The following is a 144,179-nucleotide window of genomic DNA, read 5'->3' on the forward strand; positions in this document are numbered from 1 at the left end:
TTGTATTCTCTCCTGCGGTCAACAAAAAAGGAGGGGTTGCTATATTATTTCATAAGTCTTTAAATGCACAAATTATCTCCTCCCAAAATGATGATGAAGGTCGTTGGGCAATGGCAAAAGTGGTTATTCATAACAAAACAATGGTCCTATTGAATATTTATGGTCCTGTTCGTCCAGATCCCAAATTTTGGAAAGACATTAAACTGCTTATTGCATCCATTGACTGCCCTAATTTCATCGTTGCTGGTGATTTTAACCAGTGGTTAGACCCTTTTTCTGATCGTTTGTCTTCAAGTAAATTCCAACCTGACAAAACCCATAAGGCCTTCCAATCTGCCATTGCCTCTCGTCCTCTATATGACTCGTGGAAAGTGTGTAATCCTGATTTACTAGAATATACTTTTTTCTCTAATGTCCATCATACACGCTCAAGGATTGATTACATTATGCTTAGTAAGTCTCTCCTTCCCTCCCTTCAAAAATCTGTTATTGGCTCTATTTTTATTTCTGACCATGCACCGGTTTATACTACCCTGGATCTATCCATTAGTCCCTCCAGTTTTAGTCGTTGGAAATTTAACTCTTTTCTTTTATCTGATGCCACTTTTGTGAAAAAATGTACTGAATTTTTTCATGAATATTTCTCCCTAAATGACCCTGTGGATACTTCCATTCCTAACACTTGGGATGCTTTTAAAGCTTCTTTTCGTGCTTTTACGATTTCATATGTCTCTGCCAAGAAGAAGCTTAATAAGCAAAAATATGAAGATCAACTCAAACACATTAAATCACTTGAACACACTTACTTTTCCTCCAAATCCCCATCTGCCCTTAAGGACTTGATCCATGCCAAATCAGACCTTAATAAAATTATAACTAATGAAGCTTGTCATACCCTCCTTAAAATAAAATCTAAATACCATGGGGGTCAGAACAAAGCAGGTAAAATGTTGGCCAACTACTTGAAAATCAAATCTGAACGCAAAGCCATCGGTCCAATTTTTAATGATTCACTCAACAAGTTAGTTACTTCCGATGAAGACATTGCCGAAGTTTTTCACAACTATTACCAAGCATTATATACTGATGATACTCACCCTTCTGATGCTAACTTAACGACTTTTTTTGACGGCCTCCCATCCCCACCAGCCCTCCCTGTTGAATTTTCACACCTAGAGCGTGATATTACCCTCCAAGAGATTACCTCAGCTATTCAATCCCTTAAGAAATCAAAAGCTCCTGGTCCTGATGGCCTTCCGATTGAATTTTACTCCTCTTTTCATTCGTTTTTTGCTCCCAAACTCCTTCTTTTATTTAATTCTTTTATTTCTGAAGCGAAGGCCTCTGGGTCTTTTTTGGAAGCCCTCATTGTCATCATCCCGAAACCTGATAAGGATCATTCCCAATGTAAGAATTTCCGCCCCATTTCCTTAATAAATTATGATTGTAAAATTTTCGCTAAAATCCTTGCCTCTCGCCTTGATTCCATTATCCCTCGCCTAATCAACACTGACCAAGTGGGATTTGTTAAGGGCAGACTTGCTGCGGATAATGCCCGTCTTTTTTCCAATGTCCTTTCTCACAGCAAAAATGTCAAAACCCCGTTAGCAGCCCTTTCCCTAGACGCTGAAAAAGCTTTTGATCGTATTAATTGGCAATACATGTTTCGAACTCTCACCTGGTTTGGCTTTGGACCAAAGTTTATTGCGTTAGTCAAACTCCTTTATTCCTCTCCCCGTGCCAGTATTTTTGTTAACAACCAATTCTCCAGATTTTTTTCTTTGACAAGAGGTACAAGACAAGGCTGTCCCCTTTCCCCGTTATTATTTATCCTTTGCCTTGAACCCTTTTTACAGCGTATTCGTTCTAACCCTCACATCACGGGTTTAAAATTCCCCTCTGTCGAAACCAAACTTTCAGCATACGCTGATGATGTCCTCATTTACATGTCCAATCCTGAATCTTCCCTCCCTCCCTTTCTAGATGAAGTTCAGTTATACTCCTCAATATCAGGATATAAGCTCAATTTATCTAAAACTGAAGTGCTTCCCCTTAATTCTTTGTGTTTTCAATATATGTTCAACAATACTGATTTTGCATGGTGCCCTTCTAAAATTAAATACCTCGGCATATGGTTTTCTTCCTCTCTAAAAGATACTCTCAAAATAACATTTGATTCGTTATTTAAGAAAATTCAATCCCTTCTGCAGATTTGGTCTCCCCTATTTCTTTCTTGGTGGGGTAGATTAGATACTATCAAAATGATGATTACCCCTCATGTTTTATATACAGTCTCTATGCTCCCCTTCAAAATCCCTAAATCCTATTTTTCCCGTATCAATTCAATATGCACAAAATTTTTGTGGAACAATAAACATCCCCGCATTGGATTACAAAAGTTGGTTCGCCCTAAAAATGAAGGTGGTGTTCGCTTCCCTGATTTTGGCTCCTATCATTCTGCCTTTCTTATCAAACAATCCTTCTCCTTGGCATATGATTTTCTTGATACTCCTGTTCCTAAATGGGTGCTCCTGGAACGCTCTTTTTTGAAAGATTTCTTATTTCAACACGTTCCTTTCATGTCCAATTGTACCTTTATATCCAAGTATCCTATTTTAAAACATTGCCAATCTACCTTGCAAAAAGTTTTTTCCTCTTCCCTTTCCCCTCTACAATGTTTTCTATCATCTGTAGTTTGGTACAACAAATTTCTTAGATATAAAGGTAAATCATTTTACTTTAAACACTGGAAAGAAAAGAATATAATGTTTGTACATCAATTTTTTCTTGATTCTAATCTTCTTTCTTTTGTGGATCTACAAAATAAGTTCAACTTACCCTCCTCTTTTCTTGCTGAATACTCTATTATAATCTCTGCTATTCAATCTCATTTATCCTCGTTACCCTCTTCCTCTGACTCTTTTTCTTCTTTTACTCCTGTCACCCCACTTTATCCTCTTTTTTCCACCCAACAACCTAAAGCTGCCCTTGTATATTCACTCTTATTGTCTAATTGCTCTGTCCGTTTTAAGTCTATAGTGGAGACTGCTTGGGAAACTGATTTGGATGTCTCCTTTGACACTGCATTGTGGGATCGTATATGGTCTCGACTCTTTAAAGTTTCTATTGCTGCACGCATTACCCAATCCCTACTTTTTATTTATCACAGAGTTGTTATTACACCGGTTACTATCCATAAATTTTCCCCATCCTCCTCTCCTTTATGTTGGTCCTGTTCTAAAGACCCTGGTACTCTACAACACCAACTTTATTATTGTTCACCAGTTTTATCCTTCTGGACTGAAGTTTGGAATATTTGTATGAAAATGTTATCTCTTTCTTCGCAATTGTCGTTTATACACATATTTTTAGGTTCTTTAGCTGATGATATAGATATTAGTACACCTTCCTCTGCTAAGTTGTTTGACCTTTTTATTGCACTTGCATTTAAAGTCATTTTATCGTGCTGGAAAGATAATTCTAAACTATCGGTCCACACATGGTGGAATTATATATGTGATGAACATAGAATTTCTATTGCCTCTTCTACCTCTATCCCTTTGAAAATTAAATCTGACTTACTATGGCTTCCCTTTACTTCCTATCTCTCTTCTAATCCTTCTCCCTTACCGCGTGCTCCTTGTCCCTTATGATCCCTTAGTCTTACTTCCTTATCTTCCTCTTTCCCTCCTCTTCTCTTTCCTTGTCTTCTGCTTTCCTCCTTTTCTTTTCTCCTTTTCACTCCTTTTCTTTCTTCTTTCTCCTTTCTATCTTTTATGCCTTTCCTTTCTCTATATAAATTTCTGTAGATTGATGTCTTTCAATTATTATTATTACTCATATGTACTTTTTCCTAATTTTTCATGACATGTTTCTTGTATCATTGTTTTAATGCTTAATAAAAATTTCTTAAACAAAAAAAAAAAGACAGACCAACAGCCTTTATACAGCAATGGCTTAATACTTTGATATAATTTTTGACTTTTTCCTTTTTTATAGTGTCCATGTTTCCATTTAAACTCTATTACTCTCAGTACCTAACCGCCACAACGAGATTGGGGCCTTTCTCTCAGGCTACATCTGTGCTGGTATCCTGGCGGCTCCTGCCAGTTGAGAATCAGTGGAGCGAGAAATGAAACAGGCGCTGCAGCAGCGGGGTCCCTTCACTGCCAGAGACCATGGAGGCGGGGCAGGCCTCTGTCAAGCCCTGCTAGCATCACGGTACCTGCCTTCAAATAAGGTATCTGCGTACAATTGTAAACACCTTTATGCCAAATAATCACTGATTTACTTTTTAGAAAATCAGCGTTTTAAGAAGCGGCATGCATCCTTATACATACTTTCTTTTGAATTCAAAATACTATTAGGACGTTACATTGAAATGCAAACAAAAAACAATCTTCCTGCGTATTGAAACATAAATGCTATTTTCGGTCACGTAGCGCATGCAACAATTTTACAGACCATGAGAAATATTCCTTTCTGTAGACTAAGGCGTTTGGATTTCAGTCTCTGAAACTGGAATTCAGTCATTAAAGGCAGGCGATGGTTGGAAAAGAAGGCACGTTCCTTTCAGCCGCTAGCACTGGAGGATGGATGGGAGAACAAGTGACAAGCAGACCATGAGGCCGGCAAATTGCAATGTCAGAAAATATTCCAGAGTCGCTCATGCAGAGGGAAAAACAATCCCTCATGTGACATGAAAAGCCCACGCCATACCTTGTATCCAGTAGGGTGGTGCAGACCACTGCTGGTCAGGGTGCCTCCAACCTTTCCTGTGACTCATATCTCTTTAGGGGCGGGGGCATTCGGCCCAAGACCAGTGAATATCTGTGCGATATTGGAGACCCAAAGGTTCCTCATACATTTTGCAGGGGTCCTTATCATTTTGCCTGAGGCCACTTCCCCTATCAAAGGGTTGGAGGTGTAGGTTGCAGAAGTTAGATTGATTAGGATCACATAAGATCAGGGCACAAGTCCTAAAAAAAGAAGTGGGGAGACTGACCTAGTTCGACAGTATGCAAGTGACATCACGGCACACAACATCACAGCACGTGACATCACTTCACATGACATCACAGCGCACAACTTCACTGCGCACATCACGGCGTACGACATCACACATGGCATCCCAGGAATTGACATTATAGAAAGTGACATCACAAGCCACGACTTTACAGGAAGTGGCATCACAAGAAGTGACTTCAGATCTAAAGCCCTCACATATATGTTTAGAAGATCTATCATTTGTATGTTTGAGCGCATTGCAAGGATAATAGCACAGTGAGCATTGGTAGATGATATGTGACTTCTGCACCTTGCAGTCCCCCAGTTTTATGTAACACATCCTTTACATTGATTTACAAACTTATAAAACTTATATAATTTATTGTACACGTAATATGCACGTGTTGATGTAAAGCGCTCTGACACCCTGCATTGGAATGAGTAGGGCTATACAAGAAAAAATAGTGGTACTTAAATTATTTCAATGCCTCCTCAGGGGAAGTAAGCTCTATATAAATGCAATTTGCTTTGTGTAAATAGTGGGAAAGACCAACATATCGGATATTATAAACAGTGCATGCATATCTCCTAAACAGGGACTGAACAAAGTGAAAAGCTGCCTCTCTTAAGTATGTGTGAAGTGTTAACAAGGTGTGAGCCTTTTTTTTCCCTCAGCTTCATTTGCATCAGGTGTGAGGCTCCTGACTGCTCCCAGCCAAGAGACTCGAACAAAATGTGGCCTGATGACCCCTCAGATCCGACCTTTGTTATTGGCCCAGCAGGAGTCTTGAATAAGAAAGCCCCTTCCCTGCCTGCACCTTGTTGCTTGTTGCAGATGGAAAGCAGACGACATGCAGGCGCTGCTGAAAGTGTCCTGGTGTTTGGAAATTACACCGGTGCGAGTTTAGCACATTATTCAGTGGTGCCCAAATTCTTGTCAGGGTGGACAGCGTTTACCCTGTGAAAAAAGCGGTTGGATGCCGTCCACCCTTGTGTACCCCCGAATCGTGCCCTGCATAAGATGTCTCATGAGGCATACGTATCAGTAGAAAGACCAAGGAGAACAAAAAGAGCAGTTGTTCAGGTACATTATGTTGATTAAAATGGGTTGAAGGAAGATATGGAATGGGAAAGTCAGCAGTGGGAGGCTGGCCACTGGTTGATCAGAATAAAGTAAGGACCCGAAAGTCGGTTTAAAAAAGGGCGGTGGAAGCATCCCAGAAGCACTGCAACATACAGTTTAGGAATAATTGAGAAAATGGGAGACAAGACATGATATTTGAGCGAAATGGAGTGGGTTGAATTCTCACAGGATAGGAAGGTGGCATAGTTAATTTTATGGATCAGGGGCATATTAGTGAGTATGGCTAAACATGGCAGGAGATGAAAAGTGTGAACTTTACCCTTTCTCTATAGTAAAGTAGCAGTGGCGCAACAAAAGTTGAGGGGGTCCCCTGCTAGGTACCTGGCGGGGGCCCACTCCTGATTTAAACCAGAGCTCCTAGGCCTAAGCACCTTGCTGAGGGGGCCCCCTGCAGCTTGGGGCCCCCAGCAGCTCAGGGGCCCCTTGCAGCTCGGGGCCCCCACACCGCGGGGGCATGTGTTACGCGCATGTTAAATTAGCCTTTTTTATCCACCTCATAAGAAATGCTGCATGGTCTACAAAAATGTATTGTAAGGTTTGACAACATTAACTGGGAAATTAAGTGTGAGAGCCATACACAGTCAAAGGGTCTGATTACGAATTGGGTGGTTAATTTCGACCCTGCATAAACCCCTGTTGCAAATATGAGTTGTTAGGTATTTAACACATTTGATAATTATCAGATGTGTTAAATTACAACATTTTTGTTCAAATTTGGAAGGTAAAACCTGCCAAAATGTAACGGGGAAAAACCATACAGCATATACCGTATCATGTGGATTTTTTATGTTTTCATTTCTTCCCAAAATGCTTTGATTCTTATGTTCCAATGCATTCAATATTTCTCTCTCTCTCGCATGCGTTCTCACTATCTCTCACTCTCTCCCTCTCTCTTTCTCTTTATATATATATATATATACCCAAGCGCAGACCCGACAAAACGGATCGGGAGAGTGGTGCCACCGAGGACTGGACCTCGGCATTGGTCCTAAGTCAGTCTCAAAAGCAGGCTGACATGGGGGAACTTCTTGCCAAGAAAGCGGTTTATTGAGCAACAGGATTTAATTCACCACCCACTGGAGGGTTTGAAACACGAACAGCCGTTTGGACCGCAAGCCCCAGAATGCAGCAACAAAAAAGAGGTGATCTCACATAGTTGTGCCATCGGAGGAAATGAAAAATAAGTCAAAATATCGGGCTGTGGAACTTATGGCTTGTTCTTTTGGTGCAGGACATTTCTTTGAAAAAGTTTCCATGGGGAAACGAAACGCGTCAGAACAAGTCCCAATCCTGCTGTCCCCTTTAAATAAAATGGCTAAAAAGTGAAGTAACGTGTGCGGCTCAGTTTCTTTCCGCAAGGGGAGATGTTGTGAACATTAATATCGGCATGGTTCCGCCGAAGAGCAAACGCACCGCCACAAGAGCGCCGATGCTCTCCCAACTTGAACCCAAGCGCACACCCGACAAAACGGATCGGGAGAGTGGTGCCACCGAGGACTGGACCTCGGCATTGGTCCTAAGTCAGTCTCAAAAGCAGGCTGACATGGGGGAACTTCTTGCCAAGAAAGCGGTTTATTGAGCAACAGGATTTAATTCACCACCCACTGGAGGGTTTGAAACACGAACAGCCGTTTGGACCGCAAGCCCCAGAATGCAGCAACAAAAAAGAGGTGATCTCACATAGTTGTGCCATCGGAGGAAATGAAAAATAAGTCAAAACATCGGGCTGTGGAACTTATGGCTTGTTCTTTTGGTGCAGGACATTTCTTTGAAAAAGTTTCCATGGGGAAACGAAACGCGTCAGAACAAGTCCCAATCCTGCTGTCCCCTTTAAATAAAATGGCTAAAAAGTGAAGTAACGTGTGCGGCTCAGTTTCTTTCCGCAAGGGGAGATGTTGTGAACATTAATATCGGCGTGGTTCCGCCGAAGAGCAAACGCACCGCCACAAGAGCGCCGATGCTCTCCCAACTTGAACCCAAGCGCAGACCCGACAAAACGGATCGGGAGAGTGGTGCCACCGAGGACTGGACCTCGGCATTGGTCCTAAGTCAGTCTCAAAAGCAGGCTGACATGGGGGAACTTCTTGCCAAGAAAGCGGTTTATTGAGCAACAGGATTTAATTCACCACCCACTGGAGGGTTTGAAACACGAACAGCCGTTTGGACCGCAAGCCCCAGAATGCAGCAACAAAAAAGAGGTGATCTCACATAGTTGTGCCATCGGAGGAAATGAAAAATAAGTCAAAACATCGGGCTGTGGAACTTATGGCTTGTTCTTTTGGTGCAGGACATTTCTTTGAAAAAGTTTCCATGGGGAAACGAAACGCGTCAGAACAAGTCCCAATCCTGCTGTCCCCTTTAAATAAAATGGCTAAAAAGTGAAGTAACGTGTGCGGCTCAGTTTCTTTCCGCAAGGGGAGATGTTGTGAACATTAATATCGGCATGGTTCCGCCGAAGAGCAAACGCACCGCCACAAGAGCGCCGATGCTCTCCCAACTTGAACCCAAGCGCAGACCCGACAAAACGGATCGGGAGAGTGGTGCCACCGAGGACTGGACCTCGGCATTGGTCCTAAGTCAGTCTCAAAAGCAGGCTGACATGGGGGAACTTCTTGCCAAGAAAGCGGTTTATTGAGCAACAGGATTTAATTCACCACCCACTGGAGGGTTTGAAACACGAACAGCCGTTTGGACCGCAAGCCCCAGAATGCAGCAACAAAAAAGAGGTGATCTCACATAGTTGTGCCATCGGAGGAAATGAAAAATAAGTCAAAACATCGGGCTGTGGAACTTATGGCTTGTTCTTTTGGTGCAGGACATTTCTTTGAAAAAGTTTCCATGGGGAAACGAAACGCGTCAGAACAAGTCCCAATCCTGCTGTCCCCTTTAAATAAAATGGCTAAAAAGTGAAGTAACGTGTGCGGCTCAGTTTCTTTCCGCAAGGGGAGATGTTGTGAACATTAATATCGGCGTGGTTCCGCCGAAGAGCAAACGCACCGCCACAAGAGCGCCGATGCTCTCCCAACTTGAACCCAAGCGCAGACCCGACAAAACGGATCGGGAGAGTGGTGCCACCGAGGACTGGACCTCGGCATTGGTCCTAAGTCAGTCTCAAAAGCAGGCTGACATGGGGGAACTTCTTGCCAAGAAAGCGGTTTATTGAGCAACAGGATTTAATTCACCACCCACTGGAGGGTTTGAAACACGAACAGCCGTTTGGACCGCAAGCCCCAGAATGCAGCAACAAAAAAGAGGTGATCTCACATAGTTGTGCCATCGGAGGAAATGAAAAATAAGTCAAAACATCGGGCTGTGGAACTTATGGCTTGTTCTTTTGGTGCAGGACATTTCTTTGAAAAAGTTTCCATGGGGAAACGAAACGCGTCAGAACAAGTCCCAATCCTGCTGTCCCCTTTAAATAAAATGGCTAAAAAGTGAAGTAACGTGTGCGGCTCAGTTTCTTTCCGCAAGGGGAGATGTTGTGAACATATATATATATATATACATATATATGTGTATATGCATATACATATATATGTATATATATATCAGATTTTTCTATATTCACTAAAAAAAAAAGTTTAACGTGACGTTACAGTTAGGAATTGTAATAATATCCTACATTACAGTGAAAAAAACGTAGAAATTCACTGAAAAAACAGAGGGGCATACTAACATGGAATAGCGATATTTATCGCAAAATGCGCTTAGTGCATTTTTTTTATTGCTGCCTATCGCTGGATTTGTTAGCGGAGAAAACATGCTATTAGCAACGTATTTCTCCATTGTGCTAAAATATCCAGCGATAGCGGCGAAATGCGTGAATATCACTGGAAATCCAGCAATATTCACGCATTAACGCCAATGGGGACTCAACCTGAAAATCCACTTCCCATTGGATAAACAGGTAAGTCATGTTTTTAGCAGGCGTTAGATTATAGCGATAATCGCGCTTAGCGTGATTATTTTTATCGCTTTGCCTGCCTTGCTAATAGGTGATAGCTGTGTTAGCGACTGCTTTCAGTCGCTAACAGTTTGGGTACGCCCACTTTGCATGGCATTAGCGATAAATATTGCTGACATGCAAAGCAGGCCTCAAACCGGTCGCTATCACCAAAAAGCTGTCGCTAACTGCTGTTAGCGACAGCTTGCTGATAGGCTGATAAAAATATGGCAAAAAGTGCAGCTAAAGCGGCGATATGGCCTTTGCTAATATGCCCCAGAAAGTCTAAAGGGACATTATAGACTGGACATTATAGTTTGGGGAAATTGTCCGTAAAAGTAACTATAACTTGTGCAATAAAGAAACAATAACTAACGCCCCCTGCCATGCACAATGTTGTTATCAATGATGTAATTTCAAATGTTGCAGTGATGTTATCAATGATGTCATAGAACATGTCATGAATGGTTTAATAAAGGAGGTAATTAGCATAGTAGGGTGTGGGTGCAAGTACAGCACGGGGTTGGGCGTAGAGCCTGCACCAAACCCCCTGCAGGAGCGCATAGCTGACTATGTCATTTAACAGCATAAAGGGCGTCATTTTAAGTAAGGCAGATCTACTGGCTTTGTCATAGGGTCAGAACACCAAAATATAAAAATCTGGAGGCCTGATAAATTTATTTATATAAAGGAGATATATTGGCTTGCTCAAAAAGTCATGTCACGAATAACTATATTCAAACACATATTTTATACATTCACAGATTGCAATGTTTAATAATAGTGATTGTTTCAAAATATTTTCAATAAAACATGTAAAAAAACATTGAACATACTTTCGAGTCTATTCTTTAACATTTTTCAGGGCACAAATTGTAGTCATAGAACTAACCACAGGGGGCCCCTACACTCCAGCTGAAGAGCATTCAGCTCCAGCTTGGAGTGCGTCAAAAAATAAATGGTAAGCTCTCCTGGGATCTCCTGGGATCATGGATTTAATAACCCAAGAGACTTACTGTAAGAAAACAGGCCTTTTTTGCAACCCCCCCCCCCTCTGTTTGCCTCCATTTTGACTACTAGATGCTGGTTTTCAACTCCAGCTGTGCACCAAAGACTGCTAACCAGGCCTAAGTGCCAATGCTCTCTAAAACTGATATATGTGAACTGGAAACCCCAATTGGCAAGGATCTTAACCCTCTTATTAGTCCCTAATATATGGTACCAGTGCTAGCTAGGGCATAGGTGGTTAAAGGGGCTACCAGGGCCTGAAGCACTATTTGTGCCACCTTCAGTGACCCAGGTAAACTACTGACAGTAGGCCTGCATTGCAGACTGCAGGAACAGTGAAAACTGCTTGAACTCGACTTTGACTGCACCATATGTGGCAAAGTCAATGCACTATGTTTAGCATTAGCCAGTCACCCCTAAGGAGGGCCTCCTGAGCCCAGGAGACATGGTGCATTATATTAAAGGTGCAGACATGTAAGTGCAGGCTTATATGTACTTTTAGGGGCCTTTACCATTAAAAGACACTATAAGTGATAGACAGTCCTTAGGATTACATGGGTTGGCAAACCCAAGGTGGGCAGCTCCATTATGGCACCACCTAAACATGTCATTTTTGATATCAAACAATGTGCCTCATCATCCCTGACACAAATCGTGTGTCAAGGATGATGTGGCATGCATCCAGGAGACTAACTTTGAGGCTGCCCACCTGGTTGCCCGAGCCTTTCATGTGCCTTAGCTGCCAGCCTGCGACTGCTGCCACCAATATCCCCTGCCAGGAGGTGTGAACTCTCGCAGGAGTGAGAAACAATGGCCTGGATGGGAAGTAGGTCACACCTCTCTCCCTGACAGGATGGCTAGTAAGTGGCACATAAAAACGATGAGCTTCAAAGGCTACACCTCCAATAATATGTGACTAGGCTTCCTCCCAATAGAGGAAACAGCCCTCCCCACCTTCCCCAAGGCACATTTCAACCTGACAGGCAGGAAAATGAGGAATTCAGGAGGTATACACTCCCTGAAGGCTAGCCACACCTCTAGGGTGGGCTACCTGGTCTGCTCTGTACAACTAAGGAAGACTGCTGCTATTTTTAAAAGTGGTAGAATACCAGGTTTTGGGTAGAAAAGGTGACCTACCCCTCTGGGTTGGGTTGCCTCAGGGGTGGATTAGCCGCTGGGGCTAGTAGCCCATTTGGCACTTGCACTCACACCCCTAATGCCCCCAAATCTAGGATTTAAGAGCCTCCTGTGACACCAGAACCTAAGTTCTGATCTGACTTGCAACAAGGACACAAGAAGAGACCCGAGTCTGCGACAACAGGAGCTTAGCAAACCACAGCAGTGATACTCTGCACCTGTGGCAACCTTCCTGGAACTGCACACATGTGGCTTGTCCTGGACCAAAGCTAGGTTCGCCCAGACAGAGGGACCCCTTTGAGATCCAAAAGCATCACTAAACTCCCTTGGACCAGTGGCACTAGTCCCCTGCAACCACAGGTAAAAGCCACGTACCTAAACCAAAGAGTTGCTGGCCATCAGGTCCTCGGAGGGATCGCCCAGAAGTAGATGGTCCTGTGCATTGCGGGAAATGTAGTACTGACCTCCACAAAGTTTCAGATGGCTACTGTGGTCCACGGCCCTCCGGATGTCGAATTCGCTTTCAGCTGTGCTCACCGCTGCCAAGGCTTGTTGGTCACCAGTCTGGCAACCACCCCCTTTACTCGACACTGCACCTGCAAAACCTTCATTTTACATCAGCAGTGGCTACGTTGTCGACTTTTTGCACCCTGTACCCCACCAGCACCATGTCAGCAGTCAAACCAGCTCCTGCTTCATCCCAAGGACATCCAGGGCAACACTGCACCCTGGCTTCTTAAAATCAAACTGACTGTTGTGGCTTGGTCTTGGGACCTGCATCACCTTTACACTCCTTGGATTTCACACAACTCAACCTGCGAATGACCGATTGGCACTAGTGCTTTTTCCCATTGTCTGCAATGATAACATTTTGAAGTACTGTTTTGCATTGATTTAAAATTGCTTCTAAAATCCATAACCACAGCTATACTTATCTAATTTACTTCGTTTTAGTATCTAAAATGATCTGTTTTATTTTTATAAATTAGTGTCAGATTTCTTTCGAGTCATGTCAATTACTTATTGTCCATGTTGGTACTCTGAAGTGCTTAACACTTGTTCTTCTGGTAATGTCTGACTGTTCTTTTCCACTCTACCAGGACTGAGCTAATGATTATTTATTGTGAATCCAAGGACCATCTTTGGGGTATTGTGAGAGTATTGCATGGTGAAGCCTAACCAGCATCACCACATAATACTTCACCTTCCTACACTTTTCTGTGTATTATTTAATGCTGCTGGGGGGCTGCTACACTCCAGATAACCATCTACAACATTAAAAAATAATGCTTGGTGGTACATTATCCCATTCTAGAGGAAACATAATGATCCAAAAAATATAAATGCAAGGCCCTCACAGGACATTATGGGGTGCTTCTTGCTAGGAGCAGTGAATAAGGAGAACTACGCCAGGTTCAGGAGAAGCATCAAGACCTGGTTGTTTGAAAAATAAATTCTGCTTCCTCCGTTTCACTAAATTCATCTTGTACTGTGTCTCGGCGCCGGGAAACCCTTTTTGGGTAGCTGCGCGCCTTATAAGTGTATAGAATAAAATAATAAATAATAAATGAATGGCTTCTGTCACTCATTTATTATTCCTTATTTTTATAATTGTTATGGGTAATCCCAGTCCTAGTCAGGACACCCATACTTTGTAATAAATTTGGGGCCACAAGACTCCACATCCACTGCTGGTTCCTTAGCCAGCATCCAAAATGGATGCTGGCGGGGCGGCCACTATTTTAAATTAGGTGCGCAGTCAGGGCACTCACAACATGCCAAATGTTGGAAGGTGCATGGAAAGTCCCAAGGCCCCCATCTCCTTGTCAGCTTCCCTGTCAGCACCCATACTGGGTGCTGGCAGTGGAGCCAGCTGTGCTGTTGGGCCATGGGCCTTCCCCCTACCTTTAATGTAAAAAATCTTGTTGGGTGCCCTGGGTAATACCAGGATACATATGTTTCAAATAAAAAAAGTGCGACCTGATACATTTACATATATTCTGCTGCATGGTGATGCCCTAAACCACCAGCATTTATTATTCCTTATTTTTATAATTGCTATGGGTACCATATTCCTAGTCGGGACACCCATACTTCGTAATACCTTTGAGGCCACAAGACTCCACATCCACTGCTGGTTCCTTAGCACCACACAAACATAATGAGTGCTGGCAGGGGCCGACCACTATTTTAAATTGGGTGCATAGTAAGGGCACTCACGACATGCCAAATGTTGGGAGGTGCATGGGAAGTCCCCAGGCCCCCATCCCCCTGCCAGCTTCCCTGTCAGCACCCATACTGGGTGCTGGCAGGGGCGCCAGCTGTGCTGTGGGGCCGTGGGCCTTCCCCCTACCTCTAACGTAAAATGTCTTGTTGGGTGCTTTGGGTAAGACCAGGATACCTATGTTTCGAATAAAAAAACTGTGACCTGCCACATTTACATATATTCTGCTGCATGGTGATGCCCTAATCTAATTAGGGGTACCAACAGCATGGTTTATAAGTGTTTTGGGTGGCTTAAGGGAGAGCAGCAGTCCCTCAGAAATGCTTAAAAATAACCCTGTATTTCCTGGGGTCTATAGAACATGCCCCCAGGGACAGTTGATGACATATTTAACTAACCTTAGAGCTGGACCTTTTCCTCCTCAGCTTGGGAATACAGGATTCATGTGTGCTTGCCTTATGGCTGAATTATGTTGCTTGAACAGGGAGAAAAAGATTCTAAGACTTGTTTAGTATTGTCTTTATTACAAGTGCCTTATTTATTCAATGCCGGGCATTGCAACGATTCCTTGACAAAAACCCATAGGCCTGGCTTTTATATATTGGCATTCAAGTATACTAAACAAACTAGAAATTCACTGAAAATGGCAGCTGGCAGATTTACTAAGGACTTGCTTTTTCTTGGCATGATGCAAATCATCCCAAGGCAATGCAAGTTTTTAATTGAGATTTATTAAGCCACATCCATCCATTTTCCTTGGCTTTGCATGGCTTAGTAAATGCAAAGTAACACAAAGCAGTGCATATCGCTGCCTTGCATTACTTTTCATCAGGTAGGCTTTATATGAATGGAACATGGGTATGCCCATGGATCTACCCATGTATTTTGATGCAAACCAACATTTACATAGACTTGTAAACCTAGGTCTGTGCCAAAAGGGCGTACCGGCCCAACAGAGCACACATAGAAAGAGGAATATGCCTCTAGGAATCGTTTGTGTGCAGGAAGGTTAATTAATGAAGTTTTTAGGTAGGGGCATGCAAATACTAATTAACATCCAGCAGCTGCTCCTCCTCTAAGGGTGGCAAGCACCGCCCCACTGCTTCTCAGCACTGAAGATTTTCAAATAAAATGATAATAACAAAGGTTATTATCATTTTATTTTTCCTCGCTCACTTCCTGCAGGGCACGAAGGGTGGGGTGGGGCAGGACTGTCCATCCTGACAAGACATAGCTGCAGGAAGAATGAGGAGTGGTGGCACTGCTTAAAGTAGGCTTGAGAGTTAGGCCGGCCATCTAAGGCTGGCAAATCCATCATGCACACTTCGATCTTTCCACCCGAGTTCTGCTGTACGGCCGGGTGGAGAGCAAGAAGAGGGTTGTAGTCCCTTAGTGAGCTCCTAACTAGGGCACTCACATTAATCATGGCACTACTTTCATGCTGGGTAATACCAACATGAGACCAGCATCTGTATTGGCATAGGGGAGCCTGTGGCAAGCCGGGAGTCGAGGAGCAGAGGCCAGAAGAGCACCAATGCTGCAGATGGCAGGTAAGCATTTTTTTTAATTATTTTCCCTACAGTGCCCCCTGCGCTGCCCACCCTGTGCTGCCTCCCCCATGGTGCCCCACCAATTTAATGCCCCAGCAGCCAGCACTTTCCACATCTACAAAGCATTAAGACAAGTGTTAGTCACAAACGTTACACCTAAATCTACCACAGTACTCCTACTGAAATTAACCCAATGGAGACAAGGAAAAACACTAACATCACACAGGGAAAAATTGCGAAATAAAAAATTAATTTTTATTTGTTTTATATATTTTTTACATTAAAAAATTTATAAACCCCAGTAATTTTAGCTACACCGAGTGAAAATCATATTTTAACAAGGCTGTAACCACATGCAACACACCTGCTATTGGGAGTGCACAGTTAGAACTCCACCTCATCCATCAACAGGCGCACTTTTCTATAAAGTGAACTAGTCACACACATATGGAAACAAAGCAAAAACTAAAGACATATCACCATGCCGGGAAAATCTTTGTTGCCTTGCCAACTCATTTTGAGGAACAATTATTTGAGGAGGCGGAGAGGATTTGCAGGCATAGAATAAACATAGTTGTCATATCCAGAGAAGCTGTCACTTTACCAGAAACTACTACTTACCCATTCATCACCTGAAGAGAACACCCATTTATTTCCTGCCACAATCACGGGCAGAATGGTAATGGATAAAAAGGGAATTCTATACCATTGCCACTTCCTTCAGGTGTTAGATATGGACGCATGTGTCACTTCAGCCACCACAAACCAGGGAACACTGTTTCCACAACAGACGCCGCTAGCACTCCATCAACATTCAAGCTGCCTTTGCTGCCGGGGGCCCTGTTTACTGAACTGTAGGGTCCTTTTCCTGGAAGCACACATCACAGCAACATCTTCCGACAGTCATCTTTTGCACATCAGTTGATTGGTGATGATTTCAGTAACGTGTGGCTGCTAGGTACATGTAACTAATTCACACTGGTGCTGCATGGGTAACTGAAGAATCGTATCACAAACATAGTCACATTACACAACCCTGACATTAACTTTGTATGCATGCATAAAAAGAATGTCTGCTTTTTCACAAAGTACTATTTTCTAAAAAGTTATCATTATTCACTTTTATTAGTGATTCTCGACATGCCCTTTCTCCCACTTGTCTTACCCCATATTGATACCCAAACACACCACTTATAAGGAGGTACCGCAGGGCACATACACACATGAGCAATCATTGTATGCAATTCTCACATCATAATTTTCACTTCAGATGTGTTGCCCGTTTGGGCAGTGGTTGCTCCATTACTTCGCAGAAATATTGAGCAAGATTATAAAAGCCTGAAAAATACCATGCGACGATCTATGGTTCAATCCAAGTTCCTGGGTTGAGACATTGAACAGAGGTCAGGGTATGTAGGTGCATGAACAATTAGTGACCCCATGTTTGACCTGTGCTGCCAATGTGGTTGCTGAATACTAAAATTAGATAGTGTGGAGTCAATGATGAATGGTGGACTTGAACAACAACCACATATACAATCCTGAGACACCACTGATCTTATACCTTGATGTCACAACCAACCTTACAAGTCTCATTGCAACATGCATTCAGTTAAACATCACTTACTCACTCATCCACTCATATGTTATATGATATGACTGCATACAACATTCAGATATATGTTTACATTTGTTTCTTAGACAACCCTTATGTAAAAGTATGTATACTTTACTTCAAATGTAATTGATTTACATACAAAGGTTTTCCTTAAAACATTCATTTCCCACAAACAACCTTCACAACATTTACTTATGCTATTTTCCATGCAATAACCATGTTATTGTGTGTAGAGATGTGTACAGATGTGTTTCTTTTTCCATTTAGTTTTAAATTCTTGCATTCCCACTCCTTACTCAGTTAGAGCAAAGAACTCTGCAGTCGGGGCAGGGATCACCACACAATGCAACACACAGGAAATTGCATGGTTTTGAATTTTAATACTGAAAAAGTAATGACAGACATAACCTGTCCAGAATCCGAATGCAAATGAAAACCAGAGAAGTAGCCAAAATAATAATTAGAACATAAATGTTTTTTAAGCCCGGTCTTGTTTGAAATCAAATGAATCAAGGAGCTGATTTAACATATCCTCTGCTAGCGGGGAAAAGGTGACCCTTTAGCCAAGTTAGAACTAATAGACAAGCATACCATATCATTTTATCAAAGAGATCATATTCTTTCAAGAAGAAAAGGCATTTTTTAGGAAAAGCACAGATACAAATAAGAAGGCTAAGGAGAGACATAATATTATAGGGAAAATGGATCTTAACAGACATTGCAATATGAAAAATAGAAGATAAGACAAAGCTAGGTACTGTACAGAAATTCATTTGCAAAACAAGTCCAAAAAAACGAAATTGTAAAAGGGATTACATGAGGAAAAAATAGAAAGATTTAGGGAGAGAAGTTCGTTGGAGTTTACTTTATGTAGTTCAATTATTAATTTGGGAAAAAAAAGGTAGAAGTGCTACGAATCAAATTCTACTGCACATATACAGGGTGCTGGTTGCAAGATTCAACAAATTGTTGTATACGAAGAAAGTGTATTAGGTAGTCCCAAAACTGATTTGTATAGATTACATGCTAGATAAATTGCGATCTTCACATTCAGTGGCACTCAAATCTATGATTCTTGTACTAAAGGACACTTTGGAGTATATTTACTGTATACATCAGAAAGGTTTGCAGCAGAAAAGTAACACTAATCAACACAAAGTGTTTAACCCCTTCGATGCTATTGACGGAACGGTTCCGTCATGAACGTCGGTTGGCCTGTGCTCATGGTGGAACCGTTCCGTCATGAGCCCGTTGGCTCATTAGAAAGTTCAGCACAGCGCAGGAATCTGCGCCGCACTGAAGGTGTTAATGAAATTTACTTTCCAGGGCAAACCTTGTTGAGCGCTGTAAAGTCTCCCGAAAGGAAATCCATGCAGAGCTTAGTACTGCTTTGCATTACTTAGTCAAGGGGTGTTCCTTAGTTGTACCTGGGCGTTCCCATGCAACCACCCATGACTTTTGACACAAAGCCCTATCTACTAAAAAAAAGGTAGACAAGTCTTTGCATCAAAAAATCACTCTGTCTCAACATTGGCAATATGGAGGAGAAATGTATTAATTTCGCCAATCTTTTCCGGCTTTCCATGTGTACTGCACTGTACAGAACACATACAAATTAGGAAAGGTTTTAAAGAGTTTTTCTAAGGATAGTATTTTGTACTGTAGTAACACTTCTAGTACAAAAACTACACTTGAGGTCACACACAGACACCCTTGTACTAAGGTGCAGAGGTTAGTGTATGTTGCGCTGGCATCCTGATTGTGCTCCAGCAATAGGAGAAAACAAAACAGCACCATATCACTATGTTGCTGTCCTGCTCTCTCCCTCTCACGCAAAGCAATCCGGCAACATTGGTTCCTGAGTTGTGTTGCGAGACATTTTAGGACATATACTCCTTAGAGTCTACACAGAGGATCCTGAAACAGAATGCTCTGTGGGCCTGTGAATTTCTTCAGATATCAATCACCGGGGAATCCTGTAAATTAACCCGTTCCCAGCGTCGAACGTTCAGCGCCCAGTGCTGAACGTTCGGAGAACGAATGCTGGCCCGTCGGCCAACGGTCGTGCGCAGCACTGGGGAGGTAGCGCTTGTGACGACCGTTTGCCGACGGCAGGAATTAAAGGGTTAATTGAATCCCAAGCTACAGAAATCCTCAGAAGATGAAATCAGTGGCCTAAAATTCTATCCACACTTTTATATCAATCTGAGAGTAAATATCACAGGGGGATCCTGTTACACATCTTTGCTGTATTTGTTCAACTACTATCTCTAGGAATGATGATGCTAATGTGGAGTTTGTCAATGTCAGTCTTGTCGCTTCTGTGAAAAGCACAAAGGTCTTTTGGCACTATACATGCTTTAAATCCTGCATACTTTAAACCATTTATGGAATTAAAGGGTGCTATCTTCGATTTGAGCATCTGTATTGAATAGTTAGCTTCCATTGGCTACCCATCAATCAATGTTGCGTGTCAAAAGATTTTTCATCCAATGCACCCACATCTAAAGCAAGGGAGTATCATAGTTATTTGAGAGAGGGCTGGTCTTTTAGATTTATTCATGGAGAAATTTGAAAAGAGGCATATACATACGTAGCAATTGATTACAAATTGTGTCACTTGTATGTCTGTGGAGAAAAAGTCTAGGATCACATTAGTGTCTAGTAAATTCTAAGAAACATGTGACAAAACAGAGACAATATTAGTCTGCCTTGGCATTGAGGTAATGAAATTGAATTCAAGACGTGTTTGGCCATATTCCCTTAGAACACAATACAAGTGGTGTGACATTTCAGTACCTTAAGGTAAGAAAACGGTTTATTTGACTTGATCTCAAAATCTGGAAAAAGATAGTGGAGAATCAAGTCATCATTTGCATTATCTACTTATCCAATGGGACAGGTAAGGGAGATAGGAGGCAGAATATTTTCCTATCAATATTTATATTTTAATGTGTTATATAATAAAGATTCTTGTTAATTATACTGGTGCGTCCTAATTGTAGCTTATTGGCTACAGACACAGAGGAAAGTAATTTTGCTTGGTGCAAAGCCTACTGGGATCTGATTTTAACACCTTGCATTGAATCAAGGATTGCCACTAGAGTTAACTTCTTGCAAGAACAATAAATTGCCAGGCTTTTAGAAAACTAAATAGGTGATAAGAATAAGATACACCTGAGTACCCACCCCATGCAGCTCCTCATAGCGCTAACAATATTTTAGAACTTATATTAGTTTTAGAACCATGTATGGGAGTGGAAAATTCTTTATCAGGGCATACGAAGGCCTGAATGTAACCCGTTACCCTTGGTTTGTGATCTCTTCTGCCTGAAAAGACAAATGCAGTATAGTTGGCACATTGGGGAATTGGCATCTATTATTATTCAGAAAATGATTTGTTAGGATAACAATACACCTGGGCCCTCATGTAGTAAAATTACAAATAAGAAATCAGAAATTGCAAACAATAGCGTATCTCAATTTGCGATTTCAAATTTGACGTGTACTAACATGGATGTAGTTAAAATGGTCACAAGTTGTGCTTCAATTTCTACCAAATGTATTGGTATTTTGCAAACCGACTTATGTATCAATAGGCCATTTCATAAAGTACTGAATGGTAGTGGGTGGCAATTTGACCAAGCTCATTAATATATATGAGGCAGGTCACAAATTGTGACCCACAATGACTGGCTAGAGTCACAGCTGTGTTTGCTTGCTGGGGTCAGCAGACCACCATGTTTGTAATTGCTTTTTAATAAAGCAATATTTCTTTTCATATGTATCCCGTTTTCCTTTTAAGGATGCGTTTAAAAAAATGGAACAATTACACATACCGTTTTCCTCTTTTAGGAGTTGGCAGTGATCCCAGGGACTACTCCCTATTCCTAAAAAAACGTTTTTGTCAACATTCACAAAGAGGAAGCAGTCCCTTAGGTACACTTTCCCGTTTGTGAATGGCTTAACACTTTCTTTGAGGAGGTGGTAAATATTGTTTTATGGTCGACTTTCTGTTGCAAAACATTAATACATACTTTAAGGAAACAGAATCCAAATACCAATTCCATATGTATTCTCAAACCCAAATTGCGAATTGGTAATGTATTTTGGGTTTTGTGAATACAAATTGCCATTTCGAGGTTGCAAAAGCTTTGATTTTACTAAACCGTAAAATCGCTTTGTACATGAAGGTCCTTACCTTCTAAATAACTAGGCCCAAAAGTTGCTAACTCAAAATATAATACATTTAAATTTAGTTGGTCAGATAAATGTGTAGAGCTCATGAAAATCTTGACAGCCAGAGGTTGGGAATGTGTAACCAATGAAGTGCAAGAGAATGACTAGATCAGGGTTTATTAACACTGAATGCAAGAGGTTGAAAAAGGACCTGGCACGGGCTACAAGAACAATGCCCAACATCTTTTTGATGTGCCCCAACAGCATGAGGCCTGCTATTTGAATAAAATTAGAAAAGCTGACACATTTGGTAAGGCAATCACATTTGAAACGAAAATGGGCACTAATGTGGGAGGGAATACTGAGCAGAGCTGATGTGAAATTGTAGTCATTTGTCGCAGAGGGCATTGCCAGCTTCAAACATGATGTTCATATTAGTGCCTCTGCCTTAACGACATACATCAACCGATTTTATAGGAGTACTAGCAGCCCGACCCAGCGTTGCCTGGGGCAGAAGGGGGCTGGGGGCTGCATTTTTAGCCCAGGGCCAGAAGGTGGCTGGGGCAGCATGTTGTCAAGCGGTGCACCCGCCTATTCTCTCACGCCCGCCCGCCTCCAGCCTCCCGCCCCCCCACCTCCAGCCTCCCGCCACCCTGCCTCCAGCCTCCCGAGTACCGCCCCGACTCCCTCCCGCACCTGACTATTTACTTTTCTTACCAGACCCGCCACTCCTCCTCTTCATGTTGCCACCACTGCACCGCCCCCTCTTCATGTCGTCACCGCCGCTACTCACTGCACTACTGCACCACCGCCCCGCCGCTCCTCCATGACGCCGCCGCTCCTGACGCCGTCGCTCCTCCTTCGTCATGACGCACGTCGCGGCCAGGGCTAGGTCCCGGCCGGCGCTACTTTCAGGGGACTACTTTGTTTTGTAAATTAATTTTTTTATTTTGCATTTTTTTTTTTATATAGCCTATGTCCATCAACACACCCTGACATTTTCAAAGATGTATCTGGTGTGTAGATTGGCACTGTGGTTCCCGAGATTACCTTGCCAAAAGATGCAAGTTCTCTCTTTATAATAGTAGTATAGATTTCATTGATAGGCAAACAAGATTCTATACGAGGTAGTGAATATTTTCCAATATAGACATGGGGGGGGGGGCGGTCAAATAGGTAGAATAGGCTAAATAATGGAAGGACGAGCCCCAATGCTATCCCTGTCGCTTTTTTAATTTCCTGTTTTTGGCAGTTTCACTAAATGATGTGCTTTCTACCTATTAGAACTGGAACATTCTTGTTCCGTTTTTAAGAAAGGACGAAGGGACATAGCAGAACAGAGCATTGGCTTTGCTGGCTAGTGAAATAAACCTATCGCTAAACCTCTCTTCATTTATCTTGAATGACTGGATGAGAATGCTGGTAAGAAGGGTATTCAGTATGCCAGACAATGAAAATGCAATTGCATCTGTACTTCTGCATCTTTGCAAAGGAACCGTCCACCTTCTCTGAAGTTGATACTAGTCTTGCATAAGATAAGTAATTGTCAGAAAGCACTAAGGGCCCAGTTGCAAGTTTGGTGGTGTGGCATCGTGTCCGCCCCTCACTGCAAAGACAAACCCATGGTAAGGTCACCCACCAGATTAGGAGTTTCCTCCTGTCTGGCATGCTTTATTTCAGCATTTCCATGGCAGTGCCTCTAAAAACAGGCTCTGCAATGGGAACGCCCGAAACTGTTCTTGCACAACATGGACTGAAATCACAGGGCGCAGAGGCACTAGGTGGATCTTTAGGGCCTCCTTTGCTTCCTCTCTGCCAAGGTCTACATGAAGGAGGAACTGCCATGAAAACCCTGGTGGAGAGGAAACTCCTAAAATGCTTGGTGGGAACGCAGCAGTCCCGCTAAGCATGTGGATACCTACACACTGCTGCAACACTGCCACGGAACGGCGTTTCTCTGAGGGTTGTGGCAGGGATGTGGCTGTCCTACTGCCCATCTCTTAAAAGGGCAGCGGGGAAACCCCACCGTCGCACTACCGCAAGTCTGGTGGTCTGTGGACCACCGGACTCATGAATGAATGAATGAATGATTACAAATTTATATAGCGCATGGCTACCCAGAGGCATCCCAGTGCATTAAGGAACCCAGTCATTACAGATTTAAGATCTTTCTTAGCAGTCTAATCAGACCATTGCAAGTTGCCGCAACCTTATGCACTTGTACCCGAAAATTAGGGTTGGGATCTAACCAGACTCTTAATTTGCTTCTTTGGAGGCGGGGGCAACCCAAGTCAGCTAGGCCACCCAGGATCAAGATTGTTGGGAGCCGTGTGCCCCAACATCATTATTTCGGTCTTGGAGTCATTAAGTTTCAGAAAGGATGCATCCATCCATTCCAGTACTTTACTTAGGCATGAGGAAAGATTAGTGCCAGAGGTGCCATGTCTGGAGAGGGAGACTGCCAACTGGGTATCATCGGCGTAGGTAACCAACTGGACCCCCCAGGGAAGAACCACCTGAGCCAGTGGCCTCATGTAGATGTTAATCAGGTAGGACTTAAAGAGGATCCCTGGGGGACGCCTTACTACAAGGGAATCTGCTTTGAAATTTGCCCCTAACTGTGTAGTCCAGATATAAAAGAAGTGATGTGTGCTGCCACACCTCTCCAAACCCCTTGCCCAGCATAAACTAAAATATGTTAGTTAGAAGTAGTCCCAGGTAATGGGTAATGTGATAAAGAGAAAACAGAGACACTGGTAAGCGCCACTCTGGCCGGTCATACAGGTCTGCATGGCTTTCAGCTAGAATCTAAAGATAAAAATAAATCTCTAGTGTCTTTATCAAACTGGCTTTGGTGCCAGACTTTTAATGTTGGTATATGATATATTTTTACTAAAATGTCTAAAGTTTGGCAAAACTATATATCTTCCTAAAGCTGAGACACACATATTATCAACTATATATAGGTGACAAGCATTCAGAGCTATTATGATTTTCTCACTGCAGACAACTACCTTCTGTGTTATAGAAGCATGCTCTGTGATTCGAATTATCTTCAACTTGACAAATTCATAAACTGCAATATAATAATATAGAATTCACCTGACACCAAGCAATCACTTTCTCAACCTATGTCTATACCTTAATGCTATATGAAAATAAAAAGAAAGGTTATCAATGTCTGTGCTGGGAAGAGATCCTTCTCACTTCTTGTGTGGTAAGTACGAGCTGAATGATATACAAGTGCATAATCCTCAAAGGATCACTCTTGAAATACTGCTTGGACATAAAGTCTAATGGCCATATGTACTATTTACTGGTCGCAAAATACTGGTAGCAATTTGCAAAAAGTATTTTTTGTGAACAGTAAAGATTTTTAATAATCGACCTACCGTATTTTCCGGCGTATAAGACGACCCGGCGTATAAGACGACCCCCTACTTTTCATAAAAAAAATTAGGTTTTGTGATATATTCGCCGTATAAGACTACCCATGATTTTAGCCCTCCTCCGTGACATAAAGTGTAAAGACTGTCCATCCGATCCTAAAAAGAACGCAGTGTCTTGGTGATTTAACAGGAATGTACTGTTAGTAACTGCAGCAAAACATGACGTTGCTGTATTGCCGGCGGGAAAATATCACAGTCCCCTTTCTATGGCCATTAACTGACGCTCCTCTGCTTCCGATGACCGCGAGATTTCTGGTCACATCGGAAGGAGAGAGACGCCAGATCAGGACATGCTGCTGCATCCCCCCACCCTCCCACGAGCAGGGCGCCCGAATTCCTCCCCACTGGAGCTGCTGCGCTGCCATCACACCGACGCGGAGGCTCGAGGCATGCTCACAGGCTCGGTGCCCTTCTGTATACCGACCTGGGTCGTGAAGGCGGAGCGGCACGACTACAATAGCCGGTAAGGACTACAGCAGGCGGGCATAGGCAAGGTTGGTGGAGCGGTAAAATTTAGTTACCGGCGTATAAGATGACCCTCGACTTTCGAGCACATTTTAAAGGGTTAAAAAGTTGTCTTATACGCCGGAAAATACGGTATGTACTAATAGGTCATTCTTAAAAATCCAAATTGTAGAGCCAGAATCTGACCTACCTATTAATAAGGGATATCGCAACATTTGGAACCACTAGTATTCGCTACCATCACATGGATGGTGGTCTGCTGGGATCAGCAGTCCATATATTTACAACAAGGGGTGGTGAGGGACAGAGTCTCTGAATTAAACAGAATACTCTCACCCAGTCAAGAGATCAGGGCTAGATCCAACACCGTTTTTTAGCTCACTGCACCATCCCAGTTTCAGAACCTGGCTGTATGCAAATTAGTCTGTTCCTGTCCCAGTGCATGATGGGAACAGGGCAAACCAAACTACAAAAGCCAATTCTTACACTGGGAAGGAAACAAGCTACCGGGGACCGGTTTCTGGCATTTCAGCCTCTTCGGCCCGGCTTGCTTGAATCCTGATGGTGCAATGAGCAAGGGACTCACATCTGAGTAAACCCTTCCACGCTTAGGGTGGACAAAAATATTTACAACAAGGGGTGGTGAGGGACAGAGTCTCTGAATTAAACAGAATACTCTCACCCAGTCAAGAGATCAGGGCTAGATCCAACACCGTTTTTTAGCTCACTGCACCATCCCAGTTTCAGAACCTGGCTGTATGCAAATTAGTCTGTTCCTGTCCCAGTGCATGATGGGAACAGGGCAAACCAAACTACAAAAGCCAATTCTTACACTGGGAAGGAAACAAGCTACCGGGGACCGGTTTCTGGCATTTCAGCCTCTTCGGCCCGGCTTGCTTGAATCCTGATGGTGCAATGAGCAAGGGACTCACATCTGAGTAAACCCTTCCACGCTTAGGGTGGACAAAAATATTTACAACAAGGGGTGGTGAGGGACAGAGTCTCTGAATTAAACAGAATACTCTCACCCAGTCAAGAGATCAGGGCTAGATCCAACACCGTTTTTTAGCTCACTGCACCATCCCAGTTTCAGAACCTGGCTGTATGCAAATTAGTCTGTTCCTGTCCCAGTGCATGATGGGAACAGGGCAAACCAAACTACAAAAGCCAATTCTTACACTGGGAAGGAAACAAGCTTGGGATCAGCAGTCCAGCATGTCAGTGATGGCTTTTAAATAAAGCATTTTTTTTAAATGCAGCTCGTTTTCCTTAATGGAAAATATGCTTTGTTTAATAAAAAAAAATAGAAAATTATTTTAAGGACTAGCTAGTGGTCCTTATTCCTAAACATGTTTTTTTACCATTCAAAAAGAGTTAGGGGTGCCATCAGGACTTCTTCCCATTTTCTAATGGGTTACCACTACCTTTTAGTGGTCAGTAAAATATTAATGGTTTGCGTTGCAAAATGTTAATGAGTACCATAAGGAATTGTTTTTGAAAGGAACACCCTCACGTGTCCCTTTCAAATATTGATTTGCTATGGTTCCCAAAAACCCAATTAGCAATTCAGTAGCCTGTTGCCAAATCACTATATGGGTTTAGTACAATCAAAACATACATTTACTGGTAACAAACCCTGAAACTTACCAATTTCATGATTTGTAACCAGCGAATATGCTTGTTTGCCCGCCCTAAAACTTCTTTAAACATATGTAGTTTCCCCTAATATGTCTCTGTATTCAGTTCACTTGTTTGTAAACTTAAAGGGTATCAACAATCTGCAAAGTTTCCAAATGTCTGGCCACAGGTTTCCAGCTACAGCTACTATGCATCTCTATTGCGTAGCAAATATGCTCTGGAGCATAAAGAATGTATAATCTGTGTAAGAAATTGGGTTATTTTTTGAGGGGGGTAGAAGACCCACTCCAGCAGCAACCACAATCCTTATCAGGGTGAACCACAAAAGTCCCTAAGTCAGGCAGTTCAGGGTACTATGTTTCTGTGCTAGTCAATACAGTTTTTGGAGGACACACTGCCCCTTTTGGTTCTTTCACATGAGTACATTCAGCTGACTTATACAATAACTTATTGTGACCCCACCATCTCTATTTAATCTTTTTGTCACTGATATGCTCAAACATCTATCCCGACCTGCTGTTGTCGTGGTCTCAGTATCACAGTACCCACCTGTGTGGTTACCAGTTAAAGCTACCTTAAACATCTACAGGAGGCTAAACTGGGCACAGAGTCCAGGCAAGTAGAAGGCAACCAGGTAATGGCCATAATGACACTTGCAAAAGTTCCAGGGATCGTGCTTAATGTACCAAGATCAGTATTTTATTGCCAACCATGCTTATAAAATACCAATATCATGCCTGTAAGACCAAGAAACATGAATCTTCTGGTGCCAAAGGCCTTTCTTACTGTGTGGAAGGTGCAGAACATGTCCCCGAAATCACGTAATATTTTTAGAATCTCAGCAGCCATTTTGGCCAAGAAACTATAACAGGCATGAGTTAGGTACCAAACCCTGCTTGGTAACTGATGCTTCTTAAGCCACCACCCAGAGAAATTACCATGCTGAAGCTGAAATCCTCAGTGCACTCCGGTACGATCATTCGCTACTCTTCAGACCGGCTCCATCTGCACTCCAATCCAGAGCCAAGAATCTACTGCTCCTCGAATTCACTACAAATGTGCATATCTTCAAACCTGAAAAGAACAAAAGGAAAATACAATTCAGATGAGTACTCTCCGTCAGTCAGCAAGAAGCAATGCGATTGAACTTCTGCTCACCCAAGAAACATAATTTAGAAAACAATCTTATGTTCGAATCAGGACAATTCGGCAAAGACAAGACTGGTAAGACCTGCAAAGATTTGAAGGAACCTATCTAAGTCACTTTAATGAAAACTGAGTATAGTTATGATCTTTTGTATGTCCCGGCTCATATGTATGTGAAGGCTCAAGAAAGGTCAAATGTCGATTTGGTAACACAGACGAATGTGTGCCACTATGATATGATGAGTTTCTGGAAAAAGACTAACCTATGAATATTTTTTACAAGTGGTTACTTTATAAAAATATAACTGTCAAGGCTCTTGCCAGGAGACCAATATAGCTCACCCCACACATTCCACCTCCAGTGATGCCAATGACACTGCCAACACAACTACTGACTATTGCACTCCTACAAGTGTGCCTTCAGGCAACTCCAGGTCTCCCCCAAGTTATAAGAATGGCTTAGGCAGCAGGTATTAGTCATTTTTAAAGTATATTGAATTAATAAACAACAGTTGTCGTGTTCATATCTAAATTAGAAAAAGAGCGCCAGACTCTCATAAGTGCTAGTGTTGACAATTAAGTGCTGGTGATGAGCATAGAGACCCATTGGATCAAACTAAGCAGTACATAAGACACAAAGGTATGGTGGCATGATTCAACAACACAAAACTGCTTTTGTAGGATGTCTGTACCACATACGTAGAAATATATGCATGCTTAATAGATTAATTTTGATTTACAGACAAGCATTAGGTAAACATTCCCTTGGGTTCCAGTGTAAATAAACACCTAACACCCACTCCAAGAGTTCTAACAAAAACAGAGCAGAGAGTAACACCTAACTATATCCACTGACGGGACGACTAGTATCTCTTACTCTCTCTCATCCCTTCCCCCTTTCCATTGGTGACTTTGTAGGATGAGTGGTGATTTTCATGTGCTCTTGAAAGCATTGAGGTGCATAGGTGGCTACACTTCAGACATCAATAGACTTGCATTGAGCGAATGCCCACTCGGGTGCAGAATTGGCCTGGCCATGGGAAGGTGCACCATCGCCGGCTGAGAGAGAATCAAGGACATCAGCTGGGTGAGGCTACAGTTTTGAACTTTCAAGACAGTTAAAGCACAGCGCTCTGAATTCTAATTAAGTCTGCCTGATCGTCCCCAAACCTGCTACAGGATATAATAATTGCCGTAAATATCCAAACAAACATTTGAACTTATTAGAAGGAATAACTTACTCGCACTAAGGAACTCGATGTTCCATCATGCATCAATAAACTTGCCTTGAGCTAATGCCCACTGGGGGGCAGAATTGGCAAAAAATAAAGCTGAAAACTCACATCAATATGAGGCTCAAATGTTTTGTGTGTGGCTGCCCTAGAAGAAGAGGTTGTAAACCTTTAAATGCGCTGGCTAAGAAAATTAAAAGCAGAGCTAAAAGGCAGGCTGCATCTGGAAGCCGTATGGCAGAGTGCTGTCGAGTGACTTCCCAAATGCTTTCATGTCCCTGCTGCGGAAACACTAGTTACTGTATGCAAGAAAGTTAAATCAGGCTCCCCCCGTGATCCGGCCCCCCCCAAAATACTCAATGCCAGTCTGGATGTGCTAGAGCCGCTGTTCAGACATGTTATCCAGCTGTCTTTCTCTTCGGCCACCCTGCCAGGTGACTGGAAGAAAGCCATAGTTTTACCGATAAAAAAAAAACCTAATGTAAGTCAGGATATAATGGAAAATCTCCGTCCAATATCTCTTTTACCTTACTTAGCTAAAGTGACGGAAAAATTGGTAAACACTCAGCTCATGGAATATTTAGAGTCAAACAATATGTTTCATGGCTCTCAGTCTGGCTTTCGTAAGAACTACTCCACTGAGACTGCCCTGCTGAGAGCAACCGAAACTTTACGGATTGGTGCTGATGAGGGGAACACTATGGCACTTATCATGTTAGACCTCAGCGCCGCTTTCGACACCGTGGCACACTCCACCTTGCTACGGTGTCTGAGCAGCGCTGGGGTTACAAAGGCAGCTTGGGGATGGCTCAAGGACTTTCTCTCTGACCGTAGTTTCCAGGTTCAGAGAGGTATGTTCCTCTCCGACAGCGTGGCCTTAGAACAGGGGGTGCCTCAGGGCTCTGCCCTAAGTCCCACCCTGTTCAACCTGTATATGGCTCCATTGGCAGAGGTTGTTCAGTCATACGGCATAGATCTTGTATCTTATGCCGATGACACGCAGCTGCTCATCTCCCTGTCACAGTCACCTAAGCTAGCAGCGGCCAATTTTAAAACCTGCATGCAGGAGCTTGCTGGCTGGATGAATCAACACTGCCTTAAGCTCAATGGGGCTAAAACGGAGGTGCTAGTGATAGGGGGAGATGGGGCAAGCTGGACTCAAGAATGGTGGCCGCCCTGCCTTGGCTCTCTGCCCATCCCATGCAGTGAGGCCAAGAACCTGGGGGTCTGGGTAGATCCTAAACTCTCGTTTGAGAGTCATGTGGACAAAGTGGTGGGGAAATGCTTTGGGGTTATGAAGACCCTAAATCGCACTCTGGACCTACTGCCACTGGAGGCCAGACGTATTATGATCCAAGCTCTGGTCACTTCTCGCATGGACTATGCGAATGTGCTGCTATTAGGTACTACGGAGAAGAACCTGAGGAGACTGCAAGTGCTGCAAAATACGGCGGCCCGATTAGCCCTCAGACTCCCTAAAAGAACAGCATCCAAGCCTACTTTGGCTGCCCTTCATTGGCTGCCTGTAAAGAAAAGAATCCTTTTTAAAGCCCTCCTCTTTTGCTACAGGATAGCCTCTGCAGAAGCGCCAGGGTATTTGAAGGATCTGGCCATCCCCTATCTACCCCAAAGAGCACTTCGCTCGGCGGGTATGGGTCTCCTGACAGTTCCTCGTGTTAGAAAGGCCAGGATGGGAGGCCGCTCCTTTCGGGTGCTGGCTACCACCCAGTGGAACAGCCTTCCACTTGAGATCAGACTAGCCAACAATGAAACCATGTTCCGGAAACTCTTGAAAACACATCTGTTTGCCCTGTAGGGATAGTTGCCCCTCCTCCTTTCTGACTCTTACTCCACAGCGCGGGGACACGCCGTGATGGCGTCACCAGGCGCTTTAGAAATTCCTTTATTATTATTATTATATTTAGGGCAACTTGGTTCCAATAATTTCACACAGCAGCCTGGCCGTGGGGAGGTGCACCATCGCCGGCTGAGAGAGAATCACGGACATCAGCTCGGTGAGGCTACAGTTTTGAACTTTCAAGACGGTTAAAGAACAGTGCTCCAAATGCTAATTAAGTCTGCCTGATGCTCCCCAAACCTACTACAGGATATAATAATTGCCTTAAATATGTAGACGAACATTTGAACTTACAAGAAGGAATAACTTACTCGCATTAAGGAACTCGATGTTCCATCATGCATCAATAGTCTTGCATTGAGCTAACGCCCACTGGGGGGCAGAATTGGCAATAAATAAAGCTGAAAATTTACATCAATGCGAGGCTTAAACGTTTTGTGTGTAGCTGCCCTAGAAGAAGAGGTTATAAACCTTGAAACGCATTGGCTAAGAAAATTAAAAGCGGAGCTGAAAGGCAGGCTGCATCAGGAAGCCGTATGGTGGAGTGCTGTTGACTTTCCAAATGCTTTAGGGCAACTTGGTTTCAATATATATACATATATATATATATATATATATATATATATATATATATATATATATATATATATATATATATATATATATATATATATATATATTTTTATATATATATATATATATATCCACAAACCCACAGTTCGGTTCAAGCATGCAACATAGTGGCGCTCTTGGGGCGGTGCGTTTACTCTCCGGCAGAACCAAGCCGGTACATATCTCCAAAAGTTCCCCCTCACGAAGGAAAGACGAGTCGCACAACTTGACTTGTCGTTTGCAGGTAATTTATTTCTTTGTTATACAGCATGGGGCCTTTTACCTAATGCATTTCGTTCGTTCCTCGAACTTCCTCAGAGGTCAGCCAACACCCAACGCGCCGTCAGCAATCACTGCCAAAATGCCTTCAAATCAGTTACTTTTTTCGGTCCCCAGATGGACTTTTATACCTGTTGCATTATGGGGCTTGTGGTGCTGAAGCGGCGTGTCTAATTAGAAAACCCTCCAGTGGGCGGTGTCTTTCAACATGCTGCTGCGGATTATCGCTCTCCATTATTATTCAAATTGTTCTTCCAAAGTCAATTGCTATCCTTCCCATTTTCAAGGCTGGATCTCAAACCCTTCCCAAAGACAGTCCTTGGTGGCACCTCGTTGCTACTTATGTTTCCACAAACCCACAGTTCGGTTCAAGCATGCAACATAGTGGCGCTCTTGGGGCGGTGCGTTTACTCTCCGGCAGAACCAAGCCGGTACATATCTCCAAAAGTTCCCCCTCACGAAGGAAAGACGAGTCGCACAACTTGACTTGTCGTTTGCAGGTAATTTATTTCTTTGTTATACAGCATGGGGCCTTTTACCTAATGCATTTCGTTCGTTCCTCGAACTTCCTCAGAGGTCAGCCAACACCCAACGCGCCGTCAGCAATCACTGCCAAAATGCCTTCAAATCAGTTACTTTTTTCGGTCCCCAGATGGACTTTTATACCTGTTGCATTATGGGGCTTGTGGTGCTGAAGCGGCGTGTCTAATTAGAAAACCCTCCAGTGGGCGGTGTCTTTCAACATGCTGCTGCGGATTATCGCTCTCCATTATTATTCAAATTGTTCTTCCAAAGTCAATTGCTATCCTTCCCATTTTCAAGGCTGGATCTCAAACCCTGGGGACCGAAAAAAGTAACTGATTTGAAGGCATTTTGGCAGTGATTGCTGACGGCGCGTTGGGTGTTGGCTGACCTCTGAGGAAGTTCGAGGAACGAACGAAATGCATTAGGTAAAAGGCCCCATGCTGTATAACAAAGAAATAAATTACCTGCAAACGACAAGTCAAGTTGTGCGACTCGTCTTTCCTTCGTGAGGGGGAACTTTTGGAGATATATATATATATATACATATACAAAGCAAATCCTCAGACCTCCACACCGACAGCGTGGCGAAAGAAGGAAACGGACCCCTCGACTTCAGCCAAGATGTTGAGTTTTATTTAAGACCTTTCAGACGACGCGTTTCGAGTACTCTTGTTCTTGTTCATATATATATATATATATATACATATATATTTTCTGTTAGGCTAAACTTCTTCAGCACAATTAATGCTAAATTATATCTTTTTTATGTAATTATACGGTTACATTTAAGAGTATCATCTTTAACCTTAATTTAAAAAGTACAAAAAAATAAAAACTAACAAAAACTAAAAGATCCCAGGTTTGTTACAAATTAAATAAAAATGTTAGTCAGGGTGGGTGATTTTAATTTGAAATTATCGTTAAAAAAATTATATTTACAAATAATCAATATATTTAAATTAATTGACAATTTAATACATATGTAATGAAGACTGATTTGTATATTTCTTTTTAAGTAGTCACAAGTTAAAATTCTTGAATATTTTTAAACAAATATGGCCTGTCTTACACTTTTGTGTAGGATTATGATTGCTTGCTATTCACAAAGGGATTTTCGAGTAGTGTCTTTATGACTGCGGATTCTCCACAAATAAAAAGACTGGCGATCGCATATTTTTATATGTGCGAAGTCTCAGCACTTGCAAAGATACTACTCATAAATCCTTTGTGAATAGCAAAGTATTGTAAGCTTACACAAAAGAGTATGTTTACAGTTTGTTTTACAGTATTATCATTTGATTTATTCATTTATTGTTGGCAATGATGTGATTGATTAAACTTTCTTGTGGGTCCCTACAGGGAAGTGGCAGTGATCTGCACAATGAGGTGGAAGGTTAACAATAGTGACTTTATATTTATAAATTCAATCATAGGCGCCTTGATTCTCTTATTTGAGGCTGTATAGGTTCTTAAGTCTACACCTAGATGTAAATCTCCACTAGGAAATGGTAAAATGCAAAACAGTGGAGTTGTAGCAGTAGATTTACATGTAAGTAGATCTACACAAGTAAAATTAACTTTGTGAATTGGGTCCAAAGAGCGAAAGTAGAGAATGTTGCTATGTATGTACACATGGGACTAATGTTTTCTTCTACCATGTTCTGGAGATAATGTCATGTTCAAGTTTTGCAAACACCTAGCCCAGCGGTTCTTAACCTTTTGTCTTCTGTGGACCCCACTTAACTCTTACTGGAACCCCCCACTGAATCATTATTGGAATCCAGGGACTCCCTTTTTTCAGTCAATACTTGTAGCTACGGCTTCCGGCCTAAAATAACACCACTTTGAAACAGGATTTAAAAAGGAGAAATGCTTTAATTTCGCTTAACTTTTGCCTCTTCAGGTGTGTGCTGCACTTTACAGTACACATCCGAAGAGGGAAAAGATTTCCAGTTAGTCTGAGCATAGAATTCTTTACTGGCAGAGCACCTTTCCAATACAAAACCTATGCAAGACTCACACAGACATCTTTGCACTGTAGTGCAACGGTGTGTGCTTGGTATTTAACTGCCTGATTGTGAGCCAGCGTGAAGGAGAGAGCTGCATAGTGCCATATGTCTGTAGACATGGCACTGTCCTGCTCTCTGTTTGTCACACAATGCAGCGCAGCAACCTGGTTTGCTGAGCTGCATTGAGTGACACTTTTGATAATCTGAGCCTTCATATGAGATGATATAAGGCCCAGTGTTATGGTGCCAAACATACACCAGGATAGATATGTTATGTTATGTTATTTGCACTTTTAGAGCGCACGGTTACCCTTGGTGACCTGGCGCTGAGCACTGCCTGTTGGAAAGAGTAATAAGTATTCTACTGGTTAAAGAGCCATGTTTACAACCCCTTCGTAAATGAAAGGAGGTCTGTGATGTTTCTCAGATAGAAAGGGAGATCATTCATGCCTTTGACGCGCAGGGGATAAATCTCCTGCCTCCCCACCTCCCCTACCTTAATGACCTCGGTTTTACTCAAGTTCAGTTTTAAACAGTTAGCGGACATCCATACTGAGATGGCCACCATACAGTTGTGAAAACGTGCACCAGTTTCCTTTTCATCCCCATCTCTTAGTGACAGTACTATTTGAGTGTCGTCTGCATTGGAGGCGAGTTGGAAACCAAAGGATCTTATCACTGCGGCTAGGGGGGCCACATACACATTAAAAAGCATCGAGCTTAGTGACGAGTCCTGTCACACACCACATGGGAGGGAAAAAGGCTTTGACCTGCAGCTATCCAAATCCACAGTTTGCATTCTGTCAGAGAGAAACGACTGCAGTAGTTTCCAAGCTAGTCCTTTTATCCCCACCTCAGACAGCCGGTCAGAACTTCATGATGGACCGTGTCAAAGGCCACGGACTGATCTAGCAGAATTAGTATAGCATTGCCTCCCCTATCTATGGCCTCCCTGATTTCTTCTGTAGATTTAATTAGGGCTAGCTCAGTGCTGTGCTCTGCTTTAAACCCACATTGGAATGGGTCGAGTGTTTTATTAGATTAGAGGAATGCACTGAGTTGGATGTTCACGGCATTTTCCGTGGCCTTAGCGGGAAGCAGAAGCCATGATAAAGACCTATAAATATTGGGGTCCTTTGGGATACGGCTGGAATTAAACTGATGGTCATTGGAGCAGATTACCTTTCATGTTAACTCTCAGATTAACCCCTCGTTCAGCAAACAAACATGGCTTGGAGAAAGGAGTCTGGAAGCCAACTAGTTCAAATGACCCTGAAAGTAAGCGTCGGACAGGCACACTACTTCAAACATAATAATGTTTCTTCGTCATGGAAGAGTCTTTATAGAGAGATGGAAAAATCAGCATGGGCATCATCATGAGGAAACAATGTGTAACTTGTAGACAGAAAGGGAAAGGGAAATAGAAAGCCTTGAATAAGTCAAAAGACATACAGTAAGTATAAGATTAAAAGTGCTAATCGCTCATCCATTCCCTGATCTACTGTTTCCTAACACTTCACTATTACATATATAGCCAATCATACTGTATAATGTTTGCCGCACGTAACACATACATTATTTTCAAATTCTATTATTTATCTTTTGCTTTTTGTCTGTTGGCTTTGGAAATGTTTATTTAAGATGAAGCTAAAAATGCTAAAAATATTGTAGAAGAAAGAGACAGAAGTTTTGAAATAATTTACACTAGCATATTCAAGCTTTTGTAGAACTAAAGCTGTACAATACTTCGAGATGTTCTCAAACCATTGCTTTAATGTAGATAAATGACATTGATTGTGTCGAGCATTTCAGTCCGGAGGGAAAAACCCCCTCTAATACTATAATTATCTGCTCTAATAATACATAACAGAGATGTGCTGCAGAGGTTAATGTCCACTTCTACCGGTTTATAGGCAGCTGCTAACCGCTCGCATCCATTACTACAGTCGAATGCTAATTACTCATCAGTGTTTTGTTTTTCCTAATAATGTTATGCAAATTGCGACAATTTGCTAAAGGAACGCAAAACATTTGTATGCTGTCAACCGTGCCCGGGGACCCTCGTGGAAATTAGATGCGGTGAAGTCTCAGTCATCATTTTATGGGCGAAACAGCTACTGGAAATATAACAGGCGGTCTTAACTGCATGACAGATTCTTACTGTGTCTGGTGGAAAGCCATTTAATTACCCAATCAATGGAAGTTGTTTATTTCTCTCTTTGGACCCAACAAAAGCCTTTCTATCTGGCCGTGGTCTGCAAATGGAAGTAAATAGACCTTCCAAATGTCTAAAAAGATACATAGCCACTACCACGACATTCTAAACAACATTCAAAGGGAACACGTGTCATTTCAGCATTTGAAGAAAAATCTTGGAGCAAAATCAAATAAGAAGGATTTCTTCAGTTATATGATTTCCATTTTTCGTTTTATTTCTGTCTTCATGTTACCGTATAGTTTATTTTTCTGGAAGAGAAAGAAAACGAATGTACTTTTAATACGGAGTATATTCAGCAGATAATTCATCATTTCATTAACCTTGAAACTGGAAGCTACACACATTGATTATTTCCCAAACCATCTCACTGTGAGGCCTGCCTCCCCTGGTTTCTAAAGTGCTCGGCCACCACTCTGTCGAGATGATAGTATAAGTGCAACATGCTCACAGTAAGAAACAGAGATGATGGATAAAAACACCCAATATGCTGATAGAGTGCATTCTAGGAGCCTAGGCCACAAAGTGCTCTAGGAACCCACAATGCTTATCAAATGCATGAGCATTCCCGGTTCCCAAAAGCAAACCTCCAATTAGGTGATTATGAAGCGGATGTAGAGTAGGGTGGTATGGAAACATTCTTATCCAGTGGATAATTTGCTGGCAAAATACCTACAAAACAGTAGAGACAATTCCACAGGCAGACACTGTCCTATAGGGAAATCCCATAACAGATGATATAGCACTGCAATCACTAATTAGTTATTTATACATTATCATCCAACTCTCCACCAGCCCCTCTGTCTCAAATATATCTTGCACAGTCACCCCACAGGACAGGATCAAACCTGGGTTTTTGGAAATAGGCATGCCACAAGCTTGCCCACCTGAATGATTGAGTGTCAAGGTGCCAACTGCTCCTACATGACAAGACAAATGTTCCAATAGAACACTGACTTACAAGGGACTATCTCTCTGATGGTTATGTATTCATTAAGCCTACACTCGCTTTGGATAAATCACTCAATGTAATTTGTATAATGCTCGGCTGCTTTTGAAGAAGCATCCTGGCGCTCAAAGCAAAGACTAATACCTGGACGGAACAGTCAAATCCAATTTTGTTTAAAAAGGCCAGGTTTTTTATTCTTTCCTTAAGCAGTGTTCTGACTGGGCCATGTGGAGTTTAATGGGAAGGGTATTTCAAAGTTTCACAGCCAATCCTGGGAATGATTTACCACCCTGACAGACTTTGGCAAATCTGGGAATGCGCGTAAGTCGGTGGTGGTTTGATCTCTGTGCTCTCTCCTGTTGGTACCGGCAGAGTCAATTTCTCAAGTACAGGGGCCCTTGCCAGCGAGGGCTCTGAATGCCAATGTCAGAGCCTTAAACTTGATTATTTATGCCACCAGAAGCCAGTGAAGCTGTCTCAGATGCGAGGAGATGTGATGTTGGAAAGGGACCTTCCGGATTAGCCTTGCAGCTACATTCTGTATCAAAGTAGGCCAGGTATCACCCATTCTAAAGAAGCCAACGGCAGACCCCACGGACCTAAACAACTATCGTCCTATCTCGAATATCCCTACCCTAGCCAATCTGCTGGAAAAATGTGTGCATCTACAGCTTACGAAGCACATTGATCACTTTGAATTTCTTAACCTCTTCGACGCTGATGACGGCTCCCAGCCATCATGAGTCATGGTGGGCGTGTGCTGATGACGGCCAGGAGCCGTCATGACCACGCCCGCGATAAGAATCTTCAGCACTGCGGCGGAATTCGCGCCGCAGTGATGAGGTTATCAAACACCAATCAGGTTTCCGTGCAGGCCATAGCACTGAATCAGCCATGACACACATTATTGACGATGCACTGCAAATACTAGATCAAAATGGATCCTGTTTACTCATCCTACTTGACCTCTCCTCGGCCTTTGATACGGTCAAGCATGAGAACCTGTTAGACCTCCTGAAATACAGAATGGGATTTCTGGGGCAGTACTAAGCTGGTTCACATCATTTCTCCAAAATCAGACACAACAATTCAAAGTCAATAACACCCTGTCCAAGCCCGTCTCAGTATCTTTGGGAGTCCCGCAAGGATCCGCACTATCCCCAACACTGTTTAATCTCTTCCTGGAACCTCTCACCGAAATTCTACAAACCTCTTACGTGCAACATCACATGTATGCAGACAACACACAACTAATCCCCGAGATCCACACCCTAGAGGATGTCAAACTAATTAATACAGCACTTAGGAATGCACAGACGTGTCTGGCAGAAATTCATCTCAAACTAAATGCCCTAAAGACTGAATTCCTACTAATAGCTCCTCCAGCCCAAATCACCAAAATGCAAGATTGGATCAAACATATTACGGTGTTCAACGTTCAACCTATCATCGTGGACTCAGCGAAATCACTAGGAATAACTTTAGACAGTAACCTTAACATGCAAAAACATATCAGTAGTGCTACCAAGGGAGCAAACTTCCAAATAAACACACTGAGAAAACTGAAACCCTTCCTACCTCACAATGACTTCAAGCAAGCAGTACAGGTGCTGGTGATACCTAGAGTGAAATATGGATGTGTTTCGCTCTGTGGACTACCCAAAGCGTCAACTGCACCACTAAGAGCTTCAATCAATGCCGCAGCAAGACTCGTACCTGGGTCAAAACGTAGCTCCCACATCTCCCTGGACCTTCAATCCCTGAACTGACTACCCCTGGAAGCGAGAATTCAGCTGAAAATTGCATGCATGACGCACAGCATCACAAAACACCCAGCTACCGGTCACAGAAACTGACGATTTTGGGTCGGTCTAGATCCACAAGAAATGCAGAAAAATTACTACTGAAACCACCAAAATTCCATGAGAAAAAAACTTATAACAGATCCTTCTCTGGGATGGCGCCTAGAATTTGGAATGCTTACCCCAGAAATCAGACTTAACATGTCCACTACCACTTTTAGAAAGGAAGTAAAATCCATCCTCATGACCAAATTCACATGAGTATGGGCTACTGAAACCATGTTACGAAATGCACACGTGCTCCCAAACAGAAGACTTTGCTACTGAAACCAATAGAAGAGACTTTTTTTTTGATGTTACATTTTACTATGCTGATAATTTGCTTCGTACATATGGTTGGACTTGCTCTTATTTACTGTAAAAGTAACATTTATCTTGTTCGCGCTCTATACAACTGTCAAAATAAATGAATAAATAAATAAATCTGAAGCCTGTGGATCAGATAGGCAGGTAGTTTGATTAATTCAGACAAGATGTCACAAGAACATATATTACTGTTTTCTTGGTCTCATCTGGAAGGAAGAGTATCAGTTTCCTGACTAATCTAAGCTTCAAGAAGCAGATGGAAAAAGTTTGCCTAATCTGGAAGGCAAAGGAGTTTCAGAATCAAACAGAATTCCACGATTCTGTCCGAGGAGGTGGATTCAGTTCAGCCAACCACCATTTGCTGATGGAGGGAGGGTGCTTCTGCCTGAAGAAAATACCTCCTTTTTTGTGTTTATTTAAAAAAAAAAAGTTTGAATCCATCCATTTGAAGATGCCTTTTAGGCTTTTTTTTAATTTAAAGAAAGAACTGCAGTTGTGTGTCGTCTGCATACGAGACAGCCTTCACTCCCCAGTATTCAGCAAGAGTGGCCAGGGGGGCAAGCTAGAGGTTAAAGAGCGGTGAGCAAAGTACTGAGCCCTGTGGCACCAGACAGACCAGAGGTTTGTGCGAGGAGGAATATTAATGGTGAAGAAAAGCTCGCTGGGAGCACTCTACCCAAAAAGAACTAATCCAAAACAAGACTGTGCCCTGAAGGCCAAGTAGGCTTAACCTGTTCAGCATGGTCAGATGAGCCACAGTTTCAAATGCTGCAGACAGGTCTAGCAAAACCACCATAGCAAGGGAACTGTAGTCCACAGCTTCTCTGATGGATTCAGCCACCTCCAGTAAGGCGGTCTCCTAGCTGTATCCAGCACTGAAGCCTTATTGAGTGTCATGCAGCCGACTGTTTCCTTCAATGAAGGATGAGAGTTGGTGATTTACCAATTCTTTAGATTCTTTGTGTGGCTGGCAACCTCTGGTCCTCTGTAGCTTTTTTAAATAAAGGCAGCAGGAATGCCTGTTTCCAAATGGCAGGGAAGATGCCGGATTTCAATGAGGTGTCCCAAATCAAATTCAGATACGGACTTAGCGAGTGTGCAGCCAGTCTAAGAATTTGAGGGGGGCAAGGGTCCTCCAGAAAACCCAATATAAATGTTAACAGTTCCTCAAGTGATTCACCTACTGGTATGATGCGAAACTCAGAAAAAACTGGGTAAGTGACTGGCAGGCGACACCGAAGGGTCAATCGTGTTAGCAAAACCCTGGAAAATAGAGTAGAGTTTTTGTATCTTTTCATCAAAAAAGACTGACAGCCTAGTGCGAAGGGAGAATGGTGCTTTTCATCACATGAGGGAAGTAAAAGACTTGATGATGTTAAAGACTTCTCTAGAGGGGTTGGTGGCAGTCACAATCCGCACAGTGCTCCCTTATAATATTCCATGTGAGTTTACAGAATGTCCTGGGAGCCATGTTTTCCCTCCAGGTCATAAGACTTTCTCCAGCTGCGTTCAAGCTTTTAGCAGCAACTTGATTGAAGTATTGAGTTAGTGTAATGACCATATACATATAGAAACGTTTTGAGGGTATTTTATTTTTGTTATACCTCCATGGTACTTGTCCATTTTGGTGCCACATCTGTTTTGCTAATAATTGTGGATAATGGATGGAATTCTTCCCTGCGGACTACTAAAACAACTTCAAAACGAAACTCGAATGAGACAGTTTGTGTGTCCAGGTGAGATGGTCAGGACAAAAAAAAGGATGAATCAAGGACAGTCTGGTAGTCCTGGTGCAGGAATTTGAAAGCATTTTCAGACTATTAGGCAGACGTTCATGTTCTTGCTACCTGCTTGTAGACACTGCCACCGTGGTTATCCATCAATTGCTTCACAACATAATTTTCCAAATTATCTCTAAACAATCATTTGCATCATCAATTGCATCAATCAAAGGAGGATAAATCTAGGAGAACACATCATGCTTCCACCATGCACAGTGCAACTCTAGAATAATTTATAGGGTGTGGGCGGCCTGGATATTTTTCTGTATCATTGAGAAAACAATATTAATTCTTTGAAATTGGAGTATAGGAGAAAAGAGGCAATCTATATTCTAACAATCTCCTCTAAGCCTAAATAGCAAACATTACTCTTTAACCATTTTTTAAATCTTACTGGATATGATTTATGAATTGGTAAATGTTAAGAAAGTAAAGTCCTGAAAAGAGATGGATAATCGGGACCTTTAAAAAGTCAAAGCTTTATCACAACCTCCAGACATAAAGGAGCTAAAGTCTGATAATCTGAAATCTGATAATGGAATGCTCATTGTACGTCCATTAGCTGACAAAGACGCATTAAGGTCAACCATCTGTTCCCCCATTATGCTGCTTTTTTTATCTTTTACAAACTTCAGATGGTAACAAAAGCATGAAAGTGAGTGACTCCTTAATATTACGCACATTTCTTTGCAACATATATCTCATCCAGAAGAACTTCAGTGCACCACCATATAAGGTCTTTCGCTGTCCCCTTTAATTGTGGGAACTAGTTAATATTCAATCAATTGTCTATTTTATTAGCAATAATATCATAAATTAATAATACTCTTAGTTGCTCACCGTAAGTAACACCTTACAGTTAAAAGACCAGGGTAGAGGGTTTGAGAACTAGCCTACGACGAATTTCAGCATTCAAAGATCTAAGTAGTTCAACAATTACCCATTTTTTTTTGCAGTAATTCCATTGAATCAGATACATAGATTAGCACATTTGCTCCATATAGTATGGTTTAATGTTGAATAACTCCCACCTGAACACTTTTGCACTGTGGATTTTTACCAAACCTCACTGTGAAGGATCCCGGAGCTAACATATATAAGTGAAAGCAAGAGATCTCCATGTCATATTGCCCTTTCTTAATGCAAAATCTGCAACTGACTGAGACAGCTGTTGTGAGAAACTGTATGGTGCTCTAATCCAACCTGAGAAAACGGTGTCAGTACTTTAAAATATCTGGACATGCTCCTCAGCAAATAGAATTCTCTGTATCCTGAGCAAATATTGGGGCGGAGTGTTTGCTTCTTTACAGCATGGATATCATATTTGTTATTCAAAGTGTATCCAATCCCTCTTTCCAATTAAGAAAACACACTTAGATTGGGTGCAAGCGGTAGCCAAAGGCCCGGATGTGCACCTGTTCCTGCTGAACAGAGCCAAAGAAGATTTGAATTTCAGTTTGGGGCTGCAGAGGCTGGGTGGAGGTCATGGCTGTATGCCATGACCTGCCCTTAAGGCCAAGATCACATTTCACGAGTAGCAGCCACTAGAGCTAAGGAATCCGGGCAAAGGGCGCCCAGTCAGTGGAGCTGCTTAGTGGGCTGTGAGGCCTTGGGGACTGATTCAAAGATGTGGCTCAAGATCCTACTTCACTTAGAAAGTGTTGTGCTTAGCCAAGGATCCTGTCCTTTGCCATTGGATAAGTTTGGCCATCAGAAGGATGTTGTTGATAAATTATATGTGGAGTGACTATACCAAAATAATTTCACACAATCTAAAATAAATACATATGTTCACTCCTGAATGTATGTGCAGTAGTGGCAATCAACTTCAAAGTCAAAGAACTAAACTCCTCAACAAAAATGTTGTATTTCAAAATCAAGCTCTATTAACTGAAGGGTTCTGTAATGTCTACTCAGGAGAAAACCATTTACAGTAAAAGGATTGCCCTTAAAAGTGTCTATGTCCAATGACTATTCATTTTGACACCTGGAAATATGAAAACATGGGCTGGCTGTTCACTAACTGAAACCACTTGCAGTACCTCTCCAGGGTTATATCTTATTAAATAGATAGTAAAGATGTGCTGAACTCATGAAGTTCCACGCCACAGCATTCAGCGGAGTTACACGAAAACTCTGCAGTAGTTGTGCAAACAGGCATAAGTTGGCACGTCGTGCTGCTTGCGCTGATTTGTAGTGCCGTAAGTTTGTTCCGTGCAGTAAAATTACAGTGAACTCCACTAAGTGGCATGCCAGAGGGCGCTGCTTCTTTACTGCCACTTGAGTAGATTTGCTACTGGAGTGGCAGCTTTCTCACTGCAAATGATCACAACCCCCAGCATTGAGAAAATCTGGCCAGCTGCCTTCTTAGTGCCCAAAAATCACGCTAAAAGATGCCAGTTCTCACTTGTACTTGCCAACCTACTGTTGGCAAGCCGCATGCAAGGAAAAACTCTGGAACTCAGCGATTGGCAGAGTTTGGCCAGAACTTTGTGTTGCAAGTGTAACGCTGAGTGGCCAAAACTCCATGAATTCTGCTGCTGAGTGGAATTTATTGCCCACTCTTAGTAAATAGCTTAGTGTTTCTGTGGTTATAATGACTTCAATGTACAGCCCTAAGCAAGTCCAAACATTGATTTTTAAAGTCAGCAATGTTCATCTGAGTACAGTTTAATGTTACCTTTGTGCCAACATCTGTGATTAGAGCAGTGCTGAGAGTGGTATCAACAGCATACTTGAGATTTCTTAAATTCACAGAAGGAAGGAGCACTCTATACACTGCCCAAGAGCACATTGTTGGGTGTTGCATGTCTTCTAACCTCAGGAATTGGCTTTGTGTTGGAATTACTTTTAGTTTTGTTAAGGACTAGGAATACTTCCAAGGTCTGGTAAACTGTTCAACAAAGGAAGGGACAATGGGATCTAAGGAATTACAGATACCTGGAAGCCAGGGAGCTACGTTGAAGTTGTGGATCTCTCTGCATGTGAAATCTGCAAAGTACCTAGGAACATGATGAGCATGCTTCTCTCGGGGGGAAAGTGTCTAGGACACACATTGGATTCTGCTTCTCTCAAAATATAGGAATTAGAATGCTGGCCAGCATAGAGCGGAAGCACACTGTTAATGATTATGTATAATGCCCCAGTAACCATGCACCCTGAGGCCATAGCACATGCCTCTGTCCATCCAAAAAGTTGGATGAGTTCTATACTTTTTGTATTAGGGTCAAGAACACAAATGCAGAGAAGATTAAGTGCATAAATTGTTGTCCGATCTTGGGTAACACTCTGCAGCTATGTATGCATCTAAATATAAATGGCTTGCCTGCAACATAAAATATGAAATAGTAAATGTTAATCCAAAGCCTACATCTTCTTTGGGGTGCTGATATATGCATGCAGAACCTAAACAATACACTACCTTGAATAATACTGAGTTTTTTAATTTTTTTATTTACAGGTTTGTACCGCGCTAGGAATCGACTCCCGGAGGAGTATCTCTGCGCCTGTGACCTAGATAGCGTTTTCTGCGAGTCCAGAGGAAATGATTTATGATTGAAACAAAAAGGTCCTAAGTTGTTTCCTAAAACTCAGATGTTCTGTACATTTCCTAAGTGACAGGGGTAATCCATTCCACAAGATGGGACCGGCTACGGACAGAGCCCTGCCACCCTGCCTTACTTTTTTAGCAGCTGGCACTGTTATGAGCAGCTGGTTGCTGGATCTGAGAGATCGCACCGGAGTGTAAGATACAAATTTGTCTGCCCAGTGTGTTGTCCCTAATTCATTTAAGCTCTTGTGGATAAGGCAACAGATCTTGAATATCACCCTTTTCCGGACAGGGAGCCAGTGTAATTTAGCCAGGAGTGGTTTAGATGGCGTTCTTGGAGGGGCATTTAAAACCAGCCTTGCTGCTGTGTTCTGCACAACCTGGAGTTTAGCTTTAACTCCCTCGTTGGCTGACAGCAGGAGCCCATTGCAATAGTCTAAACGACTAAGGATCAGAGCCTGCACCAAAGTTTTTCAGGTGGAATCCGGTAGCAAGGGGAAAACGTTTAGTTGAAGGCCGATCACATGAAAACAAGTGCCCACCACTAAGTTGGCATGTTGCTTCAGGGAGAGGTCTCGATCCAGGCGCACCCCCAAGTTTTTCACGACCAGTTTGGGCCCAGGTACTGGCCCAAGATCCTACGGCCACCAATCTGGGGTCCATAGGATCTTAGCTTCTCCAAGCAACAGGACCTCTGTCTTCCCCACATTGCATTGAAGGCAGTTTGATGACATCCATTTGGCTACTGCTTTCTTGCCATTGGAGAAGGAGACATTTATTTTGTTCGTGAGATGCCTGAAAGGGGACAGTAGCTGGGTATCATCCGCGTAAGATACGGGGGTGAAACCAAACTCTCTCAGGATATTTGCCAGGGGGGCCACGTAGATGTTAAAAAGAGTCGGGCTCAAACAAGAGCCCTGTGGCATCCCCTTGGCAATCTCCATTTCAGCAGAACAAAATGTACCCATGCTAACCGTCTGGGTCCGATTAGATAGAAAGCTTTTTAGCCAGGCTAAGGCCGTGTTCTTCAGCCCAATGTCAGCAGATTGCTTGAGTAAGAAACTGTGAGAAACAGTATCGAACGCTGCTGACAGATCTACCAGCACCAGAACAACGGAGAAGCCTCTATCTTGAAGATCTTCTGTTACTGATAGTAACGCGGTCTCCGTGCCATGTTTGGGCCTGAAGCCAAACTGGGAATGATCCAAGCAATTGGTCTGCTCAAGAAAGTTAGATAAGTGCCTATTTACGTGTTTTTCAGCTAATTTTCCCATAAAAGGAAGTAGAGATATCGGTCTTAGATTAGACAGATCAGTCCATGGGATGGTAGAGTTTTTCCTGATCGGTCTGAGCGATGCTCTCTTCCATTCTCTAGGCACCTGAACATTTGTCAGTGAAAGATTCACTATTCTCTGGATGCCTGGGCTCAGTATATTCCCAACAATTGGCATTGTTCTTGCTGGAATAATGTCCAATGGGCTTCCACTTTTAATTTGATTAATATAGCCATCTACCTCATCTAAAGAGATTGGAGGGAAAGTGCTAAGGGAGCTTGAGGGGGAATTAGTTGGAACCTGTGGCATTTCCACACCTCCTGTGGCGGATAGATTAGCATTGGTGATGTCATAATAGATCCTGTCGCTCTTACTGGTGAAGAACTGTGCTACTTTGTCACATAATTGCTGTGACGTTAGCTCAGGACTTTCACAGGCTGCTGGCTTGACAAAGGACTGCAGAACTTGGTACAGCACCCTAGGGGCATTTCCTGCAGATGATAGGAGGGGCGCAATGTAAGTCTTGCGTGCCAATCGAATAGCTTTATGATAAATGGAAAGGGCCGACCAATAGAGATTCCTGTCATCTTCTCTATGGGATGTTCTCCGTACTTTTTCCAATTTCCTGGCTGCCCGTTTTAAAGAATGTAAATGCTCCGAAAACCACACTTCCTGCTTCTGAGCAGGGCGAGTTTTGAAGGTTTTCATAGGGGCAATTTTATCCACTGCTATCTGCACAGCTTGGTCAAATTTGGCTAGGGCACTGTCCACTCCATCCGTGGAGCATACAGAGAGTGGTTCAAAGTCTTTAGAAGAAACGCGAGATTGTCACCCTGCAGATGAAAACATAGCTTTAGTACATTAGACTCAGTCTTGAAACAATATTGTCTTTGAGGAAATATCCAGGTCCATACTAACAGAGACGGTGGTACTACAATCAGATCTCTCACAGAAATCCAGCTCATACCCAGAAGAGGATTTTCCCAGGATGATTTTTTTTGTGTTCGCAAGGGTTTCTTCCACTTCGCGAGGGTTTTGTACCAGTTCGCAATTGCGAACTTACTTGTCGGCTCGCAACGGTCGCGACTTTGTTGTGTCTACGTCTGGTTCATCATCACAGGTTCACAGCACCCTCTGTTTCACCACTGCAACCCTCTGATTCACCCATGCCACCCTCTGGTACATTACTGCCACCCTCTGATTCATCCCTGTAGATTATGGGGGGGAAAAGCAAGCACACCTGCCCTGCTTCAACTGACATGAATTAATTTCTGGTTCATCACTGTAGATTATGGGGGGGAAAGCAAGCACACCTGCCCTGCTTCAACTGACATGAATTAATTTGGGGTTGATTAATGTGTCACTGAATTTAAACTTCCTGTCTGGCACCTGCTTCCTTATCTGTAATTTGCTTTCTGTTGCAGTGCAATTTTTTTCCCCAGGACCTTTGTGGCCTACTTGTAGCTATTCTATGAGCCTGCTGTGAGGGTCAGAGCAGGGTCATAGAATAGTTGCAAGTAGGCAACTGAACTCTGGAGGGGCCCCTCAGGAAGCACTACAGGGAATGGTTACTAATGATGAGTTTGAACTTTTGCACCTACTGAGTGCTTTCAGTTTTGCAAAACTCATTTTTCTGCAGAACAGCAACTGTAATGCCCCAAACAAACGTAGGCAACTGATCTCTGGAGGGGCCCCTCAGGAAGCACTACAGGGAATGGTTACTAATGATGAGTTTGAACTTTTGCACCTGCTGAGTGCTTTCAGTTTTGCAAATCTCGTTTTTCTGCAGAACAGCAACTGTAATGCCCCAAACAAACTTACTTGTGAAAGTTGATTTTTATTCCAAAAGTGATCCAAAGAAAGTCAAAAAGGCCTCAAATCCAAAAAAGTGCAGGCAAATGTCAACCTGAGGAGTTATTCTGATAAAAATCATCATTTTCAGAAGGTTTATGCTGCTTGCTGGTGGATTTCTTGTGCAGAATTGCAAATTTTTTAATTTTGCGAGTGCAAGATTGTTGCTGCCCGTCGCATCTACATGTTCGCAATTGCGAACTCTCGCGATGCGTCGCCAAACTCCCGCGGGATCCCGCAGCAAGATCCAAAATGGCGCAGCACTCACAAAATATGGAGAAAAACATCTCGGCAAACGCTGAATGACGGTAAGTGAACGCCGCACGCCGCAATATTGTATCACCAAGCAAAAAAATCCGCTGCGTGCGAATTTGCGGATTTTCGGTAAATTCGCGAGAGTTCGCGGATTGCGAATTGACCGAAAATCCGCAAAATCCGCGAGCGGAACGGATTTTCCGCCCATGCTTACATTAAACTTCATTACTTTGTGTGCCAGCTAACTCAGATGCCACTAGAAACTCCTTGAAAAACAAGAAGGGAGTAGGTTCTGGCAACTGCATAAACATGACAACTTTGTTTCCCTTAGAATCGGAACATGTCTCAGAATCGTGGAAACAATAGATAACAGTTTCACTCAGTCAATCGTGCATGCTTTGTTTCTTCAGAGTTACACAGAAATAGATAGACAGGCGTTTCAATAAAAGGATTTATTGAACAGTCTTGTTTCTCGTGTAAGAGATATGAGCTGTTACAATCGCAAGACAGTATGCGAGATATAATAAGTACAGTGTAAGCAGTAAGAAAAAATAATACTGCAATAGCATTGTCTTTTAGCTATGAAACATATTCATATACATAAATAACACAAGCTAAAAAGTGGATACTCGGCTGATGCTTCTAAATAGTTCTACGCCAGTGCACCTAACCTAAGTGTAGTACAAGGTAAGAAGTAGGTGCTGTATTCTATAGTATGGTAAGCTATAGTTTTGTATGCCAAGAGTCCGTGTAGGTTCTAGTCAGCTCCATACCTAGAATGAGTGAGGTGGGAATCTCTTTCCAGGTCTCAAACTCTAACACCCCGCGAAGGGAGTCAGAATACTGGAAGCTGGTTTCTCTGTGAGCAGGGATGACAAATTCTGGTCAGTGCATCAGGTGGGGACTCGAATTCCTTCCAAACTTGCCGTGGCGAGCCGTATCGCGCTGTGCAGCCGAGTCGTGGTTTGCCATGTTAAGGGAAGGTATATTTATACCTAGAAGGTGCTTAGGAATGTTAGCATTGACGTAAAGTCGGGCGGAGGAAGACGTCATGAATGCACCCCTAAGAAATAGTAGTTCATGCATAATAAAGGACTTCTTGGAGAAATCAATAATCATAGTCTAGGGAAACTCCCAATGGCTTAAGTATCTGGTTTCGAAGAACTTGTTGTGACATTGGGTGGACAGATGTAGGTGAACATGCCTATATTTGGATAGCATGCCTAAATAAGGACTGGGATTATATGCCTAAATAAGGGCAATGCGAATTTTGCATATATAAGGACCTGATTCAGGAAAACCTATATACGCGGACATCTAAATTGAAACAACACTCACTCCACTAACGAATGATCGATAGTTCTAAATGCTGATAGTACTAACTGCTAAACATTAAAATGCTAAATGAGCTAAACATATAAAATTGAGTACCACATGTTGATAAAGACATTTGTGAAAGCATACTAAAATAAGTCTTTGTTAAAACGCTTGCAAGACATGAAATGCAATGGTGCTGTACATATTAAAGCAATGTTTCATTCTAAGCATATGTTTACAGTGGATGCTAAATGAATGAACATAAATATATACATATTATGAAATGGTTCATAATTACAGAAGAAAAGTTCAAAGCCATTACATGTCATGGTACATAAATGAAATTGTTGTGAATAAAAGGTGGCAATATGTCCCTGGAAGTGTTCAAAGAAGTCAGCTCTCTATGAATAGTTCTACTGTAAGCAGATTACTTTGCCATAAAAAGAAAAATTCAAATTTGGTAAAAAAAATTAATCATAGGAAAAAGTTCCTCGATTTGTCTTTGTTTTTGAAAAAATGAAGGCCACATTCATAGCTTTCCTGGTACACTGTGAGCCGAGTCAAAAGTCAGTGTAAGGAGCTGGTGAAAATATGAAATTGTCTATTCCTGTAGATAAAAGATCGTCTACCGAAGTTGGTGACAGTTGGAATTCCTCGTTTAGAAGATTAACTGCTCATAGATGTGAAGCATCGCCAGTAGCAATGTTCGTTTCCGATGTTACCTGTGTGCCTGTTGATCCATCTCATACCTCAGCAGTAGCATGTTGCGTCTATGAGATCTCAACGAATACCGTCATCAGGATTGGTTGCCTCTGGGGACAACACAGAGCATGGGCCATTATCGGGTCCATTATCGGGTTCAGTAGAGTATTGATATCTGTTGGCATGACTGATGGGAGTGTTAGGCAGATGTCTAGCATGCATTCTTCACCGTAAAGAAGGGAGCGTAGAACAGGTAAGATGCAATCTTGCCAGATTGGTCTGAATGACAGAAACCATGTTGTATTTAATTCTCGTAGACCAGGTAAGCCCAAAAGCTGTACTATGTGCTCATGACACTTCCGTGCTAGAAGAGCTATTTCCAAGTCGCTGAGAGTTACGCAGTGGATTGGCTTGCCATAGCGTAGTAGCAGGAATAAAAACAGGATTCCTGCAACGAGTGCTGGAATTAGCGGCTGGCCACAAACACCTAGTGCACGATGTTTGGAATGATTCCGAGGACTGAAAAGGTGTTAACAGTCGTTTAAGATATGTCCCAACATTTCTGTGAAGTGTGTAGGGCAGTTTGTACGTAACAGAGCCTGTATCTCAGCTGAAGTCCTTGCAACTTGTAGATCATAGGTTTCTTTGGCCAAGGTAAAAGGCACTGTTTGTTGTAAAAGAATGGCTTTCATTGTGCTTAATGTAACAATTTGTATAGAAGAGATGTCCAGTGAAGGCCATAAAGGCGACTCTCTGACTGTGTCTATTTAGGGGAACAAAACTTGCATACAGCAAGTGACCCTGGGATGCCTGGCAACATGCCACATCGACTGTGATCATTCAACATGAGGTAACTCCCATTCGAAAGTTGTCCAAATGTTGGATTAATTACAGCAGCTGGTGAACCTTGCAGGTAGCAGGATAGGTTTGCCACAGAACCGCTTCAAGCCCCATGTAAAATAATATCCCGACATATGAGGGAGCCGCTCAGTGCATTTTCACAGTGTGTACCGCTAAGAAACACTTCACGCCCCCCACTCCAACATCTGTGTGTGTAAGGTAAATCCCAGGATGTCTTGACGTATTCTTTACCCAACCTTTCGTATTTGCCTGCTTGCATTTGTTTGAGCCAATACTGAAAATGGAAAGTTGTAACAGGCAGAGTTATTTTGCCATGAATGATACAGTCTGTAGCTGGTTTTTCTGCTACCGTAAATGACAATTTTTCCAGTTTTTCAATGTTCAGCACTGAATACTTTGCTTCCCTTTGTGCCAGTTCGATCTGTTTATCAGTAAGATTGTATTCTGTAAACGGAGACAATGTGTTGAGAAAAGGCCAAGGCACATAGCCTGCACACAAGTTTTGTAGGGCCTGATTCACAGAATGAACATAAGACTAAATCCTAAACTTACAACTATTTGGTATTTACAGAATGCACTTACTACTTTTGGGATTCACAGAGTGAACTTACTATTTTCGGGATTCACAGAATGAACTTAGTACTTTCGGTATTCACAGAATAGATTTAAGACTACTAATTTTACGTCCGCACTCGGGCCTGGAAATTCTGGCCCGGAGGTGGAGCTTCCGTCTTGGGGGTGGAGCTTGTGGTCCGGAGGTGGAGCTTGCGGCCTGGAGGCACAGCTTGAGGCTTGGAGGCGGAGCTTCCATCTCAGAGGTGGGGATTTAGCCATGGCTGAAATCTCCACCTATGGGCTACAAGCTCCGCCTCCGCGCCGCAAGCTCTGCCTCTGTTCCGCAAGCTCCGCCCCAAGACAGAAGCTCCGCCTCCTGGCCAGAAACTCCACCTCCGGCTGGACTTTCCGGCCCGAGTGCGGACGTAAAGTTAGTAGTCTTAAATCTATTCTGTGAATACCGAAAGTAGTAATTCATTCTGTGAATTCCAAAAGTAGTAAGTTCACTGTGTGAATCCCGAAAGTAGTAAGTGCATTCTGTGAATACCAAATAGTAGTAAGTTTAGGATTTAGTCTTAAGTTCATTCTGTGAATCGGGCCCTACAAAACCTCTGTGCAGCCTATGTGCCTTGGCGTTTCATCAACACATGCTCAGAGTCATTACCAAAGCTAGCAAAAGCAGAAAGAAAAGTATTCCAGAAATAATCCATAGTTCAGTCCATGGTGAAACCAGATAAGTCTTTTTCAGGAGATGAAAACAGTCTTGTGCTTGTTCTTTGAAAGTTCTTTGTGCTGGCATCATTTCAGGATCACTTGGATCCTCAGAAAATTTATCAAAGTTATTGAAATAGCCAGAGGCAGTTCTGTCAATGGTTGGAATTGCATCAGGATTCGTTAAAGTCACTGAAACAAGTTGATCACCCGTTACGTTGGTGTAGACAGGTGTATCTTGGCTTTCAAGAGGAATGAGTTCCATAGCATTGTTTCTTAGTCCTTCATTTCTTACTGCTGAATTCTCGATGGTGATCAGTCTTTTCAGTTTGAACCTCTTGGAGAGTAGCTAGAGGAGTGTGCTACTTGGTCGGAGTCCACAAGGCCTACTGCTTAGTATTGGCCACATAGTGTGGTTTGATGAGGTCATTTGACACAAATCTTTTCTCTATTTTTCCAGCAAGGGGTGGCAGAAGTACTGTTTTTGTTCAGTGGATGACTAGGACAGGTCATGGTTGTCTGTAAGAAGGCCCAAATTCCTACTTGTCCGCGATCTTCTCTCTGACTAGATACCCAAGCTTTGGGTTCCAGCCAGGCCTTGCTGGGATGGCTGGAATTTCCCCAGTGGTAGTTGGCTTCAGGAATGCATTGCTTTGTTTTGATCTTAGTTCATTTAGATCCTGTAAAACTGCCAAACGATCTTTGATATCAAATGGTTTATTTTCCACCACTGTGCCTTCACATTCGAGATCTGGTACCCACATTCATGTCCCAAATAGGACCTCATATGGAGTGACCCCCCCAGAGAACTTCTTGGCAAATTGATTGATGAGCGTTGGACCCCATAAAATGTTGGACCCACCCATCACCCGAGCCTAATACTCTAGCTGTTGTAGACTGCTTTACGTCCCGGTTTATCCTTTCCACAACGGAATTTCCCTCAGGATGGAATGGAGAGGAGTACCGCAATGCAATGCCAAAACTGGCCATGGCTTCTTTGTAAGCCTGAGATCTAAACGCAGGGACCTGGTCAGAGTGTAGTGTGACTATTGTGTATGTGCCAATAAAGACTCGCAAATCATTTAGAATGGTTCGGGTGCCAGCCGAGCTCTGAGGCCACATCCATAGGAACATTGAGCACAAATCCACTGTGATCATGATATATTTGTAGTTACCATCCCTTTGCAAGGGACCACAGTGATCCAGGCAAACACAAGCTAATGGTTTATCTGAAATTAACAGGGGTGTCTGCGCAGGACATTTCACTGTAGAGTCTTTTATCTGTTGGCATATTTAACATTCCAAAACATAGTTCCTGGTCTGTTTCCTAATGCCGGGCTACCAATATCTCTGTTTAAACACCTGCATGGGCAGAGGTTATCCCTTCATGTGCTTATAGGATCAGTCCTAATCTACGTTCCATGTTTGGAATTACCCTATCCCCCACTCCAGGTATTCGAGGAAACGGAACGTTGTTCGTATCAATTACATACGAGTATTTGAGTGGACAATTTTTAGGTAACGCTGCACCACTGCTTTTGCTTGAAGCATTGACAGCCAGCAATATCTCACTGTCTATTCTTGTTTTAGAACAAGTGATTGCAGCTACGGAAGCCGTTTGCACAGCCCCCTTTGTGGTTTTGTCAGCCAATGAATTCTCTGCAACGTGAACGCCATCACATTGATGACTCAGCGTGTGTATCATGTGAGTGTTTTGTAGTCCGTTTCTAATGTGGTTTTATATTTTTTAAGCACAATGTTATTCATTAGTGCTGTACTATGTGCTTTTTGCACTGCAAATGTCTTAGAACAAGTGTTCAGGTGTCTGTAATCCAAAACTAAACGATATGTATTGTCTGGTTTGGAAACAGGAAACAAAAGATTGTTCATTGTTGAGGTGCATGTTTCAAATAGCCCTTGGTATGCAAGTTGCTCTAAGATCTCCCTGGCCTGTTTTTTAGCTTCTTGCCTAATTGGGTACTGCCTCTGTTCAGTGGGTTGATTTTCTATATGTATTTTGTGGTGAGGTGAGTCCTCATCCCATCCTTCATGATTTTTGTATAATGCTGGGGCCTGGGCAACTGCCCATTTCCTGGCATAAGAATATTTTAAATGTATTGGAATATGGTTGGAGAAGCCTGGTATAATGATGTCCTCACCATGTGGGCACTCCCTGACAAATTCTGGTGACCAGTCCTGTTCTACTAGAAGTATATCATAACCCTTTGAAAGTCTCTCCCAAAAGAGTGCTTTCACTTTTCTTGGTATGTCTCCCTCCATCCGGAGTGTTATTTCATATAACTTTTGTGGAGAACTAACCCTGGTGTCTACAGTCTCAACTGTGATGTACTCATTCAAGTCCACTATCTCCCTTCTTTTTGATGAATTGAGGTTTTGGTTTGTTTTTCTGAGCGAGGTGGGAATCTCTTTCCAGGTCTAAAACTCTAACACCCCGCAAAGGGAGCCAGAACACTGGAAGCTGGTTTCTCTGCGAGCAGGGATGACAACATCTGGTCAGTACGTCCGGCTGGGACTCGAATTCCTTCCGAACTTGCTGTGGCAAGCCATATCGAGCTGTGCAGCCGAGCCATGGTTTGCCATAGTAATGGAAGATATGTTTATACGCATAAGGTGCTTAATGTTAACATTCACATAAAGTCGGGCAGAGGAAGACGTCATGAATGAACCCCAAAGGAATATTAGTTCATGCGTAATAAATGAGTTCTTGGAGAAATCAATAATCCTAGGCTAGGGAAACTCCCAATGGCTTGAGGGTCTGGTTTCTAAGAACTCGGTGTGACATTGGGTGGACAGATGTAGGTGACCATGCCTGTATTTCGATAGCATGGCTAATGCCTAAATAGGGAGTGGGATTCTATGCCTAAATAAGGTCAATGCGAATTGTGTCTATATAAGGACACGATTCAGGAAAACCTATATACGGACATCTAAATCCAACACAACAAATTCTGTCTTCAAACTGAGCAAACTATGAGAAGACAAAAATAACAATTGAAGAAGGTTCTCCAGGGCAAGTGCCTTGATGTACTAAAATTCAAAGATAGCCACCACATTCTAGGTAATGTTTGTTCTCCTATTGAATGACTCTCACTACATGGACACCATCTTGATTAGGGAAGGATACACCAGACACTCACCATTTTGGCTCCCATTTTAGGAGTATAGAACAATACATAGATCTGTTTTCAATAATAAATATGTGAAATGAATATTCAAGATATAAATATTCTAAATGGCAAAATGTAAGGACCCACAAGTGTACCTAATGCCTATATCTATTTACCTAGATTGGCACCTGTGATGAATCCCCACTCACTCTGACCACAAGTAATGTATACGGATGTTCCTGACAGACTGGCTGCATAACACTCATTCTTATTGGTTGTTTCTGTGCTGCTAATGTACAGAATATATTAAAGTTGATGATGTTCCTTCACTTTGGCTACTTTTCTATGCCCATATTCATTGTGGTGAAACTGCATGGGACAGATCAGATTTCAGTTATCTGCATGTGCAACGACATCTATTCTGACAATTTTCTCCTACTTTGATGCTCGCATGCAGCTACACAGGTGCTGTTACACACTTAAACACTATCTGTCATATGGACATGACACCAAATTAGTTCTTATATAGGCTACAGGCACTCATACTTTCTAAAGATCTAAACAGTAGCACCTAATTCTTAAGCATCCTATCTCTCAATGCATTTTACTTCAAATTCACGCATATTTGCAGTGAGAAAACACAATAGAAACACGATGCAGGTCTTCATGCCTCACTCAAGGGCCACCCATATAGCCCACATGACTGACACATTATTGCATTCACAGCATTCTCCAGAAGTAGCATGCAAATGCACTTCTGCATTTCTTTCTGAGTTTGATGTACTATATAAATGTAGCTAGAACACAATACGAGAACTGCAAGGACCAACTGAGACCTTCTATTAGGCTTTGTGCTAGCATACCAGGCAGGGGCGGCTCCTCCGCTAAGGTGGAAGAGTGTTGCCCCACTGCTGTGTTATCAGGAAAAATAAAATGATAATAACGTAGTTATCATTTTATTTTTCGCAGGTTCTGGCTGGGTTAGGGCGGGCCGGTGCTGGAGGCAAAAGGGAAAAGTGGTTTGCACACTCCAAGTGCCCATGACTGCTTGGCTGGTCGTCTTGGCCTGGCCAAACAGTCATGCTCGCTTTGTATGTTCCCCACCAGACTGCATTACACAGCCTGGTGGGGAACATGCCCAGGCCCCAAGTCCCCATCTGAGAGCGCCAATCCACAGCGCTTAGACCAATCACAACCCTGCATTGAAGCTCTATGATTGGCTATGAGGTCCTGGGTGGTTCCTGGACTTGAGAAGCCGAAGAGATACACGGCCCGTGGAACAGTTAAGTGGTATTTTTTTTTTGCCATCTGTAGTAATGGAGCCACCCGGCCCGCACACGTACGCACACACGCACGCATACGCCTCAGGGGCGGGGTAGCCCCTGAGTATAAATAAACGTCCGGAAGACCGCTCGTGGTCTTTGGCCCTAACTGTCAGTCAGTGTTGCGTGGTTTGTTTCAGTCATAGTTAGGCCCCACTTCGCGGCCTAGGCATCCCTTGCCCCCGTGTCTCCGGACACTACACTGGCGACGAGGCGGTCTTAGTTACCCGCGCCTTGCCACGCAGCTGTGCCGATCATCCCTGCTCGGCCGAGCCCCGCGGTAGTGCTGCCGCGTGTGACGTGTGCACCAGGCCGTGGTGCGTCAGGTGAGCTCGCGCCTCTTCGAGGCCACAACCGGCGACCCGCCACCCTGCCCGCTCTTCGGCGGCCAACCGGCACTCACGCCCACGCTCACCTTCCCGCTGCCTTAGTGTGCGCTCCTCCGCCTGCCGCCGGCGCATCGGAGGGTGATCCTCGGCCCTCGCGCCCGTACCTCAGCGGCCGCGCTTGGAGCCGCGGGCTCGCGCATGCGCACACTGCACCAGGTCGCGTAAGCCCTGATTCAGATCGCGCATCAGGCTGCCGACCGGTGTGAAGGGCCCTGCGTATCCACACGCATCGGGCGGACGCTGCCATTAACTCGGAGGGCGTGTTCGGCCCTCATCCGGGCGGCAATCCCGGCCCCCATCTGGTCACGCCTGCTGCTTCGTCAACAAAAACAATAAAAAAAAAAATTAAAAAAAACACTGCGCCCCCTGGCTGTCCTGAGCTCTTCAAGCCTACTTCTGCACGCCTCACCCGGACCGGAAACCTAGTTACCCGGCGCCGCCTCTTCTGCCACGCAGGACCTGCTCACCTCTGTGCCGGCCCGTCCGGACCTGTCTCAACCTCCCAAGTCGTGTTTTTCCACGTGCTCCTACTACCACGACCATGAGCCAACTGCAGGCCGATGGTGGTGCTACTGCCGCGACCCCTGCTCAGAACCAAGCTCTTGCTCCTACTGGTCCTCCAGCCACGGTGCCGCCCCTCGTTGTTCCGGGTCCAGCTCCTGGTGCCGCGGCAGCCACTGCTGCAGCCCCCCCCCGGGCATGGCCTCGCAGCGCCGCTTCCCCCGTTCAGCGAACTGGCGGATCCACCCACGGCTGCGGCGAGATGGCGTCTGTGGATTGGAAGGTTGGAGCACTATTTTATCGGCGTCCGTGAGACTGATGGCAAAGTCAAGCGCTCTTTGCTCATGTGTTATGGCGGTGATGAGCTATATGAACTCTTTGAGACATTACCAGATCGGGGTGGAGAACAAGACTACGACGCCGCAGTACGTGCGTTAAACCTCTACTTCGATCCCAGGGTGAACCCTGACTACGAATGGTTTAAGCTACGCCAAGCCAGGCAGGGAGAGACGGAACCCGTTGACTCCTTCTATGCCCGGTTACGGAAACTAGCTATTGCCTGCGGACTTCCGGACCAACGCCTAGAGATTCGCGCACAACTAATCCAAGGGTGCCGATCGGTACAACTCAGACGCCTCATCCTTAGGCAACCACGTATCTCCCTCGACGAGATCCTCGTCCTTGCGCGCTCGCATGAGCTCTCCAACGCCAGAGCTGACGAAATGCAAGCTGCTCTCGACCGACCCGGTGCACCCGTAAAGACCCCTCACATCAAAGAGGAACAAGTAGATGCCATCAGGCGCCGGCCACAAACTCAAAGGGGAGCCTCACAAGCCGCTTCCCGGAACCCCTGTGGGAACTGCGGCATGGAACACCCCGCAGGAGGAAGGTGCTTCGCGAGAGGAAAAGTATGCTCCAACTGCGGAAAAGTGAATCACTTTGCAAAAGTGTGTCGCAGTAGCGGGAACCGCCGCTTTAGCTCGAGCGGAAAAGGCCCTACACAGGCGGTGCGGCAACTCTCCTTGGATGATCCAGGAGAGTTACCGCAAGATCAGCATTCCGCGTCGATGACGATGACGATAACGTTTTCTTCGTCTCCTTCGTGGGGAGAGAAGGCTCTAGAAGACGCCCACCCCCGATGTGCGAGATCTCCATCGCTGGCTCTCCCGTGCAAGCACTCATTGATACCGGGGCATCAGTAAATGTGATGGACAGCACGCAATACGAGCTACTGTCTCCACGCCCACCACTGTCACCTTCAAACGCCAAAATATACACTTACGACAGCGACGACCCGCTTCCCCTGAGGGGAGTAATCGAGGTGACAGCTGCTTGCAACGATCAACAAGTCAAAACCAAGTTCCATGTTACAGGAGGCAGGCGCGGCACGCTCCTGAGCTGCCACACGGCGGAAGATTTGCAACTTGTATTCTTCGCGCGACAAGTGCATGAACTGCACGCGGAAGCCATCTTGCGAGATTTCCCGACCCTATTCAAAGGACTCGGCTGCCTAAAAGGTAAAAAGTTCAAACTACACGTTGACCCAACGGTCCGACCCACTGCCCTCAGACACAGACGAGTACCATTTCACCTGCGGAAGCAAGTGGAGGAAGAACTGCGCAAACTTGAAGAGTTGGGGGTGATCGAAAAGGTGTCGGGCCCGACACCCTGGGTATCGCCGCTCGTGATCGCCCCTAAGCCGAAGCAGCCAGGCGCTATACGCCTGTGTGTGGACATGCGTCTTCCGAACAAAGCAGTGAAAAGAGAGAGGCATCTGACACCAACTATGGACGACATCGTGGCAGATCTCAACGGCGCTCGCTGGTTCTCCAAGCTGGACCTCAACGCTGGATATCACCAGCTTGAGCTTCACCCGGACAGTCGCAACATCACGACATTCTCCACACATGTCGGACTCCGGAGGTACAAACGGCTGAGCTTTGGGGTGTCATCGGCGGCCGAAGTTTTCCAAAACGCCATCAGGGAGACTCTCTCAGGCTTAACAGGAGTCATAAACCTAAGCGATGACATCCTTGTCTTCTCCAAAACCTTGGAAGAGCACCACGTTCACCTCCGAGCCACGTTGCAACGCCTTGCCGATCACGGCCTCACTCTCCATAGGGAAAAGTGTTCCTTCTACAAGGAATCAGTGGACTTCTTCGTAAATATTTTCTCCAGGGAGGGACTTCAGGTCGATCCGAAGAAAGCGGACGCCATCCGGCCTGCTCCCAAGCCTACGTCAGCCACTTAGGTCAGAAGTTTCTTGGGGATGGCCACGTACTGTGGCCGTTTCATCCCTGGATTGGCATCCCTCTCCGAGCCACTACGCACCCTCACCAAATCGGGCCAACCATGGGCGTGGACCGCCAAGGAAGATGAAGCCTTTGCGGCAATCAAAGCTGCGCTAATCGACGACAAGGTCATGGCCTACTTCAGACCACACCGGCGCACGGAAGTCGTTGTGGACGCAAGTCCCGTTGGGCTGGGGGCCGTCCTCATGCAGGAGCGAGAAGGCACACGAATGGGTGCCGACAGCCTACGCTAGCAGAGCACTGACCGCGACGGAGATGCGGTACGCCCAAATTGAAATTGAAGCACTGGCCATCAAATGGGCGTGCCAGCATTTTCACCTCTACCTGTTCGGACACGAGTTCAAAGTAGTGTCTGACCACAAGCCCCTTGTGCCTCTGTTTGCGGGAACAGCTAGACTCGCCCCACCCAGGATTGAGAGATGGGCCGTACAACTCCAAACATACCGTTTCGAAGTCATCTATCGGCCTGGAGCCGATAATCCCGCGGACTTCCTATCAAGGCACCCCGGCACCTCCGATGCGGTCCAAACTATGAGCGATGTGGAAGACGTTGAGGAATACGTCCGAATGATCTCTCAAGAAGCCTGCCCAGTGGCCCTGACGCTGGAAGACATCGGGAAGGCCACGGATGAAGACGAGTGCCTCCTCAAAGTGAAAGCAACATTGGCAAATAGGAGCTGGAAAAACTTCCTGGATGGAGTCAGCGCCCTCACGCCCCAGGAACAGCTGACAAGACAACAACTTTGGAGGGCTCAGAGTGAACTGAGTGTCGGACCCCATGGGGTGATCCTCCGAGGGACAGCGATCGTGGTACCTGCAAGGCTACAGGGGGAAGTCGTGCGCCTTGCACACCAAGGTCACCAGGGGGTGTCAAAGACAAAAGGACGTCTGCGCAACAAGGTGTGGTTCGCTGGCATGGACGCGGCGGTAGAGAAAGAGGTTGGCAACTGCCATTCGTGCACCATCACCGGCCGTGAACCTGCTCCCCACCCTGTGGTCACCGAAGACCCCTGTAAAGAGCCATGGTCGAAAGTGAGCGTAGACTTCGGATCATTCCCGGATGGACGGCACACCCTCGTCCTAATTGACTCCCACTCTCGTTTTCCCATCGTGGAGATCGTACCCTCCACAGCGTTCCACCACGTAAAGAAAGCCCTGGAGAGAGTATTCGCCATGGTAGGCCTGCCAGAAGAAGTGAGGTCGGACAATGGCCCTCCTTTTCAGGGGAAAGACTTCCAAGCATACCTAGCCGCCCGGGGCATCCACCACAGAAAAATCACTCCGCAATGGCCCCAGGCAAACGGGGAAGTCAAGAGATTTATGCGGACATTAAACCGCGCGCTGCAAATTGGCGTGGAAAGGAAGGAGGATGCCGAAGAGTGCCTGTCACAGTTCCTCAGCGCATATCGACAAACACCCCACTCGACCACCCGCTGCGCTCCGGCGCACCTGGTATTCAAGAAGGTACCAAGAGACTGCGTGCCAGCTACACCTGCCTGGTGCCCTCCAGAGATAAACCACGAAGCCACCCAAGAACGACGGAAGCGCACAAACGACAAAGCCAGCCAGGCCAGAAAGGCCCAAGCCAGGTCATTAGTAGTTGGTGATAAAGTGATCCTCAAGAACAGACACCGACATTCAAAATACGACCCAGCCTTTGAACCGGAAGTGTGGGAGATCGTGAATGTACACGGCACCATGGTGTCCGCATCCAGGGGCACACGAGCTGTGACGCGGAACGTGTCATGGTTCAAACGTGTCTCTCGCGAAGGGGGACACGCCGGCTCTGCATCTGAGGAGGCGGAGGACGGAGATCAGGAGCCAGTACGCGAGGAGTCATCCACGGCCCCACGAGAAGAGGAAGGACCGATTTCACCGAGACTCGAGCCGGCCCACAACATCAGCCCCGAAAACTCCTCGAACAATGATCAACATCGTCCTGAGCAACCAGCGGAGATGGGAGGTCTGGAAAGTCGTCAAAGCCAAAGATATCACCTGCGACCCAATCCGACCCCCAACCAAAGGTTGAAAGACTATGCATGGAATATGAACTGATCAAAGACATCTCATGGCCGGGACTATTGATCTGTGAGTTTGGAGGGATGTAGTAATGGAGCCACCCGGCCCGCACACGTACGCACACACGCACGCATACGCCTCAGGGGCGGGGTAGCCCCTGAGTATAAATAAACGGCCGGAAGACCGCTCGTGGTCTTTGGCCCTAACTGTCAGTCAGTGTTGCGTGGTTTGTTTCAGTCATAGTTAGGCCCCACTTCGCGGCCTAGCATCCCTTGCCCCCGTGTCTCCGGACACTACACCATCCACATCGCTCCTCTTTCCCTGCCAGGCGCTACTGATACCAGAAGGTCCAATAAGTACTTTTATCGCCCAAATAAGAGCTATCCTCGAGAGTGCTACTCACCAAGAAAAAAATCAATGTGAACGTAATTTACTGCCAGTATATGCACATCTGCAAAAACAAGAAGGTGATTGTTGTAAAGGGGAAATAAATAACAGGGACTAAATACGCAATTTAGGAAGTTTAATGGAGCACACAACAGAGCGTGGTCCATGCCTGCCAACTCAATCTGTGTCAGTGTGTGACACACAATATCAGTTTCCAACACACGGTCTCCCGGTGAGGAGCCGATATCACACAGTGGCAGGGACAACAGCTTGTTTTCCAAGGCTATGAACTGTCAACATCCATTAGGGGTGTGAAAACACCCCAGAACATAGGCATCAGCCGTAGCAAGTTTTTTTTTTTTGTGGAGGAGAGTGATTGGGGGCGGGGTGGGGTCCCAAAAAGTGGCTTTTAGGTACTTCTCTGCATGAGGCACTACCCCCTTCAAGGCCCCACCCCTCCTCACACTGAGATTTTTCTTCAAGTTGGCAGGTATGTGTAATCCCTCTATGCTGTCAGGACTCAACACTACTCGCAGGAACTCCCCTTCTGTCAGGACATGCAAATGCCACACTGCCGCTGAGGTGAAGATGACGAAGATAATGTGAGTGTATGAACGCTCAAGCTCTTACAGGTCATAATCTTCGTAAATCAAAACTGTCCAATTTTACTTATGATGCAATTTTCTCAAAATATCAATAAAAAAAAATTATAACACAAAAAAAACTGTTCAATTGATAATGTCGCCTATGCGCCACCCGGTGATGCCAATGCGCCTCCATGTGATGCCAATGCGCCACTTCGAAACCACTCCACATACACTGGAAACGGGCCAACTCAAAATGGTCGGCTTAGCCCAGTGTCTGGCCCATCTAAAAATTCATTTTCATACATTTTCTTGCACATTGTTCGCAGTCAACAAAACATTTAGTTTAGTCAGAGAGCAGTACTCATGGTTGATTACAATCCCTCAAGTCGCCTTCAGGATTCAAAGTATTGAGGTGTAGGCCCCCACTGACAACATAATGTATTCTTCTAGCACTTACAGTCTTTCACATCAAAAGATGTTATGTTTTTTCGCATTTAAATGTGAGCATCACTTTTCATATGAGTCATCCACTTATGTAAGTTTCATGGAGAGTCGAGTGACCCAGCTGCTGCCATAACGCACTCTTCAATGACTTGGAGAAAACAAAATGTTCTCTTTTTGCAGGACAAACTGATTTAGAGAGAATTCTACTTCTGTATCTACTCCAATACCATACTCCCTTTTAATGCACAGAAAAATAATCGAAATATCGGACCACACGACGAACGCATCATCCCTCACACTGAATATTTTAATCTTACAAAATAAATCAAGATATTTTCTATAAAAAATAAACGTAATTGCTGTATTTAAAGTAGCGTGCCACAGTCTTTTTCATGGGAGATGATGCTTTTACAGAGTTTAGTCTGTTATCTTCTCTTTTGTTATCTGAACGTTGCAAGGTATAATTCTACTGATGACAGATAATGATACCTTTGAAAGACAAATTGTACATGTCAGCTGAGCAAACCCTTCAGAAATGTACAGACGATTATTCCCTTTTACCCTCCCCGGCATTTTTCCTGCCAATGCTTCGAGCCAAACGCTCCAAAGAATAAAGCAAATGGGACGAAAAATATTACGGAAACAAAAGAACTGTTAATTATTGTGGATCTCGGCTGTGTAGTACATGTTTTGCTGTAATATTAAAGACCATGGAGCTTGATAAACCTTCCAATATAATTAATATATAGAGAGTTTAAATACAATTTCAGATCGCTCTGTGAAAGACCTTATTTTGCTTTAGGTGTTACTTCATATTTCAGTCTCATCCGTCATGTTCAAAGCTTTGAATCGAAGTAGACAATTAGATGACAGGAAGTGTCGTCTCCTGCAGATGCGGAGGAACAGCACAGGACTGGGAGTGAGAGGCTGCAAGCAGCTGTACCCAACTACCCATTCCACAAGGGGTACAAGCAGCAAAATATACTGCTTCTCTACAGCTGTGATCAGTACTTGATTTGTAAAAGAATATGTGCCAGTGTCCGGCCTGCAGACTTTTTCAGAAGCCGTCTGTCAGGATACCAAAGATGTGGGCTGGATTCTCCGTCGTACCTCTATCTTCAACCACCACACACTCACTGCCCCTTCATTGCACTCTTGCAGGCTCTTTTTCAACTCTGCCTTTTCTCTTTGTCCCTGTTAGACTTGGCTGTCTCTAGTTGGCAGAGGTATACACTTCTGACAAATAGGGACTCACCTTCTCTAGTCAGGGCAAGGGGATCACACACTTAAATAACCCCTGCTCACCCCCTTGTAGCTTGGCAAAGCAGACAGGCTTATCTCAGAGGCAGTGTGTTAAGCATTTATGACCATATACAGTAATAAAGTGAATACACTACAAATGGACACGACACAGTAGTATTATAAAAATAAGGATGTTTATATAAGGCTTAGCACAAGACCAAATAACGACAAAAATATACCACAATCTTAATAAATATTCTTGGAAGGAAAAATAATAGTTCAAGTGTAGTTTCTTCTTAGCACAAAGTCTTTAGTAACAAAAACAACTCTTCTTCTTTAAATCACAGTTCTTGGCAACAATGTAACCCCCACAGGAGTCACACGACGTCGAGGCAAAGTTAATCCAAAGGTTCGGCGTCGACCGCGAGGAGCGCTCCGTCGAGCCCGGAGTCGCACAGACCCCCACAACACAGTACCTTGGAAAAGCAAAGCACACGATGATCAGCAGCGTTGAGATGTCCGGCGTTGCGTCTTCGGCGTCGATCGGGCTTCAGAGTCGGGGCGACCTGCAGCGGCGTCGACAGATGTCAGGCAGGAGCAGTGCTCATGAGGCGAAGCAGGATACGGCGTCGTCGTCGATGTCGATGATGATGTTGCAAGAGTGAGCAGCGCTCACGGTGTCGAGAGGGCTCGGGGTCGATGCGATCAGTAACGGCGTCAACACGGGGTCACTTGGAGCTGGAACCGAACTCGCTACTCACTGGCGTCGCTACTGGCGTCGATCGGGCCCGGCGGCGAAGATGCGGGAAACGGGAGCTGCGCTCACAATGTCGAGCTGGATTCGGCGGCGTCCGTCGGCATCGGGATTGCTGGATTTCTTCAGGGTTGCTGGACTTTCAGGTTCCAGCAACAAGTACTTTCAGCAAATGGTGAAGTCCTTTTAGCCCTGTGACTTCAACAGGAGGCTGGCACTCTTCCAGCCCTTGGAGATTTCCTTGGCAAAGCTGGAGAGTACACACTCAGTTCCTCTCTCCTGGTTTCTTGGCAAAAATAAAGAAGTGACTGCAGGATTCCTCCCAGCAAACAGCACTCTGGCAGAAGGGGTAGGCAAGTCCTTGGATCAGCAGGCTTCTTGTCCTTGGTTCAGGGTTCCTTGTCAGAATTGATCTAAATTCTTTCGTTCAGGGGTCCTTCTCTTATACCCCTTTTCTGCTTTGATCCCTTTGTCCATGCAGGGGAATTCCCTTCATCCTGGGTTTGTTGTGGGTGTAGCCAGGCAGAGGCACCTGGCCTATTCACTGTGCAGGGCAGGGTCCTCAGCCGCCCAGCAGGAGGTGGAGCCAGTATTGTCACGGGCCGTAGCAGAGCCATCAGTCGCCCGGCAGGTGGTGGAGCCAGCATTGTGTCAGGTAGGGTAGCCTATCAGGAGCTACTCTTCCCCTACTCTCAATGCAAGTGCCTCACTCACCCCACACTGACTCATTCAGAACTCTGGAGCCGCCCAGCTCCTGTCACACACACACACCAAACCAGCAGAAACGGATGCATTATTAAACCCTAAGTTCAGGGATACCAAACTCGACATTGTACCATGCTCCCCCAGCCAGCTAGGATTAAAGCTCTTAATAACCCTTGCAGCCCATGCTAACTTATGGAGAGCAGGTAACTTTACAATAGTGAAAAACGAATATGGCTGTAATTCACTATTAGGACATGCCACACACATCAGGGCTTGTCCTATCTTATGCTTACAATGCACCCTGCCCTTGGGCCTACCATAGGGGTGACTAACATGAAGTTAAGGGAAGGTTTGGGGACTGGCAAGTAGGTGTACTTGCGCAGTCCGCGTAACAGTACCAGACTGCATGTAGGTCTAGCAATGGCAGACCTTTAGACACATTTTACCAGGCTGCTTCTGTGGGTGGCACAATACGTGCTGCAAGCCCACTAGCAGCATTTGTATTCACAAGCCCTGGCACTCCTGGTGCACTATACTAGGGACTGACAGTAAACCAAATAAGCCAAACATGGAATCCAATCAATATTAATTTAACATAGGGAGCACTTGCACTGTGGCACTGATCAGCAGTGGTGCAGTGCCCAAAGCAATATACCAGCAAAAACATCATAAACAGAGGAGGCAAACAGAAAAAAGGAGGAGAGACTCAGGCCAATGATGTCAGGTCTAACAGTCCCTTTCTGTCTTTCTCTTACTCCTCCATTTGTCTCTTTCTCTCCCTTGCCCTCCTCCTTAGACTCCTATTCAGTGAGCAAATGCATTCTTCTCTTGATCTCTCCATCCACCCGCCTCCTCCCCCTCGGCACCAAGTGGCAGATGCCCTAGCCTGAATTTCAGACATAATTGGCTCACCATGCCAGGAACAACTGTGTCTTAAATCCAGCTTCTTCACATATGTTTAGTTTGGCCATAGTTATTGAACTTTGCATGCCTTGCAGTGGTGACCTTCAAAGTTAAATACATTGGTCTGCTCTTGTACGGTTTGCAATGCCTTTGTTTGCTAAAGGTTATCAAGCCACTCCACCTGCTAGCCTTCTCTTGCCTTTTAAAGCAAATCTTAACCTGTCCCTACCAGCCACAATTAGTGCACTTATCAAGCCTCTTTAGATCATAGAGTGCCTCTCGAAACTGGGAAAAACACAGGATTTGTGAAGTGGTGTCTTTAGATGCAATGGTATTAGGTAATGGAATGTGGTGATGTGAGGACGGCTGGGCATTCTATGGGATGGCAGTTATCTCTCATCCCCTGCTGTACAGATGCTATCTGATGTACCGAATAAATACTTCAATCATCTGAATGTTTCCTGTGAAATGGATCACGACAATTTGCCAAAAGCCTAAGCCAACATTCAGTGCTAGAAAAGATGTCCGGGTCAGTGGAAGGCAACCTGCCCTGGGAAGAATAACTAGATACAGGCTGTTCTTTACCAATCCAAGAGTCCCTTTCATCCCAGACTTACTATATCTCAGTTCTTCATACACACCAGACTTGCCAACAGTCTTCTGATACTAGCCTGGCACGTTATAGTTCTATTCCGGATTATACAAGCACTCAGAGATATGGCTTTGAGGCTAACCAGACTCAGGGTATTGATCTTACTCAGGCTCAGTCAGAGCATTGTTACTGGTAATTCCTACTTATACAGAGAGTCACTTCCAGCAGAAGTGAACTTTATACCATTATGCCTCATGCTGCATGGAGATCTATTGGCAACTAAGCAGAGTTTTCTTTCCTTGGCCACCTAATGCTCCCAAACATAAACAAAGCCCTATCTGGGTATTTACCTCACTGTGTAAAGTCAATGCCTAAGAAACTAAAGCCCTTACCACAGTGGATATCTCATATTCCAGGGTATGCACATGAATATGCCCTACGTAGAAGATAAAACGTAAGCTGTTCTTTTCCAAACCTAGAGGTTCACCTGTCCCAACCCACTCACTCTACAAAATCCAATTTAAATGGGATGCAAGATTTGTAATCTGGCACATTTATGTAAATCTGTGCTGCATATCTCTTGTTGAGTTTGCTATCTATTATATGTTTATAATAAATCTGGTGTCTTTTGGTCATGTTTTGTGACTAAGATTCTTTTTTACATAGAGGCCGTACAAAGAGGTTCTGTTACATCACCTCGCCTAATTCAAGAGAGGCAATGCTAATTTATTTTCTTCTGTAACTCCTAAAATGGTGCTGAGTTTGTTAGGCTTAATATTCTTCTCCCATGCACAAAGAGCCACAAATACCACAGACATCAGGACCATAACACATTCATCCTCCATGCTCATTGACAACACTCCATTCTAAAGCACAGTAACAATACAAAATATGCATTTGTAAAGACAATGGCCTTGCACATGCAAGCTATTGGCTTTGTCAAGGTTTTTGGCCATGTTGCACTGCTTTTTTAACAAGTATTTACAATGCAATGGTTTCGCCAATGGAAAAGTTAAAGCTATTGGCATTGAAAATGACAAATTTTGTATTTATGTGTTGGTTTTGAAAACAGATAAATAAATGGCATTGTCCTTTACATTGCCATTAGCTTAATCTCTCGCAAATGTGAGACCTATTGTACCCTACGGAAGAGCTCAGCAGACAGCAATTACTACCACACACACACACCCAGAGCCACACACACACACACACACACAGAGCCACACACACACCCAGAGCCACACACACACACACACACACACCCAGAGCCACACACACACCCACACACCCAGAGCCACACACACCCACACACTAAGAGCCACACACACCCACACCCAGAGCCATACACACACCCACACACCCAGAGCTACACACATACCCACACACCCAGAGCCACACACACACCCACACACCCAGAGCCAAACACACACTCAGAGCCACACACCCAGAGCCACACACACCCCCACACCCAGAGCCACACACACACCCTCACAACCAGAGCCACACACACCCACACACCCAGAGCCACACACACACACACACACACCCAAGGGCACACACACACACACACACACACACACCCAGAGCCAGACACACCCCCTCCCCCCCACCTCAGCTACTAATCCCGAAATTTCTATTGCAGCGTTTAGCTGAAGCACACAAACACATTTCAAGACATACTCTTTAAAAGGAACAATGAAGGTACATCACAGATGGCAGTGCTTGTTGAAAACATATGGAGGTCTCCTGACATCTTTAAAATGGAAGCATGGGGGTGCTTACCGCCTTGCACAATTTAGCTAACCTCTGAAAAAATGAAACAAGTCATGCAAGCATAAGGCGGTGTTGATCGCATATTTCACAGTTTAGAGAATAAATTAGCATAATGAGACGGACAATTTAAATGGAAGGGTGAACGTGTATTGTGCCATGCAGAGAACACCCTAACACGTGAACATCAGCAAACAGACCCTTTAGGCGAAATACGGAGGCGGCTCCGACTTTGCACAACTTAGTCAAAAATCTGAAAATCTCTTGACACACCCTTTAATGGAATGGCGTTGCGATACTTAGCAAGTACCATAATATTAGTCTCTAGACAGGTCCTTCAAATGGAAGCATGTTTGCTGCACTTGGAATGCACAGATAACGTAAACACAGAACTAGCAGACCTCCCTTTGTGAAGAAGGTTTGAAGTTGCCCACGATTTCAGAGTTTATCAAAACTGCAAGAGCACAGACAGTCAGGGGAAGCGCAGAAACAAATCTTGGATTACACAGTTCATCAAAACACACATGACCAACAGCGCATTTGTGGACAGTTTAGTTAGTTAACGGACGGTAATGGTATGCCATTAGAGAGGAAGAAAGATGTGCCTCTTTAGCACACGTATGGAGACCACTTGGAAAGCCCTCCCAAACTGTGTTTATCTCGCACGCGATTTGCTAACCAGGGTGCACATCAGTGAAACTAAACCACATGCAACTCACTAGAACGGTCCTTTAAAAGTAAGCATGTAGTCTGTCATATGCATTTCACAAAGGACCCCAAAAAAATGATATCAATTGACACGCACTGTAATACAAAGCGCAGCACAGAGGAGAGCGGGAGTGCACTCCTTAACCAACAACATCAAATGTACTATTCAAGGGGAATTGATAACTGCAATCAATGATGTTAGATTCTAATGTAAACATAACTACACAGATTCTTGGGAGGAACCAATGAGGTGGTTTCATGTTTCATTTTGTCTTAAACCATGGGGATTTTTAGACATGCTCTTTACGGTACAGTTAATTGGAAACAAGATCACAGACAAGCAGATATGTAAAAATAAAGCACGCCTGCGGTCCGTGCAGTGTATCAAAAACCAGTGAACTTCGGAATACAGAACCTTCACGCAAAACAAGGTTTGGGAGTTGCCAATTTAACCAAAGATTTAAACATCCAATAGACAACGAGCACACCTAAGGGGAAAGGGTGTTCCATCATTGCAGTGTCTGTGTGCGAAACAGTTCTCAGAGGCGACGCTGCAGCCTCTTGTCGGTGGAACGCCGCCGTGTGCAAGGCAGTGTTATTTTTCATTATGTCTCAAGCGCCACATGCCTGCATGGCTCTGTCTGGCCCCGGGCTGATACGGTCTGGCGAAGCCTGGCTCTGAGCTGGCTGCAGATGGCTCGCCGCAGAATCTCTACGTGCCCTTTGAAGGCTGGTTGGGTATTGCAAACCACCTCGGGCTAGTCAAGCCGGACTGCGCGTAGTACAGTGCCGAGAGGGTGCCTGGATTTTGTCGCGAGGATGCCTGACCAGATAAACGACGTATTCACTGCATTTATAGGATGCAGGAAAGCGATAGGACAGGCGGTAGGTAACAATAGCTCTGAAGTATCTCTGGGCTAGCTGTACATTGGTCGGCATCTGCCTGCACCAGAATGTACTCTACACTGCATCCCAAGGTGTCCCTTTAAAGCAGAGGGGAAGGACTGTCCCTCCTGTATTCTTTTGCAATGGTTGGAGGAAACCCCATGCCCCCGCCTTCCCCTGACAAAATCAGAGCAAGATCAGAGCAAGAGAGCAAATCACCGGGGCTGCGTGGGACTTACCTGCACCCGCTGGAGGGCGGGGCGGAGGCTAGTTGTCCCGGGCACAGCTGGTCGCACTGGAACGGCTGAACCACGTGGAGCTAAATGGACAGCTCCCGGCACCGAGATTGTAGTGCGCATACTCCAAAGCTCGGCGGACGAAAAGTAGGGTTTCCGGCTCACTGTGCATGCCCTCAGGCAGGCTTTCTCTGTGTTCACAGAGAGCTTCCGGCTCTCTGCGCATGCTCCCGTGCTTATTTCGCAATGATTTATGCAATGGCATCCCAAGGGATGCAGCCAAAAGGTGGACTTTGTTTTGAAGACCCTGCTTCTCCAGGGGCTTACTCTAGGCAAAGAACAAAGAAAGGTGAGACAAGGGAAATATATGTTGATGAAGAAGGACACCACAGCTAATAATATACATACATTAAAGCATCACAGAACAGTAATTAATATACGGACAGGGGGAGGGGGGACGGGCCCAAGGACAGCGGGAGGCGGGGGGCGGGAACGGGCTCACGGACAGTGGGAGGGGGGCGGGAACGGACAGCGGGACATCGTGCAACCCACCCCTGCAAAGGACACTTCCGAAATGGTGGAAAACAAAGCTGTAAAAAAAATAATAATAAACACTGCCCACCGCCGCATGATGATCGCAAGGGGGCGGGATGAGTAAAAATGGCCGGAACGCCCACGAATCTGCTCCGGCCATGCCGGACAGATCTCTGTTCCAATGGCTAGCCTCCATTTATGGAGCTAGCCAATGGAACAGAGGGGCAGGACATGAGTACACATCTCTAGACATAAGATTTTGCCCTGCGCGAAAGTCTGCTGCTCAGCTTTCGGCGAGGCGAAACCTAAAAAGCACTATGCCGCAGCCAGTTCTAGCTGAATTATACCACTTTTTTTGTTGCTGGCAGCAAGGCGAGAAAGTAGCATCTCGTAGGAAGGGAGCTCCTGCGGTATGGAGTGTGTAGCTGCCTCTTGCCTTGCTCTCCTGCAGCAAATAAAAAAAGCACAATAACACGGCCAGCAGTGGCCACCTGATATCTCTTATTTTTTAAAACATTCACCCACGCTGTGCAGCATCAATTGGTCCGTATGCTAGAACTATTGGCTTTGCCAGTGCTTGATTTGTTTTCTAGCAGGAGGTAAGTGTTGGAGGGGGCAAGCAGCAATGTGGGATGAGGTGGGAGTGCACTCGGGGGCAAGCAACAACAAGTGACAGGTTGAAGGGGTAAGCAGTGAGACAGAGAGGGATGGATGGGGGCAAGTAACAGGATGGAGTGGGGTGGGACGGGGTAACTAACAACATGGAGAGGAACAGAAGAGTAGACGGGGGCAAGATGCATGCAACAACACAGAGAGGAATGGGAAGAGGCAAGTAAGAACACAGGGACAGAAGGATAGGAGATGGCAAGCAACAACATGGAGTAGGATGGAAGGGTAGGAGGGGGTAAGCAACAACAAAGAGCTGGATGAGTGAGTGTCTGGGCAAGCAAGAATATGAGGTGGGATGGGATGGAGGAAGAGGGAAAGCAGCAACACAAAGAGGGATGAGAGGGGGCAATCAATTACCCCAGATGGGGCAGGAAGGGGCAATCAACAATGTGCGATGGGGTGGGGGACAAACAACAATGCAAGGTGAGGTGGGAAGGGCAAGCAACAATGTAGGATGGAGTCGGAGGGGGCAAGTAACAACATGTGGGCAGGATTGAAGGGGTAAATAATTGGAAGAGCGGGAATCAATGGGGCAAGCAACAGATAAGCAACAACACAGAGAGGGGTGGAAAGGTGGGAGAGACAAGCTATTACAAGGAAAGGGTGGGAGTGGGCAAGCAACAACACTTAGAGGAACAGGAGGCTGTGAGTACAGACAATAACATGGGGTGAGGCGGTAGGGTGGCGAGGGCAAGCAACAATATGGAGAGGGGTGGTTGGAGGGAGCAAGCAACAATACAGAAAGGGACATGAGGGTGAGAGGGGGGATAGAAGCACATGAAGTAGTCGGCCTGCAAACACATGCCCTCTTATGGAGTTTTTCATCTGAAAGAAAAATGTAGCTTTGAATGCACGAGCAGTGGAAGGACACAAGTACTTTGGCCAAGTTCAGGGGAGGAATAAACACATGAAGTGGAAGTGAAGCCAGCAATTATTGACTGTACAGAAGTGAGGAAATGAGAGTGAAGATGAAGCCAACAAATGGTTAGCAATGGGCAGGCTGTAAGCCCAGTGTAAGCTAACAAAATGTTTCGCACACGACACCCAGTGCACTATTTCTGGCAAGATCTACCACTGGCCCATAGAGGCCACTCTGCATTCCCACACCCTTCCAACCAATTGCCAATAACCATAAGCGTTCTCTCAATTCTTTATGCTTCACTACATGCTGAGACTTAATAAGAGCATAACACCCTCGATCCTGTACAACACCGCAAACACTTCCATACAGGACACATTACAATGGTACGCCATGCAAACCACACAAACACGTCAGAGTGTCAATATTACATAGATGAAAATCTAAACAACTATAAAAGATAATGAATTATAGAATAACACAGCATAATCTAAAACCACATACACTGGAAAATATGCTGACATTCCACCAAAGAACTATTGGAAATTATTGGCAAATTAAAATAAAAGAGTGCGCCCTAGATCACGCTAAATACTTCCAAGAAATGTGCTACTTTATGTCAAGGGGGCATAGCATGGGCAGCACAGGGGTGGAACAGAACATTGGTCTTCCCTTGCAATCACCCATAGACTTTGACACAAAGCCATGTCTAGTAAAAGGTTAGACACAGCTTTGTGCCAAAACTGTATTCCTCCTTGAGGCAGGCCTAACATTGAAGAAAAGTTGTCTTTTCTCTAAACCTTTACAACCTTGCATTTATGCACACAGACACATTTGGAAAGGTGTTAAAGTATGTCTAGGAATAGTGTTTCCTACTGGAAGGATACTAATGCATTACAAACCTATGCTAGGCGTCACAGATACCAACTTGCAATGCATTGTGATTTCAAGTTTGTGCTGCAAATCTTAAGGTTGCAGAATCATAGGGCAGTAGTCGTTATGGGCTTGTGCTGATGTTCTTATCTGGTGAGCTTGTAACCAGTGGGGATGACTGTAGTGATGTCCACTGCCCAAAATGTGCCATGTCTTTCCCAGGGCCATCAACCTGCACACAAACTTCACCTGCTCCAGGGTTAATTGTTGTAGCCTCTACTTGCATTCTGTTTTATCCATCACTTCCTGCACCAGTTCCCTCTGATTTCTTAACTTGTCTAATGGAAGGCTGATTGCAATTACAATGGAAATCGATTCAGTTGCTTGTAATGACAGTGTCTTCAGTTGTCCCTGCCAAACTCTCAAAAACTCTTAATAACCTTCTACATTCTCTTTGTTCATATACTCTGTCCACAAATAAGAAATTATCAAAGTAGTATAGTATTTGCTAAAACCCACCTGTCTTTTTATAGCCATTCCAGAAATATGCAACACATCACACATTATGAAGCACCCCACAGGCATGTTTTTGTTAATGTGAACCTGCCTTTTAAGTTTTATACCAAGAAAATAGAATTTTCCTGGTAGACAGGTAGTAGTCAAAAGGCCTAACTGTTAAATTGAATGTTATTGCACACTAACCTCAATAGGTCTTTAGTCTACAATCATAGATTTGTATGTTTGCTCAAACAGCTGAGTGTCTCTTATTTTCACTGATATAGAGAATGCATCAGTGCTACATGATTATAAATGTACTTGTATCATTCTATATATCCAATTGACACACAAGACATATTTCTGACATGCAAAACCGATGGAAGAGTGTTGGACCTGCGATGGGCAAACCCAGCACAAAGGGGGGTAGCTTGGCTCAAGTGTCAAGGCAAGTGAAGGCTATCGTGTTAAGCCGGCTTTGACCCAATACTATCTCATTGTACAACCACCAAAAAGAAGGACACCACACCACTGTTGTAGAAAAATACGATTCCTTTATGTAAAAATTGTCTGTTGTGAATTGGGATCAATTTGGAATGCACATACACATTTCTTTTGGCCACAACTTGCTGGGTTTCGATTTTGGAATAAATACAATAAATAAGCTCAGGAATAAATATCATCAATAAATAGTATAAATATCAGGAATAAATATCATCAATAAATAGAATAAATATCACTTTTTGTTTAGCAGAATAAATACTGGTTCATTTAAATAAACAAACACATGTTCATTCTGGTATCGCTGCCACCAATTAAATACTTCAGGAACATTAACTTGCAATACGTTTCGGGATGGAAAGATTACTCTTACAGTTTATGATGACGTCACTTATAACGAATACAGGCTTCTCTGGGCACAAAAGGAGTGTTGGGACTCTTTAAGAATCACTCGGGGGATACGCGCGTGTATCTAAAAGGCAAGGAAACACAGTGAACACTTCATTTACACTCGGCTGCCACTGGGTTGAGACCTCTGTTTGCCGGTGGGGTCTAAGCGCGCCTACGGGCTTTGTCACCGCTAGCACTCAGGCAGCACCAGTTCAAAGTCTTTAGACTGACGAACGGGGCTGCCGAAGAGGTCACACAATCTTCGCGCTCAGTCAAATAAATGCCGGTTCACTGTTCCTTTATATCACCGCTTCTCACCTGAAGAAACGGGCCCACCTCACATCGGCTGCAATCGAAAAGCGATTCAGTCGGGTTCAGCACTTCTCTCGCCAGCGACGGGTTCTCAGGGGCTCCACGGACCTCCCTCCGACTACCTCAAACAGGGATGGTTCCCGGCCACAGCTACAGCCGCCGATTCACTGGTGAGGGGCAGAGACAGTAGTCCCGCCCAACGAAGGCCGGCCTTTCCCCGCCCCGGCGTACCACCTGACCTCAGTCTGCGCAGGAAGCCGGAGACGTCCGAGCTCCTCGCTGGAGTCGCCTGTCACAAGGGGGCACAGAAGACGCTCGGGGTCGCGGCGAACTTGCTCTCGCCTCGCGACCCGAGTCTGTCGTAATTCACCACTGGGGGGGGGGGGGGCACACAAAAACGGCCACAGTCTCTTGGGGGTGACGAGGCACTCGCTGGGCAGGCGCTGTAGGCGCGAGGTCACCGCACACACAGCTGACTGGAACGCCAGTCAGGATCCATGCCAGTGACCCTTGCTTGCTCTACTGCCCGCGCTACCAGCTGCCTCAGGGGTCAACAGGGCAGGTGTCAAACTGGTGTAAAGTCTGGAATCTCCTTCTTCACCTAGATCTGGAACATCATTATCCTATCTAGTCTTCTGGTCATCTAAAGTGGCCGCCAGGGACTGGACCTTATATAGCCAGTGCCCTGAGGTGCTGGCTCGTGCAAGTAGGTTCTAGAACCTTCTTTGGGCTAGGCCAATGACATGGCACTACTGAGAGGTATTTGGGACCCTAACAGCCACCATACTGGGGTTCTAGAGCAGCCATTTTGTGTTCCTGAGGAAAATAAAGTAATTCCTGTCAGGAATGCGCGCCAAGTAAAAGGGCGCCAAAACCATGAAAGGTCAAGGTTCATGGAGGCTCCAAGGGGAGTCACTCACATGAGGAAAAGGGACGGCCACCATTTTGAGGTCATTCATACAGGTTGCCAATCCCAGTCTGTAATGTCACAGGTTTCGCCAGGTGCCTTGTAAATAGGTGCCAAAAACCTTGTCAACAACTGGGCGTCAAGGAACATCTAGCCCCATGAAACAGCACACAAAAGGTCCTGGTAGACAAAGAAAAGCGACAAATTTTGGGAGGTACAGGGGAACAAAAGAAATCATAATGGTGAGGGGACTCTCAGAAGCAGACAGGTCTAACACGCGTCCCCCAAGCTGAAAGTGGGGAGAGCTACCCAACCCCTTGGGAGTTCTCAACACTAAGGCGGAAATACCTGGAGAGACCGTCTTCATTGGCGTGGTCAACTCCGGGTCGGTGTTACACCCGAAAGTCCATTCCCTGTATGGATATAGACCACCTCAACAGTTTGGGGTTTTCCCCCTTCATCTGCATGAGCCAGCGAAGGGGTCGGTGGTCTGTCTGAACAAGGAAGTGTTAACCAAACAAGTATGGTCGCAGCTTCTTCAGTGCCCAGACCACCGCAAAGGCTTCCCGTTCAATGGTACTCCACCTCTGTTCCCGGGAAAGCAGTCTCCGTGACAGAAAGACCACGGGTTGATCCAGACCCTCTTCATTGAGTTGCGATAACACCGCCCCAATGCCAATGTCGGATGCATCTGTCTGGACAATGAATTCCTTCGTGAAGTCTGGAGCCTTCAAGACGGGAGCGTTACACAATGCTTGTTTCAGAGTGTCGAAGGCTCGCTGACAGGCCTCTGTCCAGATGACTCTCCTGGGTTGCTTCTTGGCCGTGAGTTCAGTAAGGGGTGCCACGATAGTGCCATACCCCTTCACGAACCGTCTGTAGTAACCTGTGAGGCCCAGGAAGGCTCGGACCTCAGTCTGGGTCTTGGGGGGTTTCCAGGCCATGATTGCCTCAATCTTCGCCTGAAGGGGCTGCACCTTTCCCCTGCCCACCAAGTGACCTAAGTACACTACCGACCCCTGTCCAATCTGACATTTGCTGGCCTTGATCGTCAAGCCAGCCCTTTTCAGGGTTTGGAGAACAGCTTGCAAGTGCTGCAAGTGATCCTCCCAACTGCTACTGAAGACAGCTATGTCATCCAAGTAGGTAGCAGAGAAGGACTCCATCCCGGTGAGGATCGTGTTCACCAACCGCTGAAAAGTGGCAGGAGCGTTCTTGAGCCCAAAGGGCATGACGCAGAACTGGTAGTGTCCATCAGGAGTGGAGAAGGCTGACCTTTCCTTGGCTCCATCAGTCATGGGAATCTGCCAGTACCCTGCAGTGAGGTCAATGGTACTGAGATATTGGGCAGCTCCCAACCGGTCAATCAGTTCATCCGCCCGAGGGATCGGATGAGCATCCGTTTTGGTTACCGAATTTAGTCCTCGGTAATCCACACAGAATCACAATTCCGGTGTGGCACCAGGTGGAGCAGCTTTGGGCACTAAAACCACCGGGCTAGACCAAGGGCTACTTGAAGGTTCAATGACTCCTAGCTCCAGCATCTTAGCTACTTCACTTCGAATGCTGGCCTTCACCTTGTCAGACAGCCGGTAAGACTTGGACTTCACAGGTGGACTGTCTCCTGTGTCCACATCATGGGTACACAGGTGGGTCTTACCCGGGACAAGGGAGAACAGAGGAGCGAATGTCCCCAAGGCCTGGCGACATTCCTCCTGCTGCTCAGGAGTCAGGGATGGCGAGAGTTTCACTCCCTCCACCGACCCATCCTTTTCTTGAGACGCAAAAAGGTCAGGGAGAGGATTGGTGTCCTCTTCCTCTGATCCGTCAGTCACCATAACCAACATGACTTCGGGCCTCTCGTAGTGGGGCTTGAGGCGATTGGCATGTAACACCCGATGTGGGTGCCGAGGGGTCTTCACGTCCACCAAGTAGGTAGCCTTGCCCATCTTCTCCAACACCTCATAGGGGCCGGTCCAACGGTCCTGGAGGGCACTCAGCTCTCCAGGCTCCATCACCCACACCTTCTGACCAGGCTCCAGCTCCACCGGGTGAGCATTGTGGTCATACCATGATTTCATCACAGACTGGCTGGCTTCCAAGTTGTCAGAAGCTTGCTTCCACAACTTAGCCATTTGGCTCCGGAAGGCCAGCATGTAACTCACCACGTCCCGGGGAACTTTCCGAGGAGACTTTTCCCAGGAGTCCCTCACCAGGCTGAGAGGTCCACGTACAGGGTGCCCGTACAAAAGCTCAAAGGGGCTAAAGCCCACTCCCTTCTGCGGCACTTCCCTGTAAGAAAAGAGCAAGCAGGGTAGGAGGACGTCCCATTTCCTCCGCAGGCTTTCGGGTAGACTTCTGATCATACCCTTCAAGGTTTTGTTGAACCTTTCCACAAGGCCATTGGCCTGTGGGCGATAAGGAGTGGTAAACCGGTAGGTCACTCCACACTCCTTCCACATTGCCCGCATGTACGCTGACATGAAGTTGGTCCCCCTGTCAGACACAACTTCTTTTGGGAATCCCACTCGGGTAAAGATCCCCATCAGGGCCTTCGCCACTACCGGTGCAGTAATGGTTCGCAGAGGTATTGCCTCCGGATACCTTGTGGCATGATCCACCAGTACCAGGATGAACCTGTGACCGGATGATGTCGGTGGATCTAGGGGCCCAGCAATGTCGATGCCCACCCTTTCAAAGGGGGTGCCAACGACGGGAAGTGGTTCCAGGGGAGCCTTCAGCTTCATCCCTATTTTCCCACTGGCTTGGCATGACACACACGACCGACAGTATGTGTCGGACGCCACCCTCATTCGAGGCCAATAAAAGTGGGGGACAAGCTGTGCAAAGTTCTTGTCCTGTCCCAGGTGTCCTGCCAAGGGAATCTCGTGAGCCAACTATAATAGGAAGGCTCGGTAACACTGTGGGACTACCAGGGCCCATGACAGTCCGTGCACTGGCGCCCTGGGCTCACTGTAGAGGAGACCATCCTCCCAGTAAACACGATAGTTCCCAGACTCGTTACCTGCTGCCTGGGCTTCAGCCTGTTGCCTCAGACCCTCGAGGGTGGGACATTCCCTCTGTCCCTTGGTCAGTTCTTACCTGGATGGTCCCCCCTCCACTCGCCACTCAGCGGGGATAGGCAGATCCTCCAACGGAACCATGTCCTCCTCCGCGGACTCCGGGTCCATCTCCTCCGATGGCCTATCCGTCTCACGGGGCATGGACATCGAGGCAGGCTCCTCCTGTCCTCGAGATACTCCCTCATCGGCAGCTGGGTGGGCCATTGTTCCAGGCTCCAACCCATGCAACTTCTCCTCCCGAGCAGCCGCCGACCTGGTACTCACACAGGCCCAATCAGGTGTACCCAGCATCTCAGAATGAGTCCGGTATTCCACCTCCTTCCAAGCATTGTGCTCCATATCATTGCCCAGCAGACAATCGACTGGCACGGCGGGGCCTACGGCAACTCGAAGTGAACCTGCAACCCCTCCCCACTCAAAGGGAACCTCATCCACGGGATAGTGGCTCATTCTGCCATCAGCCATCGCGGCTGGATGAAGTACGCCTGGAATCACCTGCTCTGAGGACACCAGATGACTCCTGACTATAGTCATACTGGCTCCTGTATCTCTCAGAGCTTCCCCTCTATGGCCATTGATGGTGACCCATTGCCCATACTTGGTAGTATTTGGGGGCACCTGGATCTTTGGAACCATCTCCCGATCACCCAGGGACACTAAGGCGACACCCGCCCACTTCCTCCCCTTAACTAAGGGCATCTCCTCCCCGAGCGCTACACTAGCAACTCCCGGGGCCTTTCCTCCAGTGGGAGGGGGTGGTCTCTTTGGGCATTTCGCATCTCCCTAATAATGTCCAACACCACTGCACTCAAAGCAATGGACAACCCTTGGCTGCTGACTCTGGCTAGGATTAGGGTTCTTTTGCGGGCTAGCCTTAGAGTTGGAGAAGAAACTTTTCCCCTTAAAGTTATTTTGGGGGCCTTTGGAGAACTCCTGTTTCTTATTATCTCCCCCCTCTTTCTTCTGGGGAGCGCCCTGTCCGGACTTCTGAGAATCTCCTCCCGTCCCCTTCGTGGACTCTCGGGTACTTACCCAAATGTCCGCCTCCTCAGCAAGCTTACAGGGGCAAGTAAGTTTGCTGTCTACCAGGTGCTGCCTCAGCTCGGTAAGACATTTCTCGAGTAGATGTTCCTTGAGTATGAGATTGTACAACCCTCGATAGTCTTCCACCTCACTACCTTGGACCCACCCATCCAGGGCTTTCTTGGCATAATCCAGGAAGTCAACCCAATTCTGTGACCTCAGTTTGTGGCTGCCCCTAAACCTCTGCCGGTATTTCTCTGGGGTCAACCCAAACTTTCTGATGAGCGCCACCTTCATGACGGCGTAGTCTACCTGATCCTCCTGGTCTAGGGCCAATAGGGCATCCCTACCTGTGGGAGGCATGTAGCGATACAATCCACCACCCCAATGCTTCTCATGGATCCCATGGGCTCATAAGGAGACCTCATAGGCTGCCAGCCACTTAGCTATGTCATCTCCAGCGGTATAACTGGCGACCACGTCCTTGGGTAAGTGAGGCCTGAGCTCCCTGGCAAATTCCTTAGACTCGACACCCTCCGGAGTGATGTTATGGGCCCTGAGGTCGAGCTCTCGTAGCTTGAGCTCGTGTTCCATCCTCTTCCCTTCCATCTCCATCTTGGCTAACTCCCACCTCAATTGTCTTTCCTCTCTTCTGTCAGCTAACTCGGTCTCTGACAACCCTCCTGTTGATGCACTGCTGCCCTCCCGTGAGGCTACCTTGGGGCTGATTATCATCTCACCCACCCCCAGGGAACATTCCGCAGTCCTCTCAATGACAGTACCCCTGTCTGACTCCTCCTCCTCTACCGTTCCCTCTGGATGCGCTTCCACCCAGGCTCGCAGACTAATACGGAGCTCCTCTCTTTTGGCCCCTCGCCTAACGAACACTCCCCTTTCCTGACAGAACTCCTTGAGCTGCGCCACAGTATAGGTCTCCAGCTCTGACATATCGAATTCCATCTTGTCAGTGAAAAGTGTGGACAACCACCTCGAAGTAGGTTACAAGGATAGGAACTCTGAGGTTCACCTCCACCCAACTCCAGAAGAGAATTTGGAAAAAGCAAAAGATTGAATTGGAGGAGGGCCGCTGGGAGAAAACTCCGGGTGTGTACCTGTGGCGCACACTGAATTATTATGGGGTCCAAAACAAGCACGGCTCGTAATCCCACCCGCTGAGCACCAATTTTATGTTGGACCTGCGATGGGCAAGCTCAGCACAAAGGGGGGTAGCTTGGCTCAAGTGTCAAGGCAAGTGAAGGCTATCGTGTTAAGCCGGCTTTGACCCAATAATATCTCCTTGTACAACCACCAAAAAGAAGGACACCACACCACTGTTGTAGAAAAATACGATTCCTTTATGTAAAAATTCTCTGTTGTGAATGGGGATCAATTAGGAAAGCACATACACATTTCTTTTGGCCACAATTTGCTGGGTTTCGATTTTGGATTAAATACAATAAATAAGCTCAGGAATAAATATCATCAATAAATAGAATAAATATCAGGAATAAATATCATCAATAAATAGAATAAATATCACTTTTTGTTTAGCAGAATAAATACTGGTTCATTTAAATAAACAAACACATGTTCATTCTGGTATCGCTGCCACCAATTAAATACTTCAGGAACATTAACTTGCAATACGTTTTGGGATGGAAAGATTACTCGTACAGTTTATGATGACTTCACTGATAACAAATACAGGCTTCTCTGGGCACAAAAGGAGTGTTGGGACTCTTTAAGAATCACTCGGGGGATACGCGCGTGTATCTAAAAGGCAAGGAAACACAGTGAACACTTCATTTACACTCGGCTGCCACCGGGTTGAGACCTCTGTTTGCCCGCGGGGTCTAAGCGCGCCTACGGGCTTTGTCACTGCTAGCACTCAGGCGGCACCAGTTCAAAGTCTTTAGACTGACGAACGGGGCTGCCGAAGAGGTCACACAATCTTCGCGCTCAGTCAAATAAATGCCGGTTCACAGTTCCTTTATATCACCGCTTCCCACCTGAAGACTCGGGCCCACCTCACATCGGCTGCAATCGAAAAGCGATTCAGTCGGGTTCAACACTTCTCTCACCAGCGACGGATTCTCAGGGGCTCCACGGACCTCCCTCCGACTTCCTCAAACAGGGATGGTTCCCGCCCACAGCTACAGCCGCCGATTCACTGGGGAGGAGCAGAGACATTAGTCCCGCCCAACGAAGGCCGGCCTTTCCCCGCCATGGCGTACCACCTGACCTCAGTCTGCGCAGGAAGCCGGAGACGTCCTCGCTCCTCGCTGGAGGCGCCTGTCACAAGGGGGCTCAGAAGACGCTCGCGGTCGCGGCAAACTTACTCTCGCCTCGCGACCCGAGTCTGTCGTAATTCACCACCGGGGGGGGCGGGGAGGCACACAAACACGGCCACAGTCTCTTGGGGGTTACGAGGCACTCGCTGGGCAGGCGCTGTAGGCGCGTGGTCACTGCACACACAGCTGACTGAAACGCCAGTCAGGATCCACGCCAGTGACCCTTGCTTGCTCTACTGCCCGCGCTACCAGCCGCCTCAGGGACCAACAGGGCAGGTGTCAAACTGGTGTCAAGTCTAGAATCTCCTTCACCTAGATCTGGAACACCATTATCCTATCTAGTCTTCTGGTCATCTAAAATGGCCGCCAGGGACTGGACCTTATATAGCCAGTGCCCTGAGGTGCTGGCTCGTGCCAGTAGGTTCTAGAACCTTCTTTGGGCTAGGCCTATGACATGGCACTACTGAGAGGTATTTGGGACCCTAACAGCCACCATACTGGGGTTTTAGAGCAGCCATTTTGTGTGCCTGAGGAAAATAAAGTAATTCCTGTCAGGAATGCGCGCCAAGTAAAAGGGCACCAAAACCTTGAAAGGTCAAGGTTCATGGAGGCTCCAAGGGGAGTCACTCACATGAGGAAAAGGGACGGCCACCATTTTGAGGTCATTCATACAGGTTGCCAATCCCAGTCTATAATGTCACAGGTTTCGCCAGGTGCCTTGTAAATAGGTGCCAAAAACCTTGTGAACAACTGGGCGTCAAGGAACATCTAGCCCCATGAAACAGCACACAAAAGGTCCTGGTAGACAAAGAAAAGCGACAAATTTTGGGAGGTACAGGGGAACAAAAAAAATCATAGTGGTGAGGGGACTCTCAGAAGCAGATGGGTCTAACAAAGAGTTAAAGATCAGTGAAGGATATCAAAAGGAGCACATGGGAAATTCCGACTTATGACTTATCAAAGCAATGGATTTGGGCAGGTTAGTCTCTTAAATAGCTGAAGAGTATAAGCTTTCTTATGTTATCACCTTTGACAGTAGTAATTGCCTGCTTGCTTTGTACTTGAATTTAAAGCGATGTGCTGATTTAATCTGGAAACCTGGTAGTGTTTATTCATGTCTTCAAAAGCAGATAACACAACAATAAAACAATGAATCAACAAAACAAAAAAAGATATCAAGGCAAAATATAATGAAATATTATAACTTAAAGGAGAAAAGACATAAAAACACAACCACAGTACAACATAATAGCACATCACAACCACACAACACAATTGTTTGACACACAAACAGCACAACAGAGTAGAAGCTAAATCTGTATATTAGTAGCACAACAAAATGCAATACAATTTCGAATAATAACATAAAGCGACAACACACAAATAACACAAAAAATAAAACACATCAACAAATATTTTCAACACATAGGTTGATCATTTTCAAAACATCCTGCCACCAGAATCTCAGAATGACACTTGGGCTCCACAAACAACACAATTATGGAAGCCGGATAGAAGTTGTTATTGAGAAACGATGCAAGGAATAAATCAACCCAGTCGCTAAGAAATAGAGGAAGCAGCCCCAAAGCGGAAAAATGAAAGAGGTCCAGGCACAAATCTTCTTCCAAATGAAGTAATCAATACTTGCCAAACTGGTGAGCAAAATTCTTACAGATACATTTCCACTGTTGCAGCTCAAACGTGATCAAATATTATCATACGCTTATCCTCCTTACTACTCTAATCATACTGGATACTTTACGATTAGACCATCTTCAGCAGTTCCATTTACCACAGAGACAATGATCCTCTGATGAATCTTTCTCCGCCAATAGCAGGGGTTGAAATTAGGGTGGGCAAAACGCCACGTTTGCTGTCCAATTAGAGGGGAACGGCTGGAACCAAGCGTGCAGAACCAATTATGCCAGAACAACACAAGCGCCTCTGTCATACAACCCCAATGAGGACTATTTATCAGATTTAGGTACACCACTCTCCAACCCATACTGAAGAAATAAAGAATAGCAATGGGAAGAACCAGCCTCCTGAAAAATTTGAGTCGGACTAGAATTTTGCAGACCAAAAACTCTGCAACAGCAACACAGAACAAGAGAGGTAATACTTGATGTTCTGAGAGAGACTACTAATTCTCTCTACAACACATTTATATAACAATGTTATGTAAAATAGCACAGTTTAAATGGAAGAACCAATAGGACTCAATAATAGACATACGCAGGTATTAGATTGATTTGGTTATCACATTAAATATTCAAAATTCATAGCAATAAGCAGTCTTGAGAATTTCAGTTAAGAATATCCAAGCTTGCATTAAGGCACCAAACATGCTAGGCATGAGAATCAGAAGATTTGGAGGTCCTCATAGGCCTAACATCAGTTGAAAAGAAAATACAAAGTATCCATCTATAGCAACAGCTGAAATTCTTTTCTCACAGGAATATTTTACTGTAAACATTAAAGAAACATTCAGGAATGAGGAAAATTATACATGTGCTGAACAGATAAAGCAACATTTAACTAATCTTAAATTGACCACTGCATTAGATCAGGGTAAAGGTCAGCATTGGTGAAAGAGCATTTTCAAAAGAACTTTGTAAGTTGGCACTACACATTTTAAATGAAATACATTTAAAACCAAAATCAAATCTAATATAATGAATCATTACAAATAGGGAATAAGTAGAAATTTCACCAGACATTATTACATGGAAGTTGCTAATGGTAGAAATACCCAACTATCACAATTTTTCTCAACATTTGTATCAGTGTATAATTTTATAAGTACATCCTACCAAATCTGCTTTGTGCTGTTCATAAACTATAGAATCTCTAGCTATTATGCGAAATCTCAAGGATCATACATATTTTCTGCACATTTTTGCACCAATTTTCTAAATGGTGCATTCTAACAAAAAGGCAATGTAATCACTAGATGATTTTTTTCAATAGTAAATACAAATAAACAACATGTTCATAAGAAATTCTCATTAGTGCCACTCGTTTATATGTAATAATATTGCTTTTATGTATGTTTACTTCATCGTACATTTTATAACATGCTTTTACGTTGCTTTCATTACACGAGTCTCAGTTTCATGTCTCTGTGCCTAACTTGTGCAAACTATACTTTCAGCTTTTCGTGTCTTTAACCAGTAAATGAGTTGTGTATTATGATTCTCAAAGTTGTGCATCATCATTGCATAGAAACTTGCTCTTTCATGGGCTCATTGCTGAACAACATCATCAACCCGATTTACAAGAAAGGCAAGGCGTCGGACCCAAAATCATGTAGGCTTATCAGTTTAATAGAGAGCGAAGTCAAGAACTTCACCAAAATAATTCTAAAAAAATAGAAAGAAGAGAAAAGCACTGTTTCTATGTATCAATGTGAAATCAGAGGTGGCCTCACTACCACAGACCAGACATTCATGCTCCAAAACCCCAGGGTTCTGAAATATACAAAGCAAAACAAGGGGTGTGTCTAAGCCGCTCGTCTGGACTTTTCTTTGTCCTTTGCATGTATTGACAGAAATTCATTATGAACAAAGCTGACACACACCTCATAAACCCCTTCCTTAGTCTATTAATCAAGCAATTTTACACAGACACCCTCACCATCGTTAGATATGGCTCAAGTGGCTAGCTAACTCCAAAAAACTCCACACCAAATCTGGTGTCAGACAATGCTGCCTACTGGTCCCCTTCTTGTCCAACATATACAACAATGCCCTGCTGGGTAAACTAATAAAGCATGCAGTGGACACATCAACAAACTAGGCACAGGGCACAATGTAAATTACAATGCCTTTATTTGTTTATTTCCAGGAATTTCACATTATGCTTTTTATGCAAGATTCCCAAAATTACGCGATTATGCCACTATGTGTGATAACGGTAATCATGGACAACACAGTAACCCCTTGAGAGCTTGGATAAATATGCATACTGTAACAAACAGCGAATGGGAGATAATTTCATAACTGACTTACAGAATTACAAATAGACCTGATCGATATTAATTGCATAATGTATAAAAAATTAGAAAGAAGGTACTTCAACACTTGGGCGTACCTAATTGAAAAGCATTTTTTACTCATAGGTAATCAATACAACAGGAAAATAGATAAAATCATGAATAGAATAAGGGGTTTCACAAATTCCTGCATTCAACAGCCAAAAGACATAACAGTCCAAGATCTTAATGTCCGTCTACCGGGTAAAAGGTACTGTTGATCAGCTCTTTCAATGAGGTAACCGATCAATGACAGACTTACTAGTGTGTTAACCAAAACCAAATTGACTTCGCAAAAAGGAAGTAGTGGAAAGACATTGGTGTTTCATTCTCTTATATAGTTAATATGTGAGGCAATCCTCAGGAAAATGCTTAGAAACACAATACCCCATAGTTTCACTAATAGAATAGAAAAAATCCAAGCTCTGACATATGCATTGAGAGACAAAACATATGGGCTTCGAAGAAAAAGCTGAGGGGAGTGATGCACGGGGGTTTGTGTTAAAGCTCTTCAAATCAGCTTTCCCAGATCTTTCTCATTGGAACTGGGAGGCTGAGATCCAACGGGAGCACAGGTTTTCCCTAATGGTAAAAAGCAATCCTGGTCCCAACACTAAACCCCGAGCAATTTTGATATTCTTTGGGAATTTTTTATTGTGTCAAGCAATATTCGAAAAAGCTAGACCAGACCCCAAAAAATCAGCAGAAGGGCAGACTTTTTTTGTTAGATCCGACTTTTGCCACACTACTGTGGAAAGAAGGTGGCGTCTTCGGCAGCTGATCAGCCCCTTTCAAATACATGGTTGTGAAGTGTTTTTGATGAATCCCGCCAGGCTGAAAGTTATCTACCAGGGAAGGATCAGGGTATTCACTTCGGAGATTCAAGCCGAAAACTACCTAAAAGAGCTAACTGACATTGGATCTAGCTCGGGACCTGTGGGGTTTAATTAAACTAAATTTCATTTTTGTGGTTAAGGGGGGAACCTGTCTAATTTAAATACTTGTGTGTATATGCATCAAAAATCGGTAAAACCATTCCTTATTAGCGAAAAATAAGGAATCGCTAATAAGGAGTCGCATACCGCGATGCATCAACAGAATCGGTATTTAATATGGAATCGCTAAAATTTGATACATTTCCGCTAAACACGTTTGCGAGACACCTTTTCAAAGAAGAGCTAATACCGAGGTAGCAAATACCGAATCAGTATTTGCAATTTCGGTAATAGCGATTCCGGAAAAAAGAAAAAGTCGCATCGGCAGCAGGCTGATGACATCACAACCAGGAAGCAACACAGCCCATGCTTCATTCAGTGCCCTGAGGAGCTCAGAGGAGGAAGGCAGAGCACAGGAGCTGAGGATTGCTAGAGTGAGAACACATTCTAACTCAGAGCAGACCACCAGGATGGAGAAGGATGCACCACAGAACAAGGAGGCACCCAGGAAGAGAAAACGAACGTTTTCTGATAAGGAACTCGAACTGCTCATCGAGGGGGTGAGCAGCAAACACGACAAGCTTTTTGGGAGGCTGTCCCAAAAAGTTCCTGAGGCAGAAAAGCGCAAATTGTGGCTGCGCATCAAAGACAGAGTCAATGCTGTAGGAGTCACCCACTGCAGCATAGACTAATTAAAGAAGAGGTGGTATGACCTCAGGAAGAGGGAAAAGGAGAGGATTGCCGAAAGGGTGAAGGATGCAGCAGGCACAGGAGGGGGATCCTTCAACGTGGGTGCAAACACAGCCCTTGATGACCTCGTCGAGTCAACAATTGAACCAGAAGCTGTTGTGGGGGTCACTCAATTGGATACATCCGGCGCAGCAGGAGGAGGAGAAGGTAAGATGCATGCCAGCACAGATATGCAGCGTGTAGTCCACCCATGGCCATCCACCCAGGCCAATCACAGTGTATATGTAGCAGCGCCTAATGCCTATCCCCTCACCAGAGTAGTGCATCATCGGAGTTGTAGTCATATAATGAATGAGTGCATGTCTGACCCCTGATGTAATAGAAATGAAACCAGCTGCACATGGCCATATGTCAGTGCAAAATCTCCTTTATGTAGGTTAAATCATGCAACACTGATACATCATGGCAAAATAATAACTATGCACTGCTTCACATACAGATGCATCACCCCTCGACTCAGATGACAGCGGACGCCTCGTCATCTCAGAGACACCAGTGGTGACAAATGTCGAGAACACGCAGGAACCTGAACCCACAACACCACCATCACCACCACCACCACAGCGGACATCACCACCACCACCACCACCACCACGGCGGACACCACCACCACCACCACCACCACCACCACCACGGCCAACTCCACAGAGCCGCAGGGCAAATGTCCCCTCCCTGCAGGTGATGGAGTCAGAGCAGAGGCCAGCTGACACAATTGTCCCACGACAGACAGTCGTTGCTCCAATCACCCAAGCAGCACGTGTCCGAGTTAGGCAGCTGGCCAGGTCCCTAAGTAGAGCTGTTGATAGAGCAGATGATCCAGTACACGGATACGGAGCGGTGGAGACACGGATGCTGCGTGTCCAGCGCATGCAGGGGAGACACATGGGTGATATGAACATCAACATGGTGAAACTGACAAACAAAATAGGCACCATGAGAGACGCAATGCGTGAGATGACCACAGCCGTTGCCGAGGGCAACAGAGACATCAAACTGTGCCTGCAGGAACTCACACGTGCTGTAATTGCAGGCCAACAGAGCGAGCGCCGTAGGCATCACCAGACCATGTTCCGCACCATTGCCACCAATAGAGCCATCACTAAGCTGTGCAACAGCATAGCTGTGCTGTCGCGCAGATCTGTTTCCCTGCAGGTCGTTTTGGGCCATTATTGCAGGGATCTTGCAAAGTCACTGGAGAGAGTGACCACTGCAGTGGAGCATCTGCAGTCTGGGACTTTCAGTGCCAGCAGTTTGGGAGGAAAGGAGGGGAGTGAGGCTGCCTCAAGCGTGAGCAGCGCCTCTGTTCCGGAGGCCAGCAAAAGGAGACGCAGTGCACGCAGCACCACAGCCACAGATTCTAATCGCAGAGTTGTGGCCGAGTCACGGGACAGGAGGCTGGGGGTACGGGGGCAGGCGCAAATAGCCATGATCCATTGGCTCCCTAGCCATGGTGACTTAACCATGGGCCAACAGTACAGCAACATGTTACACCCGTGATGACAACGGACATGTTTTGATTTATTAATTTGCTTCAGCGTCATGTTGGCGTACCATACATATGCACCTGACAGGTACTCATGTGCATTAAACAATAGCAAAAATATACATGTTGTTTTGGCTCTTTCACACCTGTCTCAGAAGTGATGTCTTGTGATGTATGTCTGCCTCCTTTGTCCCTCAGCTGTATTTGGCACGTGTGCCTGTTGGTGTGGGGGGGGGGGGTTTGCTGTGCCCGTAAGTCGTCCTCTCTGTCCACCTCAATTGGTATCCCCCTTTGTGTAGCAATGTTGTGCAGCATGGCGCAGACTGCTATTATCCGGCAGCAGGTAACTGGGTCATACTGCAAGGCACCTCCTGTCTTGTGTAGTATTCGGAAGCGACTCTTGAGGATGCCAAAGGTTCGCTCTACCACATTCCTGGTGCTGATATGTGCTGCGTTGTAGTGCTGCTCCTGAGGTGTTGCAGGGTTGAGGTAGGGAGTGAGTAGAAAATCACGCAAGGCGTAGGCGCTATCACCTGCAGGGAGGGGAGAAAATGGTTAGTTGCAAGGTTACATTTACATATGTGACGATGGTGTTCAATTGGAGGCATTTTTATGTACCGAGTAGGTGACCCTCTCCAAATTCCCCGTTCATCAGGCGCCTGTGGATGCCACTGTGCCTGAATATGTATGCGTCGTGGGTGCTTCCTGGGAATTGTGATACGATGTCCGTAATGATGTGCTTGCCATTGCACACAACCTGGACGTTGATGGAATGGTATGACTTCCGGTTGTGGTAGATGTATTCGTTGGCTGACGGGGGACAGATGGGGACATGGGTGCAGTCCAGGCACCTTATCACATGGGGGAATTGTGCCACCTGGTAGATTTCCTGTTTGGTGCGGTTCAACTGCTGTGGGGTTGTGGGGAAGGTGATGTGGTAATGTATCATTATCAGCATGGCATCTAGGAAATTGTGGAAGAAGCGTGATAGTGCGCTTCGAGACACGCCTCCAGCTTCTGCTCTGACCCCCTGGAAGCTTCCTGATGCCAGCATGTGCAGGCTGCATAGGACCTGGACATGGGCTGGGATGGCATTGGTCCTACGGGTCTGGTGCTGCAGCAGTGGTTCAAGGTCGGCAATGAGGCGCATGATCATGGCCCTGTAGAGCCTGTACTTGTCATAAATCTGTTCCTCTGTCTGGCCCAGCAATGTGATGCGCACCCTGAAGATTCTGTCCTGGATCATCCTCCTGCGCTGTGCAAGGGCGTTAATTCTCCTCCTCCTGACAAGCACGTATGGGGCAGCCATTTTGGAAGAACTACAGGGTCTCCACAGGCATATTTGAAGGGTTTCCGAGTGGCTGCACCTGTTTTGGAATGTTTTTTTTGTTCTACCTTCCAATAACTTTACCTCCAGTTTGTGATTCCCCTTATTTTGCTCATACAAAACAGCGATTTTGACCATTTTCCGTATTTGCGATTTATGATGCATTTCGTAGCGATTCTTTATTAGCGAATCGGTATTTCCGGAGGATGGTTACTTTATCGGTATTACCGAATCACTATTGGCGATTCGGTATTTTACCGTGTGAGGTATTTACTGCTTCTTTATTTTTAAAGGGTTTTGGGTTGATGCATTGCATTTCCAGGTTTTGCGTTTGGTATCGGCCTGTTTTACCGAATCACTATTTTACCGGGAGGTATTTTGCTTGATGCATCTGCCAGTTGGTTATGTTGGAATGGGTAATGTAGAATGTTTTAGAAAGGAGGGTTGAATTGGGTTTAGCGTATACTGTGGGTTCTAGCCGGACCAGGTTCTCTGTTTTTTTTGGCGGTGGGTTCGGGAGGGACATGGGGCACACATCAAGGCAGGAGGTATCACAAGGGTCCAGGGTCTGGGGACCTTTTTTCCCAAGTTAAGGGTGTGGGGAGGGAAAGGGGGGTGGGTCAGGGTGGTGGATCCTATTTTGAACAGAGGGATTTCTTGGGGGTATAGGTTTTTGTGTGCTGGTATATGTTTTTTTCTTTCTCTTATAATGTCAAAGGCTACATTGTATTTGGCTCTGCTCAACATACTTAATGGGGTGTGTTAGGATTGCTTTAGTCAATATCTGTGGATTAAATGACCCTGCCAAACGACGCAGGGTAAGAGAAGATATGCGAATCTTGAAGGCAGATATCGTCTGCCTCCAAGAGACACATATAGAAGCTAGTAGAAATAAAATCATGGATTTCAATTCATTTTGTGGACCAAACAGGAGGTCAAGACAAAGGGTGGGCTATATTTGCACGGCGGGGCGTGGGTAATTTCACTTGCACTATTTCTGATAAATATGGAAGGTGGGCTATGACACAATGTACCATTGGTAGTAATACGTTTACATTATGTTCCATTTATGGACCAGTTATGGATGATCCTAAAATGTACAATTGTCTTGGTTTAGGGCTGGTGGGATGGCTTTCTTCGATTATACTCTGCGGTGATTTAATATTAAATATGGATTGCGCGATATCTAATCACCCTGAAATAATCTATCAAGGGCAGAAACCAAAAGTGTTCAGAACTCTCAGTCAATTGAAAGATCTGCATGGGCTGGTAGACATGTGGGCTTTAGCTGAAGGGAATGACCCAGGGTTTACCTACTTCTCGGCGCCCCATAGGTCACACGCAAGATTGGATCACTTTTTTATTTCTCAATGCTTGGTTTAGGGTAGTAAGATTATAAAGTTCCCCAGGGTCATGTCTGACCATAACCCTTTGGTATTGGAAGTGAATATTAGATGCCAGAAACAAGCTGCTAGCTGGACATTTAATAGGGCTCTTTTAAGCGACAACTCCTATATAGAACATATGGATAACTGGATTATTAGGTTTCTTAATGAAAATAGGGGAAGCATGGGTATTCAAAATGTCTGGGACACCTTAAAAGCTGGAATCAGGGGAGAGACTACACAGTTTGGGTGGGAGCTTAAGAAAAAAAAAGAGGAATAGGACCAAAGAGTTGTATGAAACACTTGTACAAGCCAAGAATCATTTGGCGAAGGTTTTGACAGAGGAGCGGGATGATGAAACTGTTGAAACAGCTCAAATTGGGATTTCTATTGCTAAATCCGCTATAACGGAAATCTCAATCGCTAAATCTGCAGGTTGATATCTAGCTTGGCGCTCCAAGATCTATGAGTGCAACGAGAAGGTAGGCCATTTGCTAGCTGTGCGGATCAGAGAGAAAGAAGCACAAATTCGGATTACAGGTATTTTAGATCCCTATATCGGTTCAGTTACTGACTCAGGGGATATTCTTTCTGCATTTCAGAAATTTTATCAGAAACTATATTCAGAGGATCTAAGTGATAATTGTAGTCTACAGGCTAAATCAAGAGATATCTTGAAGAGATCAGAATAGATCAACTGCCCTTGGCAGACAGGGATATTTTAGATGCCCCGATCAGCCTAGGAGAAATAATCCGGGCCATAGACTCACTGTCACCAGGCAAAGCTTTCGGTCCTGATTATCTCAGCAATACAAAAGGGGATGATGGACGGAGCGTTTGAGCAAATCAAACACTCACCCCCAGTCAACTGATCTGGGTTTAATCCATCACCATTCTTTAGCTCACTCTGCCACCCCAGTGCAGACATGGCCATATGCAAATCAGTCTGACACTGTGCCTGATGGGAACAGTCGATCCCGAACTGCCAAGCCATTTCTTCCCTGGACCGGAAACAAGCATACTGATTATCTCCCAGGAGAATTTTTCAAGACCTTCCGGACACAGTTAGCATCAATAATGCTTGAGATGTTTGGTATTGTTCGGAATGGAGATATACCTCCAGAGTCCTGGCGATATGCTAAGATTGTGTTATTCTTAAAAAAAGGGAAAGTGGCGACTGATCCAGGGGCATATTATTAAATAGCGACATTACAATTTACTCCAAGGTTTTCGCAAGTAGAATGGCACTGGTTATTAAGAAAATGGTTTCTCCCCAGCAGCACAGCTTTGTCCCTGGTCGTGAAACCATAGATCACATACGACGGGCAATAACATTGTTCGACTACACCAAGGTTACAGGAGACCCTATGGCCCTATGTTTTTTAGATGCAGAAAAGGCATTTGATAGGGTCTCCTGGCTTTTTTTATGGGTCGTTTTGAAGTACTATAGGATCGGGGATGGTTTTCTAAAAGCAATACAAAGTATGTATAAAGATCCAATTGCTAAGATAGCTTTGATGGGGGCTCAATCAGGGGAGATTAACATAATGCATGGAACAAGGCAGGGATGTCCCTGATCTCCCTTGCTATTTTCCAACTACATTGATCCACTAATTAGGAAGATCCAGGAGAGTCAAATAATCCATCCTATCTGCGCTAGAGGGGGAGACGTCAAAATTTTGGGATACGCAGATGATTTAGCCATAATAACCGCTGCCCCCCAGCAAGCCTTGAAGGAAATAATTATCTTGACATCACAATTTGGCAAGATATCTGGCTACCATCTGAACGATAATAAGACACAAATTGTCGCTAACGATAAGGTTATACTAGCCGACCATCGGATAGTACCAAACACGAGATATCTTGGATTTGAGATAAGCGCCAAACCGGAAGACATTGTAGATATTAACTTATAACCGCTTCTTCAAAAGATAAAATCTGATTCCTGAAGAATAAATAATCTACATTTAACTTTAATTTGGAGAAACAATGTTTTAAAAATGATCTTCTTACCCAAAATTCTATACTGTTTTAGAGCAATTCCCTTAGATATATCCAAAGTTTGGTTTCAGAAGTTGGATCAACTAGCTTCATGGTTTCTTTGGGCTAGATAGCGCCCTAGAAGGGCACTTAGATACGTGACTCTATCTAGAGATAGGGGAGGATGCTCTGTCCCTAACTTCCAAAGCTTATATTGGGTAACTGTGCTGAAACAGATGGGGGAGTTGGTAAATGGAACAAACTTGGGCTGCTCAGAGACCTCAATTTATCATTTGATTCTTGGGATAGAAGCCAGAGGGTTTCTCTTGCGTCAGATAGACTTTGCCTATTTCAAGAGGGTCGAATGTAAGGTTCTACTTGGTGTGTACAGGGTATGAACCGCTGTCAGGAAAAAGTTTGGGATTGGTCGGATACATCTTTACTCCCCTCTATACAATAACATCCTACTCCCTGCTATCTTTCAAGATGTATATCTCAAAAACTGGGTTGACAAAGGTGTTCAGTGTATAGGGGATCTTTTTCTGAACGTCGAAATGCTTACGTTCGAGGCTATCAAAGAGAAATTTGGGATCGAGAACAAATATTTTTTTAAATATTTACAGATAAGGGATTTTGTCTCCAAGAGGCTTAGCAATCGGGTTCATATTCCTCTATTAGATCTAATCAAGGGTGGCCATGCTTCGACATCCGCCTTATATAGACTTATTAATGAGAAGATGGGCGATGATTTGACAAAGCATTTTGAGAGATGGAAAGTGAGTGTATCTGCTGGGCAAGGTGAGTGTGAAGACTCACTTTTGTTTAGCCAAGCAACGTGCATTTCTGCTAATCTGCAGGTACAATACTTTAAGACGTGGTCTAACGTATACATCACTCCAGTGCGCATCCACCGATGGGGGGTTTCGGGGATATGCTGTCCTCGATGTGGGTTGCTGGCTGCTGATAGTTCCCCTTATGTTTGCCACTTGTCCTGGTCTTTCTCATTTGCAGGGTCAAATCGAACAACGGCTAGAATCCATACTGGGATACTCTATATCACTGACTCCGCAGCGTATTGTGTTAGGGATTTCTAATTAGGAGATGGAGGAAGCTGATCGTAAAATGGTGTACATAGCTTGGTGGCATTTCGGCTTTGTTTGGCTACGGTCTGGCTCGATCCAAATCCTCCATAGATACATGTCTGGTTTAGTAAATTATTATTTATATATAATTGGGAAATATCTGTGTTTAGTAGAAAGGGGAGAAGGGCAAGGTCCAAAGGCGAAAAGATCTGGGCATCCCTAACTAAATGGTTGAATAAAGATTAATTGCTTATGTATTACCAATACTCCCAAGCTGGTTCTCATATATTTTGGTTTGTATTTTTTCTTTGTGGGGATCCACCATAGGGGGAAGGGGGGGGGGGGGTGAGAAAGTAACATTTTGGCCATCAGATATGGTATCTTGTTTTCTGGAGATGTGAATGTATGTCACATTGATTTTTCTTGATTTTGATGTCCAATAAAAATCATTTTCAAAAAAAGAGAGACAAAACCTATGACAATACACTTGTGCCATCTTTTACGTGAATACACACAAAATCTACTTGTGGATCCCAATGTGACATCTGATGCCATGAAGAATAATTCAAGAAAAAGAGTTATTCAGTGGTATAAATTGAGGGCCCAATTATGATGTTGTACGGACCACCACCGACAAGCTGTTGGCGGTGGTCCACCCAACATCCAGGGCTGCAGTCCGACTGCCGGATTAAGATGACGGCAGTCAGAGCGCTGCCTGTGGGGGACAAGACAGCCACCACTAACAGGGTTGGCGATCTTATCGGAGCTGCGGCCAGACAGGTATTTCCTGAATGGTGGCAGTGCCTATGTAGGCACCGCTGTCGAGATTACTATGTCCCTTTCCCTCTGCCTTTTCATGGTGGTCGGACTGCCAAGAAAAAGCAGACAAAAAGGGAGTTTGGGGGTCCCTAGCAGGGCCCCATACCCCTGGGCCTCCTCTACGGAGCCTGGGGGATACCCTTGGTGTTCCCGAAACATTCATACAGCATGGGCCAGGTACCACATTATTCCTGGCATATGGTGCAGAGATGTTTCTAAATATGCCTTTTTACATTGAGGCTTGTGCTGCAGCCCTTTTCCAGGTGCAGAGCTAGCCTCAATGCAAAAAGGCATGTTTCCGACCACCTACACGGCAGTCGGATCGTAATTCGGAGGTTGGGACTGCCACTAAGCATGGGCAAATTTTGCGAATTCGCGATCCGCGAATTCGCGGATTTGCGAATACGCGATCCGCAAAATTCGCGAATTTGTGCGAATTTGCGGATTTTTATTTTTTTGCGTGTTCGCGGGTTTTTTTGCGTGTTCGCAGGGTTTTTTGCGTGTTCGCGGGGATTTTTGCGTCTTCGCGAGCCGCTTGCATAGCGAAGTTACCCATGCAGTCGTTTATGGGAAAGGGAGAGAGAGATAGATAGATAGATAGATAGATAGATAGATAGATAGATAGATAGATAGAGAAAGAGAGGGAAAGAGAGAGGGAGAGAGAGAACGAGAGAAAGAAAGAGAGGCCGGATCTCTGAAGGGCCAGATTCCTGAGTTGCCCCTACAGAACATACAGCTTTTTATTTTTAGCAAAATGCATATGAAAATTGTGCTGTAAAGGTCTCTTTTAGTTTAACCCCTCCTGACAACTCAAAATGGGTGTATTTGCCATCCTCTCCCTTCTTCCTGTTTTTTATATCTGTAAGTGCTTCCTGATGAGGTTTAATTCCTTGGACAGGTGCCTCGTTGCCTACTTGTAACTATTCTCTGACCCTGCTTCAAGGGTCAGAGCAGGGTCAGAGAATAGTTGCAAGTAGGCAACGAGGCGCCAGGAAGCAATTAGCAGCAGGTGTCCAAGTTGAAGTTAATTTGTTTGTAACCCTTTTGTAAAAGGTTACAAAGAAATTAGGTTCAACTTTTGCACCTGCTGCTGTAACCCTTGCTTGGCTGAAAATTCGTCCCCGCTGATTCGCTGATTTTACCGCGATTTCGCGAGATTCGCGGATCGCGAAATCGCGGAAAATCCGCAAATTCGCCTGCGAAAAGGATTTCACGCCCACCCTTAACTGCCACCTATTTGTTGGGTGGTTCCAATCCCAAAATGATGGTGGTTGGTCGCTTGTCCAACTGCCATCGAAATCAGAGCCTTAGTGGCACACAAGCCATGGTATAAGTGTTAAAGTGTCAAACAAACACAAAATTAATGAACTGTTTGCTTACATGTTTCCAGACTTTTTAAACATACAGGAGGATTTCATATTTTGGTGAGCAAGACAATCAAAATAAGCAATGTTCACCAATAGATGTTTTTAGTTAGAACTCACCAAACTCTTTTTTTTTAGATGTTTATATACATTGCTGAAATGTTACAAAACAATGAGAGGAAAACTCAATGCACAGGGTTCAAGACACACTGCACTAAAGGCATAGACAAAGCAATAGTTAAATTACTTACCTATGTTAAAATTAAGGTTTGTGGATTCAGAACTCTAATATGCTGTCCTGTAGCCCTCCTCCTGGGTACTGGCATAAATGAATGAATGAATATTAGCCTTATAAAGCGCAAACTATGCCCGGAGGTGTCAAGGAGCTGTGGAAAGGTCCATCAGACAATTGTGCCTGTGGGGCTCATACTGATAGAATGGTAAATGGCCAGGTCTTCACAGCCTTGTGGAAGAGAGAGTGAGACTCTTGTCCCGATATTACAGAGGGGAGGGAGTCCAGAGCCTGGCAGCCCGATGGAGAAGGCTCTGCCACCTCCCCCCCATCTGACTCTCTTAAACCTGGAGCCTGCCAACAGATTTTTATTGGCTCATCTTAGCAGCTTGGTAGGAACATAACTACGGAAGAGCCCTTTAATACCTTCTGAACCTAGATTGCAGAAGGCCTTGTGAGTGAGACAAAGAGCATTAAACAGGATTCTCCCGTTTAAAGGAAGCCAATGCAACTCACTCACAGTGGTCGAGACTGAGTGGAATTTAGGAAGGTCCATCACCAGTCTGGCTGAGGCGTTCTGTGCCAGCTGCAGATGATGAATGAGCCCTTTGTTAATACCCAAATAGAGGGCATTACTCTAATCTAGCCTAGATAACACTAGGGCAATGCCTGCTTTCGAGAGGAGAAGGACAGAAATTGCAAAATTTTCCTAAGAGTCCTGATGGTCCCGAAGCAGGAGGACACCATTCTATTAATCTGGGGTCTCACAACACCTTTAAACAGCTAGTCAACAAATCAGTAAGATCTATCTCGCAAATTGAGGATAAAGCAAGCCTAGCTAACCGGGCCCATGGCTGGTTAGTCATCCAAAGCTACACAAGCAGTCTCTGCCAAAGCTATTTAGGAGTCGGGTTCACCAGGCGCACACAGGAGAAGTTCTTACGCTTACGGCTGGGCCAACTTCTAGCACAAAACCATATTCCCCCTTGGAAAAGGCCCCAAGTAACAACCAATTGCCGAATATGTGGGACGGCAAAAGAAGATATGCAGCACCTAATATGCATATGTAAAGGCCTGGACAAAGAGCGCAGATCTCTCCTAAAATTGCCTTTCAACCGGCTGGGTATAAGAACCTGCCGACCGGCGGTTAAGGCTTGCTTTGATGGAAAAGATATTCAACTAGCTTGCCATGTTGTCAAATTCCTGGAGGAAGCAGAAAAGAAACAAGAACGACAGAGGGCAGATACTGGATGTTCCTAACCCAAGAGGCAAAACTGAAAGGGTCTACGACCAGGAATCAACCATTCAACACTGGAAATGAACCGACTCCAGAACGCGAATCATCACATAATAAAACATTAGGGGATCGCTTCGGACTAATAAGACTCTGGTGAAAACACGTTCTTTTTTTTCACGTTCGAATTATATATTACAGTTTGGTCTAATCCCAGACGCTAGCTGTCTTGACATAGCCAGTACCGGCAAAACAAGTGACTTACTCTATTTTTATGCTATGCTCAGCTTGAAAGAAGCATATATTTTTATATTAACTCACATATCTGTTTAATACAATGTCATTCTTATTTTATATATATCTATCTTTTTTAACAGTATTTAACTAATGTATTATATGTCAAAATTTGCAATGGTTTTAATTAACTGAGCAATAAAGATTACTACTGCTTTCTATTAATCTGGGTGCCCAAGGAGAGAGAGTTGTCCACAATGACACCAAGATTTTTTGATTGGGACACTGAGAAGGGGCCAAGCAGGTCAGGCCACCAGGAGTTGTACCAGATATGCTGTTGGTTTCCAAAGATAAAAACCTCAGTTTTGTCCCCGTTACGTCTAAGATCGTTTTCTACCATTCAAGAAGAGACTGCCTGCATACAGTTTTTAAAGTTGGTGGCAGACACCTCTATGCTATTAGTGATAGACACCATAATGTGGGTGTCGTCAGCATAAGATAACACCTCCAGTCCAAAGTATTGAACGTTCTTGGCCAAAGGAGCAACATGAATATTAAAAAGGGTTAGGCTCAGTGAGGAGCCCTGAGGGACTCCACAAAACACCTGGCCAGGGGTCAAATAAAATTGATCCATTTTCACTATTTGTGCCTGTTTACTAAGTAATGAGCTGAGCAGCTTAAGGGCAACACCCCTGACCCCCATTTCCTTTAGCCTGTCCACCAGTCTCAGAGGGGATATAGTGTCGTAGGCCGCCGTAAGGTAAAAAAGAATCAACAGTGTGGTATGTCCAGCATCAACCTGAACACAAATGTGATTGATTACCGAGGTTAATGCCATCTCCATGCTGTGATCACTTCTAAAATCATGCTGCAAACCTTCGAGCAGCTGATATTCCCCTAGGTGGGAGCTAAGATGGAAGTCCAAATGTTTTTCCAGAATTTTTGCTGAGATAGGTAACAGGGAGATGGGTTGGTAATTTTTTAGTACAGCCAGATCCAGTGAAGGTTTTTTCAAAAGCGGTTTGACCACTGCAGTCTTCCAAGGGATAGGGTACTGCCCAGGTGAAACTGCTCCATTGAGCAGTGAGGTGGGGTACAATGACCTCCCTTCCTATTTCATGATCTTCAGTGGGCAGGGCTCCAAAGGGGAGCCAAAAGTAATTCCCCCTATCAAGCGGTCTGTATCCTCTGGTGACAAGGGGGGGAAGGCAAGTAACTTGCATGCCTCTGCCAGGGTTACGGGGTTATCGGGAGAAGGCGGGAGGTCTGCAGGGAATGAATTATGGATCCCAGCATTGTGAGTTTCTAAATCAACAGAGCGCGGGCATGGGGATCACAACCACAACCACATAGAGTACCACCTCTTTTAATTCTGACTGAGCCAGTATTGCACTTTGCAAGAACTATTTCATCTTTGAACAAGAATTTTGATTACAAACAAAGGGAGTCACAATGGGAGTTGTATTTGCAATAGAAAGAGCTAATTTTTGTGTATCTGATTTTGAATACAGCAGCATTTTGAACTTATAAAATTCATTTAATAATAACTTCTTTAAAATGATTTCAAAACATAAATGATGTCTTCTTGATTTAGCAAGGTGATATTGAGTCGCCACTCACATCTTATCATGTGACCCAGGAACAGGCTGCAGGCATCAAATGGTTAGGGCAGAAAAATGCCAACTTTCTAAAAGTGGAACTTTCAAAATTGTTACTTAAATTCTGACTTTCCAATAAAAATGAGTTTAAATTAAAATTCCTCAGATATCAAACATGAATTTCCTACCTGCTCCAAATCAACAGTTATCAAATGTGATGGTAACTCAATGTTATCCTAAAGGAAAGGTATGCCTCACAGTTGTGAAAAACAAATTTGTGTTTTTTTCACTACCGTGACATGTTCAACTTAAAAGTACATGTCTCTTCAGGGCCTACCTTGGGGGGGGACATATATATTACAAAGGGAGTTTTAGGCTTGGCAAACGGTTATATTGCCAAGTTGATTTGGCAGTTTAAAACTGCTGGCATGCTGCGATGGCAGGCCTGAGACATGTTTCAAAGGGCTACCTAAGTGGGAGGGAAAATAAATGCTGCAGGCCCACTAGTTGCATTTAATCTCACAAGCCCAGGATATATACCAGTTTGCTAGGGGCTTATGAGTGAATTAAATATGCCAATCAGGTGTAAGGCAAATTTACCAAGTTTTAGGGACTGAGCACAAGCACTTTAGCATTAGTTGGTAGTGTTAAATTACGGCCAGCAAAACAAATTCAGAGAACTGGCAGATCTAACAGCGACAGGGGAGTGACAAGTCTAACACAAATTTTTCCTTCATACCAAATTCCCCATCACAGCTATAAACAAGTATTTCTTCGTGTTCGAATGCAAATGCTGGAATGACTTAATGCAGTCATAAATAAGTAAAATAAACACTAATCAATAACACACAATAAAAAACATAAACTCAACAACATAAAAAAGCACACACAAAAAAACATTGCAATTTTATTAGTATGTAATTGTGTTATTGTGTTACGTGTTGTTTCGGAGTATTAAAGTATTTTTTTGTATTGTAATCTGCTGTGTTAGTGTTGTTTTGCTATGTTTTAGTGTGTTTTTTCAGTTATTGTTACACTTGTTTGTCTTTTCTTTTGCTGTCAGTATGTTTTATTAGGTTTTTTTGGCAATGTGTTGATGTATTTGATTATCTTGTGTGTGTGGGGAGTCTTCTGATTGTATTGCTGTCTTTTTTGTTGTTTTAGGTTGTTTCAATGTATTGCTGTTGTAGGGTTGTGTAATATGAGTTTGTTATTTAGTGCTGGTATGGGATGGTGTGTCTGTTGTGACTCAGCTGCAACCCATTTGCTTTAAAATCCAGTTACATAGCTCCACTTTTCAAAGCTGCTTTCACAATATATTGTCTGCTCTGCACTTTTTGCCATCAAGGACATTTAATTTCACTTACAAAAAATGAGAATGCTCCAAGCATGAAATAAAACATTGTGAAGAGCTGTTCTTAATATTTTACCTTAAGGATTGAGAAGTAAAAGAGGAACGGCCAACTGTTGAAGCAATGCTCAATTGCAGCCTTAGAATCTACCTTAGGGTTGACAAAGATAGCTGCAAAACCTTTTTACTTGTTTATTTAATTGTTTTGGTAATTTTATTTAGCATGTACTTGACTCAAAGGCATTGAGGCCCTTCCCAGGAGAGCAAGAAGTAAATTTAGTGTTACAGACATAAAACACATTATAAAAGCCATAAATAGAATAAAAAAGGAACAGACAATTAGTCACAGCAAAAACTGTCTAGGACTATGGCTAGTTGATTAGCAGTCATAATTGAACGGCCACAAGTACCAAGAAAACAGAAGAACAAACAGATCATCTCCTGGTACACAGATCAAGTCAGCAAGGAGATTAAAGGAACATTTGCCCCTTTAATCACAGTGCCTTTCAAATAAGAAGAATTTGAGTCCCCTTTTCGATGTGCTAAAATTCAGGGCTTTCAAACGGCATGTGAGAAAGAGTTTCAGAGGCTTGTTGCACAAATTGAGAACGGCTGCTTCATATACCGCTTTTGCCTGAATGTCTGGAGTTTGAGTAAGAGGGTCCCTTTGATCCTCATTGAGCACAAAGAGAATTTCAGCTCTCCACCCCTCCCCATAGATGATAATGGAGATGTGGAGGGCGTTATTTGTGATGCATGCCATTGTGAATTCAGCTTTTGCCCAATCAGGAGACATTGCAGGTAACAAACAATATGGGCAGTGTGGTCGCATTTCTTGTGTCCTGTTACAAAGAGGGCAGCTGGATAGAGAACTGTTCCGAGGGGTGCTATGTGCACGTCAGGAAGACTGGAGAGGAGTGAATTGCCATAATACAGTCTGGAAAAAACCAATGTCTAAATCACAGATTTCAAGTCCTGTTCTGGAATGAACTGTCTGATAACCCAGAGCAGTCTTGGTTGGCCATGAAGATCTGTGCATCCCTCTCACAAACATTCTGGCATATATGACACCTATCCAGTCCTATCCTGATCCTATCAGTACATTCACTCCCATAAACGTTCTCCTCTCCACCCAATCTCAATCCCCACCATTCATCTGCTGATCTCATTCTCCTCCACTCTAGTTTAGTTGCATCAACTACCTAAGCTGCCTCACCTCATTCCCCACCTCCTCTTGGGCTCGCCTCCTAATCTCCCCCGTCCTCCCATCCCTGTCCCACTCCCTCCTCTTTCATGATCTCTTATCCTCTGTGACTCTTCTACCTAACAAAAATGACATCCTCTCTCAAGCAATTTTCCAACTCTCTCCTTCTTTGTCCACAATCAACTGTCACTAACTTCATAATCCTCCAATTGGTCTTCATTCTACGAAGAATAATCTCTGGGTATAAATCTTCACAGAAGCAACATATATCTGTTTGACCTGTCAGCCTTAGGGTGGGCTTCCCTCCAAATGTTTGCTTTTTTCCCTCAGTTTTGCTGATCTCAATGTTTATGGCCTCTGAGCACTATACTACTGCTGATCAATGCTAAAGTACATTTGCTCACTCCTGAAAACATGCTAATATGGCTTACTCCCTATTGGCATATTTAATGTAGTCATAATTCCCCAGTTAAGTGGTTCTACATGTAACCAGGGCCTGCATATTAAATGTTGCTAGTGGGCATGCAACACTGATTATGCCACGAACTTAAGCAGCCCCTTTCAACATGTCTCAAGCCTGCACTTGCAGCTTCTGTGTGCAGTTTTTAAACTACCAGTTCGAAAAGGCAAGATAAACCTTTTGCCAGACCCAAACCTTCCTTTTTAACACATAGAAGTCACCCCTACTAAAGGTCCTGGACAGCCCGGAGGGCAAGGTGAAGTGTATTTAAAAAGTAGGACATATACTTTCAAGTTTTGCATGTCCTGGTAGTGAAAAACTCCTAAATTCTATTTTCACTACTGCAAGGTCTACCTCTCTCACAGAATAAAGGGGGGGGGGGGGGGGTGACAGTGGAAGTATGTTAGGAGTAGGGTGAAGAAGTGATCCTTGGGGTGGTGGACAGCCTACTGAGGTCATGTCAGTATTAGATAAATGAGGATAAGGGAGTTCTGGTGGTGTTGGTGGTGGTAGTAGAGGGATGTTGGGAGGCGTAGGAGAATTAGGTGATGCTTGGGATGGTAGACAGCCTATTGAGGTCATGCCAGGACTGGGTAGATTGGGTGCATGCAATGCAGTGGGTGGCAGTAGAGGGAAGGTAGAGGTTGGGTTGACAGTTTGGAAATGGCTGTGTAGCAAGATGGCATCTACATCATTGAATTGAATCATAATACTTCTGTTGTTGAAAATGGAAATTGAAGGGTTGACATCGACGAGTGTAGAGGATGAGACCATAACTTTTTACCCATAGCGGAAGAAAGCTGATGAAGAGATAACCAGGGTTGTGTGTAGAAGTTTTAACCAACCCTCTGTGTTGTGAGTAAAAGAGTAGAATATCAGTTTTAAGGAATCCTCTCCAAGCACAGTGTTACTGGTCAGCAATGAAAGTTTCCAGAATTTCCTTTACAATCTTATAATTGAAGATCTTCTTGGAGTATTGTGATAAAATCGGAGGATAGGTGATTTTATAGGAATTAATTCCTGTTTTGGAAAGATGTTTAGAGACAGAGGAGGAATCAACTAGATCTTATTGATGTCTACCCTGATAGTTTGACAGATCTGAAATGATTTTGAGAAAACCTCAGAGTAACCGACACAATACAGAGCTTTTTAGAATACAGAAGAAGGGGGATGAATAAGTAATGTGACTTCTAATCCTTCCTGGATCAGGAAGAATGATAAGTGATCACATCTTCCAGAGCGGAATCCAAAGCACCAGAGAAGCATTTAAAAACAAATCCAAGTGTGGGTCAATTTATGAAAAGGTATAGATACTAAAGATGAAAAGTGACTTTATGCCTCCCTTGCTGCGTTAATAGCTGTAGAAGCAGGGGACCAAGTGACCTTTGGAGGGTGTCAACCTCTCTAGCAGCACTGATGGGAGAAGAACAAGAAGTAATAACTGAATGAAAGGAGTTGTTTTCAGACTGACTTATTGGCTTACTGCAACCTCCGTAATTCTGCACCATACGCAACAGATATCATAGTTTTCTATTGATGAAATCAAGCAACTCACAAACATTTGAAGCATTTCCCACAAAGGTACATTTTGCACTTAAAGCATGTATAACTTTTGACACATGAGGGGACAAGCATGATGGAGCATAGATGTTATCATGCATCCATCTTAACCCATTCCTAACTGAGAAAGCGATTTACGACATATTTTCAAAGGATGAGACAGAACAATATGTTTACCTACATGAAAGAAATTTCATTTGCACAGTCTTGTTTTAGATACTGCATCGTAAAAGCATGCAGAATGTTAGAATAATGATTATATAGTAATGGGAAACCATGCTAAAAAACTACAAAGTTATGACAAAGCATTAAAGTGTTTATGAGAAAAAGATAAAAAAACAAATTGTAACCTATTGAGTTTATATTGAAAAAATATTAATGTGCATTGAAATGAATGTATCCCATTTAACTGAAATTGAACATGCGTATTGACAATAACCAAATGTAAAGAATTCAGTTAACAAGAAAGCTGACATAGCTTTATAGAGGCTTTTCCAAAATGAAAATAATGAGTATTCATTTTAAAAGTAACCTGTTGAAATGAGCCCACATGGCAATGAACAAAAATAATCTTGACATACCTCTTGAAAGAAGAAAACCCTCTGAAGTGCTTAATATTGACTTGAATTTCATATGAACCATGTATTTGATTAACTTGACAAACTGAAGTATTTAGGTTGTGTGATATTTAAAAATATGAATATTCACATAATTCAGATGTTCACTGTTTAGGCCTCAAAGGTTTTCAATGTTAAATCATGTAAAAGCTGTCACCGAATCCGTATGAGAATTTTATGTAAAAGTTTCCATTTGTGTTCTAGTTTCCCACTTGTAGCACACTTGATTGAATCTGTAGCAAATTTTGCTACACCTCAGAGAAAAGCGCCTGGGAACGGACTGACAACAGATCACTAAAGGTACTGCATACTTCCGAGGATGTTACTAGACACTAACTAAATGGAATATAAGGATCCGAAAGAAAATGTGAGTAAAGTATCACTTAATTTTTCCGGATTGGTAGATTTTACAGAACACGATATAACATGCCATTGCGAACAACCAATGAAACCAAATGGACTGATGGAATCGATACTTTAAGGGGTGTGAGCCTGGATGTATTGGAATATAAATGTCCACATTAAGGAGGAGTCAAGGGCTGTCTGTCTGACTTTCTTGCATTCCCTGACTATCATGTTGTTTATTTCTTCCTTGATCCACGCATGGTTGCTTATCGTGAGTTTTCTAACCTTGCCCCTTTTCACCCCTTTTGGATGGTATAGACTTTAACAAACTGAAGCCTAACCGTACTGACACCTTATCCTGTGCTATTGCCGCCTCGCAAACGTGTGTAGGAAAATAACCATTCTGCTGGGAGGTTATATGACTCCTGTTGTGGCAATTGGTGCTACATATCAGACACACACTGATTTACTTGAGGACTGAGTCTGAAAAACAACATTGATTGGTTTGTATGAGCATCACTGAACCTTCAATTTAATGCACTGTGTGGTTTTCTTTGCATTGACTTTGTTATTAAACCTGATCTCCAAATAATTTTCTGCCCTTACTTTATTCTTGAGGTATCAGATAAATGTTTTTTACTAAATTTATCTGTATCGATTCTGTCTTGTTCTCTTGGTGGTACTCTTTGTCTCAAGGAATCTATATTCATGGCTGATAAAAGTGATATTACGTTGAATCATTAGTCTGAGAATAACAATGATCTTTTCCAGGTCCTCATAGGATAATTGTTCACTCCCCTAATATTCTAGCCACTTATAGCTCAACGCAAGATCCATCGGAGGACCTATGAAGTGGTAATGGTAGAAGTTTGGGAGAATTCTAGGGATTCATGAAAAGGAGAAATAATGCTTTGTAAAGTGAAAAAATGGGCCAGATGATTTGAGTTTATGAAACTGAAGTAAAGGGAAATTTGTTTTATCACGTTTCTGCTGCAAAAAGTATTACTAAAATAAAGAGGAGATTTTCTTCCTCCTGATTTGATTCATCCTGTCTTCAACGGTGGCTTTCTTTGGTTTGCATAGACAGTCATTCCTTGGAAGCACAATAGATCTTAAATGAAGCAAAGAGTCCTTAATACATACCAAAAGAACTAAATCGCCCTCATACAACAGTACTGAGTATTTTTCTTCTTCTAATGTGGAAATATTCACTGAAGTTGAACATAGACATTTGTTCAAAACATAATTAAAAAGATTAGAGGAAATGTTGCTAGAACGCATCCTTTGTGCACCCCCCTAGTAAAAGTAATGACTTCAGTAAGGGTGCCATTCTGACCAAATCAATTATCTTTAGGGCTTCCTTTGTGAAGCACCCCTATGACTTCCAAAATATCAGATTATAGACAACAGGAGGCTAATTATTTATAATACAAACTATGGTTCATGGTGTCAAAAGCCGCCAGGAGGTCTACAAAGACCCATTTCTCAAAGTGCAATATTTAGTAATAATGCAGTGCAGGCAAAACTATTGCTCTGTGGAGCCAGCATCATTTTTAAATATGGTCTGACGTATTGTAAGGATGTTATTCTCCTCTCTCTGATTCACTAATAGTTTCCCTAAAACCTCTCACTGACTCTTCAGAAGAGATGGCATCCGATTCACAAAAGTAATCTGAGACAAAATCCTAACTTTATGACTTTTGGTATTCACAGAAGGCATTTAGGAGTACTAAAGTTAGGATTTTGACACAGTCAATCTTACATTTTGGTCTTAAATTAAACTTAAGACAAACTTAACTTTAACTGAGACAAAATCCTAATCAAATAGGTTTTTGCCTCAGTTAAAGTTAAGTTTGTCTTAAGTTTAACTTAAGACCAAAACTGAAGTTTAACTGTGACAAAATCCTAACTTTAGTACTCCTAAATGCCTTCTGTGAATACCGAAAGTAATAAAGTTAGGATTTTGTCTCAGATTACTTTTGCGAATGGGCCCATGGGCACAAAATCTTGATTTATGTGCTAGTAACATTTTTCAGATAGCTGGATTATTTCAGCTTCACGCCAAGACTTTGAAAATTTGCCATAAAAAAGCATGCCTTTAAGGACTTGCATAGGCAAGGGCCCAAATTATGGAAGAGATTTAAATTGGAACTCTGTCCAGGGTCAGGGACCTTCCTTATTTATGACTAACTAAAACAAAATGTATCTCGCATTGGAGTTTTTAATAGAAAGAAGGCACAATATAAACATGTGATAACTGACCCAAGTTTCTGGTGTCATTTATGACAGTAATTGTGTGACCCTTTCAGTACTCCAAATGGTGATATTCAAATATGTAATTGAATAATTTTTATTGAGTGCTTCCGAGAGAATTTCAGTTCTATATTTTTCTAGGTTTTCTGGAACATTGATCTTTTCATTCATTCCAGATGATAACTTTGACAATCTTAGCAAATTAAAGCAGGTGTAAATTTGATTTAGTTTATCATTATTTCTACTTCCTTGAACATTTATCAGACTGCATTTAGACATAACTAATTTCTCTAAATGTTTCAAAATTGGCTTTATTTAGTGGGTGTCACATTCTCGAACACTATTTTTTGCTGTGCAACGCCTCTGAAATAAATTTATGAAAAAGGTGGCAAGAGTAGCCCAGTTAAGTGTCTTTTTGTTATTAAAGTGACATGATTGACAGCAAATGGCATAAAAAACATTTTATCAAAAAGGGGAGTTTTAAAAGTCCGTACGAGGGAATATAAACTCTTTCCATAAATTGTAAAATTCTAAATCTCTTGAACCAATTCTTGACTAGTACCTGTCTTTGAGGTCCCTTCCGATCTTTGACGCTTATGTCACATTGCAGTCTTTATGATAGCGCCCCTGATCTCTGTCCTCCCATTTGCTTATTTTAAGACAGCACAATAGAAATACAACCAACTTATAAAGCATCTCGTCTTACTCAATTAATTCAAATAATGCATGGTTTAATGAGTTCCAATGATGACCTACGTTGATGTTTTATAATTGCTATGCACTTATTTATGTCATTACAGTCAAATGGACTGTTTTGTTCATCCGCCGATTTAAAATTGCATTTAATTTATTTAAATCCCTATATACATTTTCAATTATTCATAACGCTAAATATATCCCTTTCAGATGGTATTCTCTACACAACAGTATATATTGTTTGCACACATAGATCACTTTTGCTCGTTGTATTTGCACAAATAAGCTGTGTCGATATTTTCCTAGTAAATACTGTTGAAGTCACAATTATGGACGTCCCTGCACCTCTTGAAAATTAAACGGCATCTTTCACTTTCGCTTTAATTTGCCCCCTACTCGGCACATCTACCCAAATGACATTCAAGCTGCCTCTGCCAGAGCACAGCATCTCACATCGTTGTTCTTTTCAGAGCTCAGTGGAAGAGATGCATCGCCTTTGAGGTTTTTTTTTTCAAAGGAACGAAATAGCTATTTGATTTTCCATCAGCCAAACACAGGCACTAGTCCGTCTGCTAGATGCAAAAATATATTTATCAGAAAGTCTGGCTGTAAATGGGCTGCTCTTATCTAGCATATCAGCATCCCGTCTCCCTTGGAGACAGCTAAACCCCACATCTATCTAAATTATCTTGGTAATATGACAGAGTGATTGCTCACTAATGGTCAGTAACAGTTTTCTTTGTCATTTTCCTAGTCATTAACTTCTCAGAATGAACTCCAGTATAAACGGCTTGTGCGGTATGCCTGGAATATTAAGTGCACCGGTACAGCCGGCTCAATTTCTATTACAGTCATGCACAAGACACAAATCATTTTTACTGACATTTTCATTTTTGGAAATGAATACCCTTCTATCAAAAAGCCTGATGAACTGCAAGATAGTTTACTACCAAATAACACGGAAGTCATCTGTCCATTCTCTCACTTGCCTTAATTTATGAACTGTTTGATACTTTGATTTCCACACATCATCTCTTCTTGTTTTAGCTTTTTTTTCGGACTTGGACATTTTGGGAGGTCATTTTACCCGGGAAATGCAGTCACTGAACAGCCATGGTGTTCTGTCAGGCGGTTTTGCTTGCTGATTTCCAGTTTTTAAGGTCAGAACTGGGGCCATATGTATCAAGCCTTTTGTGATTCGCAAAGGCCGAAATTCGCAGAATTTCGGCATTTGCGAATCGCAAATGGCCTTTTTGCATGTTTTGGGATTTATGAAACATTTCCAAAATAAGGAATTTCAAACTTGTCCTATTCCTTATTTTGTCATAGCATTCAGGGAATCGCAATTTTGCGATTCCTTAAATGCTACGTATGAAGCCTTTTTGGCTAGCGAATTTTGGTTAAGAAATCGCAAATTACCACCAACTTGTAGTTGGTGGTAATTTGCGATTTCTTGTAAATATGCACAATTGTGCATTTGTGAGGGTGGCATATGATGCACATACATGCCCATTGGGCATGTATGTGCGCCATATGTACACACATGTAATTTACAGGGGTGCCTCAGGGTGTCCTTGAGACACCCCTGCACCCTTGCAATATTTCTCAAATTGCGATTAGCAAATTGCGAATTCGCAATTTGAGAATTATTTGGAAATCATTCCTATGGGCCTCCTGGCCCATAGGAATGCATTGGAATTTATTCCTTAATTGCAAATTCGCAAAATGCGAATTCGCAATTAAGGAAGCTTAAGGAATCGCTAATAAAAAGCGATTTTCTTCATACATACCATTTTGCGATTCCTAAATAGCGATTCCTTAAAAATCGCTATTTAGGAATCGCAAAACGGAACTATGATACATATGGCCCTAGGAGTACAAAGCAGCCCTGGCAAATTTGGTCAGACCTGTCCCTATACGGTGCTTAGTGATGGAGGCGCAGCAAGCGAGCCTGACTACCACTAGAGGGCTTGGGGTGGTTCTCCCCCCAAGAAACTTTGGGAAAAAGTGGGAAAGACTGTACTTTCTACAGCACATTTTCCAATATATAGTCAACTGTATCCGTTTGTAAATAAAGCATAGTAAATGATGGCCTTACAGTGCACCAGGATACAGCAGTCTTTATTGGGGTTCTTCAATGTTTCCCTCACTATCACCCTCAAACAATGCCTCTCATCTCTCCATAGCCCCTCTCTCATATGATTTGAATTTGTTTTATAGCATTTCTCAAACAAGTGTAGTGTGTTGGAGCATTTTACACCGCAAACACATACAGAGACAATGAATCATATGTATGTAAATCAGTGTATAGAAAATGTTACATAAGACAAAGGGGACTACAGGGTGTAGGATTTACGTCATCCATTCTGATGGCATTTTATGAGTGCTTGATCTGGGAAAGCACACACTCAGGATTCAGAGAGTAACACAGTGGCTAGGGTTGACATCACTAATAATAATTTATTTCCAAACAAACGGTATATAGCAAAATTAGGATAATAAAAGACTGGAAGACAAAACGTTATTTCTAACATAGATTATGATTGTAACTTATGACCTGCAGAGTGACAAAAGGATCTTTGTGATCTCTGTGACAAAAGTAGTTACCCACTGAGCTATGCACATACAATACTGTTCTGTCAGGTGCATAGTACGCACTCTTTGCAGCAGGCATATTAACCCTCTGCGCTACCTTAGATGAGTCAAACCTGTCACTAGACACAGCTCCAATCTTTCTGCAGCAGATACATTAATCTCCAGAGTTATCTTGGCACTTTTATTATTGTCTGAAAAGTACTGGATATACAAGGAACTCTGAAGTGCTTTTAAAACTGCTGCACTGCTACAAAACAAGACCCCACTATCAAAAGAGACCCCTGTAGTAAACTACTTCTCTGTGGTGCTCTACTGATTAGAATATTGATGACATCATAGAATGCCTGGGGTGACTCTCTGGCTCTTAACGTCAGTTGATCTACTCATGCTGAGCTGATGAGAGCTGGCTCCTGGTGGGGTTTAATCTATCTTACCTCTGTACCTGTTATCTTGGAAGGAACTTACATTAAAGGAACTTATATCTACAGTAGACTCTGTTACTTCTTTTACTACATTTTGGCGACGTTTCTCAAAAGGATGAACCTACGTGTGAACTAAGGAGAAAGGACGACTAAGGAACTAAAAGACAAGGTACTAAAGACTTTTTGGACTTTCAAATCTCATATGGTAACCCAAAGGCAACGCCCCAGCCAACCCCACCAGTGTCCTGTACCATCTGGACAGCCTACAATCTGGGCGTAGGTTACTTGATGAACTTGCTGTCATCTCTAAACTCTTTCGTGTGGAGAAGCGTGCGTATGGACATCACTGTTTTCTTCTACAATATGGAAAAGCATCGGTCTGATGTGAGGTGTCACATTTACTTAACTGGCTTGGCAGCGCTGGTCTAGGTGAGCCCATACTGTTTTTTTTGGTGGAAACTTTGAACTTTGTCTTAATCTTTGGAGGAAATGGTGCTGCTGCATTCAAGGTCTGTTGAACTACAGAGACGGGTCAATCACTCTGGCTGTGACTGTGTGGCATGGAAAACTTCTTTAAGGTATGGCGCATGTTGGTATATTGTATGGCTTAGCGCTTTGATTTCAAGACGCAGCGCGAGCTGTACATGCCACAGCGCGCGCATGTGCCACAGCGCGCGCATGCTTTCAGCCGTGTGTGAAGACTGGACGGCCTTAGCCTTCTGTGCTCGCCTACTCACCGTCCTGTTTGCCGATCTCTCTTGGTTGACGGTTGGCCAGCGGCGATCTTCCTTCTTCTCTTCTCCCATCCATCTGATGACGTATTGGAGCGTACTAAGGGGTGTTGGTGAACTCCTTCGTGACGTTTCAGCCCACGGCCAATTACAGCGCTTCTTTTCTTTTCTGACGCGCAAGTTGTTTTGCCTAGCAGTTCTCTTACACGCATCAGCGCGCAACGCGCAAGAAGCCATTTTGGCATTTCAAGATTTCATTTCGTTTCAGTTCACGAGATGCACAGGCTTGGTGGGAGCGCTGAATTTTTCAATACAAACATGAAATTTAAATATGAAATGGATGCTCCTGCTCTGTCCGTTGAAGCGTTTGGATTGGGCATACACTTCTACCATGCTGCTTTTCATTATACTCCTGATTTTGTTCATGAAGTGTTCACTGCAGTTGAAGATCCCTGTAGAGGCGAGGATAATATTCTTGAGGCTGTCGCAACTGCTTGTACTGCAGAATGGTTAGAAGAGCACGTTGCATCCCATGATCTGTCTGACATTTTGAGAGCTGTATACAGAGAACCCGGGTGAGAGATCGCTCACCGGAGCCAGTGTTGTTTACCATTGCACATTATTCAATTTAGCCTTATTTTGATAGTGGTGTGTGGCAAACTGGTGTTGCTTTTATTCTAACTTTGTATTCTGTGTTAGGTCATGATCCAATGGTTTCCTCAAGTGTACCCTAGGTGGTGTGTGTGTGGGTAGTCAATGCCCCATTGCACATTATTCAATATAGTTTTTTTTTTGAAAGGGGTGTGTTGCAAACTTGTCTTGCTCTAATTTAAATTCTGTATGGTGTGTTTGGTCATGTCCTGGTTGGATGTTGCAAGGTTTGTTTTCTCAACTGTGTGCTTGGTGGTGTGTGTGTGGGTAGTCAGTGCCCCAATGCCCCTTTTGGGTTCTTTGAGTTTGCATCATTTGTTTGGTGGTAGTCCATGCCCCATTTTTGTTCCTAGGAATATGGTCCTACGGTGTACCCTACATAGGGGAGGTTGTGTGGTTGTGTCTGTGAGTGGGTAGTCAATGCCCATTTCTTTTAGTTTGTTGAGGTAGTGGTCTGTGCGTCCATGCCCAATTTTGGTCCCAGGTTTTCTATCCTGTTGTGCACCCTACTTAGGGGAAGTTGTTTGTGTGGGTAGTCCATGTCCCATTTTGATTCCCAGGTATTGTCCTGCGGTGTACCCTACTTAGGGGAGGTTGTGTCTGTGGGTAGTCAAAGCCCATTTCTTTTAGCTTTTTGTGGTAGTGGTGTGTGCGTGTAGCCCATGCCCCATTTCCCAGGTTCACTACCCTGCGGTGTACCCTTTTGAGGGGAGGTTGTTGATGTGTGGGTAGTCAATGCCCTATTTCAGTTCCAGGTTGTCTTTCCTGTGGAGTACCCTACTTTGGGGAGGTTGTGATTTTTAAGTATTAGTACCCTGTGTTCCCTATTTTTGGAGGAGATTGTTTAACATTGTTGCTTTTTGACACTCTGCTTCCGTCTAAGTCTACCTGCCTGAGATTCGTGGCCAAGGGTTTCATGTCGGTGGGACTTTGGGTGAGGAGTTTTTATTTTTCTCTGTCAGATTGTTTTGTTAGGGGAGCTTGTAAAGGGTCTGTGTCTACGCTCGCCTTTGTTTTTTTTTCAGGGGGTTTTCTCTCTGGTGTACCCAGTTGTGAGCGTGACCATCTTTCTTTGCTACTCTGCTCTTTATTCATCTATGCCATGCTTTTACTCTAAGGGAAGGGGATGTGGCATATAGTAGCATTTAGTGGTTTCTTTCCATCTAAAATTTAGCATGTTATTCTATTTCTGCTCATACTTATGATTATAGTATTTCTGTTCATGCTAATCATACCTCATGCAGTACTTGTTGTACATTATTTATTTGCGTACTTCATTTTTGTACTTTTATGCAAATGTCACACTTGAGGTATCTTTGTCTATGTTTTCTTCTTTCTTTTCTCATTCTCTAAGGAGAGAGGATGTGTAGTAAACTACTTCTCTGTGGTGCTCTACTGATTAGAATGTTGATGACATCATAGAATGCCTGGGGTGACTCTCTGGCTCTTAACGTCAGTTGATCTACTCAGGCTGAGCTGATGAGAGCTGGCTCCTGGTGGGGTTTTATCTATCTTACCTCTGTACCTGTTATCTTGGAAGGAACTTACATTAAAGGAACTTATATCTACAGTGGACTCTGTTACTTCTTTTACTACAACCCCCACCCTTTCAACCTCCGGTGAAACAGCCAATGCTCGGAAAGGCCATTGGTATCAAACTTAGAAGATCAGAAAAACTGAAAATGATTGTATCGAGATTGACAGAATACTGATCAAAACTAAAACTAACCTTTTGCACCTCCGTAGCAAAAAGAGTCTTTTAGCCTTTAAGGCTGCAGCTGGTATGGACTATGAAGCTAAACACAGCTTTTGCACTTCTGTTCATAAGTCTTGTGGTTTTCTTATGCAAGTACTGCACCCCTGAAAACAAGAATGCCACAGCTCCTCTTTTATTGATATTGTTGTGGACTGCATATACATATGCCTCCTCCATTCACCACTACACCGAGCAAGCAATATCCTCTGCTCCTTCCCCAAACAGTGTGCACAGGGCGCAAATGCACATGTAGTAGTATAAAGGCCCTCCAGAATCTGCCTGCTGTTGTTGATGGCAATTGTCAACTCAGCCCTGCCAAGTGTCACTCATTAAAGTATTCTAATACTTGTGATGTAGCAAGGGGTTCCTTTGTCACTTACTCATCACCATGAACCCTGTGCACAAGGTCGATGAATCTTAGATGTTGACAGAGATGTAAGGAGCTGAAGTCAATCATAAACTGTCAATTATTCATATTTTTGTAGTTCAGTCAATATAGAGAGTTAGGCATGAGTTAAAAGTGTTTTGTATTCGAATCTTTTACTTGTTCGTTCTTGAATAAATATTATTTTTCAAAATTCAGCAGAAAGATTTACCAATTAGTCAGACAAGTTATAGTAATTAGATGACATTAATAAAGTGAGAGGTAAAAGTGTATTCCATGAAGAAACTTCCCAAATCGAAGCTAAATCAAATAGGATAGAAAGGAATCAAGGTGTCAGTACAGAAACTCCTGAAGACTTTCTGTATATAGATTCAAGCATAATCATAAGCTTCAGGCAATATAAGCTGTTAAGTATTTTCAATTTAATTAATAGCAAATCAAGAAATAGGATGGGAGAAAACTTAATCAGTCTGCTCTGCGACAAATGGTGGAGGAACACGCACTAGTATAAACACATTTTCTAATTTTGCAACATTAATGTGTTCTTCATCTTCGTGTTAACCAATAAGATTTCAGCTCACTCCTGGGAACAGGTTTACTCCCCATCTTCTCACCAGAGTACAATCACCTTTTAACTATGTGTCCTTGAATGTTACTGGCACATTCTTTCTTGTGTTCCCCACACATCTTCCCATGAATACCCTTCCTGTCATCTATATCTCTCGCGGTGAGAACCTCACAATCAGTCGTCTAATACAACTGTCTAATTATTAACTAATAAACAGAAGTTGACGAAATTTCAACATCTGCAATAAAGAAAAGAAAACAACTTGCACAATTTGTTTGTTAAAGTGGAAAACAAGTGTTTCAGTATTAATGAGTTTTCATGTTATAGCATGATGTGTTCACATATGTCAACTTAAAAGGAAATCCAGGATTTATTAGTTTCCCTACTGTTGCACTCATTGGCGTGAGAATAGTAATTTTTAGCCCTCCACTATCCAACACTTTCCCTACTGTTGCACTCACTGGAGTGGGAGTAGTAATTTTTACCCCTCCACTATCCAGCACTTTCCCTTCTGTTGCACTCATTGCAGTGGGAATACTAATTTTTACCCCTTCGCTATCCAGTATTTTCCCTACTGTTGCACTCACTGCAGTGGGAATAGTAATTTTTACCCCTCCTCTATCCAACACTTTCCCTACTATTGCACTCACTAGAGTTGGAATAGTAAATTAAATTATTTCACTTACCAAGAGGACCATTACAATGGCGGGCGTACAGGACCGTCCGCCAGGGGTGCGGCGGTCCTGCACCTGCAATTAGGATGCCACTGCCACCGTGGCAGCGGTAGCCCCCATTACCAGCATTGTGGCGGGCGATGCTCACAGCACTGCCCGCCACAATGCAAACACCCCAGATCAGAGTGTCATTTAAGCCAAACTGAGTAAACCAGTGATTTCATAGACAGGAGGGCGGGTTTCCTGTAGAAACCCCCAATATAACCATGCTGGAGTTTCTAAGGAGAAGGAGCAATAAATATGACTTTATATTTGTTTTTATCCTGTCACATGTGCTGTTGTTCAAAGACAAAGATAAAATTGCTGTTAATTTTTTAACATACAGATTGGTGTCTAATTATTTTCTTCATCTTGCTGGAAAACAGGAAGTGTGAAAGGAAAGTCTGTAGGATGCAATTTTATCTTAACACAATAAAATGGAATTACCTATAAAATGAATTGAGAAAAGATTTAAAAATATATCAGTAGATAGGTAAGTCCGAATGAAGCACCATTTTTGCAATTCTGAAGTGTGATGGAAACAAAGATTTTATTTAGATCAAACCAAATCGAGATGCTTTACTTGATGATGCCCAAATTGCAATTATTAACCAAAACCCAATGTCCACTCTTATGATTTTTGCACTGTAGGTGGTTTTATCAGTAAAACTGTATGTCTGTGCAAATGTAGTAAAACTGTATGTCTGTGCAAATGTGGTGTTTGTTTCAATGGAAATGTGTAGTTTGTCAATGAAAGTGCGCTACCACACCATGGGGCTGATTCCGATTCGGTAAAATGCCCTCCGAATAGCCGTACGGAGCTTTTTCCCCGTACGAATCGTATGCAGAACCCTACCCGTACGTACGACGTAGTACGATGTATACCCAAAGCAGTTCTCCGTATGAATCGTACCAAAGACCGTACAACTCAGTAATCCGTACGAAACGCATTCGGAATGCGCAGTACGCGATGTCCGAATGGATCGAAGCTGCATTTTCCGACCCAGCAAGTACGAATCGTGTCACCAACACTCCACACAACTCTTTTTCTACGGGAGCTTAAAACGTCCGTAAAAGTAGATTTCGCCTCGAAATGCGTACGAAACGGAGTGTACACCCCATGACTGCAGGGGTACGGTGCATCGGAGTACGGTGCGTACACCCCATGACTGCAGGGGTACGGTGCATCGGGGTACGGTGCATATGTCCCCATGATCGAAGGTGTACGGACCGTAGGGGTGCGGTTCGTACACCCCAAGGTCGCGACTTTTACCATACGAACCGCGTACTAATTCCCTGGTCCAGATCGTACTTGGCGGGTTGTATGGCATTTTTACGAATCGTACGGTTCACTGTGCGGGTCGATGTCATATGGATCATTTTCGTACGGTTCGCACTGATTCAGACGGATCGTACTAGGCGATTCGGACGATTCATATGATTCATACGGAAACTGCTATGAATACGAATCATCGTACGGATTTGTTTCCCGAATCTGAATCGACCCCCATTTGTTTGTAACATATTTGTGACAAGGTGCTCCAAACTGCAACACCAGCTACACATTACATCCTTACCAATATCTTGCTGAAAGGGCGTGGCTCGTTTATGAAATTTTTTCTTTTTGCAATCAGTGATGCAACATGAATGGCAGCACCCCCACTTTGAAAATAGTACTAGTTACACTGGATTGTGCAACAACCCAGTTTTTATGTGGGACACAAGGCAGGCAGATTTCTACCTCACATAATCCCCATCCTGGGTTCTCAGGGGTGGGGATGAAAAAATCCAAGGGGTGGAATGACTCCTTAAATGAGAGTTTGGGCAATAAAATCTGTGAATTAGTGTTTCTAAACCAATCCCCATATAAAATTCCCAATTTGTTCAAATGAAGACTTCAACAGTTTCCAGTAGCCTGGACATGGGGGGGGGGGAATACCACAGTCTGTAAAAGTTTATGAATGTACTGCATTAAAGTATTTTAGTACAAGCAGAATTGGAAATAGGCCATTTTCTATTACTTCTCTCTCCTGAATGTTCACTTTAAATGTAAAACCGAACCATCAATGTGTTGATGAAATATAGATGTACAGTGATGCTGCCCACCCTGAATGAACTAGATTGGGTACACATGATGAGCTATTCTTCATCTGACAAGGTAGTCACTTTCAAATTGTAATACTTGAAAATAAGATTTAATAGGAACTCCATTTTATATAGGAACAGAAATGTCTAGCAACCATATGTCTCCTTTTGGCTACTGTGCATGAGTGCTTATTAGCTCATCAGATATACCCATTCAAATATAAGAGAGCTCACATGCAAATCTTTTGTTACAATGATCAAATGTTCTAATCTTTACTTCATTTGACACACAAGATGTTAAGTATTAAACTTAGAAGATCGGAAAAACTGAAAATGATTGTGTAGAGATTGACAGAATGCTAATAGAAACTAAAACGGAACTTTTGCACCTCCGTAGCAAAAAGTGTCTTTTAGCCTTTAAGGTTCCAGCTGGTATGGACTCTGAAGCTACACACAGCTTTTGGACTTCTGTTCAAAAGAAGCCTGTGGTCTGCTTATGCCAGTACTGCACCCCTGAAAACAAGAATGCCACAGCTCCTCTTTTATTGATATTGTTGTGGACTCCATTCACCACTACACGGAGCTTGCATTATCCTTTGCTCCTTCCCCAGACAGTGTACAAAGGGCACAATGCACGTGTAGTAGTATAAAGGCCCTTTAGGATCTGCCTGCTGTTGTAGATAGCAATTGTCAACTCTCAGCCCTGCCAAGTGTCACTCATTAAAGTAATCCAATACTTGTGTTGGAGCAAGGGGTTCCTTTGTCACTTACTCATCACTATGAACCCTGCATACAAGGTCGATGGATCCCAGATGTCGGCAGAGATGTAAGGAGCTGAAGTCCACCATAAACCTTATCAATTATTATTATTTTAGTTCAGTCAATTAAGAGAGTTAGGTATTTGTTAAGAGGGTTTTATTCTTTAATCTTTTAGTTGATCTTTCTTGAATAAATATTACCCAAAAGCAATTCTGCTCTTCTTCGAATAAGCACGAGTATTTTACATGCTCTCACTTACATAAAGCGAAGCAGGGTGCTATGGCTTGATGGGAATTGCGCTCCAGCCAAGCCATAGCAAACTGCATTGTCCCCGGGGGGGACCAATGGACATTGCTGGTGCTGGCCCTGGGTTGGCGGTTCCCAGGGCCATCTATGGCTCCATGTAGGCCCCCCTCCAATGTTATTTTAGCCCAGGGGAGATTGTGGCCCCTGAGGCTGCGTGGGGATTCTGGTGGCCCTCCTGCATTTGCTAAACAAAGAACCCTGGGGAGGTGGCTGTCAATGGTTTTACCCCCATCCATAGACTAAAAAGTCCAAAGGAGGTGGTGGTCCCTGGGGCAGAGCGAAGGTTGTACAGGCCTTCCCTGCATTTTTAAAAAAAAGAAGCCTCCAGGGCTGTGATGGCCCCAGGGCATTAGTAAGCATCAGGTTGGGGGCAATGCGCTCCCCTCCTATAATTACAGATGCCTCCAGGAGCTGGCCCACTGGAGCCCGTGATTAATTTTTTTTACATTTTCGGTGGTGTTCGCAGATCCAACACAATTCCTGCTGAAATCTTTTTTTAGAAAATTGCTTTTTTGGTCCTGGAAGGGTCCCTGTGGGACGCCCTCCAGATGCCTCGCGGGTCAGGGTGCTTCTACCCTGCCTCCTTTTCATTTTTAAATCTTGTTTCTGTGACTTGGTTCACAAGGTGGCTGCCAACACATCCTGGTTTGAAGTGTTGGCAGCTAGTCGGATCCCTGCTCAAGATCGGGAGGGGTCGCGGATCCACCATGTCTCAATAAATTAAATTACTATTTTTTTTAAATAACTCCCAAACTACAGAATGTATTTACACCATTTAACAAAAAGGTCACTTTATGAACCAAAATCTACCTTTATGCCAAATTTGGTGTAAATCCGTTCAGGCTGTAACCTTCTTTAAAATTTTCAAGACAGCAGCTGAACTGAGCGTCAATCTATATATATATATCTATATCTATATATCTATATATATATCTTGCGCTGCTCTTTGTCCGCCAAGGCAACTTCACGTTTCATTCGCTCGCGCACCGCTTTCTCCCACATTCGCACACAATCAAACATGTTTTGTCTAGACCTGCGTTGAAACAAACATTGCTCCACAAACTGTACTTTACGTAAATCGAACGACCCATGTAGAGGCCATTGCAATTCAGGATCAGTTTTCGTGTACTTATGCCATAATTTGCTGTACATAATAGGGGGAAGGCCAAATTTAATATACATCTCCCTGTTCGGTGTTCCTTCTGGCGGAGCCGGCTGTGCTTCCGCTAACCTAATTGTGGTACCATTTCCAAGACAGCACATCCCTCGGAGTGTGCTGAAAACAGGCATGTTCAAAAAGTATCACGAAAGCGTGACACCGTATATAAAATTATTGAATATACAAAGCCTCTGACACCATGGATCACAAAGGTTATTTTTTGTTCAAGTCCTATTTATTGACAATGAACGCTATTATATTAGCACATTATTTTTGGATTCAAAAGTGTACACATTGGGTGTGAACAGCTCAGCTTGAAATATCTCCTTATGACATAAAGTACATTTACTATTTACAACAAAAAACTTGTTTAAGTAAATCAACGTGAGGAAAACACAGTGACAAAAATTACAATGAGAAAATTAATGAATTCAAACGATCCACAAAAAAGAAAAGTGAGTTCGTGTGACAATAAAAATCTTATTTACAACTGGTATTTCAAGGTCCTACTATAAATCTAAGGGAGATTATATAAGTGTCCCAGGGGAATATTATCAATTTGTCCCTCAAAGGGAAAAGTTAGTTATCCTGTATCTTGCCAGGGACAGTCATGTATTCAAAGGAGTTAGATGCCTAATTGTGAGATACGTCTCTCACTATATGTCCCAAGTATTTAATAAGATCATATGGCAAATGTCTCTCCTGGCACTGAAGTTGAGCCTACGCGTTTCGACCTGGATAGAAATCTTGACAGGATGGAAAGTTTAAGCAGGTCTTCATCAGGGCTCGCAGTAGGTGTTGGGGATCATCATGTCACACCCAAGTGAGGGAAAATCGGTACTGCATTCATTGAGTACAGTTGAGTGACAGGAAGCGGGGTTTCTCTCAAGCCGGTAGGTTGAGGCTGTGTGTCCGCAGTCTTTAGTTACTGGGGAAGTCTGGTGATTTCTTTTGTAGCGCCACGGCGTCGTCGTTGCGGGACGGTTTCTCCGCAATGTGGAGGAGCAAGGGTGCCTCACATTCCCGGAGGAGACGCCTCCTAAAACGAGTATGGTACCATCAACAAATGATTTATAATGTAACTAAAGTCCTAAAACCCTCTATTAACTACAATGCTTTTTAATGAGGTGCTATCATGTATATTGGTCCCAAGATGGCTGCCAACACTTCTTAGATGAAGTGCTGACAGCCAATCAGATCAGATGTGTGGTTAGGCTCCGCCCAGATATATATCTTTTTTTGAACCTAAATTACTCAAAATCCACTGGAGCACATATATTGAGACCTAGCAAAGGCACATCGGGCTAACACTCCCTACAATTTTGCCAAGTTTCGTGCAAATCCATTCAGCCGTTCGAGCTAAAAGTGAGGCCAACCGCCCTATGGAAATTAACATGGGAAAAACGCGTTTTGGGACCCCCCTTTTTTCTCGGCCCCCCCTTGATGAAACCCCCCCAAATTGTCAGGGGCTGCTCAGAAACAAAATGTTCCATTTTCCTGAAGATTTCAGCCAATTCTGTCTACAAACGCCAAAGTTATTAGACATAGAATTTTCAAAAATTCCATAGAGAAAAAATCCTAACTATATATACCTATAGGTAATATATATATATATATATATATATATATATATATACATATACATATATATATATATATATATATATATATATATATATATATATATATATATATATATATATATATATATATATATATATATATATATATATATATATATATATATATATATATATATATATATATATATATATATATATTCAGTCCGATCTCCTGCACAAGCCATGCGATGCGAAAGAATCACGAGCCACTCCAGCCGGGTAGGGTTTAAGGTGTTTTTAATGGGCACAAAAAAGACGCGTTTCGAGCGCACAGGCTCTTGGTCACATGACCATAACAGACAAGTTGTTGCATTAAGTAACATAGGTTTAAAGGAAATGAAAAAAAGACTCAATGTTTCCGTCACATTGAGTTCACTGATGTGCTTTAGAAAAGTTACATTGCATCATGTAAAAACATGTAAATGGGTAATTTACATAAAGCACATTTTTATACATCTGTGTTTATATGCAAAACATTGTGCAGAGTGAGTTCATCTTGTACAAAATTGCGGGTGTAGTACCCAATTCATTTTATAACTCGAGTTATATAAGTTGGAGAGGGGGGAGGTGGGGGAATCATAATCATTTTTATCCGATTGGAAGGGAAGGGACTGAAAAATGGCCTAATAAGGGTTGTAACACAAACTATGGTAGATAATATCGCATAGGTTGAGCATAGGGTGACTGGAGTGGATAGATATATATATATTTTTTTCCAAACAGATTTCAGTCAACGGGGGCCCCCAACCCTGCAGGGCGGCCTCAGCTGAGGGGGACAGAAACTCCCAGTAATAGATTCCAAACAAAAGGTGCAGAGGCCAATTCACGGAACATGAGCAGCGTTTATTTAAATGCAAAATGTGGCGGCAGGAACATGAATCTCTGACGCGTTTCGGCAGGATGCCTTAATCATAGATCATAGATAAAGAGATAACCTGGTACAGGTGCTTTTATGTTCATGCTCCCACATGACATAGCTTAGTGCATGCAAGTCCCACAATGCATTCTTCCTGTCTCGAGAAACTTGCTGTATTGTGGCCTTCTTTCTGATGTTGCTGAATAGCGTTGCTGAAATGTAATATATATATATATATATAGGGCCTCATTTATGAAAACGACTGCATCACTGTGATAAAACAGCAGTGCAACATGATGGATGCGCCGTATTTAATGTATGGCACTCCATGTCGTAAGGAATTGCTGTTACATCAGGAATCCTGACGTAGCTGTCGGAAAAGGCATGTATTGCTGGAATTGTGTCGCAAGCATGATGCAACTCCAGCAATGCATGGGGTAGTCTTGTACCATGAGGCAGCCGTAAGGTTTTGAGGGACTGGTGTCCTAGAAGTGTTGCAGTGAAATTTCATAGATTTCACTGCAACACTGATGTTTCATCCAAGAATACGCCGCACACAATGAAATCTTGGTAATTCTTTTATTCAGAACACCTCTGCTCCACCAAGGGGATCACTGACATAATATCGATTACAATAATTTAGAATTACCAAAATATCGAGGAAAAAATATAGAATACAAAAATACCGAATTCCTATCTACAAACAGGTAAATACAAAAATATCGAATCAAAAATATCGTTTTAAAAAATATAGGGGTCAATTAGGATGGCGGACGGACAAAGTCCGTCCGCCATCCTGTCAGGGGCCATGACCATCCGCCACAGGGGCGGAGGTCCCGTGCCTCGAATTAGGATGCATCCACCACAGTGGTGGGTGCATTCCTCATTTTTAACATTGCGGTGGGCGGTGCTGAAAGCACCGAACACCGCAATGCTAAAAATGCATGTGCGTTTCAAAGCACAACATGACAGACACAGGGTGGTGCCTGTCATGTTGTATTTTGATATGCAGGGGGTACACTAGGTACCTCCCATGTGCACCCCCACATCCCCTTCACCCTGGGGGCCCGCAACGGGCCCCCGAAGCAAACACTGTATGCCCGCCACGGAAAGGCATTGCCCACAGCACATTCAATATGGCTAGCGGTGTCTGATAGACACCACCACCATATTAGACCTTTTCCGCTGCGGTCGCAAGGCGACCGTGGCGGAAAAGCGGCGGACGGTCTTCCTGTCTGCCGCGGTCCCCCCGCCATTGTAATATGGCGCGGGGAATAGGTGGCGGACGGGCATGGATGGCAGACGGATCGCCACTGCCTGCATGGTGGTGGCGATCCGTCCCCATCCTAATCGGCCCCATAGTTAGTCAAAATATCAATTTTTTTTAAATGTCTTAAAAGTAATTTCAAATTAATGAAATAATAAATATTATTAAGTAAAACATACTTAAAAATACTTAAATAACCTTAAAATTATTGAATAATTAATTTAAGTTATAAAAAAATACCATTTCATTTCTTAAAACATATATATATATATATATTAACATAATAATAATACAAAATATACAATATTTTTACTGTAGGATAGCGGGAGGGTAACATTTACTATTACCACTCCAGTGAGTACAACAGTAGGGAAAACGTTGGATAGCGTCTGGGTAAAAATTACTATTCCCACTCCAGTGAGTGCAACAGTAGGGAAAGCGTTGGATAGCGTAGGGGTAAAAATTAGTATTCCCACTCCAGTTAGTGCAGCAGTAGGGAAAGCGTTGGATAGCGTAGGGGTAAAAATTACTATTTCCACTCCAGTGAGTGCAGCAGTAGGGAAAGTGTTGGATAGTGAGAGGGTAACAATTACTATTCACACTCCAGTGAGTGCAACAGTAGGGAAAGCGTTGGATAGTGGGAGGGTAAAAATTATTATTCCCACTCCAGTGAGTGCAACAGTAGGGAAAGCATTGGATAGCGTGAGGGTAAAAATTACTATCCCCCACTCCAGAGAGTGCAACAGTAGGGAACGCTTTGAATAGCGTAGTGGTAAAAATTACTTTTCGCACTCCAGAGAGTGCAACAGTAGGTAAAGCGTTGGATAGCGGGAGGGTAAAAAGTACTATTCCCACTCCAGAGTGTGCAACAGTAGGGAAAGCGTTGGATAGCGTAGGGGTAAAAATGACTATTCCCACTCCAGATAGTGCAACAGTAGGGAAAGCGTTGGATAGCCTAAGGGTAAAAATGACTATTCCCACTCCAGATAGTGCAACAGTAGGGAAAGCGTTGGATACCCTAGGGGTAAAAAGTACTATTCCCACCATAGTGAGCTTAACAGTAAGGAAAGTAAAGATTTAATATATTAATGAAAATAAATTAAATATCAATACCAATAAAAAATGTATTAAAATTAATTACCAATTTAATATTATGTAATAAAAAATCAATAAAAATACAAATCAATATTATTTATTACAATTAATTACCTATTAATACAAATATTTACCAATTGATAGTTAATTAACAATAAATAAAAAATCAATACCAATAAATTAATAAAAATAGTTTACTGAATTGCAGTTAAATTACTTCCCACCCTATTCCCCTATAAACCCACTACGGAAAATAAATTAATAAAATTAACATAATTATCAATTAATCAATTAATACAAATTAATTAAATTACGCAAAAATTAAATAACATAAAATTCATTACTTAAAATAAATTACAAAAAAAAACACTTTTCACAAATATACTAACATACAAAACACTTTAAAACATTAGATATTATTAAAAAAATGTAATACCTATATTATATACTTTGATATTTTAACTTTCTATATATTAAAAAATCGATATTATATTACTTAGCTTCAATTCGATATTTTTCACCACTATATTCTGTCCATTCAATATTTTGTCCATTCTATATTTTTACTTCGATATTATGGCTATTCTATATTTTGAATTCGATATTTTGTCTGTTTACCCCCACAGTTTCTTATTAGGAAGCATTGTGTGAGTTATAGTCTATGCAACCGTGCTCACGAGCAAAAATTAACAGTGCTTTTTTATCAACATTTTATACAGTTCTTTTTAAGTTGCTAATGTCCACATGTTTTTGTCGTGCTTGTCAATATGTATGGTACATAATTGAGGTATTTTTTATTTTGCAAATTATTCATTATACCTATATAATACAATTATTATTCCGGATGGTAAATTTATCATGGTTATAATTAGTATTTGTCATGACAGTTAATTACATAGATATTCAATTCTACTGTTCCCTATGCCTCCTTCTTGGTGTAATATCCATCTATAATTTGGTTCTATATAGCTATATTATCTGGTAATAATTTAACTTTTAATAGTACTGCGGTGGGCATTGTTATATCTTGAACAAGTTTGTTCATTCAAGGGTTCTAGTCCCATAAATGTACATATATATCCTCATTGTTATTCAGACCTGTAGTTGTCTTGGTCCAGAGTTTGATAATATAGTATGATTTCCTTTGTCTCAGTTTTTGAGTTCTGTTACCTCCACGTTCATTCTGAGGGATCATGTCTAGTTTAAAGAATTACGTTGGTTTCCAATTGATGTTTTGGCATTGAGCAAGATGTTTTGCTGTTGCATAATTCAAATCCGTGATTTTTACTTCTCTTATGTGTTCTAGTATTCTCTTCTTCAGCTTGCATATAGTACTTCCTACATATTGTAGTCCACAGGCACATTCTATGACATAAACTTCAAATATGGTATTGTAGATGATTTTATGATGAATTTTGATTGTTTTGCCTTGTTTGTCTGTTTTGTATTGATCCCTATTTTGCATGCCTTGCAGTTGTTTAATTTTTTAAAACGATTAAGTCACTCTTCTAGCCAGTTCTTTTCAGGTTTATCTTAGAAGTGGCTTTGTACCAATTGATCTTTTAAGGATCTGATTTGCCTTAAGGGTACTAAACGCCATGGTCCTGAAGAAGTTCCTATGTCTGGGTCCTTCGATATCAGATACCAATGTTTTTTAATTATGTTAAAACAATTCTTGCTTTCATCTCTATGTTATTATTAATCTTACACACCCAGTCACTCACAATTCAGTCACTCATACAGCCACTCATCGACCCATAAAGCCACTCACACAACCACTCACCCACCCATACAGATTCAGATTCAGATATGCTTTATTCGATTTTAACAGTAGATAAAAATCATAAAAGCGCCAATATATATATATATACACATTATTTCGTGATGAATAAATAAATAGTTCCCAAATTTAAAAACATTAAAAATAGTATTAAATTAGTACATTATCGATCTAAAGTATTTACTTAGTAAAATGAAGTGATCATAGAATTCCGTTTCCTCAGGATACTTTTTAAAAGACCAATCATAATCAAAATGCATTTTCCATTTTCCAATTGCTGTAAACTTAAGTACGCTGGTCTACATTGCTGCCAGGAACCCTGTCTCAAATATTGTCTAATCCATCTTCTGCGTTCGTTCTCATAGTATTTACAGAATAGGGTTACGTGGAATGTGGATTGTGGTGATGATTTGTCGCAGGGGCATGATTCCAAATACCTGGACCAGTTATTTTTTGTGGGGAAAGTTACCAGGTGTTGAAATAAATGAAATCTAAACCTAGTCAAAACAAAGTGTTAAAAACCAATGATACATAGAGATAAGTAAGGTTGAATAAAGTAACATACCAAAGTCAAGTCAAGTCAAGTCAAAAATTTATATAGCGCACTACATACCCAGAGGGTCTCCAGGCGCTTGAGGAAGGGGGGAGAGGTTTACTTATCGAATATCCAGGTTTTAAGTTGTTTTCTGAAGGCTAGGTGGTTTTGAGTAAGGCGGAGGTGGATGGGAAGGGAATTCCAGGTTTTGGCCGCTAAGTAGGAGAAGGATCTTCCCCCCATGGTGGCTTTGTGGATGCGCGGAACAGCGGCGAGGGCTTGGTTGGACGAACGTAGCTGGCAGGTGGGGGTTTAAAAGGAAAGGCGCGTGTTGAGACAATCGGGTCCAAGTTCGTATAGGGCTTTGTGTGCGTGGGTGAGGAGGCGGAACGTTATTCTCTTGTTGACGGGGAGCCAGTGAAGGTCTTTCAGGTGAACGGAAATGTGGTCTGTGCGGGGTATGTCTGGTATGAGTCTGGCTGAAGCATTTTGGATGCGTTGGAGTTTTTTCTGCAGTTTTGCGGTGGTACCGGCGTAAAGGGTGTTTCCGTAGTCCAGACGGCTTGTAACCAGTGAATGGGTGACCGTTTTTCTTGTTTCGGTGGGAATCCAGCGAAATGTTTTTGTGAGCATGCGGAGGATGTTGAAGCATTATGATGAGACGGCGTTGACTTGTCTGGTCATCGAGAGTGAGGAATCCAGGATGATGCCCAGGTTCCGTGCGTGGTCCGTCGGTATGGGGGCTTTTCCTAGGGCCGTTGGCCACCAAGAGTCGTCCCAGGCGGAAGGGGATGCACCTAAGATGAGGACTTCCGTTTTGTCCGAGTTCAGTTTCAGACGGCTGTCGGCTACTTCTTTCATCCCTTCATGTAGGTTGGTTTTGGCGGTGATTGGGTCTTTGGGGAGTGAGAGGATCAGCTGAGTGTCATCAGCGTAGGAGATGATGTTGAGGTTGTGTTGACGTGCGATGGTTGCGAGGGGGCTCATGTAGACGTTGAAGAGGGTGGGGCTGAGTGATGATCCTTGCGGGACGCCGCAGATGACTTTGGTGGCTTCTGACTTAAAAGGGGGGAGGCGAACTCTTTGAGTTCTTCCAGCGAGGAACAAGATGATCCAGTCCAATGCTTTTCCTTGAATTCCGATGTTTCTGAGGCGTTGTATCGGGTGCTGTGGCAGACTGTGTCGAAGGCTGCAGAGAGGTCAAGGAGGATGAAAGCGACTGTGTCTCCGTTGTCCAGTAGTGTTCGAATGTCGTCTGTTGCTGCGATGAGGGCGGTCTCAATGCTGTGTTTGGCTCAGAAGCCAGACTGTGAGGAGTCGAGAGATTTGTTGGTTTCGAGGAAGGCGGCGAGCTGATTGTTGATGGCTTTTTCAATGACTTTGGCAGGGAATGGGAGGAGCGAGATGGGGCGGTAGTTTTTGAGTTCGGTGGGGTCAGCTGTGGGTTTCTTCAGAAGGGCGCTGAGTTCGGCGTGTTTCCAGCTTTCTGGGAATGTGGCGGAGTTGAGGGAGCAGTTGTTGACGTCTCGGAGATGGGGTGCGATGATGGAGTTTGCTTTGTTGAAGATGTGATGGGGGCATGGGTCTGTAGGGGATCCTGAGTGGATGGAGTTCATAAGGCGAATGGTGTCTTCTGTGGTGATTGGGTTCCAGTCGAAAAGGTTATTCGGAGGAGGTACAGGTTCGGAGGTGAGTGGGGTGGACTGGTTTGCGGGTTGGTTGTCAAAGCTGTTATGAATGTCGGCGATTTTGTCATGGAAAAATGAGGCGAGGGAGTCGCAGAGGACTTGAGAAGGGGTGATGTCGTTTGAGCTTGCGGTGGGGTTGGTGAATTCTTTGATGATGTTGAAAAGTTCCTTGCTGTTGTGGGCGTTGTTGTCTAGTCGGTCTTTGAGTGCTGATTTCTTGGCTGTCCGGATTAGTTGGTGGTGTTTGCGGGTGGCGTTTTTGAAGGCGGCTTGGGTGATATTGTTTGGGTCTTTTTTCCAAGTTTTCTCAAGGGAACGGCAGAGCTTCTTGGATTTCTTAAGGTCATCGTTGAACCAGGGGGCGTTCTTGCTTCCTTGCTTGATTTGATGTTTTTTCAAGGGTGCTAGTTTGTCGGCGGTTTGGGTTAACCATTGTGTGAGGTTGATGGCGGCTTGGTTAGGGTTCGTTGAATAGGCAGGGGGTTTTTGAAGAAGCGATGTGGAGATCTGGTCGATGGTGATTTTGTTCCAATTTCTTTGCAGAGTTGGTTGAGGGTGGTTGTGGATCATGGTCTTATTGTAAGTGAAGTGGATGCAACTGTGGTCCGTCCAGTGGAGGGGTGTGGTGTGAGTGAAGGAGATATGCTTGCTGGAGTGAAGATAGGGTCGAGTGTGTGTCCTGCATAGTGTGTGGGGGTGTTGACAAGTTGTTTGAGTCCGAGATTGGCGAGATTGTCCAGAAGGGTGGTAGTGTTATTGTCGTTGCTCTTTTCCAGGTGAAAATTGAGGTCTCCCAGTAGAATGTATTCTTCAAAGGGGAGGGCGTGTGGGGTGATGAAATCAGTGATGTCTTCGCTGAATTTTGTACGGGGTCCTGGTGGCCTGTAGAAGAGGGTGCATCTGAGTGTGGTCTTGGGGTCGGTGTGGATCTGAAAGTGAAGGTGTTCGGCGGTAGCGAAGTTGTCTTCTGGGCTGGTTGAGACGCGGATGGTGTTCTTGTGGACGATGGCGATGACTCCACCTGTTTGGATGGTGCGGTCCTTACGGATGACCTTGTAACCGTCCGGGATGGCTATGGTGATGTCTGGAGCTAAAGAGGCATTCATCCAGGTTTCTGTTAGGAAGGCGATGTCCGGGGAAATGGTGTCGAGTAGATTCCAGAGGTCGATGGCGTGTTTGTGAACCGAGCGGGTGTTGAGAAGGATGCATTTAAGGTGGTTGGTGTTGGATCTCTGTTTGGTGTTTGTGGGTTTGGTGTGGGTCTTGATGCAGGTGAATTTGCAGGAGTGGCAGGTGAAGCGTCCATGGACGTGTCCTGGTGCTGCTTGGGCGCAGTTAGGGAGTCGGCCGGGGTTAAGTGCTAAGAGGGTGGAGGTGTCGTATGTAATGCGGGAGGGGTGGATTATGCGGGGGCCAGGGGGTCTAGCACAGGGCGCGGTCCAGGCGCGGACGGGCATAGACGGGCTTACCTTTGGCGCACCTTCGGCGCGACCGCTGCGCGTGACCGCTGCGCATTGGGTCATCAGTCTTAAATGGAGAGTGGAGGGGGCGGAGCGTGGGAGGGTAAGCTGGGAGTCGGTAGCGGGGAGGGGTGGCGGGCCAAGGGAAGCACAACAACAAGATGGTGGTCGGGGAGAGAAAATGAAACTGAGGCGAGGTAAACAATCTGAAATGCCAAATAAAACAGTAAAAGCAAGAGCAGGCTGTTTCAATGTCTCGGTACTGTCACGCTCAAGATCAGATCATTTAGGTGCGGCGCTACGGTGTGATGCGCTATGACCGGCAGAGTGGGCTGACAATAGTAATTTAAAAAGCAGCAGGCTACGATACCAAACGCCGATAGCAGGGCAGTGCAGTTCAGAAGTTGCAGTAGCGGAGAGCAGGGAAAGCGCTTCAGGGAAAGCGCTCCAGCAGTAGTTGCTATGTTCAGGAATCAGGAGGCGTGGGGAGCGACCTCTATGGCATGAGTCCAGATGGTCACAGCGGTGTGTAGGAGGAGGTGAGCCTTCTATTCGTGGGTGGGAGGGTCAGCAGGGAGGCAGTAGCGGGGAGGGTAGGCGGGCCAAGGGAAACACAACAACAAGATGGTGGTCGGGGAGAGAAAACGAAACTGAGGCGAGGTAAACAATCTGAAATGCCAAATAAAACAGTAAAAGCAAGAGCAGGCTGTTTCAATGTCTCGGTACTGTCACGCTCAAGATCAGATCATGTAGGTGCGGCGCTACGGTGTGATGCGCTATGACCGGCAGAATGGGCTGACAATATTAATTTAAAAAGCAGCAGGCTACGATACCAAACGGTTATAATATAGTTCTGGCCTTTGCAGATCAATGAACGTTTTCCTAACGTACTCTAGCCATAGGATTTGTTTGACGTTATCCAGTGCCATTACATCCTTAATGATTTTTCTATTAAAGGACAAGGCTTCTGAGGTCCATACTCTCTGCCAGAGCAGAATTGGTTGCAGTTTTATGAGATCGGAGATAAAATCCATACCTAACTCCGAGTGGCAGTTGAAAATTGCCGTACTCCGAGGAAGGGCTAGCAAATATCTTAAAAAACAGTTTTCTGCTATTTGCATGGGTTCTGTGTTATGAAAGCCCCAAATTCCCGCCCCATAAAGTGCTATACTTCTGCATTTTTCCTTATATATTTAGAATGATCTCAGGGGGTCTCTTCCCTAATTTTTTGGCAAAGTTCATTAATGTCGCAATAGAACGTTTGAACAGTAAAGTTCTATTCTTCACGGCTACGATCCACGAGCCAGAACCATCTATTAGCACCCCCAAGTACGAGAAGCTTTTAGTATGTTCAATTGAGATGCCATCCACTTTGATGGCCTTACAACCTTTCTCACACATCATCTCATAGGATTTTTTGGCATTAATTTTTAAACCCCTTGAATCCATAAACTCAATATATTTAACGAGTGCCTTCTGAGCGCCTACCCTGGTTCTGGCCATTAGACAGCGTCGTCCACATAGAGAAGGGATGCCGCCTGTTTTTTCCCATACCTAGGTGAATCCACTATGGTGGCCTCCAATTCCCCCTCCAAGGCGTTCGTATATATGGAGAAGAGGAATGGAGCCAAAATGCAGCCCTGTCTCACGCCCTTCTCTATGTGGAACGACCCAGTACATTCTCCCATCAACCCATGTCTCACCTTCGCATTTGCACCTGTGTACAGCTGTCGAAGGAAGTGCACTATAGCAGGTTCCACCCTGATTTCCTCGAATATTTGCCACAGCTTTTCATGATCCACACAGTCAAAAGCGACTGAGAGGTCGACAAATATAGCGTAGAGAGTACCTTTTTTTGCTTGGGTATATTTCCCTTGGATCATCACAAAATTAAGGACCTGCTCCACCGTGCCCATCCCTTCCCTAAAGCCTTACTGGACCGGGCTTAGAATGTTATTTTCGTTTTCCCAAGTTTGTAATTTACTTAGGACCACCCTACCTGCGATCTTCATGAGGGAGTCCAAGAGAGCTATGGGCCTGTAGTTTGCTGGACACTCTCTATCCCCTTTTTTATAAATGGGTATAATTACCGATTTGGCCCAGGTTTTAATGAAACCTTCAGCACAACATGCCCTTAGGACACGTGTACAGATTGGGGCCCAAAGATCAGTGGTCAACTTAAAAATGTCATTTGGGATCCCATCCGGGCCCGGGGCCTTGCTTCCTTTACTGTAATTTATTGCATTCAGGACTTCCTCATATGTGAATTCAATAGCTATCGGGAAATGATTCCGCTCAGGTGCGAGCAACTCATTTGCCTCTACATGCCTCACCAGAACCCTTTCCTCCTTTTTATATACATTTGAAAAGAATTCCATCCACGTGCTTTCGTCTATTGCGATTTCAATTCTTGCAGTATCCAGTTTAGTAAAATAGGGTGCATTTACTGCCTGCCAGAACAATTTACTATCTCTAAGCTTTGAGGCTTTGAGTAAATGTTGCCATGCCGCTTCTTTTATTTCATTTTTCCTATTAGTCCGGGCTAAGTTCTAGGTCTTTCTGCAGGCCCTAATTAGGCTGTAGTCCCTAAGTTTGGCACTAAGTGCACCTTTAAGGTAGCTATAGGCTTTAGTGCATTTTGAGTCAAACCAGCCATTGGACCTATTACCTCTCTTAGCGTTTCGTTTAGTCAGGGAATCTTGGATGACTGTAGTTAACTGCCCAAAGGCATCCAGGATTTCAGCATTTGTGGAGACCTCATCTAGGCACTCCAGGATAGGTAACAGCGCCTTTGTTATAATGTCAGCATTTAATTTGTTTGGGTTCATATAACCCCATTTCAATGCAAAACCATTTTGGCGTGCCAAAACTATTTCTTGCGAACACGCCAGGGACTCGATGGTAGCAGAGGTATTACAATCGGGAAGATTTAGGTACAAGCTAAGGGACAAGTGATCACTAAGGCGATTCGAATGGATCACAAAATGTTCCACCCAGTTTGAGTATCTAGTGGGTAAGATAATAAAATCAATAACAGATGCAAACCCCTTGCTATAAATGTCGAACTAAATGTACTCTTCGGGGTGCTCATCATATTTGCGAAGCCTAGATCATATGTGGCCATTATGTCATTTATTATTTCCCCTCTAGCTGTATACAAGATGATTCCTATCTCCATTCCCTTCCCAACAATCTTCCCGTGATCTGCAAGCATTCAGTTTACATACACTGATATTAAAATCCCCTCCCCATACCAATATTGCATCTAGTCCTCCTAAAGTTTTCTCATCTCCTCTAGGAAGTCAGTACTTTTGATGTTGTTATAAAAGTTTGCCACCAGCAATTCTGTGCCCGGATGTAATATGATAGATACCATTTGGTAATAAGGGGAGCACTTAATCATTTTAATTCTCTAGACCCTCAACAGGTTTGAAACATATACACAGATTCCCCCCTTATTTCTGCCATGGACAGAGTATTCCGCTGGGATGTGCTAGGTTTTGAAGCCATCCAGGTGTTTTTCTTTCACAAGCCAGGTTTCCTGAATACATAATACATCAAAGTTCTGTATAAAGTCCCTCCACACAGGGTTAGAAACTTTTCTTTCCAGTCCACAAATATTCCATGATACCATTCTAAAGGGACCTCTAGGAGATGATGGTCCAACTGGCGGTGCAACCGCAACATCGTTATAGAGCACAGATATTTCCCTATTAGCAACAGCATTTTCGCGTCCTGAGGCCTTCACCATCCTGGGATTATCAACTTCGGGGCTGTCTAGGGTAGTGCAGGGGCTTACCAGGTTTACGTATGTATTTCTGTATACCTCAAAATCTAGATTGTTGTGAGGGGGAAGAGAAGATTTTTCCAAAATTGAGTCTGGCACGTTTTGGGCTTCAATTGGGACCTTATCTCCCTGAACGCCTTGTTCTTTGTTCGCTATCTCCGTTGTTTTGAGATCTAACTGCAGATCGGGACTTCTACTATAGGGTTTTACAACTGTGTTGTTATTACCATACAGTCAATCACACTCATTGAGGCCAGAGAGCGCTGCAAATCTGTTTGGGGCTTGATGAAAAGGATGCAACCCCTGTCTACCCCAATGTGGTTCGCCTGCTATCCTCCCCCATGATTGTCCCAAACCCTGGTGTGTTCTATGATGTGGTGCCCTAGCATATTGCCACCCGTTCCAGCTATCAGATCGTAATTGGTTTGGTGTACCATAGAAAAATCCCAGTGGCAGTCTCTCAATGCCCAAGCCCCTCATCCTCCCACCAAACGCAGCTTCCCTTAAGATCCTCTCCACTATTATCGGGCTATTGAAGTTGATCACAATGCAGTCGTCCATTTTGGATTTTTTTGACCTGCCCAGCCAGGACACCCTTCGTGCCATTATAACACTGTGACCTAACTTATTGCCTTCTGATGTATTGTAAGACAACCAGTGGACAACCTTATTCCTTAACTGATGATAGTCTTCCCTAACTCCCTCAGTAAGCGGTGGGACGTTCCCTAATACCACCACCAACGGTGATGATTGGGGGAGTAAGTCGATAACAGGGTGGGTAACCACGTTTTTAGTAGGTTCGGCCAGACTTTTTGCCCCCACAGGCTGTGTTGATTGTGGAGTTGGTAAAAGGGTATTCTGGCTACCGATTTTGTCCTTATCCCCCAAGGCAGCCTTTCCCACCTGGCCTCCCTTCATCACGACCTCCTTGCTTTCCGGTGATCTTGTTTCATCTGGTGCACCAGATGAGGTCTAGCGGGTTGTGGGAGGTGGTATTTCGGCCTCTTTACTTGGGGCTGAAGGGGTACCCCTATCTTCCAGACTGGGTGCTAAGTTAGTTAACACATGTGTGTTCCGTACAGTACCCTTCTGGATCTTATCCATTTTATCATTTAATACTTTTAGTCTCTCAATGATTGGGAGTATGAATGACTTTAGCAGCTGCTCTACTTGGGCTAAAGTACATGTCGCATCCCTAGCTACATCTATATTTTGAGCTAAAGGCTGGAGACCAATACTAGGTGAGGGGTTAGTTGGAGTAGGCAAACATGTGGCGGGGGTTTTAGATGATACATTTGGTTTAAACAAACTAGGCTTTGTCGGGTTTTTTATTATTTTCGGTACCTTAGGTTTCCTACCTAGTTGGCGATCCCCTCCCCTCTTTCTTTTGCCCTTGTGTGAAGAATATATGGGTGTGTTTTTAGGTATATCCACAGCTTGAATATTCTTGCTGGTCAGCACAATAGGGTGAAAATCCTCCAAAGCTAGGCTATCACAGGATGTGATACTAGCTGAAGTATTAAAAGAGATTGTGGAGTAGCACCCCTCTACGCCTTTGCCTAGGGAGTTATTACTGATCGTGCTCAATCTTTTGGTGTCAGCATGCTCTGGAGTGACAGCATTTCTTATCTCTCCCAGGGAGGATAGCTTGGAGCCTGTCAGTTCCAGAGATAGGCGCTTCTCAGTAAAGGCTATCTCTCGCTCTTGCACAACTGCTGCTCGCGTAATAAAATTATCCAGGGTACCAGTAATGCTACCCCCGTGATGCTGGATGCCGGCTTCCTGCCCTTCCCAGAATGATGGGCCATGGTAATCAGTGGTAGAGAAAAAATAAAAAAGCTTTCAGTCTCTAGGCACTGTAAGTCACACAATAAATGAAAGTTCCAAAGTCCCTTGTGTAGTCTTACCAGGTTTGTTGATGAGTATTAGGGGGGTGGCCCAGCCCAGTATTGTCCTGCCTTGGACGGCCATAGATGGCCTGCCCTTTGCCCGGGCTTAGCCCGGCGTCGCCCGGGCGCGTCCCACGACGATGGGGCTGGCCTCTGTTTTAAGGTGCCTCCAGGCGTGCAGATCAGCTGTGGCGGCTCCTGCCACAAAGCACCCTGGGATTCTGAGTACCCCCCTCTCAGCGGCCGCGCTAGGTGGAGAAAGCTGCGGCGGCGGAGGAGGCCACGGGCAAAAGAGTGGAAGGATTTGCCAGGAAAGACCACAGGGCAGCAGCAGAACGTTCACTGGGTGAAATGAGGAACTCACCCATACAGCCCCTCACACGCTCACTCACTCACCAATACAGCTACTCACACAGACACTCACTCAACCATTCAGCTACTCACACACCCACTTATCCATACATGCACTCACACATCCAGACAGTCATTCACAGATACGTCCCTTTAACCTTTGTTCTTTTCAGTGAATACATATACATATATGACTATATATATATGTGTGTGTGTGTGTGTATATATATATATATTATATATATATTATATATACATATATTATATATGATGTGACCAAGGCCGCTGGGACGGCCGAAACGCGTCATGACACACTACCTAATGGCTGAATAAAGAATGCTGAGAGAAAGCTGGTCCTTGCCTCGAGTCTCTTTGTAAGGAGCGCTGCTGCGAGGTATTTGCAGATATATATATATATATATATATATATATATATATATATATATATATATATATATATATATATATATTTTTTTTTTTTTTATCAAATTTGACAGTTATTTGACCTCACATATTATATCACTCATGACATGGTCAGTGACATCACTGATGGCATTGTTGACATCTCAAATAACATCACTGGTGACACCATCCAGTGAGTGTAAGTATTCCGTAAGAGTTTATGATTGTTAAACATATATACTAAGGTACTACAAAACTCAAAGTGGCATACTAGATTGTACTACTAATTAGTGATACTACTTTTAATATATATCATGTGAGTGGCTGTGTGACTGTATGTATCCTAGTGTGTTTGGGTGTGTGAGTGGCTGTATGGTTGTGTAAGTAGCTGTGTGGGTGAGTGAGATGCTGTGTGAGTGGCTGTATTGATGAATGAGTGTGTGTGTCAGTGAATGTATGGTTTAAGGAATGATGGTGTAAGTGGCTCTATTAGTAGATATGTGGGTGTGAAGTGACTTTATTGATGATTGTGTGGGTGCCTGAATGGCTGTATGAGTAAGTGACTGGGTGTGCAAGTGGCTGTATGGGTGAGTGAGTGGCTGTTTGAGTAGGAGTTTCCTTAAGTGACTCTGTGTGAGTGACTATATTGGACAGTGAGCGTCTGTGTGAATGACTGTATGGGTGAGTACATGAATGTGGGAGTGCTTGTATGGATGTGTGAATGGGTATGTAAGTGTTTGTGTGAGGGAGTGTATGAGACCTTCTATAGGTGAGTAGAGAGTAGCCGTGTTGAGAGGCTGATTGGGTGAGTGAGTGCATGTGTGACTTGTAGTTAAATAAGTGGGTGTGTGAGTAGCTGTATGGGTGAGTGTGTTGTTATGTGGCTGGCTGTATGGGTGAGTAACTGGTTATATGAGTGGCTGTATGGGTGAGCGAATGGTTGTATTAGTGGGTATGCAAGTGAGTGAGTGAGTTTATAAGTGGCTCTATGGAGGAGTGAGTTGTTTTATGAGTACTGGTATAGGTCTGTGAATGGATATGTCAGTGGTTGTACCTGTGTGTGAGTGGGCGTACAGTGATTGTATGGGGGTACGTGTAGGTGTGTGAATGGTTCTGTGGAGGATGTCATCAATGATGTCATCATGGATGCCACTGACCATGTTATGAGTGATGTAATATATGAGGTCATAATTAGTGCATTGCGTGACATAAGTTATAGTTAGCTCAAATAAAAATAACTGCTGAATTTCACTGGTTTTGTACGAGTAAAATCTAACCCTAAATATAACGTCCCTTGTTTTTTTCAATGAATTTCAAAGGTTTTTTAAAAGCTGATTTCTACCCATAATGTCCCTCTGACCTTTATTTTTTCTGTGAATTTCTATTTTTTTTTTAACTAGGAATCCCATTTGCAGAGTGGTGGAGAATGAGGGTTGGGTATCCAAGCAGCTTTTAGGAATCCCACTGTGTAGGACTTACAGGATGTACCAAGAGGGCTTCTTGGCCCCCAAGGTCCCTCAGGAGTAAAGTGAACTTTATCTCTGAACCAGTAGTGCACCTCGAGCACCTTTGCAGAGTGGTGGAGAAAGGGGCGTGGCCTCTGAAGCCCTATTAGCAATCCCACTGTGTGGGATTTACTGGAGGTATCAGGAGTGGTAGTTGCTCCCCAAGGACGTCCTTGGGGACCAACTACCCCTCCTCTTACATCCAGTAAGACCCACACAGCAGAATTGCTGAGAGGTTGTCGGAGGCCACGCCCTCTTATTCCACAACTGTGGAAACACACCTCATGGCACACTACTAGAAGGGAAATGAGGTCAACTTGGCTCCAGAGGGTCCTTGTGGGCCAACTACCTCTCCTGTTAACTCCAGTAAGTCCCACACAGTAGGCTTGCAGAGAGGTGGTCGGTGGCCATGCCTCCTTTTGCCACCACTCCGCAAATGCACCTCCTGGTGCACTACCAGTTGGGGGATGAAGTCTTCTTGGCTCTTGAGGGTTCCTGGGGCCCAACTACCCCTTCTGTCACCTCCAATAATACCCACACAGCGGAAATGCTGAGAGGTTGTCAGAGGCCACACACCCTTACTCCACCACTCTGCAAACGCATCTCCTGGCACACTACTGGTTGGGTGAAGATGTCCACTTTAATCCTGAGGTCCTCAGGAGTAAAGTGGAATTCATCCCAGGCATGTTTGCAGGGTAGTGTAGAAAGGGGGCTGCTGTCGCCCCTTCCCTGAGCCATTCGCACCCGAGGACCCCATCCCCGGGGCCAGGCCTTTTTTTAATGGATTAGGGGGGCCGCGCAGCCCCCCTCCCGGGCAGAATTATGCATTTGGGACCTCATCCTCCTGGACCTGCCCTCTTTTTTTAATTTACTTTCTGAACAAAAAAGGGAGGGGGTAGCGTGGCCCCCCTTGGGACCCCATCGCCCAGGGCCTGCCCATTTTTTTCTTTTTCTTTTAAACAAAAAAGGTTGGGTGCTGTGTGGTTACCCTTTCTAAGAATACTTCGGCCCCAATGACCCCATCACCCAAGGCCTGGTCTTCCTGCTGGGGACCGCAGTGGGAGCATAAAGGTTCCCGGCCTCTTGTGGTGCTCCCACCAAACCATGGCAAATTACAATTCAAAGAGGTTAGACACCCCAGAACATTCCTGGAGTCAGCCCTTTGGGGTGACAGTCTGGGCTGGGACATGGCTACCCGACACCCATGCACTCAATTTCAAAATGCCACAAGGAGATGGTGGCCCCAGGGCTGTGCCGTTGCTCATTCAGGATCCCCACATTAATTTACATTGGAGCCCCGTGGAGGTGGTAGTAACCGGTGCTGTGGGGGTGGTCCATGTGTCCACCTGAGCTTATTTGCATTTAATCCCCAGGGAGTGGCCGTCCCCATGCCTGCAGGGGGTCAGTGCAGGTTCCTGCCTTAATTTACAATGAAGTCCCAGGAAGGTGGCGGTCTCTGGGGCAGCAGGGGAGACCCTACAGGCCTCCCCACATTAATATTTAAGGAAGCCCCAGAGAGGTGGTTGTCCTCTGGGCATAATAGGCCCCTGGAGGGGGGCATGTGGCCCCCTATAATTACAAATGCCTCTGGGACCCGTCACACCCCTGGGGCTGATAATAAACGAAGCAAGAGCAAGATCTTTGGATTCCATCAAATAATTTTTTTTAATGCTTTTTTTGGTCCTGCGTGGTCCCAGTCGGACTGCCCCCCTCCCCCCGGTGTTTCTACCGTGCCCCCTTTTATTATTTTAAAAAAAAATGTGGACTTGGTTCATCTGACTCCCAATAAGGCTGCCAAGACTTCCCCTAGAAGTGTTGTCAGTCAATCAAATTTCAGTAAGGTGTCAGCAGGCAGTTCGGTTCTCAGATAGCTATATTTTCTAAACTTAAATATCTCTGAAACTAGTGAATGAATTTACACCAAATCACAAACAGCACACTTTCTGGACCAACATCTAGCTTGCACTTCGGGCTATATTCTTGCTCAAACAATGAAAGATTTCCAGATATATAACATGGCCAAAACATGTTTTGGGACCCCCCCCTTTTTTCTCAGCCCCACTTGACGGATCACCCTGAAACTTTCAACACAGCAGCTAAACCAAAATAGGAAGTGTTGTCCTAACTATAATTGCCTACTGGTTACCGCATCTGTTTGAATCACTTCTTTCTTGGATGCATATATGTATATTTAAATGAAACAGACACTCCTTCCGGGAACCTGGAGACAAGTGGGGGGTGGCGTGCACGTCGGCGGAGTTTCTGGAAGTAACGTTGCATGCACAAAACGAATTAAAGTGCGCTCTCAGAGATACCAGTTTGAAGAAAAAGAAAAAGCAGATGATGTATTCCTTTATAAATCACGACGGGTTTCGGCCGTCAGGCGGCCTTGGTCACATAAGTGAAAGCATGTACTAGATTGCAATTTATACACGAAAAGTAAACATAGAGATAGGACTACATTGTAGAATGCATCCAAGTTACAGAGAGTATATTGGCCATATTGGAGTGAGGAATCTAGTAATGGAGAATGCATACATAAACAAGTAAGTGTGACATAATCACGGACACCTCAGAAATACATGATGTAAATATATAAAAATACATAAAAAGGCATGTGCTTGAAATACCTTTGATCAACATAGTTGTGGAAAAAGTTGCACAGAGATAGAATGCCGTTCTGATGGAAACTATAGTTAAGTATGTACTGTCAGGGCTGTGGGAATTACTCTGTGTCCTATGTGGAGTACATAAGTAGCCGTGTGCGCTCTACAAGATAACCATCTGCAAACATTACCGGATCATATTGATGAGCATGTTGGTAGGATCCAGAA

The sequence above is a fragment of the Lissotriton vulgaris genome, chromosome 10, assembly GCF_964263255.1.
Source record: "Lissotriton vulgaris chromosome 10, aLisVul1.2, whole genome shotgun sequence".
NCBI classification, from domain to species: domain Eukaryota; kingdom Metazoa; phylum Chordata; class Amphibia; order Caudata; family Salamandridae; genus Lissotriton; species Lissotriton vulgaris.